Below are 144179 nucleotides of genomic sequence, written 5' to 3'. Positions count from 1 at the left end.
TAAATGAATAGTAACTGTTTGACCACTGTTTATCTACGTTTTGAAAAAAATAAAAATTAAATAAAAAGTAGAAATAAAAATTGGCTACATTCAAAGACGTCAGCACATATAGAAGATCTGAGGTTTGGGATTATTTTAAATTATCTTGGGGTTGCTTGGTGGTTCTGGTTCTAGCTGACTGGTTCTTGTTCTTGAACTTGCTCTTTAATTCAGCTGTGTTACTGTTAGTCACTGAGCAGTTGTTGGCTCTGGATCTGAGTTAATTCTGAATCTGAGTAAAAGATAAATAAATTTGTGAATTCATTTATTTTTATTATTTTTCCCTTTTTTGGCACCTCCTCCCCCTTCAGAACGGCGCCCGGGTTGACCGCAACCACCCGCCCTCTTGCAACGCCTCTGAACGTAATGTTATATAAAATCTTAAAAATGCCTCTTTAAAAGTTAAAAAATATTAGTTTTTTAACAATTAATTAAAAAACAACTTTTATTAAAAAACAAAACATTTTTTGAATTTTCTGTAAGATTTCGCTTCTTTTGAGATCCAACTTGATATACTTTATGAGAAAAAATTTTTTTAGTAATATATGGCACACACCATATCATTAGTAGTAATTACTATAATACATTTATACATTAGTATAAATTACAAGTAACTAGGGGTGTGGCATTTTTTAAATGTTGAACACTTGCAATTAGTTTTTTTTTTTGCAATTAGTTTAAAAAAAAAAATAGAAATTGTAGTTTTGTTACCAAAATTTCATTAAAATTACTATAAGCCTTAGAGTAAAAGGGATCAACGATATCAATTAAAAAACAACCAATGATTTTAATTAAAAAAAACAGAGCTTGCTTTGCTGCTTTTGTTTCTTGAGTAATTCATTGAGACACAAACCCCTTTAAGTCTTGCTGGTTGTGGTAGTAGTGGCATAGATTTTGGTAGTTGAGATGACTCAGGCTAAAATATTGTTATTTCAAAAGTATTAACAGTTTGCAATTTTGACCGATTAATTCAGTTGATGTGCAACGGAAAAAAATCAATATTTTGAAACTTTGACTAATTGTCTGTGAAAACTTTACCAGAGCTTAAACGTTTTGCTTGGAAATCACTAAACAATTCTTTTAACAAATTGCTAACCTTAATCTCTGTATAAAACTGTTGAAGTAATTTGCCACAAACACTTCTGAATGATTGTTTCGGCAATAACGTTGACATCAAGCTGCAGTATGTGGAAAAAGAAGAGGTGATAAGCAAATTATTAAGACGTAGGTTTCGATTTAAATAAGTACGACCCAATATGTAACATGTGACTAAAATATAAACACCCATAAATTCATTGATTGACTGATCAATTACAAGATTAATTAAAAAATTTTTTTTTTTTTTTTTTTGGGTTTACATTTGTTAATCGTTGTACAGCTTTAAATAACCAATGATAAAAATAGTACCATAAACTTACAATGATAGAAATATAACAAATATAAACAAAGTGAAAAAAATCTGAAAGAAGAATGCAAAGGTCTTGTCGTCAGAACCTTAAATAAGCATTAACAAAGATAAGATAAATTAAAAGAATAAACTTTTAAAAAATTGCGAGGTAAATAATCTGTGTCTAAAGAAAGATCAAGAATTTTATACGAGAGTAAACCAACATATAAATTAAAAAGAAAAAGGTATAAGAACAATAAATAAAATAAGGAATAAACATCTATATAAACAATAAAAAAAGTAGACCATAATATATATTTTGAACTTTTACTACTAATAATAACTCAATATATTATCTAATGAAAGAATGATGTTTTTCAGTTCTTTTTTTGAAAAAGAAAAAAGTAATAGGTACGTCAAAATTAAAATTCGGCAAAACAATTTTTTTCAAAAGGTGTGGCGCTCGATACAAAATTGATTAAGGTTTGTTTGACAAAAAGGTTCATTTAAAAACTTATTACTTCTCAAAATATATTTAATGATTGGTTTAAAAGAGAAAGATCTTTAAACAGCTAGGGATAAGTTATTTATTCACATATATACAAAACATAAAATATTAAATACATTTAACTCGTATATATTTAGAATTCTCATTTCAATAAAATAATGCTTCAATTGAGAGAAGCGATTTAAAAAATTGACTATACGGATTGCGCGTTTTTGACGGAAATAAAGTCTTTACATCTGTCAGAAACGCGCAATCCGTATAACTTACTTTTTTCTAAACTTCCCCAAGCAATATTGGTATAATTTAAATAACTATGTATAAATGAGTAATAAAGTTGGATTAAGACTTTCTTATTGAGATAGATTCGTGATTTATATAGGATCCCCATGTTTTTAGAAATTTTTGTGCTTACGTAATCAATATGATGATTTCAAGTAATGTTTTTATGTAGATAAACACCTAAAAATTTTGTAACAAAATCTCATTTCATTTTCTTATGATTGATAAAGGTTTGAGGTAATTTTGATGGGAGAAATCGCTTTTTTGTTATCGAGTGAAATAAAACCCATTTTGTTTTATTTGTATTCAGACATATCTAATTGAACCAATTAGATATGTCTGAGTTCTTCGTTCACTGATTTATCGGATTATTCATTTTTATATGCGCGTTTATTTATTCTTATATGCGCATTTATTCATTCTTATATGCGTGTTTATTCATTCTTATATGTGCATTTATTCATTCTTAGATGCGTGTTTATTCATTCTTATATGCGGGTTTATATGCAAGTCAACTACTCGTAAAATCTCTAATATAACTTTATATTGTTGTGAAATCTTAATATTAACATTAATATATTTGTAATAATGCGGTCTTTGTAAAAGTATTGGAAAATTACTCCAACGTAATTACATGTATTTAAAGTTAATAACTAAATATTTTGTGCTAAGTAAGTAAGATGTGGAAACGCCGGTGCATGTTATTGACAATTGTAAATTTCACTGGGAATTTACAATAATCTAATGTACATCAAGTAAAGTAGATTATTATCATGAAAATATTTGTATATTCTGTTGAATATAATTTTTTCTTGAATTTTCGAAAACGTGGAGACAACAGAGATGGGGCGATAATTATTGATTCCTTATTTGTCCTCTTCTTTAAAAATAGGAATAATTTTTTCAATTTTTAATTGTTCTGGCAATACTCTTTGATGGATAGAAGCCCTAAAGATTTTAAAAAGAACAACTTTAAGTTGTTCAAAGCAATCTATAACCACGTTTCTATTCATTTGATCTGCTCAAATTGCTTTATTTTTTTAAACAGATTTGAAGGCTCTATCAAACTCATCGAACATTAATTCGGAACAAATCATCTGAACAAATGCAATTATCCAGGGGTTCTAGATAAACAGTTTTACCTTTTAAGTCAACATTTAATGTACTTCATTCAACACCATTTCCGTTTTTAACTAATAACTTTTTATTAGAAATAGCAAATTAAGTATTGAAAAAAGATTCTTGATTGACGTAAAGAGTTATATTAGGATATGTTTTAAAAAAGTTTCTTGATCAACGTACTAGGTTAAGAGTTATATTAGGATAAGTTGTAAGTTCACTACACCTTTTCAAGATGTAATTGAGAAATTGAAAGTTGTTTTAAGACAAGTAAAATGTAATTGAGAAATACAACATGTTAGAAGTCGCAATATGTAATTAAGAAACACAACATATAACTAAGAAATTTTAAAATGTAATTGAGAAACCCAACATGTAAATAAGAAATCGCAATATTTAATTTGAAAAACAAAAGCTGTAATTAAGAAATCGTGATATGTAAATGAGAATACATTATTTGTAATTGCAAATTCAATGTAAGCGCTTAAAGGTCATTATAAACGATCTTCTTAGGCATGCATTTTAATAAGTTAATAATATCAAATTTAGCATTTGTATGCACCAGCAATACAGTAATACGGTAATGGAATTGAAATATCGTGTTATTTGTCAATACACTATGAATAGAAAGTCTGTTATTAAATTGAATCCGTGCAAGAACTTATTTCAACAAATTTGTTTACAACCACTTCTGGAACAAATAGAACCACCTTGTCCAATTTGTAGATATGAAATACATACAACTAAACAAGTTGAAAAAAAATATTATGTTTTATCTTCATCGAATGATAGAAAAAGAGTAATTGAATGTGCTGAGCGAAACGACGATTGGGTGACTCTGGCGCAAACTTTAGGAATCAAATATAAAACAGTATACAATTGGGTCCGCAGCGGAAATTTAAATTTTATTGAAAGAATTGATTTTAAACCAAAAAAATTAACCGATGATCAAATCGAAGAAACGCTAGCATAGATTGAAAGTGGCTGTCAGTTGACATTGGTGGCCATTAAAACAAGGATATTAAGACAATTTAATATTAGCGTCAGCACAACCACGATTGCCAATTACCTCGAAGGCAGACTATTTTCATTTAAAAAATTGCACAATGAGCCTACTACAATAAATAGTAATGAAAACAAACAAAAAAGAGCTGAATATGTTAGGAACATTAACGAACACATCACAAATGGTCATCAGATAGTTTGGTTGAAACAAATTTTAATCTTTTTTGTAGAAAAACGTAAGGACGTGCCAAACAGAGGAAAAGAGCAATAATGAAAATACCTTCTTCAAAAGGTGCAAACATATATTTGATTACAGCTATATCAACAACAAATGTCGTCATGATGGAAACTCGCAGAGGATCATTTAAGCAGATTCTTGTAACCAGTGGATGTTGGCTTTGTTTAACCAGTTATTTACATCCGGGAATCGTTTAGAGGATTTAGTCGTCGTAACAGACAATGCTCCATGTTACACTCGTTTGGAAAGGGTGTTTGAAAATCCACTAGCTCAGTTATTACGATTAAGACCCTACAGTCCAATGTTAAACCCAGTGGAAGATATCTGGTCCAAAAATAAATAAATAAACGTTAAATATGCTATTCGCATTTCACCTGTATTCGGTGCTGGGATTATGGAACAACGAATGCAGTATTTAGAAAGAAATGTTACTGCGGCAAAAAATACAATAATGGGAGGTGATTGTACACGCGCTGTACAACATACGACCACTCATTACGCAACGATTTTAAATATAGAAGACGTCCAAGTTGGCGCTCAACTGAATATTGCAATGATTTTTAATGACGTTGTTTAAATTTAAATTTTTATGTAAATAAATTATTTGGGTTTTATTCATTTTTCATCTGAAATCTCAATTAAATTTTTCACAAACAAAAATAAAAGAAAGTTTTAATTGACACCCAACAGGATTTTTTCAGTTACCGCCTAAACTTCAAATGCCTTTTTCATGACTGTTTATACTTTATTGATATTATATTATTATTTCTAGCCTTAAATTACAAAGCATATTAGGACTACAAAATTCAAAATACAAAGGACTTTGTATTCTTTATACTTTTCTCAATTAGAACTTTTATCTTTTCAATTACATCTAACGATTTTTTTTTTACAACTTTCATGTTCTAAATTACATCTTACGTTCCTTAATTACAACTTTAATTTCTATTTCATTTCAAATTTACAATTTTCAGTTCTCAATTACATCTTGAAAAGGTGTAGTAGCAATTTTTATTCCCGAGAGTTTAATATCCACTTTTTTAAAAAAGGAAAAAAAAGTTATTTGGCGGCAGAAAATTTAACGTTTATTTTCCATATTAATTTTAGCTTGAGCTCAATAAAAATTTCATCACTTATTTTTATTAATTTATATTAATTTTATTTTACATATATTAACATTTTTTTATATCAGCACGAAAAAATAATGTTTATAATTATATTAAAAAAATGATAAACTTTTTATAAATTCATATAGACAGTATGTTTCAAAAAAAGAATATCTTTAATAAATATAGAAAAATACACAAAATTGCTTGTAAATATATGCACCAGCCATTTTTTATTGGAAATGAAACGAATTAAAGAAATGTTTACGAAGTACACCTAAATTGCAGCGACCTACATAAGTTATTGATCTATCTTTAAGAAAATCACAGTCCAATATAAGATCCATAGTGGCAAAAGTGGTTTAATTAACGAATTCTGCATGTTAGTGTTTCACATTAATTATTCCTGGTGAGTCTATAGTGAGAAGATTTTTAAATTTTTAAATAATTTCAAAAACGTTATATAACATAATAATAGCTGTTTATTGTCATAAGAATTTGTCATTTTAGATTTTTAAATAGACTAAAATTGATTCATAACTACTTGAGATACTTTGCAGGATTTCTATAGAATTAATTTAGCCTAAAATATATAAATTCTATAGCATTTTTGTCAGTTTTGGTACTTTTAGAAAATTAATATTTAGTGTTTTTAATATAACTCCTGAAAAATCAAACTTTATTTAAAATTCTCAAAGTTCCATAGATTTCTATAAAACAAAAATAAGATAGTTCTAAAGAGCTTTAATCTTTTTTGTCTTCAAAACTGTTTTTGTTATTTTATTAAGAGGCACATATTATTTAAGGTTAACACTTGTTGTTTTAAAAATACTTGTTTAAAGCCTTAGCCATCAAATATCTTATAGGAAAGGATAATCTTTTAATGATTAAAAGTTATGACCATAAAAAAACACGTCAATTTGCGAAGGGTGGAAACATTACATGGCCATTATTTTTGAACACTAATAGATTTTTTATTTTTATTGACAGGTTTTAAATTTCATAAATTTCATTTTATTACAGATTTTAAATTTCTTCTTATGAAAATATTTTTGGGTATTTACAAAATATGATATAAAATATGATATGATATATAACATAATATAATAACCAGATAATATGTGTAATATTTCCTATATTTAACTTAAAATTAAGTGATAGCAGTATTTTTAATTTGATTTAATTGAATAAAATATGATTGACCATCTAAAATTAATCATTACAGTGCATTGTAAACATACTTTATTGTAATAAAAATGCATGTTGCTCACACTGAAAATTGTTTTACGAAAAAAATCACTTATGGGTGTTTTAGGGTTGTTGTAAAACGTCGAAAAATGAAAGACAAAAAACATATGATATGTTGTTTGCCTGAAAATCTATGCAGATTTGTATTTAACTAAAATGTCTTTTTAAGTCAAACAATTTGATAAACTTTGAGCTGTTTAAGGTTATCGCGCAAAACTGATAATAAATTATTTGTACATTTTCTAAAATAAAATTTCAAGAACTTGAAATAATAAGTCAAACCTATTTGTTATTGTTTAAAAAAGTAGGTTGACAGATGCCATTATTTTTCAAGTAGTTGAAAATAGCACAGATCAATCCAATTATTATCTACTTCAAATGTCTATATAACTTAGTTTTCCTTTTTTTTATCTACTCTAAAAGATTGTTAAATAAAAAACATATACTTTTACTCAATTTCTCTATAGGTTACTTTATAAATTCTATTAAAATCAAATATCATTTTCAAGACATTCCATTTCAAATTGGAAACTGGTTGGAGTAAAGTTTTCTGATAATTCTGCTCCTCTTACTTTCAAAATATAAATAGTATTTTCAATTTTTATTAAACTGTTTTTCATAACACAAACTTTTCTAAATAACTCAGGATCCAAACTAACAAATACAGAAAATTGTTTGTATACCAATCTAGCAAACTCACATATCTTGGTAATATTTAAATTGTCGTCCACTCCCAAACTGTTCACTGCAACTCGCATAAGTTCACCTGTTAAATCTGCAATTCCTCCTAGATAGTCTTGTGGAAATAAAAAAGACTTTGAACCGTGAAAAAGAAAATACTGGTTACAAACATTGTCAAATTCAATTAATGTTTCATTTTTAATATAGAAATAAAGTGAAACAGCCTCAATAAACTCTTGAACTCCAAAAGAAAATGATTTATGAAACATATATGCATCTTCTTCTTTTAGTTCTTCGAATATATGACTCAGAAGCTTTTTTAAAAACTGCAACTTTATCTCTGCTTCACTAAGTAACATTTCAGTAGGAATGCCTTTACGGAGTAAACTAAATATGACTTTTTTACTTTCATTTGTTATATCACGACTAACCTTGAGTATTTTTTCTCTTTTATCATTTCTTGAATCAAGACGATCACGGATCCATAAAAATAGATTTTGTAATTCGTCATTTTCATCCATTTTTTAGTATATCTTAATGGCTACCTTTTGTTTTTCTAAACTTAGTTGTTCGGAACTAAATAACCGGATTCTTAACCCGGATAATAACAAATGCGGGACCTTTAACCCGGTAAATAAATAAAAACAAAGCGAGATTGAAAGTCTTGTTACTACGTATTACGTACCTTTAGTAATTATATTAGCAATATAGTATGTGACGTACTATATTATTAATAAAGTACGTACAATATAATTAATACAGGTAGTGTGTATATTTTTTTTACTTCCAAGTAAAAAGTATCGTACTCCTCAGTAAAACTCTCATATTTTTTTTTTATTCTCAAGTTAAAATATCATGTTAAACTTTTGATGTCTTTATAAAGTTTTATTATCCAACAACATCAAAAATAGTGGCCAGTTTATTTGTGAATAAGCGTACATACATTGGCTGATTTATTTAAACGCGCTGCAATGTTTTTATAAATTAACTGATTTAATCAGGGATAGACGTAGCAAAGTGAACATACACCAGCTAATGTTTTAGTATTGTCAGGTATAACTTACAATGCTGTAGTAGAATACAAGAGTGTTATACATCACGATCAAACCAAACTCTATAGCAATCGGAAATATTTTTTTTACGTAATTATATGATTTAATGAATATGATTTAAAAGATGAATATGATTTAAAAATCCATAATGATTATAACCTTGGTCAAATATGCCTCTATTTTAGTGATGAGAAAAAACTTAATCTTTAAAATAGAAAAAATTAGTCATATGTTAAAGAGAGAAAGTAAATTAGGGTAGGGTGAAGCAAAATACCCCATTTAACAAATTTCATTGCATATTATAAATCCTTTTACAATTTCTTCCATTTTTTCATTTCTTGTAAAATCTTTTTCCATTTCTTGTAGAACCAACGTTTAATTATGAAAGAAGTAATTGGTAAAATAAAAAATATATTTTACAACTAGTAATAAACTTAAATATCCCAAAAACAAGTAATTAAACAAGGGGACCTTTTGCCCTAGTCGTGTAATAAAATGCTACCGGATTTGCATTTTGCCCTCAACAGTAACAATTTATTAAAAGTTTATAAAAAAAACTACTACTTTTTATAAACAACAACTATTACCTGGTTTTAAAAACTTTTTACCCTTTAATAACAGTACATAAATGTAAGTATTGCCATTAAATTTCCATTAAATTTTCTTAAAAAAGTAATTCATTGTTAATTATTAGCCTAATTCATTGTTAAATATTAGCCAGTAAATAAATATTATAATACAATATTCTGCATCCAGGATGTGAGTATTGTACTTTATTAAAATGCTCAGTTGTTTGCTGTTGTATTGTAGTTAACTTTAAATGGTTTAAAAAATATACTGTCAAAAGACTGAAGCTTATGTATGCAATGAGTTAAAAGAGTTATGAGATTGAGAAGAGTTCCATTTTCGCCTCAAAAGTTAGTAACACCAAGTGTTTTAAGAGTGATGACCATCAAAAACAAATAATAACTCATTAGTTTTAAATCCATAATCACAGCAACAAAGTTGTTGTTAATCACTCAATGAACTCTAATACTTGAGTTTAAAAGTGCAACAGACAGCTTTCTGTCATATGTTAACAGGGGTAAATAAAAAATGGCGGAACTTGAGCACCACTTGCATTCAAACATTTTCATGCTTTATAGACATTTGTAATTCTAGTTTCATTCATTTTCCAAAGCTATCCTTCAGACTGAAAGTTCCTCAAACAATTTATGTTTTTCATTACTATGTTTCCTACTGAAATCTTATGTTACTCAAATATAGTATACAAATTTTAGTTTTTTTATACATATGACAGAAAATATAACAACATTTATTATTTAAAGAAAAATTTTTGACAAACAACATTTTTGACAATAGTCTGCTCCCACCTCCTAAATATGTTCTACCTAATACAAAAGCACTGTTTAAAATTTTTCTGAATAAAAAATATTTTAAGGGGTTTCTCAAGATCCTCGAACATTTAATGGGTTCCTAATATTTTTTAAAAAAAAGTTTTTGAAAAACATGTCAACCTGGTACTCAAATGAAACGAAATTATATAAAAATTTCAAAAATAATATTCATTTCGAAAAAAAAATTGTTACTTTTGATTTTATTACATAAAAAAAATTACGTTTTTAAAAAAAAAATAAATACATTTTTTATGTTTTTTATGATAATTTTGCTAAATAAGTTAAAGGGCTAAGTTCTTGGTTTTGGGGACGACAAACATACTGTTTTCCGTCGGATCTTAAGCAATTAAACTTAGACTCGTTAGTCCAAAGCATATTTTTCAAAAACGTAACTCCTTGTGTAGGTACTATTTGCAAACTTTGAACGACTGACGAGATTGCGTTTTAAGACAAATAGTTTCGGACAACTCTTCCAAATAGCTTAGCGATACAGACAATGGCTGCGTCTTCTCTGGGGGTTGTCTTTCGTTCTTTAGACTTGAATTTTTTGTTGCTTTATTGAGCCAGTATTGTTAAATAAATTGATAGCATTGATAACGTTTTTACGAGAACAATTTTTGAGCTAATTCAGAGTTGTTTAGTTCTTGAACTGGAAATTTGTCCTCGAAAGACATCTGTTCCATGTTTACCCTGCCCCATAGTTGAAAGAATATGATTTTTACAAAATGAATTTCAAGTTTATCCTTAAAATACTGTGTATAATAATTTTCTTTCAATATAATGCAAGAACTTTGGGTTTTTCATTAAGAAAAAGTAAATGTGTGCTGTTTAAAAAGATCTCAAAAATTTAAACGCGACCGCTAAAATGTTCAAAATATGCAATTTTGATAGTTATAAATGTCTAATGAGTAGTTCTGTTAAAAAAAAAAAGCATTGTTGATGTTATAAAAAATAACAGCAATTGCAATAAAAAAAATTAAACTTGGTATCAAAAAGTTTAACCAACTGTTCATTAAAGTGTGCTATTTATATTGCCACTGTATGTACATATATGTATACATATATCTTATACTCCTAATTTAGGTGAGCAGTGTGACGTCATACTGAAATAGCCTGGTACAAAGGGCTTCAGTACATACATCGACTGACAAATAGCCTGACTTGCAGTGGAGTGCTACACCAACTGAGAGTTTGTAATGGCGCAGCAATCTTTTTATTCATTATTCTTCGTTTTCTTCTTCTTTTTCTAAAATAGCCGTATCGATTTAGATAATCAAAAAAGGTGAGCAAGTGCTCACATAAATATGCTATAGTAGATATATATATATATAAATATATATATTGTTTTTTATATTTTATATATGTATATATGTATGTGTATATATATATATATATATATATCTATATATATATATATATATATATATATATATATATATATACACTAGTGGCCATTGAATTAAAGCCACTTGATTTACTGTAAAATGAAATATGTATAAAAAAAGTAAGAACAACGTTATGCCGTTCGGTTTGTTTATATATAACGTCATTATTATTTATGTTATGCATAATATACACGTGTTTGGCTTAGTATTTAATTAAATTTCATGATTTCTTGCTGAAAAACCATAATATTGTTATTGCTTATTTTAGTGTGATAATGGGGAAAAAGCCAGATATTAATGATTTTGTCAAGGGGCAAATTGTAACATTGAATGCTTAGCTTATTCTCAGCGTAATATTGCAAGGAAACTGAAAATTTTTAGGGTTGTTGTTGAGAATGTTTTAAGATCTGGAGGTATTTCACTACGTTCCAACTGCAAGGGAGTACGAAAAACAAATCATCGTGATGATCATTATTTGAAGAGCATTGTTGTGTCTAGTCCGCATACTTCTTCTGCACGCGTTGCAAGCCTAGCTAGTGACAGGGGTATTCAAGTGAGTGCTAGGACTGTTAGGAAACCTCTGTCAAATGACTTTGGTCTTGTAGCTCGCAGACCAGCAAAGAAAACTCTAATCACGAAACAACAACTCCTCCAGCGATTGAAGTTTTGCCGTGCGATGAAAGACAAGTCAAGGGAGAGAGTCATGTTCACAGATGAAAGTACCTTTCAGCAGCTACGAGGCCCTGGTTAAAATTATGTCAGACGTCCTGTCTCTCAGCGATTCAATCCCAAATACACCATCAGAACTGTCAAACATCCACCAAGCGTCATGATCTGGGGTGGCATCACAGCAAGTGGTCGGTGTGGACTGCACATCTTCGATAAAGGGGAAAAGGTCAATGCCAAAAAATACTTGGAGGTTCTTGAAAGTAAGCTTCAAATCCACATGAACATCTCAGGAGCATCAATTATGCAGCAAGACTCAGCCTCTTGTCACACCGCAAAGATTGTCCAAAAGTGGTTTTCAGACAACAACATTGAACTTCTTTCCGATTGGCCATCAAATTCACCTGATCTAAATGTGATTGAAAATTGTTGGCAAATTATGAAAAGGAAAGTTGCTGCACATCGTCCTACATCAGAAAAAGATCTGAAAGAGGTTTTGAAGCGTGTGTGGACGACAGAAATAACACCGGAATACTGTAGAACACTTGTTCATAGCATGCCTGATCGCATTAATGCTGTGCTTAAAAATAAATGATATCCTGTGAATTACTGACTTTTATTCATAGTTTGAGCTAGAACTTTATTCAGTGTATTGTAAGGTTAAAATTGCATTTGATAATATGCCTGCTAGACCTTGTTGCTAGAGTAAACTGTGTATTTTCCAAAAATTTGCTGCTGGCTTTATTTCAATGGCCACTAGTGTATATATATATATATAAACAAAAAGCAAAAAAAAATTGTTTTTGGCAAAAAAATGATCGCTATAAAATATATTTAGTGACTTTAAAACTTTTGGGCCGTCCATAAACGACGTAATGCAATTTAATACAATTTTTGACCCCCTTCCTACCCCTCGTCACAAGATGTCCCTAAAGTTTAGACTCCCCTCGCTCTTGGATAAAAATCGTATTATAAATGCGATTTTTATCAAAGGAATGCGATTTTTATCCAAGGAACCCTGACAGGAATAAATATCTATAGTTAACTAAATAAGAAATATTTTTCAAAACTTTTTTCGTTTTTGTTTGTATGGTGGAAAAATTGTATAGGGCGGCGATAATAAAGAGAATTATTATTATCTTTATTATTATTAAATTATTCTGTGATTTATAAAATTGCATTTTATAATCATTAAGATGTAATATTTTTTGAATGTTCAATTATAGTTTATTATAGTTAAATATAATAATAATTGAAACTTTTTATATTACTTCTATAAAGTAACTATTATCTCGCAGCAATTCCACATTCTAAATGCAATAATTGAATAAAATGAACCTTAAAATGATTTTAAAAATTAACTACAAGTTTAAATATTTAAAACAAACTTAAATATTTATAGTAATCGAATCTTAATTGAACCACTTATAACAAATAAGACATGAAACATTGCTGGAAAAAAAAATTAGCAAAAATTATTTTCCCATGGTAAAATGGTGTTACACTATGACTGCGCAGCATGACTATTGATACAAAGTACTGGTGACATTTCTTGCAGAATCTATCACTAATTACGGATTGCATTGATGGACAGTACATAAGTCATATGGAATCAACCGATACGGATTAGAAGAGCGGGGAAGGATGTAGTCATTTTTTTAACTTTGTACTGCAAACAAAGATAGAGATGGATATTGATGGCATGCTGGGTCCGTTGTTCGTTCTGGAGTTTTAAGACCTTGGCTTTCAGTGACTGTAATACCATTTCTTATCCATTGACAAGAGGAGCTGTTCATGTAACTCATAATACCGAGGGGCCAGGGGGGCCTAGGCGCCCCTAAAAGATTTTAAATTATAAATATTAGGGAAAAACATATATGTAAAATATTTTTAACAAATATTTTATATCCCCTCCCTCCTTTAAAAGAACCATAGACCCCCCTAATATCAAAATTATGGTTACGGCTCTGGGGTCACCTGCAACTATAAAAACTAAAACTGGTTTAACAAATCTAACAATACCACTTCTGTTAATGATATCAAACTCCTTGAGTGTAAGCAATCTTTAAAAGTCCATGGCTGAATGCTGGATTATTTTGAGTGTTTTCCTGATCCGATAGCTATATAGCTTGGTCTGGAATATCTGCTTCTCGGTTTCCAAGACCATTAGACTGAAGTAAGATTCCAGCATACACCGATGGAATTAATTTATGTTCTGCAGCCATCACACAACTATGATCAGCTAAGCTGACTCTGTACTCAAAGCGCATTAGAAATAAACTTTGCTTTTTGGCAGCAGTCAGCCCAATTGGAACACGAGCTTTGTCATCTTGACTCAAAAAACACACTTCATTCATTCCTAACATGGACGCTAACTCTTCCAAGTGCCTTATTGTAGCAGTACAAAATAAACCGTCGATATGTTTAGTATGCTGATCATTCTGTGCACTAATTAATTTTATTGGTACCATTGATACGTGACGCTGGCCCTCAAGAAATGAACTGCGCTTTGGGAAGAGACGAAGGTAAAACTTACTTCTACTGATTGTGAAGCCTTCCATTTTCAACTGTTCAGTCAGTTGGTCTAACATTTTGATGCTTCTATATACATAACTATTTTCGTTTTTTATGAGATGCTGATCCATGCAAAGCAACTTTCAATATAGTTTCAAATAGTAAAGGCTGATTTTGTTTAATTCTAGACCTACCAGGCTTTTCTCTGACGTTCAGAGGTATGCGTTATTCTCGATTATCTTCAAACAAAGATTTGAATTTTCTTTTCTTTAGTTCTCTTTCTTTTTCGATTTTTTCACACACACACACACACACACACATATATATATATATATATATATATATAGACAAATATATAGTTTTAATATAAAAAAATATTTTATTATATTAAATTTCTTTTAAGTCAAACCCCTTCCACTTGTCACAGATCGTCACAAAAGTTTGGAACCCCTTCCTCCGCTCGATGTAGCCCCTTTACTAGTTTTTTATATAGTACGTACTTAAAATTTTTTGATAACAAAAAAATACTGAACCCATTATAAATTGCTTTGGAAAACATGTATCATTGCAATTTATAGTAACCTATTTCGTTATACTTCGACCAGCAAATTTTGGAATATTAGATTTCCTATATTTTTTGAGACTTGTTTTTCTCTTTTTTTTTTCATTCTAATTTTGTATTTCGTTTTTTATTCTCTCGTGTAGTGCTTTATACTTGTTGCTGTTTGCTATCAGCGAGCAAGAGCAAACCATAAATCAGCTGTTTGCTATCGCCGAACGAGAGCAAACCATATATCAGCTGTTTGCTATCGGCGAGCGAGAGCAAACAGTTGTGCTCAAACTATATGACTTAAAAATAAAAAAACTATTTGGGATAAACCCCTCCATCTTTCGTAATTTTTAAAATATTTATTCATTTTTAGATACAATGGCGCAATGGATACATTTCATAAGCAGTAATTAACGAATATCATCTAATTAAAACGCTATTAAATATTTTGCTTTGTTCCAATAATATCATCACGCATGAATAACTCTATGGCGCGAAATTTTTGTGCAAAATAAAAAATATAATTTTTTCATAAAGAAAAATATGTTAGCTAAAAGTCCAATCCATTTTTGTTTGAAAATCAATGCATAGAAACATTTAGCTTTGACTTTATTTAAAAATGCCATTTTTGTGTAATATGAGCATGCTCAAATTACCCAGTGTTTTTCATTGAAATTACCTAGTTTAGAGTCCTAAAATAGAAGTGGTTTTAATTGCTTTTTGAACAAAAACAAAACATACTAAAAAATTTAATATTTTAGCATTACTAAATAATTTTCTGTAATTTAAATTCAAAAAGTTTTTATTGTTAAAAGGTTTGTGTTAATAAAATTGAAAAATAACGAAATAACTTTTTTTTATTATATGCGGAAAACATAGTGTTATTGTTTCAACTAAAAGTGACTTAAAGTTTGATCTTTTAAAGACAAGATTTGTTAATAAAGAATCATTATATTCTAAAAATTAGTTCTAATTGTCAGGTTGGTATTTTTTTACTAAATTAATGTTATTTTTTTGAACTATTTTAAAGTGCTCATATTACCAAGTGGTCTGGGTAATATGAGCACTTTTGCTACTTTTTAAAATCAATTTTTAAATGCAATTTTTAAAAAAAATTTCTGGTGCACAAATATCTCAGTGGATCATGAGTAGGGATCCCTAAAAATTGTTTATTCGCAAAAATTTTGGATCCTGCATAATTATTTTTGAAAATATTCTAATTTTCGCAAAAGATGCTCATATTACCCTAATCTACCCTATATCGCAAGGATATTTTTTTTTTTTTTGTAAAAAATATTTGTAAACAACCTAGCGATATTTTAGTTTTCTACAGCTTTGGGGTCATCCATAAATGATGTCAGTAAATATAGGGAGGGGGGGGGGAGGAAGTGCTAGAAAGTTTGGCACTAATTGAAAATGGGGAGGGGGGTATTGAGGCCAAAATGATGTCAATTTAAATTATTTTTCTAGTTTTAATGAGCAGATTTTAACGGTATTTACATCTACTAAATGGTATAGAAATGATGTTTTGTTTGTGGGGAAATTAATATTAAATACGGGGAGTTTGATATTATATTTTATTAAATTATTTATATTATAATATTATAAATTAATATAATAGGTTTCCCAGAGATATTAAATAAATACCAACTACTAACGTAAAATAAAAATTACTATTGTTTTATTATTTATTACCATTTGACTGCGAATCAGATTATGTTAGAAATATTAACTCTTTGTATATAAAATTCACAATCGTTATTCGCTCCCTAGCGGATTATAAAATGTGGTAATTTATTAAAGTAAACTCATAAAAGTAAACTCATAATTTTGTCATTTTTTTAAACTAAATTATCGTTACTTCAAATACGAAACTCTAATTGCTCTTTAGTTGATTGTAAAACGTGATGCAATGCAAACACATAAATTCGAAACGCTAATTTCTCCCTAGCGAGTTGAAGAGACTCTTTTAAAAAGCTTGCGCTAGCTATAAGCAAAATCATTATTCTGATTGTGATGTAAACAATACTAATAAATCAATATTAAAGTATGGATAAAACCGCATTACTTAACTTATTGATGGTCTAGTATGGAAATGCTCATCCTGATAAAAAAAAGGTTAATATCCAGAAAGAAGTCCATAGTATGGAATTCATTAAAAAAAGAGAAACTGTTGCATAAGGATCTTGAATCAAGAGTAATGTATTTAATCAATTTATTTAGTGAAAAGGCAATGAAGTTCAATTATCATTTTAGGCCAATACTCCAAAAAGAGTCTGCCCCCACGTATACTCCACTTGAATTTGACAAGAATTCCTCACAGTTTGTTGAGCCCACCAATGAGCGATCTGTTATTGATGATCAACAAAGTGCATTAATTTTGAGTTTGTTGACTACGAAAAATCAAAAAAATGCAGGAACTCAAGATCGACTCAATTCTGAGATTGCAGCTTTAAATTGTGAAGTTGCTGGACTGAAGACTAGAAAGTGAAGTGGGTTCATTGCTGAAGCTGAAAAGGATGATTTGAAAAAGAAAAAGAAGAAACTAGCTCATCTATGTTAAGAACTGGCCAAAAAAAAGTATGATCAAGCTCAACAGAAGAAAACTAGAGAACTGAAAAAAGCTAGAATGGAGGAAATCTGCTTGGAGCATCTAGAAGTTAAGGAAAAACTAAAAATCAGAAAGAAACCTGGTCGACCGTCATTAGAAGTAGATTAACCTCTTTTTTTGAAGGCGATTATGAATATTGCTCTCATGGTTTGTCTGCTGATGAAAGACGTCGTTCAGAGGTTCTTCGGGTAACGATAACTTAGCTATGTTTGTTAATATTGTATTTGTTAGAATTTTACTCTTAATTAGTACTTGCACTATTGTAAATATCCTTGAAATGTTAACAACTAATCTCAAGATTTGATTTGAATATAATTTACGAAATAAATCCCGTTTTCTGTAAAAAAGTTAATTATATCCAAATATATTTCATTATTATTTACAGCATTAAAACTCTCGACGAATTGACATCCGAGATAAACAAAATTGGATTTGCAATCAGCAAGAGCGCTCTCTATACTCGTCTACTTCCGAGAAGTTACGGAACATTAGAAGGCAAAAGGCACGTCAAAACAGTCCTTGTTAGATTGATCAGTCCTCAGAATGAATCTCATTTAAAATATGTTAACGGACTCTTTTGCAGTTCAACTAAAAAATATGTGGAAGAAGTTTGTTCTATTTCAGGGCTAGATGAAGTGTGTTTCATTAGCCAAGACGACAAGGCTAGAGTGCCAATTGGAATCACAGCAGCCCAAAAAACAGGCGCCTTTGTTAATGCATTTGGAGTACCGGGTAACTCTCCCGGACCACGACTGGGTCGTGGCTGCTAAACACAAGCTTATACCATCTGTATACACTGGAATTACGATCAAAAAGATGGTCTCGGAAAAACAGATGCTGTTACTTATTCTGGACCTACCTACATTGCTGTTCGATCAGGAAAACACGCATCCTCAACCGCCTTCGCTCATGGATTAGACTTTCAGCGGGTCTTGGATATCAAAGAATTTGACTCTATTACCAAAGATCCTCAAACTAATATGGTTAAGCCTATCGTTGTGTTTAGCGTCGATGGAGGACCCGACGAAAATCCCAGATACAAGAAAGTAATTGAAATCGGGATTCACCTTTTCTTGAAGAGTAATCTTGACGCTCTTTTTATCATGACGAACGCTCCAGGCCGCAGTGCATTCAACAGAGCTAAGCGACGAATGGCACCTCTAAGTAAAGAATTATCTGGAATAATTCTTCCGCACGAACATTATGGAACTCACCTTGATTCTCAAGGTAATTACATTGTCAAAAGTTAATTTGTAAAAATATTAATATAATTTTTAACCTGTAATAACTAACATATCTTTTTAAATCAGGCAGGACAATAGATGAAAAATTAGAAAAACAGAACTTTGGTTTTGCTGCTCAGGCTTTAACTGATATTTGGTCTGATCTACTATTTGACGGTTATCCAACCATTGAAGAGTCTATTGATCCAGACAAATTAGAGATAGAGTCAAGGAGTCTTTTATTACAAGATCAACGCTGGATTGCCGATCATCTTCGTACAAGTCAATATTTTACTCAAATTGTTAAACGTGAAAATCGTTCTTGTTGTCGGACGAGCTCAAAGCAGTAGATGTCTCAGAAGGAGCAAAAGAATTGTTTCCATCATCCGTCTTTATGCTCATCACATTAAGCATTGAAAGTGTTCTTCCTCGTACTGCCAAAGGATTTCCAATTTTGCCGTATGATGCGTTTTGTCCATCAATCAGTCTAGTCTAGCTGATAGAATCTGTAAAAAGTGCAGTATCTACTTTGCCACGGAAGCTATGTTAAAAAAGCACGCTTCTATCCATTCTTCTGCTATAACACTTCCTTTAATCAAAAGGGTCCAACCTGTTCGTATCGCTGCCAAGCGTCAAACAGAATTTTTGGCAGTCATCGCCTTGCAGAAGATTTCGGAAACAGCTGAATGGTTAGATGAAAATGAAGTTGACGCAACGAATTTGATTGTACCTCAAGAATACGATATCCTTTTAGAGCGCGGAGAGCATTCACTACCTATTGTTTCAATTGATGATCACTTCAACAACCCATGGGAAGATTATATTAAAGATATATAATACTATTTGCTTAGTTGATTATTTAATGAGATATCGACTATTATATAATATAATTTGATGAGATCTACTATTATATAAATGTATAATTTAGTCAGAAAAAAAATCAATGATTTTTAAGCATTTCTATTGTTTTTTAGGGAGGGAGTACACAAAAACTGACATATATAACAAGGGATTGGCCAAAAATTGACAGTTTGACAAAGGGGGGAGGGGGAGTCGAAAAATTGAGAAAAAACACTGGCATCGTTTATGGATGACCCCTTATAACGGTTTTATTCTGAGTATAAATTATATTAGATATAAGACTGTATTTTAAAAAGTACCAGCATAATGAGTTATTCCCCAACGGGCATTTGTTTTTAAAAATTACTGAGTGTTTTATAAACATTTTCTAAACATTCTAAACTTTATAACGTTTAGAAAACGTTCAGGGATGGAGTTAAACTAAAGAGTGACGTGAACAAAAATATTTCAAGTTTAAATTCTTGTAAAAGTGTAATTAGCTCAACTGCAAACTCAAAAATTTTCTTCATTAAAAATTATTTATTTTTTTATTATTTATGATGTCATGACCATGTATATAAATACCACAATTCTGTCCTGAAGTTCTGTCAAACAATGTCCGCGGGAAAAAATAAAAGCGATTTTAAATTTTGTATAATACTATGCATTAAAAAACTGACATATTATAAATCTGCTGTAAAACTTTATTTGCTATCACTTTTATTTTCTACCAGCCAATTGCTTTTCTACCAATCAATTTTTTTTTGGTTTTGAAAAAAAATATATATATATCATTTATGTATTTTTGTTAAAAAATCGCAATTACTTGTTTTGTAAAGTCATTTTTTGTATAAATCTTTAGGCCGTGTAAATATATATACACACTGTAAGATATTAACAATATATACTGATAGTAGGGGCAAGAAGAAAACTTAGTACGTTGTACCTCTAAGATAAGTATCGTAAATATTAGAGTGGAAAATAAATGTATATACTTTTATAAAATTCGTTTCTTTTTTTCAAAAATATGCGTTTTTTATTGTAGTACACATCATTTATTCAAATTTTACTATCAAGTTTATCAATTGAAGAGCGTTTTTCTGAAAGGTGCTAAGTCCATTTTCTCAAAAAATGAGTTTATCAACGTTCGAATTTTTTATTAAAAAAGATACAAACCTAACTATGTAAGTATCAATTAGAAAATTGTTTATCATCTTTATTCACAAATAAAAAATTATTGATATTCGAAAATTCTTCACCGGATAGTTTTTGTTTTTGTTTTTCTCAAAACAATAAAATTGTGACTTAACACCTTTTAGAGAAATGTTCTTCAATTTAAGAAATCTATTGTAGATATTTTTGTAGAGTGTTTTTATGAAACAAAGATTTTTATGTGTAAAGATTGCATATAAAATTCAAAAAAAAAAAAAGGCTTTTTAAAACATTTATAAAATGTACATGTTATAAATGCGCTACCTGTGTTAGATTATAATAAATTATTTAAAGTTGACATTAGAAAACACATTTGATCTGAATATTAAGTAAAATATTAATAAATTAATTTGCTTGGTATGATACTTACAACAAATACACACACAAATCGTCCCCCTAGTAGTATTGGTTAAAAAAAACGGTATAAATTTAAACCATTTTAAAGTATAGCATATTTTTTTATTTAATGATTTATAATAAGTCAAGTGTCCTAGCATGGTTGTGGCGAATGAGACTTAAGCCTTAAAAGCACTTATTTTATCGGCGGAATTTATGACCTTGAAATTAGTTTTAGTTTGAAATTAGTTCTTTATTTTTATTGCTTACTATATTTTAAAATAGTTCAAATTTAGCAAGAATGTTTCTTTACTTTTTGCCTTCTATTAATCAACAACGTCGTTAAATAAAATAAAAAATTATGAGAAATCATAAATTTACTTATTAGGGTTGAGTGGGCCATATCAGGACGGTGGGGCATAACGGGAAATTTGCTACTGTTTATCTTTTTGCTGATGATACTAATCTAATGTTAATTAATAAATCCCTTAGATAAATTATAAAACACATTAACCATGATCTTGCCAATCTAGTTCTGTGGCTTCGCTACAACAAACTTTTTCTAAACTCTAATAAAACTGAACTCATTATCTTTTCAAATCAAATAAAACAAAAATCTATAAACATGAGAACTTTAGATAAAGTGGCAAAACCTGCTAACTCAATTAAATATCTTGGTATAAAAATTGATTCAAATCTTTCCTTATTATCCCACTGTTAAGACTTAGCAATGAAACTAAGTAGATCTAATAGCATGTTGGCCAAAATTCGTCATTATGTTAATCTTGAAACACTCTTGAATATATACCACCTCCAAAACAAGGCTTTAAAAATTATCTATTTCCAGAATATTAATTTTAACCCTAATGTGCTCTACCTAACTTCTAAAGTTTTAAAACTATGTGACTATATTCAAATTTTAAACTGTCAAATTGTCTGGAACCACCAACACAATAATCTAACTTTAACTTTCATCAATTTCTTTTTCAAAACGTCAACACTTGTTAACACCTTCTTTCCAATAGTAATTTAAACCTGCCTGTCTCTTAACACCGCTCTCATAACAACAGGCATAAATCTATAAAATATCAAAGCATTGAAACTTGGCACAATCTTCCTTATGAAATAAAAGCTCTTAATTCATTCTCGACCATTAAAACCAGTTTATTCCACTTTTTATTAAAATAAATACAACTAATATTTATAATTTCTATAATCAATTATTGTTGTCTTTAGTATTGTTTTTTTAATTTCTATAATATATTTCGTTGTCATTGGTATTGCTTATTGTTATATTTATAAGTATTTACATTACTATTATTAACTACTTTTAACTATTATTACTAGTATTAATATTGTTATAATTGTTAAAGTAATTATTATTGTTTTAGTAGTGTTTTGTTGTTATAACAATAATTATTTTTATTACTGTCATTATTGTTGTTGTTAAACTATTATAACTTTTTATAATTACTACTATTTTTTTTTCAATCTTTATATCAATAACAATATTTTTTTTTATTATTGAATTTGACAGGTGTTTACTTAATATTAGTACTTGTTACTATTTGTAAATATCTTTGATGAAAGAACTTTTACTCAGAAATATATTTGGTTTGATTTGATTTAGACAGTTATGCTTGAAACCTTACATCTCAGCTAAAAAAATTTTTTTAAGAGCTTTTTTAATGAAACATTTTAAATTATTGTGTTTCATTATTGTAAAAAATATTTTTTTTATAGAAGTACGTTAAAAGTACCAAAATGTATCAGTAAATTAACGAAAAACAAAATTTTTGTATTTTCTTGAGCGATACAACGACAAAAGATTTGTTTTGAATTATTTCTAATTCGCTTTATTCATAAAAAGTGCAAAACGGGGTACTGGAGCAAAATTGATTTTTTACAAATAGATCTTGTTCTGAGAGTGGAAACAACTAAATGGTGATTGATTTTGAATTATTATGTAACAAAATGCCATGATCAGTTGCATTAATATAACTGGGGTATTATTAAAACTTTTGAATTTTAAAATGTGTGAACTTTTTTTTAGATCTAGCACTGCTTTTAGCAATGCGACACCATTGGGCATAATAGGGTATTCCCCATTTTACACCAAAAGAAATTGTAGACTAATTATAAGAATTTTATGAAAATAAAATAATTTTTTATTTTTAATACATTTCTGTTTCACATAACATATATTTTCCATTTATATTTTGAGTTCATATATATATGAATGTATGTATACATATATATATATATATATATATATATATATATATATATATATATATATATATATATATATATATATATATATATATATATATATATATATATATATATATATATATATATATATATATATATATATAATATATATATATATATATTGGAAAGGAAGTACTCAATAATCTTAAAGAAGTTACCAGATACACCATAAGAAGAAAGTTTATGGAGAAGACCAGCATACCAAACTTTATCAAATGCTTTAGAAATGTCAAGAGTGATGGCCTTAACCTCTCCACCTTTATCTAATGCACGATAAAACCTATCGATTATTACTGTCAGGAAATCAGCTGTAGAGCGAGAAGATAGAAATCTATATTGATGATCAGAAAGTAAGTTATTAGATTCAAGATGAAATATTAAGTGTTTGTTAATTAAAGATTCAAAAACCTTGCTTATGATAGGAAGAAGACTAATGGGACGGTAGTTAGAGGAATCAGATCGCTCTCCAGAATTTTTGAAAATAGGGATGACAGATGCTGCTTTACAGCAGGCCGGAAAACAAGACTCTTATAAGCTTGTTGAATAGTTTTGAAAGTATAGACTCTGGATAACACTTATGCAAGACTATAACAGGTATGTTGTCCGGGCCACAAGCTGTAGAAGAGTCTAAGCAGGAAACCACTTTATATACAGAAGCTGGAGTGATACGAATGTCAAGCAATGAATCAACGTGTTTGACGACTATATCAGGTAGAATGCAACTAGTGGGATCAAGAGATGATATTCTTAGCAAACAATTCAGCTTTGTCTTATATATCAGGTAGAATGCAACTAGTGGAATCAAGAGATGAAAAGTTCTTAGCAAACAATTCAGCTTTGTCTTTAGGTGAGGTGACAAAGTCTGCACCATATAAGAGAGGTGGAATTACAGACTTGCCCTTATTATTGATACTAATAAAGATTCTCCAGAAGTCACGAGAGACTAATTTTTGTGATGAAATACGAGAATTCATGACCTGAGAATAGCGGGTTTTGGTGTTAGATAAAACCTTTTTAAAATGGTTTCTAGCAGTAATAAACAGACGTCTGTTTACTGGAGAATTATTTTGCTGATAGATATGGAAGTAACGGGTTCGATTGGCAATTGCAGCAGCACAATGTGAGGAAAACCATGGAGAAGAGTGATGCTTGACCTGGAATCGTCGAGAGGGAATAAAAGATTCCATGCCTGCCTGAATCCACGAAATTATGTAAGAAGCACATTTATCAACAGGAAGATCAAAGATTTCTAGAATATGTAAACAGCATTATCGTCCATCTCCAAACATTAAACGTGACTAAAAGATTAAAGACAGAATTCTTGGAGTCGAACGCGTTTTCTATACATAAAATATATATATTGTTTAAAGCAGTTAAGACCATCAATCTATGATAAATGTGAACGACTCCGAGAATTCAGCTTTTAATTTAAAACAATTTTAAAATCTACAAATTATAATTTTTATAATATTTAAGTAGAGAAACTAATCCTAATCATCACAATATTATTTTTCGAATTCAGACATGCCAAAACACAAACTAAGCGGGACTCAGCGACAAAAAAAATAGACAAATAATGAGAAAGAGGCATTAAAGTCCAAAAAATTAAGAGCAATTTTCTATATTCAAAGAAAGTGAAAACAGGTGATGCAGAAAGTGAATCAGAATCTGAAGATGACAGCAGAGATGAAAGCAGTTATCAATTGTTTGTCGAAAATGAAGAAGACTCAATGGACCAAGGAGGTGAAGATACCCGCGATCCGGATTCTAATAATGACTGTGACGGTAAAAATGAAGAAGTAGTTGAAGACCTTCCTATTCCTGCTGTATTGTCATTTCTTGATGTTGGCTTTTTAAAAATTGACCAAACAACACGGCAACCTATCATGTCACAAAGTCTTAGAACTGAGATCATAGCTCGCCGGTCTGATTTATTTCAAAACAAGAATGGACCTTTTGTTGCAAACTCAGGAGGACGTTCAATGAACTCGACGTGGTTAAAACGACGACTTGCTAATGGTGAAGAAGTGGGTCGTTCGTGGTTGTTATATTCACCTGTTAACGAAGCAGCTTATTGTTTCTGTTGTTTACTATTTCCATTTTCCAGCTCAAATTCACAATCTTCCTTTGAATCACTAAATGGTGGATTCACTGACTGGAGACATACAGAACTATTAAAAGATTACGAAAACAGTCCCTATCACCGCAAATCATTTACTATTTGAAGGAAGCTGAACGAAAAATAATTTCAGGAAAAGGAATAGATTCAGAACTTGAAACCCAAATTGATTATTAAAGTATTAAAGCTTCTCAGAACATGGCTTTACGTGGTCATAGAGAAAAAATTAGTACTGCTGATGAAAGTGCCAATATTGGAAACTTTCTTGCCCTTTTGAAACTCATTGCTGAGTATAATCTTCTTACTGCAAACCATCTACGGTATGCTAAAGAAAATCCAGGGTCCGTCTCTTATCTGTCTCCAGACATTCAAAATAAATTCATCAACCTACTTGCCTGTACTGATAAAGATAAGCTCCTCACCAGTATCAAATGAAGTAAGGATTTTTGTTTTTTTCTTGATTTGACTCCTGATCTGGGACATCGAGACGGTTATCCGAAGTAATAAGATTTGTGGACATTGATTTTGTTACGAAGAATGTTGTGATCAGAGAGTCATTTTTTGGATACATTGAAATCCATGCCAAAAATTCAGCAACTCTTTAAACTGTTATTACTGAGAAACTTGAATCGGACAACCTACCACTGACAGATTGTAGATCCCAATGTTACGACAATACTGCTGGGATGATCGAACATATCTCTGGGCTTCAACAACGAATATGTAACCGAAATCCTCGAGCATTGTTTGTGAATTGTGATAACCATAGTTTGAACTTGGTTGGAGTTCATGCTGCTAAAGTAGATCCTATAGTCATAAGATTTTTTGAAACAGTTGAAAGCATTTATCTGTTTCTGGAACAACATTCTTGGAAAAGTTTTCTAGTTTGACTCTGCAATCGGAACAATTGAAAAATGTTGTTAAGATCACTGTTAAACGGGAAGCAGATGGAGTACAAAAACAGATGGAGTGCAAAAGCAGAAGTTGTTAAAGCAATTTCTGAAGGAGTCACTGAATTGGTTGAACTTCTTGAAAGTCTTTCAGATGACATAAGCCAGACGATGGATACAAGAAATGAAGCTGGAACTTTATTCCAAAATATTCTGAAATTTAATTTCATTGCTTTACTTCATTTCTGGAACAACATTCTTAGAAAAGTAGACCGCGTTCAAAAGCAACTTCAAGATCCCACAATGAACTTTAAAGAAGCAGCATCTAATATGGAAATGTTGGAATATTATTTCAAAGAATTTCATGATTATTTGTGCCAAAATCCAATTGAGTATAGCAAGGGCAGATGTATGGAATGGGGAATTAAAGTTGAGAGGAGAGTCAGGCGACGGCGAATAATGCCAGGTGAAAGGACTGGAGATAGTGGCCTCTCTGCTGAATATGAAGTTAGCAGAGTTTTAAAAATGATATTGATTTGTTTCCAACAAGAACTAACAACTCGCTTTAGACGATTAAATGATCTCAACGAAAAATTTGGATTCTTGCTCGATGTGAGAATATTGCTAAAGAGGGATGGTGATGAAAATCAAGAAAGTTTTCAGCAACATTGTTTGGATTTGGGAAACTTTTACAGTACAGATATCAGTGGAGCAGAATTATTTACTGAAATCGCAGACTGTCAGAGATTCTGCTTGAATCACGTGGGGGCCCAATACCAACAACTCCGCTGGACTTACTTCATTTATTTTGTCAAACGGAGATGACAAAATAAATGAAGTAAGTCCAAAAACGGAGATTATTCCAAACTTTTCTATGGTATTTTCTGTTTAAAAATATATTTTTTATAATACATATAATACTTTTAATATTAAATTTAGCTCTTATTATAGCATTGGGAATGCAAATTAACAACAAAATGTTTTTAGTCATATTCTAACATAATATAACAGTGTTGCGTTTCAAAATAATATAACAGTGTTGCGTTTCAAAATAATATAACAGTGTTGCGTTTCAAAATAATATAACAGTGTTGCGTTTCAAAATCTATATATAAAAGTAATGGTTAATTAAATTAACGCAAAGTAAAGTAAATTACCAACTTCCTCTCAACTCCAATTAAGAAAAAAATTAAATCAAGTGCTAAAGAAACTGAAAATGAGATTAAAACTTTTATAAATAATGCTCCTTCAGTTCATCAACTGCCAGTAGATTGTAAAATAATCTTACATTGAAGCGGTAATATTCTTCTTTGAATAGTTTTTTTTTTTAATGTTTATGTTATGTTTATTTTCAGTAGGATTTGCGTTGTTTGGAAGAAAAGTAAAAATTGGTGGAAGTATGAACAATGGAAAACACATTACTGTTGTTTACACTAACCACTCATAACTTTCGCTGTGGTGAAATGGAATGTCAAGGAGCTCATCAAATTTTTCTCATCAGTTAAAAAATATTACTTTCGATATGTACGCTATATAGGGTATGGAGAAACCGTCTTATTTAATTCTGTTGTAAAATTTAAATTATTAGGGTAAACGACTTAATTCTTATCAAGTAGGAATGTATTAGCAGCATTCAAAAGCGTTTTGGCAATCATCGGTGTAGCTAAAGGAAAGAATTAATAAGTAATCTACTATTTGATTAGAAGAAGATTGATAGAAGATAGAAGGATATTATTAGATAGAAGAGGTTAATTATCAGGCTAGTCATATACATTTTAATAATTTCATACTACACAAACTATTAGTTTGCAACTAGTATTATGCAAAACTAATATGGAATAGCCACATTGTAGAATTATGGTCAAAGTGTTTTACAGTGAGTAAATTGATCTTCACTGCTGAAACAAGGCTCTTACCTACAAATATTTATATAGAGCAAACAGATTTTGTGCAACTGCATTTCAATTTTCTGAAGCAAACTGATTACTGGGTTTTTCTCAAACAAAATTGTTCGCTATTATATATGAAATGGTATTATGAAATGGTAACGCTTCGAAGTTAGAATTTAGGTTTAAACTTTCTTTATTATTTTACCAACATGCAGATAAAATTTGGTTAAAATTCTACTTAGAAATTAATGTTAAAGTTTTACAATGATTTATGGATTTTACTAACTCACCTTTCTCTTTTTTTTTTGATGTACTCATTAAGATTTTTTGTCTAATAATATTTTTTATTGAATATATCCCACATTAAGTCTAATTTACAGAAATTTTTTAATTCATAAAGTAGTAAGTCGTAATAAAGTCATGTCAGTTTAACGCAAGCAAACAAAACACATAACTCGTAATGAGATTGAGTCAGATTAACGCAAACAAGCAAAATGCATAACTCGTAAATACGATTAGGGTAAAACAATAATTTAATAACAAAGTATATCTGCTAACAAAGTGCAATCATTGGATAGAAATCGTTGCAGTTGGTTGCAGGATTGGAATTTGCCTACCTGTTTGAAAAAAAGGAAAAAACATAATGATTTACTATAAGGTTTATTGTAAAATTTAGAGAAACGTAGCGTCCGGCTGTGTTTTCACTTTAAAAGACCACAAATAAAACTTTGTTAACAAAGTTCTAGAACTTTGTTAGATTTGTTAACAAAGTTCTATTTGTGGTTTAATATTAAGTTTCATTTCAACTCACCTTTTAAATCTGTAAAGTAAATTTAGAAAAATGAGCCATTTTTCTAAATTTACTTTACAGATTTAAAAGTCATTTAAAAATGAATTACCTAAAATTAATCATAAACTAAAAAATAAACATTGGTATGAACCAATGGCAAAAACATCCAATGCTTAATGGATTGCAAACAATAAGCACCTTTACAAAATTTTTAGTTTTTAACATAAATGATTCTTACCCATCCATTAATAAAAACACTCTTAGCAATGTAATCGATTTTACCAATCAATGCGTTACCAAAAATAATAATTAAAAAATTTTAATTTTTAAAATCATCGATGCTTGGATAAAAAACTGTTTGGTGTTACAATGGGGTCATTTAATGGTGATGAATTTAAACTTTTTAAGTTAGTAGGTTTTTTTTTTGTTTCAGCTTTTTTTTGCATTACAACAAAGACAATTTTGACTTTTATTGTAATGGGCTTGAAATTTCTAAAATTCCGAAATGAAGAAAATTAAACAAGATTATCACGTACTTTTAGAAGTAACCTACTCGTCTGCGTTTATTGTAACGTTGTCAAAAATCTTCTAAATTAAATCTGAGCAACGTTTATTTTTAATAATTTTGTAAACCTGATAAGACAACTAAAACATGTTTGTTCTGATTTAAACCACCCGCCTAACATTATACAATGAATCCTCCGCGTTACTGAATTAAAATCATCTGTCATGTTTTTAATTTGGCTCCGCCTTTAAATATACTTTTTTAACAAAAATTAGGATGCAACTCAAAACTTACCAACCAACCTCAAAAAAACTAAATTCAAAATAAACATTGCAAACCCAGGAATATATGACACAACCTCAGAAATAATATTGAAAAAATGTTCAGAAAAATGTCTAAACAAAAGAAGAAAATCGTTTCTTAGCTATAGTTGACTTGTATTTTCTAGTAGAACACAGGCTACTTAAAATTTTTAATTGAAATATTGTTAAGGTTATCTATAGTTATATGTCAAATGTGAAATCTATAAAAAATGTACGCAATCGCTACGTTTTACGTCATGAAAAAATAAATGAATAAAGCAAAACCATGCAACTGCACAGTCAAAACAAGCTACTGTAAGTTCTGGAACATTCTGAAGATTCTGAACATTATAAAAAGTTTACTATAGTTATAGTGAAATTCTATTTAAGTCTTTAAACGCAAAACATTTAGTTATATTGAAAGTAATAAAGCGAGGCAAACAAAAAAACGTAAAAATGGCGAACGTTTTATTTAATATATATTCGGTTAACATTGTATACAACATTTTAAACAAGTTATATGGAGTTTCAGCATTTTAGGTATTTTGCAGAACCACACTTTAAAAAAATTTGTTTAATAATAAAGTTAAAGTTTTAACAAATTAAAGACCATTTATTACGTGTTTTGAACAAATTAAAGAACATTTATTACATGTTTTGAAATATAAAATAGTACCTTATGAAAAGATTGCATTTTTTTACAACAGACAACATACACAAAAAAAAATTCTTTTGAAAAAACAGTATCATAATTAATGCAATTATCATTTATTATGAATTACTATTAATTACTTAAAGCTTATAATTTATTTAATTTAAAAACTTAAATGTAAAAAAAAAAGAAAAAACTAGTTCTTTGATATTGTCTTCAAAACCCAGTCTTTCAATTTAAAAAGGTTAGCAAAAATTGAGTACTGGTCACGCAATTCACTGCAGTTTTCAGATCCCCAACTTACTACTCCTTGCAATTCCCACCGATCATTTTGGTAACAAACAAATGGGCCACCACTGTCTCCATGACAAGCACTTTGAGTTGCATTTCCGTATCCAGCACACAAACTTGTTGAAGTGATGTTGTACGTAGCATGACGCTATAAGAAAGTATTAATGATACATTTACATACAATAATGATACAATCATACTTATTAAATATCTTAAACAGATACCATCAAGTTTGACTTACCTTCATTGCAATGGAACACACATTTCGGTTAACTATAGGCATTTCAGCTTGTTGCAGAATCGGAAACATTGTCGAATTATAATCTCGACTCTTTCGACCCCAACCTTTAAAATATTGTTTTTTAATTTAAAACTTAAAGTACTTGAAAACTGCAAAAACAGTTTAAAAAATTTATTTTGATTAATTACTTTAAATTGGGAAAGCTTTCTTTTGCAAAAAACTTTTAACACACAACATATAATCTTTTTTTTAAAGTATTGCTGTTTTGATTTAAATATTTTTATCATAATACATATTTAAACATAGTTTTTTATTTTAATATATAATTCTTGCATCCTAAAAAATGCAAACAACTTTATTTGATGCAACTGAACTCTTGCAATACTACGTTCATTAAAAAAAAATTTAATAACCTTCAAATACGAAGTAAAGTATATTAAAATAAAATTATCTGATTTAAGATAAAAAGCGTTATTTTAAAATTAAAAAATATTAAAAATAGCTGAAACAGATTTTTGAAAAAAAATTATAGTTTTTCTAGTTTTACCTGTAACAAAGCATTTAGATTTAGTATGAGGTGGCAATGATGGTAAACACACAGGGCGAATATAGTTGCTAAACAGAAGTGGCTTCTGCAGTTTTAAGAGTGCGATATCGTTTTTTAAATGCGACATTGAAAACACTGGATGTCTAATTGCTTTCGCAATTCGATAAACATTACGAGATGGTTCTAACTGTAAAAAATTTGTTGCACCAACCCTAAAAAAATTAAACTTAAGCTTTATAACTATAAATATATATATATATATATATATATATATATATATATATATATATATATATATATATAATATATATATATATATATATATATATATATATATATATATATATAAATATATATATATATATATATATATATATATATATATATATATATATATATATATATATATATATATATATATATATATATATATATATATATGTTTATATATATATAGTTAAAAGCGGGTACAATGGATGAATTTCACCCAGGCGCCAAGACTTCGAAGGCGCCAAATTTTTAATAAATACTTATTATTTTTCTGAGAATATAAAAATATATAAGTTTTATAAGAATAATTATATAAAAATTTATATACGCTATTTTATGTAATTATAAGTATATATTAAAAAAATTATATTATATATATATATATATATGTATATACATATACATATATATATATATTTATATATATATATATATTATATATATATATATATATATATATATATATATATATATATATGTATATATATATATATATATATATATATATATATATATATATATATATATATATATATATATATATATATATATATATATATATATATATATATATATATATATATATATATATATATATATATATATATATATATATATATATATATATATATATATATATATATATAGATGTAAATTATGTTAGTGTATTTTACAAATAGAGTGCTCAATGCTCTTAAAGAACAGAGCAATAATAAATTAGTAAAAAACAGTTAAGTAACTTTTTTCTTCAACTTGAAGTTTCACCCTTGCTGGATCATTAGGAAGAGTTATATATACATATATACATACATATATATATATATATATATATATATATATATATATATATATATATATATATATATATATATATATATATATATATATATATATACATATATATATATATATATATATATATATATATACATATATATATATATATATATATATATATATATATATATATATATATATATATATATATATATATATATATATATATATATATATATATTAGTAGAAAATCACTTAACTAATTTTTTTTCCATTTGACACTGTGTTACATCAACAAAGATTCATCAGAAATCTTTGTTGATGAAACACAGTGTCAAATGGAAAAAAAATTAATTAAGTGATTTTCTACTAATATATAATTGCTCTGTTCTTTTAAGAACATTGAGCACTCTATTGTGTAGAATACTTTTTAAAGTTGTTTAAATATATATATATATATATATATATATATATATATATATATATATATATATATATATATATATATATATATATATATATATATATATATATATATGTATATATATATATATATATAATATATATATATATATATATATATATATATATATATACATATATATATATATATATATATATATATATATATTAAATTAATTTGTATAATGTTATAAAAATAAAATATAATATATACTTTTTAATTTGATAGTAGATAAGTTAAAGATAAACATAAGAACATGCAAATTTCTAAAGTGAGTTCTTTGACTATCAAAACTTAAAGATTCGTTCTGAGATTAATCAAAACAATAATTTCCATTGCGTGACGGATGGAAACATTTAATATTGGCTTTACTGCATAAATATCTAATAAGTAACCCCAAACTTTAGATCCTTATTAATCATAAGTCTAAGCTTTTTTTTTTCTTTTATCAAAAGCAAAAACTCTTATATTACTTATTTTTAGGGATTTTTTTGTGTTTTTATATCAACAAAAATAAATTGAAATTAATCTATTACTTGACTATCGAGTTAGACCTAAACCAGATAATATATTAGTTGCTTCATTTTGCAAACGAAAAATAACTTTCTCTATGATGTAATTACAAACATAAAGAATATTATTATCAGCAAAATCGCACAGTTGGGTAACTTGAATAAGTAAAACTTTATTATTGCAAATAGGGCCAAGGATGGAACTTTGAGACACTACCGATGAAATATCCACTGGATTAGAAAAAGATGATCCTATTCTTCCCCTTTGTTTAAGACGTCTAATATAAGATAAAAGAAGTTTAAGACTTTTGTTAAAGAAACCATAGGCATCCAAGACATTCATAATACTTATCGAGTAAAACAAAAAGTCCATCCTGAATGCTATAACCTCTACAAAAACCACACAAAAGAATGTCTAACCTAGGCTACATAAATTAAAAAAATCAGCTTATATAGAATCATTTTCAAAAGTTTGGAAAGAGCTGGTAAAATACTTAAACTAGAGGATTTAATGAAGATGGAAAAGATGGATATTTAAAGCAATATCAGATAACAGATTTATTTCTAAAAGTTGTAGTTTTTGTCGTTAATAATTTTTGTCACAAAAATTGTTTGTTTTAATGAAAGTCGGGCAATTTTATTTATTTTCAACCTCTTTTTTGATATCTTGAACTCTCAATATCTCGAACTTTTTTCCCGGTCTCCTTTGTGTTCGAGATATCGAGACTTGACTATAGGAAAAAAGTTTCACCTTCAAATATTAAATGGTTTTAAAGCTATTTATCAAATAAAAAGCAATATAGTTATTTCAGTTGCGGAGAAACTGAAAATATGAGTATAACCTGGGGGGGACCCAAAGGATCAATTTTAGTACCGTTTTTAATTTATGTTAATGATTTAAGCAAATCTTGTAACTTATTAAACGCCATTTAATTTGCTGATGATGCAATTTTGTTTTATACTCATTATGATATAAAAATATTGTTTAATTCAGTTAAATTGGAACTTCTAAAATTTACAGAAAAGTTTAGTGCAAATAAATTTCAACTAACTTACCTAAAAAAACACACTTTTTTTCATTGTTTGCAATGATGCAATAAAATTCCGTTAAAACTTCCAATACTTTGTATTGGCAGCCATGCTATAAACAAAGAACACTCGTTAAAATTTATAGGTGTATTCCTTGACGTAAATGTCGTTTGGACAGATCATAACTACAAGTTAAAAAATCATATTTTACAAAAGACAAAAACTGAAAGAGATTTAGGTGTTATAATATCTAATGACCTCAAACGGGAAAATCATTTTATCAGTGTTTAGCAAATAAAAAATAAACTAATATAATATATAAAAACCAAACTTATATACTTTGCACAGCAAAGTTTTTAAGTTTGGTTTTTTATATTATATTATATACATTATCTTGAAAAAAAAAATCTCAAGAAATATTGGTTTACTTTATAAAGGAAAGCTCGTATTAAATCAAGTTTGTTTTAAAATGTTATTTTTCTCCTTTCCCAGTAGGCATGCGTTGTCCGGGCGACATCCATCAGTCGTTTGTCACACTCCCAATAATTATTTGTAAAAATAAACATACTTAATACCGAAAATTAAACGATGATAATTATTTAGTTGGTGACCAACTGAACATTTTACATCTCCTAATTTTTACATTCAAAGTTAATAAAAGTGTTACACTTATTACATCACAGTATTACATTTTTAACTAGCTACTCAAAATAAACCAGCGTAGATTAAACAGATACTCAAACAGCACATATTTATTCAGCCAGCATAGATACTTAAACAGATGCTCAAACAGCACATATTTATTCAGCACAAACGTTTTTTGCGGCGACAGGATTTTCAAACTTTATTAGAGGATAAAAGTACGTAAAATAATTAACACTCAAAAACTTAAAACCCTTGAAATTCTGAGCGATTTCGAAACAAAACCGAACAAAATGTTCCAAATTAGCGAAGGGCTGCATGGCTTTTCCTGAGCTTATCTGGGTGGTACTGATAAAAATTATTTTTTCAAAGTAATTTAATTATTATTATCCTAGTCTAATATTGTTTCTCTATTAGTGTTTTGTATTTTGTCATAAATTTAACTGATTTTAATCAACTTTTTTTTTTACCCTTCTTAAAAAATGGAACAATAAAACGTAAGAGTTTAATGGTTTATTTTTTTAATCTTCTTACTTTTTATTTAGATATTTATTTTATTGTTATTCAACTGTTTATTTATTTCTTATTATTTTATTTTTTAAAAAGGAAAGCCTCATTATCATTTTATTAAGATTTCTATCAATATGTATATTTATACGGGTTTTTTACAAAGTCTTGGGGCTTGGCAATAAGAAAAGTTGTATCTTCTTCTTAAAATGATTCTAAAGATCATTCGGTATACAGTGAAATCTTCTTAAAGATAACACTGTAAAAAGGACATACCTCTTTGAGGCAGAGAGTAATTTTTTAAAAACTGATGAAACATTTTACCCAAATTTTTAGAAATATGCACCACTATTCGTTCTTTCAACACAATAACAAATGCAAATATTTCAATGTTTGCTTACAAACTTAGATGCTTAAATTGAGTATAAAAACATTTCAGTGTGCTACAAACTTTTTACTGTCTTGTTTTTCTGTTAATGACCAGGAGCATGTTTTAAAAAATAATAAATTTCTTGATGGTGAGGACAAACAAATTAATTGAAGGCTTCTCATCAAAAAATATTTAAAATATTGTCATATATACATTTTTTTTAAAGCCAGTCAAAGGGTTTGTTAAGTAAGGAAAACAAGTACAAGTTACAAAAATTAAAACAACAATTACTTATGCAGTTAGAAAAAAGGCTGACCAACCTCGGGGCAATTCTTGCAATAAAATGAGGGGGACAACCCTTAATAACTGCCGACTGAAATGTGTCAAATACCAACTAGCCGATTATATTCCTTAAAAAACCGAGTATGAGTAAAAAATAACGTTCTTTGGGGAGGGGGGGAGGTCTCACCTCCACACATATTTTTATAATTGCTCCTGAGCCAACCCATAGCCATCTAAAAAAGTGTCATTTGACGCTCTTTAAAAATTACAGGATTTATCACGCTCAGCTTATTTTCAAATCCTTAATCTTCTATGATGTCTAAAGTATTAGTTATTTGCATTTTTTATTAGAAAGCTTGTTTTTGTGGCGTGAAAGTATAAACAAAAGTATGGCAGATTATTGCAATGATGTTAAATATGAAGGAATCCCGACGTATTTCACATAAAAAGTAACCTTGTTAAATATTACATAATAATACATAAAAATAAAGACGTTAAAGGCAAAAGTCAATTTCTAATCATGAATGTTGCCGAATAGGAAACATTTACAATCAAAACTTAACATTTTGCTTTTTTGAAGCAGTTTATATATATATATATATATATATATATATATATATATATATATATATATATATATATATATATATATATATATATATATATATATATATATATATATATATATATATATATTAGCAGTTTTCATAAAAGAATGCAGATTAAAAAAGCATCAAGTTTAAATAACTTAAAAGAAATAATAATTAAATTCTAAATAAAAGTTTTTAACAACATGCTTTATATATGTTTTTCTAATTGTTACGAGCAGAAAGAGCAAAATACATAAGTACTTTTAATGTACCAATGCAAGTGTGAGATCCAAGAGTGATAGCATAAATTTACTAGGGTAGTTTGATAATTAAAAAAAACTTTTAAAACACAACTTTTATAAATATGTATAAAGATGAGGATGTATAAAACAAGCAAACACAGTTTGATGCACATACAAATTTAAAGAAAGACATGATAAGGATTGCATTAGAAATATTGTTTTGTATTAAGAAAAGTTATAAGTTAGATAAATCTAATTACTTCATTAATCAAAGTTATTTCATTAAGTCAAGATTTTTAATCAAAATTACTTCATTCCCAGTGGGCACGGTACGTTTTTTAAACGTTCTGCGGAATTTTTTTAATTAGATTTAAATCTAATAAAAACGTCCAAAGAACGTTATAAAAGGCTCCTTACCCACTGGGTTGTCAATATTTTTACAGAAGGAGCAATTACAGCTTAAAATTACAAGTTATCGAGTAGTTGCAAAACAATTGTTGCTATTTTGCTTTAAAAAATGTTTCAATTATGCTTGAAAAGTTAAAACTTTTCAGAAGTCAATATACCACATTTAATAAATGATATAAAAAGAATTTTTAGTAAAGAAAAAAAGAAAGAGAAAAAAGCGTCACAAACTTGAAACAAACTTCGTTGAGTCCAAATATCTAACTTCTATTAGAAAGCACAATGAGACAGTTATGCGAAGATTTTGACAATTTTTTTTTTTGAAATAGGTTTATTAAAATTATAGCATTAGTTTCATTGGGTGCATATCTTCTTAAAAATGGTAAAACTTTAAGAATATATCCATAGGCTATGTTTTAATAAAACTTTCTGGCACTTGAGCTAAGCCATTACTACCAAATTGTATATACATTTTTAATAAAAGTCCTTCTTTCATAATCTAACTTTTACAACGTCAGAGGTTTTAGCAACTTCTATAATCCAACTTTTACAAAATAAAACTTTTCAAACCTCAAAATTTGCTATACCTGTTATATGCATACAGTCCAACACAATCTGCTGCTACTTATAACAAAAAACTGACCCGGCCAATCGGTCATCTATATTAGTCCCACACAATCTGCTGCTACTTATAACAAAAAACTGACCCGGCCAATCGGTCATCTATATTAGTCCCACACAATCTGCTGCTACTTATAACAAAAAACTGACCCGGCCAATCGGTCATCTATATTAGTCCCACACAATCTGCTGCTACTTATAACAAAAAACTGACCCGGCCAATCGGTCATCTATATTAGTCCCACACAATCTGCTGCTACTTATAACAAAAAAACTGACCCGGCCAATCGGTCATCTATATTAGGCGGACAGTTTTAGAGAGACTCCAATGTATTACCTATTTTATTATTTTGCTTACATGGGCTGGGCTAATGCCTAAAATTTAAACTACAATTCAAAAATATTACACTTTAAAGTTTTAAATTTTTTTGTTACATGACCACATTTAAAAAACTTGATTCATGCTATCTATTTCATAAAAAATAAGTTTTTTTCTTTTTTTATTTTCTACAGTAGTTTAAGCACTTACACGACATCTAGGTTTTTAACTTCTAAGGGTTCTGATCTTATTAAGCAATGAGAAGCAGTAACAATCCATAATGGATTAATTATTGCTCCACCACAAAACGGACTTTCATTGTACGATAACAATACCTGCCACGGCCAAGCTCCATTTTTGGCATCTACACCGCTTATAACTCGACTTCCTTGATAGTTTGTATATCCACAAGAAAATTTATGTCCACACCCTAAAAAAAAATTTTCACATAAACACTTGCTTTATCTCCTCTGTTAATTTTGCCAGTTGACTTCGTTAATTATTATTCAAAAATACATTTAATTTAAAATTTTAAACTAACGGAATGTCTTCTTGTCAATGAGGACCGGCGTTTGTTGCAAAGAACATCTAGTTAGCCAAAAATTTTGAGAAATCAACAACAAATTTCAAAAAAAATGTAAACGAGAATAATTTAGTTTTTGTTATCAAAAAAGTAAAACTTTTTTCTCTTTTTCTCGAAATCTATTGGGTGTTTTCGAAACGGTGACATTTTTAGAGAAGTCTCATGGTTCTTTTAAAAAAGAATTATTTCTCGAAAAATTCCTTTTATTTTTATGGTAAAAAAGATTGTATGCGAAAATTTTATAGTAAAAAAGATTGTATGCGATAATTTTATAGTAAAAAAGATTGTATGCGATAATTTTATGGTAAAAAAGATTGTATGCGATAATTTTATGGTAAAAAAGATTGTATGCGATAATTTTATGGTAAAAAAGATTGTATGCGATAATTTTATGGTAAAAAAGATTGTATGCGATAATTTTATGGTAAAAAAGATTGTATGCGATAATTTTATGGTAAAAAAGATTGTATGCGATAATTTTATGGTAAAAAAGATTGTATGCGAAAATTTTATAGTAAAAAAGATTGTATGCGATAATTTTATAGTAAAAAAGATTGTAGGATAATAGATTGCGATAAATTTGTTGTTTTAATTGTTAGCTGCTCATTTATGGTTTTAATTTATTACAATGCATTAATGCGGGGCTCCAGATCAGAGTTAGAGAATGACTTAAATGGTCATTTATTCTTGTTTAAACTACATCTTCAACCTTGACAGTTGTTTTACAAAATGGGGGACAATGATCTTAAAGTTATGAAATTAGTGTGGTCAAGCAATTCTTCAAAGTGCTTCTGGCACAAATTAGTGATTCAATAAGGTTTTGTGATTTTGGCGGGAGTATCTTCCCCATTTTCTTGGGGAATTTATTCTATAAGCACATCGAGGTCTCTCAAAAAATTGGGAGTTTTTGATAATGTGATGCAAAAACTGATTTAGAAACACCCAAGCTAATTGACATAAAACTTACAATAAAACTTTAAGTCTAACCGAGGAAGAACTAGCAGATGACCCACTGGGTTTAGAAGCGTGCCAAACTGTTGGGGAGAATGTACAAATCAGAACAAGCTTAATAGTTGATTAGAAAAAAAATGCATTGTTTTTAAAATTTTTAAATAGAATACAAAAATATTTGTTAATTTAAAATCTTAAATTAATTTTAGCTTGCAAAAGTCAGCACTTGAAAGGAAGCTGCATTCCTACAATGCTATGCACAAAAGCCCTGAGAAGTACTCAACAAAATGTCCTTACAGTGGTTGTAGTTGGTGAAAAGAATACAAGGATCAGTTACAACTACTGGTTGAGCTGTCAAGAAAAAGTTTCATTCCAGCTACTTCAAGCAGCTGTGAAAGGTTGTTTTTTCTCAGAGTGGCACTACAATTAGTGCCAAAATAATTAACTTAGATTTGAAAAGTCTAAGAAGCTGACTCTCATCAAAGTGAACTATTCTCTAGTGTTGCGTAAAATAAATCTAAAGTTATTAACTGACGAGAAAAGAGAACAGATGGACTAAGAAATAAAGAAAAAGAGGAGAAAAAAAATAAAAAAGGGAAAAGATGCAAACTCGCCATTTAAGAAGAGAAGATTTTTACAACAGCTATACACAGGTAAGTTCTAAAGACAACAGCAGCACGGCCAGTTCCAAAAAGGTTTAAACTCTAAGTAAAATTAAAAGTGTCTATTGGATTTAAAAACTTGTTTATAACAAGCTCTAACGTTTAAGAGGTTTAACAGTTAAGATATAATTAGCGACAAAAAGTAAAAGTTATTGACTTTTAACTATTTAATATATTTCTCAAATTGAACCTTAGTTACCCGAAAAAAATTTAAAATTTTTGTTTATGATGGTGTGAAATTTTTTTTGAAAATTCCTCGCATTTTTCAACACGATTTTTACTCATATCCAAACGCCGATTCCAAGTTGCTAAAGTCTCTACTAAAAAGTTATATACTGTTTATTAAAGTTGTAACGTATTTGTAAAAGTTATACAGTTTTTATTAAAGTTGTAAATATTTTATTGAAATTATTTTTTTTTTGATTATTTTTTAGTCAACGCAAAGTCGTAAAAAACTTGATATGAATAAAGTTAGGTGTCTTAAAATTTTGAAGCTAAAATTATGAGATCACTTTCAATAGTATACACAAATTAAAATCTGCACCTGACATGCAAAGAATGAAATTTGATACAGACGTTAAAAAATTTATTTTTAAATAATTTTAACATTTGAATTTTATGAGACTCTTTTTCTCTCAAAATTTTATTTTAAAAAAACTTACATTAAATAACTTAAAAAAAAGTTACATAAATTTACGTAAACTTTTAAGAGTGAGATTTTAAAATTTTTTAATAATCAAAAGATTTCATATTTTCAAAAGATTGCATATTGTTGATCACATTGCAATTTCGTAACACTGAAAAGTGTGTTAAAACCTAAAAAATAATGAAAATACCAACTTTGTTAATACTAGGTTTGCGACTAAAAGTTCATTAATAGGTGTAACTTTGGCTTGTTAGCCTGTCTAACGGTTTATTTTTTTCACAATTTAAATTTCTGTGCTCCTCAAACACTTCCTCTTGGTTGTGACCATTGGTTATGAGCTCTATCGTTGAATTGGTTTCTTCTGATATTTGAATGTGTTCTTTATGAGACAGTTAGCCTGAGGAAAATAAATCATTATGCTATTAGATCTATGACTCTAGTTGTTATTGCAATAAGGAAGTAAAATGTTTTGAATACCTTAGTCATTCATATACTGTTAAAAACTATTTGTCAAATTTCGAGTTTTTTTAATAGATAAAGCATAACTTATCCAGATAAAATGGTCAATGAATTGTCTTTTATTATTTTTCACAACAAAATTATGCAAGAAACCTAATGAGATAATAAAGTAGTCGCTGTAACAAAATGTGAAGTTTTTTCTTGAAAATAAAGATTTTCATTGGTTTTCTTATCACAACAAAATGCAAATCTAAAGTAATGAATAATGAACTATCAAAAAAGTTATCAAACATCACACTTTGTGAAATATGATCAATGAAACACACAACGATTTTGACAAAGCAATCAAAAATGTTTTACATCTTTTTAAATAATCTAAAAGTTTTCCTGAAAAAAAACTTACGTCATCAAACTTTAAAAATGAAAATAAAAGAAAAGGATGGGGGTAGAGGGTGGGCTAGCCCCAGTTTCCCCTATATTAAAAAGAAACTAAACTTCTATGATTCTTTAGACAAAACAAACCTTGTTATTTCAAAGGATGTAAAAAATAAAATTTTAGCATCACAATCAAAATACTACGAGCTTTTGAAAAGATAATTATTGATACCTATGAAAAAAATAATAATAAAAAGACGAGACAAAAAAAAAACATTACAAAAAACGAAATATAGCAGGCGTAGTTTAATACTTGACGGATTGAGCAGTGGTGTTTCCAAAAAGTGGTGTTGAGCATTAGTGTTGGTATTTTTTATTATCTCAATTTTGTTTGGATTTTAATAATTTATTGCGTTTTTATTATGTTTTATTCAAAAAATTTTTTACAATTCATACTAACAGTGATCCAACGTAATCCAAACCTAATAAAACATGCGTAATACACTGAGCTGTAATGTTCTGTTGGCTCCATAAGAAATAAATACGATGGGGCAACGCCACGCTAACTAAACTTTGTTTCTTAGATAAGAACTCATCAAATTTAACAAATAAAAATTAAAAATTTAAACCAAAAGGATAAAACAAAGTATCAAAGAAAATGTGGCCAATAATATTAGATCAATAACTATAACTGATTATCACTTAGTAACAACTAATTCAAAAATAATTACTGCTTAATTTTCAGTAATCGTAAGATAAAATGGTAAGATAAAATAGTAAGATAAAATAGTAAGATAAAATGGTAAGATAAAATGGTAAGATAAAATGGTAAGATAAAATGGTAAATAAAATGGTAAGATAAAATGGTAAGATAAAATGGTAAGATAAAATGGTAAGATAAAATGGTAAGATAAAATGGTAAGATAAAATGGTAAGATAAAATGGTAAGATAAAATGGTAAGATAAAATGGTAAGATAAAATGGTAAGATAAAATGGTAAGATAAAATGGTAAGATAAAATGGTAAGATAAAATGGTAAGATAAAATGGTAAGGATGTTCATCAATTTAAATAATAGTTAGATATTATTGTAGTTTATGTTATCAAGTTTCAGTATGTGTTGATATATTACAGGAACAAAAAAGTTTTTTTTTTTTCATTCAAATTATAAAAATAACAATATAGTCATATATCTTGTTTTTAATTTTTTTATTATATTGGTTGGATGGTCACATTTCAAATCGTGATGGCATGTTGTCATTAATAATTATTTATGATTAGAATGAAAAACAATAAAAGTAAGAAAAAAAAAACAAAAAAACTTACAAACATTAACTAAGCCACTCAATATCACAATCAGTAGTATGAATTGTTTTGATACACTAACCATTTCTACAGAATATTTCAATGTAGATGTTTTTCAAAGATTCTCAAGTAACTTTTTTCAAAGATTCTTAAATGTTGGTTTCACAAACCGCACCCATATACATGAAACCGCAATATATATGAGAAATGTAGTTGATCAATTACTTTTCTTTTTATTTAGGCAGATAGCAGCTTGTTGTAAAAGTTGTGATATAATAAAATGTTTGTTCATTTAGTTCTAGGTTGTTTGTTAGCTTCCTAGGCAATTGTTTAGTTTTCACCTGTTTGCTCCACGTAACGTTAATAGTTTTTAAATGTTAGAAAAATAACATTATAAAATGGTAAGATAAAAAGCAAAACAAGGTTCCTTTTAGAGTTAAAAAAAATTGAGCATATCCTTTGTTGCTGTATTTAGTACTTTTTAAGTATGTAACTATCCTGTTAAAAATATGTCAAATTTGGTCTTATTTTGCATAATATTCAATAATTTATAGGCTCTTGAAAAATTTATTTGCTGTTTTAATTTTAAATCAGTATTACACCAAAACTCCTTTCCTTCACCTCCCCCTCCCCCCATTCCCACCATTTTATAAAGAGATTTAACTGTTTTCAACAACATCCATAGTAGGTGGGAAAAGCGAGTCAATAACTTTTTTCATTTCTTTAACAAAAATTATTATCTCTAAACGAGTAATTTGATTTTTACCTCCTTTTTACATATAGAATTTATTTAATTGTAGTTATTGATCGCAATATAGAATTAAAAGTTGTTTACAGAAAATTATTTACTGTCTGCCATGCTGCCGTACGAAAATGTTGTATCATAAAAATGAAAAATTAACCTCGTAACCGTAAACTAAAATGTTTACCAGGCTTACTAATTGATTATTGTTATAAAGTTATTGTATCACAATTATAAAAAATGTTAGCAAACGCTTTATAACGATTTAACTATTACAAGGTTAGGTTGCACTACTTTCTTTTTAACAGATTTTTTTTCTCGCATTTTTATTCAGCACGACATCATGGCCTACCTAATGTATACAACTTTATATTTTGCATTTTCAACAATAAATTAGAAGTACAGTTTAGTATGTTGTTTTGAATAAATAATTTATATAAAGTAAAAGTTGTAATAGTGAGAACAAAGAATCGTTAACAAATTAGTGTTGTTGACTTTATTTAAAATATTCAAGACATTATGTGGCGCTACTTTTTTTATTTTCAATAAATGAAGATTTCATTTATTGAAAATAAAAAAAAGAACCAAATAGATCAAATTTATAAATAGACAAAACTGGATAACAACTTAGCCCTCTGTCATTTTCAAAAAAATATTTAAAACGTTAAAAAAAAAGATTTCGTTTAATAAAAAAGTAAAGTCGAATACCAGTTATACATTCAAGTGCTGTAGCAAAATTGTCTATTACCAACAGTATATATGAAAGGTAATTTCCAACAAAATTTGTTTAACCCAATAATCAAAGCGACAATTGTTCAAAAAAAAGATTTTTTTGTGTTACGAGATGATATGTGTTATAATCATGCAAGTAATGTTCTTGCATTTAATAATTTGTTATCAGAAAATGAAAATGGATTTGATACCCTCTCAATTTAATTCAACTGCAAAAATGTTTTTTTTATCCAATGATGTTGTAAACCATTTTAAAACATCAGAAATAGCTTGGTGAATTAAAAGGGGTCTTTTTGGCTTCAAATTTAAAAATGACATAACAGTTAAAGGTAGAGAAGTATCTTAAATATTCTATGAAGTCCATAAAAAAGATTTTATTTTAGATGCAGATTTGCATAATGCTTCAAAATTAATTAATGATTGTACTGCACCAACAAAAAATTTAAAAAAAAATTTGATCTTGCTTTTCAATGAAACCATAACAGCTAATTAATTTATACTTTCCTTTAGCAGCATTTTGTATATTTAAATTACTTTCTAATTTGCCAATAAAAAAATGATTTACAATTATAGTTTATAAAAACAAATATTTACATGACTGGGGCTAGAAAAAGATAAAATTAAATTTATCACCAAGACCCAATTAGCAATGTTAGCTTTTTAGGCTATTTTGAAGAATAAAAAAACCTGAACTTTTACGAGAAATGACATTATTGATTGATAGTTAGAAAAAATATAAAACTTTCAATTGTGAGAAATTTGCTATGTCTGCCTAAACTAGTTCAGCATTTCAACAAACCTTTTATTAACTTTTCAAACGATTTTATGCCTATTTGATTAAAGAAATTTTAAATAATGGTTGTAAATTTGTGATGACTGCTAGATTTCAAAACGAATAAGAGAAGGTTTAGATATTCTAACAGAGGAGTAACGGTAGGTTTTTGGTGAACTTTAAGGATGTTTGTGAAACGAACTATCAAAGTTAAAAGTTTAGTTAGCGTTGATATCTGCAATAGCAATGTCAATAAAATATTTTATACTCATTTTCGGTCAAACTCCAGTGCTATTGTTTAAATAATGTATCTTTGCCTATTGAAAATCTATTTAAATGAAAACTTTCTTTGTTCTGAAAATCTAAAAATTGAGGTAACTCTTACAAACAAAGCAATAAGTAATATATTCTCCAATAATAAAAGAAATATACTTATAAAATCAATATGGATAACGTAAAATATTTTTAAAAAAGACAACACAGCAATCAAGCCTCAAAATAAATATAAAATTAGCAACAAAGATGTTTTTAATAGATTTAGAATTAACTCTTTTTTTTCACATTTGAAGACAGTCACAAGTATACACATTTTAACACTTTCGCAATTATGCACATTTGAAGACAGCCACAATTACACATATTTTAACTTTGCCACATTTATGTACAATTATATATATATATATATTTATATATATATATATATATATATATATATATATATATATTTTTTTTTTTTTTTTTTTTCTTTTTTTGTGGATATTTTTTCATAAAAAATAATTAAAATATGTATTTTACTATACCAAAAGTTTACGTTTACGGTGGCCCTAGCTAGTAGTGCTTAATGGCGTTGTTTACGTAAAGTACTTACTTCTCATCTCCGGTGATAACATGGTCAAGATAGTTACATGTGTGGTGTAAGTACAAGCGGTTTATTCAGGTAATTTGGAATTCAATTGCTGATCTAGCTGACTAGCTTTCACTTTGTATGATATTCTCACACTGAGCTTTTAAGATCATTTCCCATTTTGCGCAAGTGGTATCCTATGGTATTATGAACTAAATTCAATTGCTAAGCAACTAATGCTAAGCAAGTAAATAATGAAATATTTTCAACTAGCTGTTTTAAACGCTCCGAATCCAGCTTTAATGGCCTGTCGTAATTAGGTTAATCTTGCTAGGTTAAGTTTCTTTTATAAAAACATTTTAACCAACACTTTGGTGTTGCCATAAACATTATACTTTAACCTATCTAATGTCACGTATATCATGGGTTTCAGCTGCTGAGTGGCCGGACTAAAATGCAGCAGACATTTTTTACAGTATACAGAAGATGCAATAGAGAAAAAAGTTTTAGTTCAACTTTAAATTTTTGTAAGAACAATTTGTAGCAACCAAAGAACAATAACCAGCTCTTAGATAATTCTTCAATATTAGCATGTTTTGCAAACCTACAACATCTAATAGTTTTACTTGTAATATAAATTTTATGTCATCAATTAAAGTTTCAATACATTATACATCAAATCGTTTATAAATACAAAACAATAAAATCTTCAAATATTTACTTATTACCATCCATTTTGCTTTATCTCCAACAACGAACTGTTTTTTTCTAAATAGACTAGGAAAAAAAAAAGATGAGTCACTTTAGTAAAAGAGCTGTCGCAATCAGTTTTGAAGTAAAAATCAAATATTTAACTAAATTTAAATACTATTAAATTTAGAATTTAACTCGAGAGTCACCTATTAATTTATTCGATGAGTCACACATGTGTAGAGTTATATCCAATATTGTTTGCAGGCGACTTCAAGTTGATACTAGCCCAGAAAAGTTATTTAATTCTACTTTATTAAAAAGTTCTTTATTTAAATTTGATGAAATTTTTGTAAAAAACTGTTTTTGAAAAAACATTTAGAGTAAATACAAAAAAAACTTTAAATAGAATTATTTGACTTAGGTTGACTTTACTTAATAAAACAATTATTACAAGTGAATTAACCTTCTTAGGAATTATTTTAGATTTTAAATTTATCATATCAAGTTCCACACACAGTATACTGAATACAAAATCTCAAAATTGTTTCTTGCTATATAGAAACTATCTATTATATTATTCCATACTATATAGAACAAAACTATTTTTAGATACATCTGCACTAGTGTTTTTTTTTTCATTTATTTACAGCTTTCTTTTTTACTACAATAATAAAAAACAAAACATAATTTACAGTAAACTAACAAAACTTTACAGTAATCAAAACTATTCTTGAAAAATTGTATTTTTGATTGCAACAAAACTGTGCCTTACAAACTTTGCATAGGATACACACACACACACACACATTGTAAAGTGGGCAAAATTACATTAAAAAAGGGACCATTAACAAATGGAAACGTGGACCGACGTGTCGAAATTTTAAATCTTTGGTTTTAAGAGAAGGTTATTTGTCTGAAGAAAAGTCGATGAACGTATAATAAAGCAATGCATGTTTTCGACTGAGAAATATGGTAGATGCAGTGTTAAGGTGTGAGACTGTTTTAGTTGGGATGCCACAAGTGACATAGTAAAAATAGAGTAAATAATGACAAAAATATTATTTAGATATTTTCATAAAATCATGCTATTCTATAGGAAATTTGAGTTAATGAGAAGGCATCTTTTTTTTCAGAATAAAACGACCCAAGGTTTAAATTCAAAACATTTCTGCAAAATATTGTATAAGTTATTTGACTGAGTTAGAGAATGATCACATATTGAATGATTTTCTTCAATTACTAGATCTCTCTCTTTTCAGACTTTTATAGGATGAGTTAGAAGTAATAATAAAAAATAATACCTAATGATGCAAAAGATGCAAAGCTTTATTTGTGAAAGACATAAAGTTAACTTCAACAAATTGAATAAGTTGTTAAGTAGAATGCCAAGAATATACTAAGCTTGATTAAATAGGCAAGTTTGATATTAATTTTTATGTACCTTTAATAATTAGAAATTTTATAAATTAGTATGATATATATATATATATATATATATATATATATATATATATATATATATATATATATATATACAGTATTGGACAAAACATTTGCAACCAACATCGAACAATGCTAAAAAGTGTTCCTAATTTTACATGTCTTAAAAACGAGTCTGGAGTCATAGCATGCCATAACATGAGCAATCAGCTGACAGGTGACAGCACACAGGCAGAATTTCGTTGACAAGTGCCATTTTGCAGCGGACAAAACAAGTGCAACTTTTTTGGTTTATTTTATTTTCTTAAGTCTGGTCCGTGTCAACGTCACGGAAGTTTTTTAATAATTAAAGGAAGTATCCAGAAGTTTCCAGAAGCATGCAGAAGCTTCCAGAAGTTTCCAGAAGAAGCATCTGGAAGCATCTAGTAGCATCCAGAAACATCCAGAAACATTCAGAAGCATCCAGGCGCATCCAGAAGCTTCCAGAAGCATCGAAAAGAAGCATCTAGAATCTTCCAGAACAGGTTCACACAGGTTCATTTTACTATATAAGAGACATGTAAATCGACATGTAATTAAGTCAGTATATGGAAGTCAATCAGTCAGTATTATAATGACAGTTTATCGAAGTGAGTTTTATCAAAGTGTTTTATCGAAGAACATCAATGCAAGAAGTGAAATACAATAAGTTTTTTTTTTGTTTTTTTGTTTTTTTGTTATTCACCTCCTCAAGGCCGAGAAGGCCACTACAGATGAGGAGGCTACTTAATAGTGGTTTATAACCCTCTCCCAACTCTATAACTCCGAAACACAAACCTTGACGAAAAAGGCCGCTGCGCGGAGAAACAAGTTGAGCGCGGTATTACCAGGGACGTGATGGGGATCGAACTCGGAACCTCTCGCTTATGAAGCGAGCGCTTTACCACTACACCATTACCGCATTAGTGTTTCATTACATCAATACAGTCCACATCCAACCAAGACGTTGTGTTCCACAGACCATTATTGTATCATCACAAGGTAAATGTAACACGGTAAGCCTTGAGAAGCGTGATTATTTATTTTTATTATTTTTATGACTTCAAGCGCAAAAATGGCTCCCGACAGTCTTGGATTGGAACTAAGAAAGAAAATTATAGGCGATTACGTAAGTGAAATGTCACAAAAAAGTATTTGTGATAAATATCGCGTGAAAAGATGGACCATATCAAGACTATGTTCCAAATATCGTTCTACTGGGAAGTTGGCAGCAGATAACAAAGGTGGAAGACCGCGTTCCACCACTTCTAGAGAGGACTCTATGATCGTCAGATCCATCAAGAAGGATCCCTGGATATCATCAGTCGAGATACAAAAGCAATTAGAGCTGCCTGTATCGGACCGAATAATCAGACGACGTGCTGTTGAAGCCGGATTGTTTTCTCGACGCCCTGCAAAGAAACCGCTGATTTCACTAAAAAACCAGAAGAAAAGACTCCTGTTTGCTACATCTCATATTGACTGGAATGTGCAGAAATGGCGAACTGTCCTGTTCAGTGATGAATCGAAGTTCAACATCATTGGAAGCGATGGCATTTGCCGTGTATGTCGACCGGCCGGAAAACGCCTCGATTTACGTTACTGCCATAAGACCGTGAAGCATGGTGGAGGAAATGTAATGGTCTGGGGGTGTTTTTCTGCTAACGGTCTAGGTCTAATACATCGAAACGATGGAATAATTGACCGTTTCATGTATAAAAATATCCTGAAAGATGTTATGTTACCTCATGCTGAATGGAATATGCCAATAAAATGGATTTTTCAGCAAGACAACGATTTGAAACACACTGCAAAAGTAGTCAAGCAGTGGTTTCAAGACAACCACCTATCGGTGATGAATTGGCCGCCTCAATCTCCGGATCTCGACCCTATTGAGAACCTGTGGGAGATCGTCAACCGCAGAATTAATCGTGAAGGTGTCCGTAATAAGGATCAACTGTTTGAACAAATCCAAAAGGCCTGGGTAGCGATTCCACAAAGTTTCATTGACCACTTGATCGAATCTATGCCTCGAAGATGCAAGGCTGTGATCGACAACAAAAGATTCGCCACGAAATATTGATAGCGAAATACAGCTTGGTCAACATTTTGTTGAGTTGCACTTGTTTTGTCCAGAAGGAAATCAACTTTTTTTAATACTTTTGATTAATTTATTAATTTTCGTGTACAAATAATGAACTTTGTGATGAATAAAACTTGAAGAACTTTGTCTCTAAACGGTTACATAGTTATTTCTCTAAATTGAAAAAATGCAGCACTTTTATATAAAGAAACTAAATTAGCATTATTTGGTTGCACTCGTTTTGTCCGATACTGTATATATATATATATATATATATTATATATATATATATATATATATATATATATATATATATATATATATATATATATAAAATTAGATATATTAATATATGTAATACGTATTTACTGTAAATATAAGAAATAAAATGACAACAACAAAAACAAATAACAATAAGAATTTGAAAAAAAGTGAGACGTGGGATTTTTAACAAAAAATTATACATCTTTTGTATAATTTTGTGAATAAAAACTCAATAATAGTTTTAAATTTTACGCAATATTCAATTTCTACCTACATTACACCTCCAACTACTACTCTCCATTCGTTAAAAAATATTTTATTTTGACTTTCCTGATTATTAAACTGTTTGGTTGAGCAGCAATTTCGTATAAAAGAATTTCAAAAAAGTATTTAAAATACAAAAACAAAAAGTTGAAAAATTATTTCAAATTCAAATACAAAATATTTTCAAACAAAAGCATTTAAACTACTTAATACAAAATACTCTAAATCAAAATATTTAAAATAATTAAAAGATTTCAATTCTTGAAACCAGTTTATTAATTAAGACTCATTTTGAAAGTGAACTTTTAACTAAAGCATATGATGGGACAGTTGTATTAACAACTCTGGACAGTTTTTTGATAATTATATTTTGTGAGAATGAAATATGCAAATTAATGAATAATTAAAAGAATACTTAAATAAAAAATGCAACTCGCCCCAGTTCTTAGACCAACAAAAGCAATTAAAAAAACAACCAATAACAACAATTAAAAAAACAACCAACTGATAGAAATTATGTATTTATTTGATGATGTTGAGTTTTGAAGATGTTCTAGACGTTGAGTTGAGTTGTCAATCATGCTGCACTTTTTGGTGCTATTTTTGTATTATTGATATAATATTTGAAATGCATGTTTGACAAAATCAAATATTGCAGTTTGAATTTTTGCACTGATACCATTCACTATTTTGACTTACTAAAGTTTCGCTCAAAACATTACGGCACTTTTACACTTGACTTGTTTTGCTACTGCTGTTGTTATTAGAGTCGCTGTTGTTGATTGATTTATCTACTACTCATCCAAGTCTAGCTTACGTTGCTTCCTAGCTTACTTTGCAGCTTTTTTGCTGTCAGTATCTTTCAATTTTTCAAATATTTTGTATTTATTGAGACACTATCCTTCGCATCTTGGCATGTCTATACTTTTTCGTTTTTTTGTGTCGACGTGTTGGATGCGAAACATTTGCAACAAAGCGGCAGAAAGAGATTGAGCTAATTGAAATTGTCAACTTATTTTAGAATTTCCTTTTGAATAGCCGAAGTTATGTAGACTGCAGGAAAGTTGACTGCAGCGTTAACTTTGAAGCTGTTGCTATACAACGTATGCTGGTGCTAGATGTTGTTGGTGTAGATTCAGAACGCATCGAATGAGACGGTGTAGTTAGTGGTGCTGGTTGATGAAAAGCTTGTACCAATCTTTCCCTGATGTACCGTTGGAAAAAAGATGAGAACCTTCGTGTTGCAAGTAGTTGTTAGCTTAAGTTATGACATCATTGTAATTTCTAAACACCAATCGGTAATATATAGTTAGTAGTAATAATTTTATGAGTGTATCTACCAGAGTTAATTGAAGATTTTTCACCTATGCCATTGACACGCCTATAAAGAGTTTCGACTGGTATGCTGAATGATTGAGCAGCTTTGTTGAGTGAAAGTTCGTCATTCTTTATTTTCACCACTGCAAGCGCGACTTGGTCTTTGGTGAATGTTTTTTTTTGTTTAATTTTTTGCGTGCAAGTTTTTTCGAGGCATACAATTGCGTGTTACCGTGTTACATTTTCGAAATTTTCGAGGCATATATTTGCGTGCAATTTTTTTTTAAAGGATATTAGAATTAATTTGATAATAATCAATTTAAAAGTTGAATGAAGAATCTATAAAGATTTATTGGTCAGTTTAGACATAGAAATTAATAAAAGCTTCTCCATGGTTTTCCTTACATTGCGCTGCTGCAATTTCCAAACGTAGCCATTACTTTCATATCTATCAGCAAAACAGTTCTCTAGAAAACAGACACCTGTGTACTATTGCTAGAAACTATTGTAAAAAAGTTTTGTCTTTTTTACAATAGTTTCTACGCCAAAACCTCAAAACCTACTCAGATTGTGAAATCTTGTGTTTCATCTTAAGAATTAGACTCTCTTAACTTCTGGAGAATCTTTAACAGTATCTATAATAAGGGCAAATCTGTTGTTCTACCCCTCTTGCATTGTTCAGATTTTTTCACCTTACCTAAAGACAAAACTGAATTATTTGCTAAGAACTTTTTGTCAATATCATCTCTTGATTTCACTAGTTGTGTTCTATCTGATAGAGCCGACAAACACGTTGATCGGTTGCTTGGCATTCGTATCACTCCGGCTTCTGTATCTAATATGATTTCCTGCTTAAACTCTTCTACTCATTGTGGCCCGGACAACATTTCTATTATAGTCTTGCAGAAGTGTTCTCCGGAGCTGTCATTTATACTTTCAAAACTATTTAACAAGCCTTCTGGAAAACGGCATCTGCTATGCCTATTTTCAAAAATTCTGGAGAGCGATTTGACTCGTTTAACTACCGTTCCATTAGTCTTCTTCCTATCATAAGCTTCATTAGTCTTCTTCCTATCATTAGCTGTTAATATAAGCGTAGAGACGTTTAGAGTTCCATTTGTTGTTGACTATTTAGTGTTCGAATTCTTTAATTAAAATGCTGGAAACTTTTTTGACAAGGTTTCTAGTAAGATTGTACACTCTGATACTTGGAACGATTTGGCACTTGCAGTTTGGGTACAAATGTTTTTTTTTTAATTTGGTTAACGAAAGAAGTTTGCTGCTCAGTCAAAGCTGTCTGCGTTTGGTCGGTGTGGATTGGTTACATCAGCATATTGGTCTTTAGGTAAATTTACCGAATCAATCAGGAAGAGTTTCCTGCTTAGTTTGGCGTAGTTACCTTTCTTATAAATGAACTTCGAGCTGTTAAAGTGGAAGTAGTTGTAAGCATTTTTGGTTAATTGGTGTTGCCATATCAGAGTGCAGTGGTATTGTGGGGCAATAACAAGAGGAGGACCAATATTAATGTGGCTCGTTCAATTGGCCGCTTCACTAATTATGAGGTCTAATATTTTTGAATAGATTGTTGGCATGGATGAAGGTGGAATCAATAATGTGCTGATGTAGATTTAGGTCAAATAAGATTTCAGCAAATTTTGTGCCTAAACTAGTTTCGACACTAGTGTTACTGATCCAATTGTCATGCCATTTGACGTTATTTTTGTTGACCACGGCTGTTTTCACACGGAAAATGTTTTCACTATTTCATTGAAGACCAATGCTGGTAGTTGGGCGATAGATGCAGCCAATTATGAGAGATTTTTGTGGAAGTTTAAGCTCGAGCCAGAGCTGTTCCGAGATTTTGTATTAAAAAGCGTTGAGTAATTGAGAACTTTGCTGGCAGTAATACTGCTCTTAATGTAAATGGCTGCGCCTCATCCAAGACCAAAGCAATCTTTTCTATAGATGTTGTTGTTTGGAAGAGCAGGTGCTGAGGGATCATCAAACCAAGTTTCAATGGTAAAAATGATGTCGTAGTCGTAGTCGGACGTTGCCAAGGTAAGCTTGGTTACCTAATTGGGGGTGTTGAAATGTGGCGTTAGTGTAGGAGCAGTTTAGTGACGGTTTGAAAACACTGTTTTGTGTGTTGATTGAAAACAATCATGTGTTAGAGGTTGCAACTTTTACCTGATTGGTTTGGCCTGCTGCGAGTGCTTCTTTCCATATGACAAAAAGGTGCCTTTCCGAGCCATTAATGTTGACTTTTTTGCTGAAGTTGACGCATCGTTATCAACATCATTGTTGTGGATGACGAAACAAAAAGACAAGCCAAGTTTACCGCTTGCTTTAGGGCCGTTGTTGAGTTTTTTCTTTGCTTTGTTTAACTTGTTGAAAAACTCATGCTCTGAGGCAGTTCGATCTGACCGTATGAATAAACTTTTGTATGCCTCATTGGTAACCAGATTTTTGGCGATTACTAGAAGTCCGTTGCGAGTTTCATTGGTTGCAAATTCAATAACGAGAGACGGTGGAGCTGGTCGAGTGACTACCACAGCACTGAAAGTTGTAGATGTGTTAGTGTTTGGCGGAGATTTGTTGATTTTTTTAGAATTGGCGGCTGGAAAGCGTCCTACAATTTTGAAAGAATTAGAGCAGTAGTGTACATAATCTAAAATAGCCTTTACCGATTGATCGAAAACTCTAAACTATTTCATTTGACCCACTTTCACTCGAGTTGTTTAATAAAATTTTTTTTAGTTGTGTTATTGCTAGGGGTGTAAAGTCGTAAAAAAAAAGTAACGACTCCGACTCCAATCGTTGAAATTTTTAGAGTAGGAGAGATGGGGGCGCATTGATCGCCGGGGCAGTATGATCTTTTGGCTTTTACTCGTTCATTTTTGCCTTACTAGAAGCGAGGTTGCAATTTAATTAACCATTATGCTTCCCTAATTGATTATTCGTAATATTTTTTCATAAGGTTATCAGCGTCAAAAAAAATAAAGAAAATATTGTTTTTCGTCATAAAAAGTGATTTTTTTAAATCGTACTATAATTCAAATATATTTTTATTTAGATGTCTGTATGGGTTAACAACAATTTTATTTTAAATTTGTAAGTGTTAGGTGTATAATATAATATATAATTTTTATTTGGCTGCAATTTATACAGTAGATATTGCTATCAATATGTTACCTATACCTATTGGGGTACATTGATCTTTGACTATGCGGGGCCCATTGATCGGAGGATCAAAGTCCCCTATAGAAGACGAAGTGCCCCATGTTTTTGTTTATAAGCAATACAGTTAAACGAATGGAATTGTATTTATAATTAAAAAAAAAACTATATATAAACAAACAATAGCTTTTAGCATTTCATTTTTTAAATCTACTTATGTTATAAGCTAGTAATAATAATACTATTATTTTATAATATCAAAAGAATAATATTTAACATAATAATTAAAAAATATTTAACATAATATTATTATGTTAAATATTAGCATTTATTAAAAACATATGTTTTTATTGATATATTTTTTTACAGATCTTAAAATGGTTAGAAATAGAATTAAAAAAACAAATAAAGTTGCTATACCAAGTGAAACAATGAAAGTAGCTGTTAATAAAGTTTTAGAAGGAACACAACTGAATGTTGCAGCACGTCAGTTTAACATAGATAGAATGACTTTAAAAAGATATTGTCATAAAAAGAGGCTTAATCCAAATGAAGCTTTCAAGCCTAACTACAACAATAGACAAGTTTTTACAGCAGAAGATGAAAAAAGTTTATCAAGTTATTTACTAATTGCATCAAAAATGAACTATGGCCTTTCAACTAGGTCAACGCGATTATTGGCATATGAATTTGCTTTAAAAAACAATAATATATGCCCATCATCATGGATCAAAAATAAAATTGCAGGCATTGATTGGTTGCAAGGTTTTATGAAAAGACAACCAGAGTTGTCTCTACGAACACCTGAAGCAACGAGCTTCGCTCGATCAACAGCTTTTAACAAACACACTGTAAGAGAGTTTTTTCAAAATCTTAAAACGGTAAGAAATCGATATAAATATAATCCTAACTGTATATATAATGTTGATGAAACTGGTTTAACAACCGTTCAAAAGCCGGTAAAGGTTTTAGCTGGTAGAGGAAGCAAACAAGTTGGAAGAATCACATCTGCAGAACGAGGAACATTGGTAACTGCATGTTGTGCCTCTAATGCTATTGGAAATTCCATTCCTCCATTATTTATTTTTCCTAGGGTAAAGTTTCATGATTACATGATTAAGGAAGGACCTCCTGGATGTGTGGGATTTGCAAATCCTTCTGGTTGGATGAACTCAGAAATTTTCATAGAATGGATTAAACATTTTGTTAAATATTCAAACTGTTCTCAGGAATCTCCAGTTTTGTTACTTCTCGACAGTCATGAAAGTCATATTTCTGTTAAAGGCTTGGAGCTTGCAATTCAACACAGAATTACAATGATAAGTTTTCCTCCCCATTGCAGCCATAAATTGCAGCCATTAGATAGAACTGTTTTTGGACCATTGAAAAGGTTTTACAGTTCTGCATGTGATAATTGGATGGTTTCAAACTCAAGACCAATGACCATTTATGATATTGTTTCAATAGTTCGAGAACCGTATACAAAAGCTTTCTCACCATCTAATATACAGACAGGATTTAGAGTAGCTGGCATTGAGCCATTCAATTCTGAAATTTTCAAAGATGACGAATATTTACCATCATCAGTTACAGATAGAGCTGCTCCAGATACAGTTACTATCACTCCTGTCAACAACATGGAATCTGAAATGATACCAGCACATGTTAATCACATAGAGTCTGAAATAACTATAGTAAATATTGAAACAAGTATTTTAAATAAAGTGTCAACAAGTGTTGCTTCTATAATCTCACCTGAGGTTTTAAAACCTTACCCAAAAGCATCTGCCAGAAAAAAAAAAGTTAAAAGTAGGCAGTTAAAAACAAGGATCTTGACTGATACTCCTGTCAGAAATGAAATTCATTTGTCAAAAGAAAAGAAAATTTTGAAGCAAACCAAAAATCAACAAAAAGTCTCCACAAAAGATAAGAAAGAAACTAAGAATTACTTGCTTAGGAATAAAAAACAATGTAAACCAAAAGCTGCTTGACAACTTGACTTTCACAAATGATGAAATATTCTTAATCAAAATATTGTACTTTTAACGAGTTTTGTAAACTTAAAAGTTGTATTCTTATTTCAGTCTTTATATTTCAGTTCTTATAAATTTCAAGTTGTTGTAAAGTTTTAAACGTATATAAAGCGGGTAGCTTATAGCTGCTGTGATTTATACATTTTTTAATTAAAAATTAGACTAGTGGGTTAAACTGCTATATTTAAAAAATAATTAAAAAATTTAGATGTATTATATGTTATACAATATTACCCTTTGACTAAATTATTTACAAGATTTAGTTATAGAAGTGTTAAACGTTTAGATAATATTACGCATATAAGATCAATGTGCCCCAAGTCGGAGATCATAGTACCCCATAGTTTGGGGTACATTGATCTTTTGAGAGGGTTGTTTAAAAGTTAAAATTATTCATGTTTATCATTTTTTTAAATCAAAATATTTATATATTCCAAAAGCCAGATAGTTCTACATGTGTTTCGTAGTTAATAAGTTTTTACATCTCTTTCAGGTTCTGCGCAATTTTTAAAACACTGCTACGGCGATCAATGCGCCCCCATCTCCCCTACGACTCCGAAAAAATTGTTTGAATTCTTTATAAAATATATTACGCGATAATTAAAAAAAAATTTTTTTTGCTAAATATATGAAAAGTTTTTTGAGGATTAAATATTTTGCACGTGTAATACCAAGAAGTTTTACGATTGCAGTCGGAGTCGCAATTTTGTTTACCGGCTCCGACTCCCCTAAAAATGTTGCGACTCCACGACTCTGACTCCACAGCCCTGGTTATTGCAGTCACGGATGTCGATCAATAATCACTTTATTGTTATTATTATTATTTTTGTTGTTTTGTTAACATAAAGTAATTATTTTAAAGAGCAATAGGAGCATTTGAAATAAGAAACATTTATATAATAATAAAAAAAATATTTTAGATTTATATATCTTATTTCACAAAATTACGTTGAATTTAAGTAAAAAAGTGGGATTAAGATTATACATGTACCTTTTGCATCCTTAGATAGATAAAATACTTTAACTTAGTAACTGTCGCATGCTTTTTTGCTACTCTGACACTCATTGTGTTCGTTATGTTTCCAATAATAGTACTTTGCACATCAGTGAATTGTAGCTGGTAGAAGTCACTATATAACTTGGCAAGATTATCAACAGATGTTTTAATGTGACTCTGATAGTCGTAAGCTGTACCTCCAGGAAGTTTATCAATAGCTACAACCATGCATACTGATTCTGTTGTTAAGTGCACAACATTTACATGAGCACTCTCCTGTGTTGCTGCATCAAAACCATGTGTCAGATTTTTTGTTGAGAAAGCTATTTTAGCGGTCAGTAAATCTGATAATACACCAAGCTCATGCATCATTTGTTCCACAGTTGTGCGATGCAGAATGTGACTAAATCGATAGCCAGTGTGTTCTCCAATTTTTCTGAGGAGAGTTGGAGCACTATGTGTAGGAACTTGGCACACAAGCATGTCATATATAAGTGTTCTAATATCTGCTGAGTAACATTTTTATTTTTGGTGTTTTGTATTATTTGTTGCATTTGTTCCCCTTTTTCCTGTAAAATCAGTGTGTCATTTTGCAGTACAAGAGTTTCAGAATTTTTGTCAGCAAGTTGTTGGCTTAACATAGCCTTTTGATAAGATACAGGATTAGAACAAATTTTGGACTTCCCTTTTTACATACACAGGAAAATCAGTTAGTAACAACAAGTGTACATCAATATATATCAGTGGACATCGCCAGTTTTATTACACTAAAAAATTAATCTTTGTACCTTGGTTTTCTTGGATAATTAAGCATTTGTGGCAAATAATAGAATGCTTATATCTAACAAATGTTTTTTGTTTCAAAGAATGTCTTTAAATATCAAGAAAACATTTAATCGTGCAACCTCTTCTACTAAAGTTAATAACAAATTTTGATTTTATTGATACACTGTGTATAACAAGACATGTTTTTAATATAACTTTTTTAATTACACGATTGTGAAAGCAAATAGTAATGATGTTTTTTTATATTTTAAATCTTATTCAAGCATCAAAGGATATTTTCTCTATTCTTAGAAATATTATTAATCAACACCTTCAGATATGCTTTGAACAAGCCTAAAAATTGCATTTCAAATTATTTTAAATTACCTATCATTGTTCCTTTGCTAGACCAACTGAGTACTGAATTTAACACGATATCTGATGATACAACTTTAAAGTGTCAATACTTTCATAGTGTAGACCCTCCAGTCTAAAAAACTCACGTTGAAGAGCTTTAAGTAAATTATAAATAATTCCTAATTCTTGAATGATAGGGTCTATATGTATTCTCTTCATAATGAATGTAAGCAATGAACTATTGCTACTAATAGCGAATATAAATATATTATATAAATATTTTTAGTTTAATTGCTATCTTGGGTTCAAGATGTTATTTCTGGAGCTTCAGTTTTAGTTCATTGACGGAAAAGTTTTGGACGTACATTGTGCGTACAATAAACGTACTTGTGTCTGCTGGTATTATTATATCGGAACGAAGAACTAATCTTAGCATTGATAATATTGAAATGATGGCTTTTATAAAAGAAAACATGAAGAAGTTGAAGAACCTCACCTGGCTTAGATATGAAGAAAATAAAAAAAATATGTACGAAAAATATACTTTCTTATAAATAATAAACTTGTTGTTTTTAATAAAAATCTGGTCCAAATAGTATAAAAATAGATATTACCATCAGGTGGTCGGTAAACAAGTAGATAGATAACACGATAACAATTTAAAAAAGTATTAAAAAATATGAAAGATATACCGGGGCACATAGGCTTGCTTTTTTTCTTTAATGTGTAACTTAAGTTTTATTTTATTTTCCTAAGGAAAAACATCGACAAGACTCTAGACTATCCATAATTAAAATTATTACAAGTTCATAATTGGTTTTTAAAACATTTTAAATTTATTTTGTAAAATTGTGTCTGATGGGCTAACGTACTTGGCTTTTAGGGTAAGTAGGGCCATAGGTATCAAATAGGGGCAAGTTTAGTTTTCACTGGTCTTTTTTTCATTATTTTATATAATGATAAAAAAAAAGATTGTTACGCAAGATTTGAAATGAATCGAACCTTAGCAATAAAAATGCAATTTTATCTCTCGCCATCAAATATGTGCAATTTAAATTTTTACAAAATATCGTTTTTAACTTACATTACGGCAGAGTAAATCGATTAAAATGTTTACTTAGTAAACGCTAATTAACTTGATTTTCATGTAATTCGTTAGTACATAAAAAAACTAAAAACTTGTGCTATGATTATGGTAAAAAAAATACGCAACAATGCTACAGGACAATTAGAAATAATATATTATTTCTTCGTATATATACGAAGATTATTCAAAAAAACAAACAAATTTTTGTAAACTACTTTAAATAGTTAACGAGTCATATTTTGTCAAAAGTATACAACATCAACAACAACAAGATATTTTTTTCCTTTTTAAATCATACAATAATATTATAATAATAATAATAAATATAATAATATAAATTAAAAAAAAAAAAATCATAATTCTATTGATTGTAGTAAGTAAAAATAATTAATAATATATATATATATATATATATATATATATATATATATATATATATATATATATATATAATAATAATAATAATAATAATATAATATAATATTGAGTAAATTAATTATAAGCATTGAATAATATTAACTAAATGATTGATAAGGATGGTGTCACTCAAACAGAATTCTGATCCAAGGGGTTACACCAGTTTTTAAATATAATATGATTATTAATAAGCATACACACATAAAACATACATAAACTAAGTAAACATTTAAAGATCATACTTTGATGATAATAATAAAAAATAAACAAACAAGAGTTAATGATAATAGTTGTAGGAATCATAATTAATAAAATTCAGAGTATATTTTAAATATTCGGTGAAAATCATGTCAATAAGTTAGAACAAAATTGTTTTCAAAATGTTTTAAAATTGATTTTGTTTAAGATTAAGAAAAGACGATAAAAGTGTTTGATGTTGTAGTTTTTTGAACTCATTCACTATACATACCAGACTCTTGTTCCATTCACAAATGCATTGATAGACAACAGAATGTTTACCATACTTCTGAGTTTTAAAAGATGGTACACTAAGTTTTCCATTATATATGTACAAGGCTAGTAAAGTTTTTCTTTTGTCACAATTATACAAGGCTAGTAAAGTGTAAAGGCTAGTAAATAATATCTATAGTATATAATACAGTATAATATTCATAAATATTATTACACATAAAAAAATTTAAATTAATTGCTGCTATAGTAATGAAACTCCATATCTGCCACCCACAAACCTTCAAGTTCAGTATCATGGTTAGGATAACGTGTGTTGAATGATTCAATTAATCCGGCTGAAGTTGCCGGATACTCATGTAACTTTGTATCGCCATCTAAAATAAAATCAAACTTCTATGCATATATAAGAAAATAACAAGCAAAAAACCAGCAAACATTTTTTTTTTTTTTAAATTTAAAATTTAAAAAAAATTTCTTTACAGAAAAAAATAACATCATATGATAAATAAAAATTATTGAAAAAAAAACTGTTTTAAAAATGATAAGGTAAGGATGATAAAGATGCAATATAAGACATTAAATTTATAATTTAAGAATAGTTGTTTAGATAAGGCGTCGTCCACAAATTACGGCACAGACACTAACTTATTACTAAAGAAGTTATTTAAATAATATAATTAACAAAAATTAAATTTATCTTCGGAGATTATTTCTGTGCGCAAAAGGAAAAGGGAGATGAGTCAAAAAATGTCGAAAATGAGTTATACACGGCATTCGAATAATATTAATAGTATCAAGGAAAAAAGTTTAAACTTTATATACTTTGATTTCTGGATTAAGGAGCTCCGAAATAGTTTTAAGGACCTTAATTTTTTTGTAAATCATTTTATAAGTCAATTTTTTCAAAATTATTTATTTGAAAAATTATTGGGGAGGGGGGCAAATGCCCCTGCTGCCCTCAGGTTGCTATGGGCTTGGTTTATATCGTTGTTTATAGGAGTGCAAAAAAGAATATAAGTACATTCTACTCCTGGTTTATAGGAGTGCAAAAAAGAATATATGTACATTCTACTTCCTCCATACCTATTTAAGTCAGTCGATGGTTGTAACTACACTGCAAATACTGCCATATTAGTCAATTTATGTGCGCATTGATTATTATTGTTATGTGAAAATTTAGAAAATAAATCCAGCTAGCTATTCACGAAAGTTTAAACGATTAAAAAACGATTACAGAATTTTAAGATCTAATCTTCGTTTTTTCTTGAATAAAAATCTAACGGAAATAGATATCAAAATAATTTTTTCCAATTTGGTAAATAGGTTTTTTGTTAATAAAATAAAAAAAAGTAGATTTCGACTCATCACTGTTTACTCAGAAATTTCATTAAAAGGTAGGTGATACAAATTAAGAGGTGTCAACAAAAGTTTAAACAATTTTATTTTGGATGGGAGACCATCTAAACTCAGCAACCGTGACAAAAGTGGTATATTCAGAATGAGCAGAGAAAACCAGGCGGAATTAATGTTAGCTTTTGTTGAGCAGTTTGAAGAACTTTGAATAAAAAAAAGAATTTGGGTGATTTTGTAACTGCTGATGATGTTATTAAGGTGTTACTAAAAGTTTGACAAACTTATTATTTTAATTTGACTCAGATTTATGCTAGCTACAAAAAGCTAGCACAAATCTTCAACGAGTCAAAAAATAATCCAAAAGTTAGCAGAGAGCTCGTTAGACGAACATTGTTGGACAAAGTATTGGAACGTACATAGCTGCTACAAAACCTATTCTTTCAATCACGGATAAACGTAAACGACGAGTGTGGTGCAAAGAAAGGCTGGACTGGTCTGTAGAACAGTGGGCAAAAGTTATTAGGAATGATGAAGCTAATTTTCAAGTCGTAAACCGCAAGGGAAGTATCTATGTCAAAAGATTTGCAACTGAGAAATATTGAGACAAGTTTTTGCAACATCTTCGACAAAGCGGTGGAGGTTCGGTTAGCGTCTGGAGATGTTTTTCTCACAAAGGTATAGGCTTCTGTGAGCTGTACGAAGGCCGAATTAATCAATACACCTACAAAAACACATTGGAAACGTGTTTAGTTCCATCAATCAGACACTTGTATGGCAGAAGCAAGCAATTCATCTTTCAACAAGACGGGGCTTCAGCTCACACAGCTCATTCAATCAAAGAATATTTTTTGAAAAAAAGTTCAATGTGATGCCCTGGTGCCCTAGATCACCAGATCTCAACCTAATTGATAATATTTGGTCTTGGATCGACAATCAACTGACATACCATGAAATTCAATCAACTCAGCATTTGAAGCAACTTTTGAATGAGTACTGGCTGAAGGTACCTCGCGTGATGTGCATGAAATTAGTTGAATCAATGCATAAACGAGTTTATCTTTGCTTTTTTCTTTTTCATTTTTTGTTCGAATGTTGCAATTCGTTTAAACTTTTGTGCTTCCTATTTTTCCTATATGATTTTTCGTAATTGTTTTTTTCCAACTAAATATTAAAATTTTTATAATATGTTCATATTCATTTTAAAGCTAATTACTTTTTCTTTAATAAATAAAAAAAATTAATTCGATATCATATTACAGTTTTTTTTTATTAAACAAAAACCAAACATACTTGATAAAAATTCTACAACCGTTTAAACTTTTGTGAATAGCTGTATAGTTACAATTAAACGACAATAATAGTTAAAGCATATAAAAAAGTTTTCAAATACATCAAAACACAAAATACTAAAACAAGTTCTTTTAAAATACAAAAAACATCAAAATCCTAAAATTTGCACCCTTAAAGAGTCGTACCGTCAGTAACCCAGCGCTTTAAAGTACATGGAATCAATCATCCACAGCTCTACACTAACATAATGCGACAGCAAAAATTAAATATTTAAACGTTTTTTCATATTAGTATTTTTGTGGAATTTTTATTTGTGCGCGCGTACAAATAATGACTTTTAAAGTAATATTAAATAATAATAATTAAAATTTATATGCATCAAAATGCATTCATTAATGCATTAGATAACAACGAGCAGCTAAGACAATTAAAAATGTTATCGTATTTAAAAACACTTTAAAAATTTTACAGGGAAGAGAAGTGGGTGGTACAAATTTGTTGTGTGACGTAATTTATGGATTACCACTAAGGGACTATTGAAGTTATTGAGTCAAAGATAAAGGAACCATATATGATTATTATATCGATGTTAAATACTTTATCGCCATTTTCAGTTTTAATGACTTATTATATTTGATGCTTAAGTCAACACTATTAAGGAAAAAAAAAATCAACAAACCTGAACTGGATATTTCAGTATTTACTTGGACGTACATTAACCTAGGTTTCTTTTTAGACATCACAATCTCTCTTACTTCAAGCATCTTTTCAGATACATCTGAGTACTTAGAATACATGTGTTGAGCGCTTTCAACGTCAGCAGTAGACTTATATAGCTGGAAAAAAAAAAAAGTTAGGTCAGAATATGGCAAAGTAAAACTTTTCTTTACTACAAACTGACCATTTCCTGGCTTAACTACCAACTAATAAATAATTATGCTAGTAGAGTACTTTTTATTTTTTATTAAATAGTTTTTTATAATTTAATTTTAAATGAAAATCATTATAATGTTCATATTTAAAGCAAAACAGATTTTATCTAACTCCGTAATTGCCAAACGATTAATAACCTCAATATAAATAGGACAAATAAAATTAAAAGACAATAATAAATTTAACAGTTTAAAATATCACTTTATAAATATAGTACAGGGAAATATATAATAATAAGTGTTTAACACTGCCAAAAAAAAAAAGAAATATAAAATCAAAGAATTTAAATTGGAACCTTAAGTTAAATTGGACACAGGAAAAAATAAAAAATAAACTTGGGTTATCAATTTTCATCGCTGAAAAAGCAAAGATAATGAGGGAAACAAACTTAACTTAACAAATATTGACAAACATTGACATTCCTAGCAAGCATAACTAATATTTTTGAAACTAATAACTACATACTTGTAATCTCATAAGAAAAACAGCAATAGCTTTTTTCCCAACACTTTTAATCAAATCACGATTCAACTTAATCAGTAAATCTGGTTTTCCAACTTCATCTGTTGTATGATGTAATTCAACAAAATTTTCACCAGCCTCTATGAGAACTTGCAGTATTACATATCTTGCATTCATATGAGCCTAAAATACACTAACATAAATATCTATATCTATATTTACATCTATCCATTAATAAATATATATATATATACTTATACATATATATATATATGTGTGTGTGTGTGTGTGTATATATATATATATATATATATATATATATATATATATATATATATATATATATATATATATATATATATATATATATTAGTAGAAAAATAATTTTTTCTACTAATATATATATATATGTATATTTTAACATTTAAATGCATTTTAATAATACGAAATCTAGAAAATGACCCCCGGATTTTACAGATATACAGTTTCCCTGTAATTCTGATGAGTATATGCATTACTTAATTATCTTAATATAAACTAAAGCTAATAAAACAAACAGATTCTATGATAATTTTTACGATTGGAGGGGAAAATAAAAACAACCAAAAATTGGATGTTGAAAAAAAAACCAATTAAGATGCTGCATACATATGCAATATAAATGTATATATGTCATTAGTGTTAAATTTCATATTATTTGTATTAATTGTGTATACACTGTATTTATTTCACTAATCTATTTCAAACAGTGTTTGGTATAGCATATATATAGTAATAAAAATATCTTGTGTGCACTTGAATTGGTACAGCTTAGAAATCTTTGAAAAAAGTTTTGAAAATCTACAAAGAAGTAATTTGAATCGCATTAAAGTAAACAAACAATTGTTATTAGTTTGCTATCATTGTTATATACAAATTCACCATAAGCTCCAGAGGATGTGTAAACAACCCAGACTTGTTCTGCTGCATTTGCGGACTTTTTGCTTCTGTAAGACATCGCAAAACAATGACACCTTTGATAAAGACCACATGTTTTCATTATTTTGGATGCCTAATTAGTAATCAGGACAAAAAATGGGCCCCACATACTTGATGTAGTAACTGTTCTTCGGTGCTGGCAGTGTGGTTTAATGGTACGAAAAAGCATCTGACATTTGGTGTATCTATTTCAGATGCTTTTTCCTACAATTGGACTGAGACTGAGCATGAGCAAAATTACTGGACTAATCTGTTTTGTTTCTTGTTTTAAACAAGAAACAAAACAGATTACCCTGAAGTAGCATCTGCTATAAAATCAGTTCCACATAATTCTGAGTTGCCAGTTCCCATGCCACCCGTAGACAAGCAAATTATAGCACCTTCAAAAGAAGAAGAATCAGTACAAGAAAATCCTTCATCTGATACTGAATACCAGGCTGATGAATGTACGTCTGTGCCTCATTAAACAAGAAACAAAACAGATTACCCTGAAGTAGCATCTGCTATAAAATCAGTTCCACATAATTCTGAGTTCAGAATCAATACAAGAAAATCCTTCATCTGATACTGAATACCAGGCTGATGAATGTACGTCTGTGCCTCATTAAACAAGAAACAAAACAGATTACCCTGAAGTAGCATCTGCTATAAAATCAGTTCCACATAATTCTGAGTTCAGAATCAGTACAAGAAAATCCTTCATCTGATACTGAATACCAGGCTGATGAATGTACGTCTGTGCCTCATTAAACAAGAAACAAAACAGATTACCCTGAAGTAGCATCTGCTATAAAATCAGTTCCACATAATTCTGAGTTGCCAGTTCCCATGCCACCCGTAGACAAGCAAATTATAGCACCTTCAAAAGAAGAAGAATCAGTACAATAAAATCCTTCATCTGATACTGAATACCAGGCTGATGAATGTACGTCTGTGCCTCATCTCCTCAATCAGCAAGATTTAAATAATTTGGTAAGGGACTTATATCTGTCCAAAGACAAGGCAGAACTGTTAGCATCAAGACTTAAATAATGGAACTTGGTGATGAGCAAATTACATTCTTTCTTAGCTGAAGTTCTGAACTGTCTTTCTGTTTTCAAGGTGTTTTCAGGCTATTTTTAGACAGCTAATCAGCTGTGCTTTTGTTCAGATCTCGAAAAACTGTTTTGACTTTTTGATGTTGAACATAACCGTGATGATTAGCGTCTGTTTATTGATTACAGTAAATGTAGTCTAAAGGCCGTGCTATTGCATAATGGAAATACATATCAAAGCATTCCAGTTGCACACTCAGTACACTTGAAGGAATCCTATGAAAACATGGTTATACTGCTGAATGCAATTAAGTATGGTCAGTACAAATGGAAAATATGTGGCAATCTTTAAGTAATTGGTTTACTGTTAGGCATGCAGAGTGGCTTCACAAAATACATTTGCTTTCTATGTTTGTGGGACAGTCGGGCAACACAGGAGCACTACGTGAAAAATTTACTCCAGGACAGCACAGTGTTAAATCTAATCCGCTGGTTGATCAAGGAAGCATTCTCCTGCCACCACTTCATATAAAACTAGGACTCATAAAAAACTTTGTCAAAGCCATGGATCCAGAGAGCAACAGGTTCAAATATGTGCATCAAAGTTTTTGAGCTCTAAGTGAACCTAAAGTAAAGGAGGGGGATATTTGTTGGCCCACAAGTTTGAGTTCTCCTGAATAACACAGAGTTTCCTAATAAACTAAATGTTAAAGAACACAGAGCATGAAATTTTAACTCTTTTAAAGATATCTGCAAATATTTTCTAGGATCACACAAAGCTCCCAACTTTGAAGATAAAGTTGGAGAACTGCTGAGTGCATATAAAGATCTAGGTGCTAGGATGTCTTTAAAAGTACATTTCTTGCATAGCCATCTGGATTTTTTTCCAGAGAACCTTGGTGCAGTCTTGGATGAGCATGGAGAACATTTTCACTAAGACATTGGCACTATGGAAAAGCACTACAAGGGACAATGAGACCCCAGAATGATGGGCAGCTACTGTTGGATGCTTAAGAGGGAATGTGAAACCCCGCACAGAAGAAAATCGAAGAAAACTCTTTCAATGAGATATTTAGTTCCATAGCAGCAAACATAAAATATGAACCAATCAATGGATGATCGGATGAACTGCTTATATTTTCCACAAAGGTAAACAAAACTACAATAATAGGATTGGATGTTTTGTAATAAGTCTATTCACTGTATTAAAATTATAAAATGGATAGTCTGTTAGAATAAAAATGTATAAAAACATAATTTATTTTTGTTTCTATTATATATGTTAACCATTACACATAGGGCAGTCAGCATTAAATGGTATCATATGAGGTGTCAGGTATCTAGAAATCCAGACCTGATACAGAAAAACTACTTTGATTTTCAGAATCAGCGCCCAAGACTTAGCCATTATCACCTATAGTAATCAAAAATACCGGGCAAATATTTGTTTTTGTAAACCAGTTTTATTGTTGAAATTTTTATACAACTTTGCTACTTTTGAGACCCAACATGATATACTTTTGAAAAACTTTTTATTAATATTGTTTTTTTTAAATAATATTAAGGACCTATCTGATGTTTAAGGGCCTATGCACTGCATTAATATAGGCATTTTAAGTTGAATGTCATGGTAACTTTTGAAAAATAAAAACATTCTGAATGTTTTAATTTTTATTTTTTTATTAGATATAAGACATAAATAATTAGATATAACTAATATATAATAGACATAAATTTAGACTTTTTTAAATAGATTTAAATTTTCTAACACTGTTTTGTTTATGTTTTTGTGTACAGACTCCAAGGTTTGTTCACTAAAAACACCCAAAGATCTCTGTTTTCTTTCAATAAAAAAAGAAAGATGTGCTTGTATTATCTGGTATTTCCAGCCCAGGCTGATAGCTTGTAAGATTGTTAAGAGAATTTTTTAAGTTGCACATTTCTGTCACAACTTCTTTGATTTTTTCTTCCAAAATCCTGTGAGTTCCAATCCGAAAAAGCCTTTAGTGACTAAAAAGAAAAGATTTAAAAAATCATAAATATGTTTTTAAACATTATTATATGTTTTTCTACATTTTATTCTTTATTGCTACTAAACTTACTCAATGTTTCAATGCTGAGTAATGTGCAGAGGACACATGTTATACACATATCTTTAAGTTCATCCAAACAAGACAGGACTTTGAGACAGTTAGGTCCATCATACCCTCTTCCATTGTATCCATATCTGGTTACCATTTTACTCAACAAATAATTTTTAGTTAACTCCATTAGGACATCTGTAACCTGAGTTATTATATGATCAAATAAATACATTTCAGAATACTATTGATAACATTTAAGATCTGCTGCCGCATAAAATTTCAATTCATTTAATTTTATTATCTCAATTAATCTTCCTAAGTTGTAGCTGCTCCTTTAAACCTCCTCCAAATTTGTACTTTATTGACACCAGAAAGATTAAATTTTTTATAGTCTGTTGAAGACTCAGGATCAAAAATATTCACAATTTTGAAAAACCCTTGACCATCATCGATTCTCACCTTAATGATGCAACTGAATGGATTCACATCTCTTTGATTGCACACTTCCACTTGTTTCCATGGTTCAGGAATATGCTACATCTTTTGCAATTAGTTCAAAAATTGTTTTTGCAACCTAAAGAATTTATTGCTTAAAATTTATGTTTAATCATCTTTAAAAAATGTTATGAAATGTTTAGAATAACTAATGCAATGTTTAGAATTCAATAGCTTGTGATAATACTTCTCAAGAAAGAAGGACTTGTCTTTGATCTTTGATGCATTAGATTTAACAACTCTGTTCCTTGTTCCTAATCTCTGTCATCACACAAACTATAGTTGTCATCGGAAGATATGTTTTCAAACTGTTGAATAATGTGTTGATAGAAATTTTTTTTAGTGGTTATTTAAAATACAAAAATAAAAATTTTTCAGAAAATAAATTATTTTTCAACTAAACTTTTAAACATACTTAATTGAGTTTCAATTAAGTTTAAAGATGCATGTTACACTAAAACTATATCTGCTTTAAATACAAACTTTTAAAACAAGTGCCACAAATGGATGAGAGTTGATTTCTATATCACCAACTTTACCAATTCTGTTTTTCCTCAAGTTAAGTAAATTTTTTGTCCTAATTTAGGCAGCGGAGGCATATCACTTGTCTGTGTTCTTAGTGTAATTACTCAGAACACAGACAAGTGATAACTCAAAAACACCGAACTAAACTTTTTGGTTTTCTATTAATTTTCATATATTATAAAAAAAAAATTTTTAATAAAAATAATTCCCTGATTTCCCAACTTTTTAAAATTATTTAAAATATATATTTTAATGGCACTAATTAAAAAATATATTTTAATTGATGCCATTAAAATATAATATTTTTACAAATTATATTTTAAAAATATTTGATTTTAAATCAAATTCACTTGATTTTAAACAACATATTTTTTATTAAAGAACTAATATTAAAATAAACATTTTAATAGTTATACACACACACACACACACACACACACACACACACACACACACACACACAGCTCATTTGAAAATAAAAGAGGAAAAATATCAATGTTACATAAACTTTTGTATACACTCCATGTTTACAATAACTATTTGTATTAACTATATGTGTACACACCATTATAAACACCCTTTACACACCATTATAAACACCCTTTTACAGCAGGGATGGCCATGACTTTTTTGATAAAGGCCAAAGTTAGCAAAGTTAAACTGTTATATGGGAGCCAGAGTTTTTTTAAAATATTTTATTAAAAAATATTGATTTTTTTAATTTATAAAATGTATAACAAGCACACATATACTAGCTACCCATTAGGTATAGTACAAATAATAGTTTATTGGTACTCGCGAACCTGATTTTTTTCTTGTTTCTAATTTCAATAAGCAACTGATTATTTGTCATTCCTAAAGTATTCTGCAAGTTAGTATCTGTCAGTACAAATCTAGTTTTAGATTTTGCAAATTTCATACGAGAAAAAACACTTTCACTCAAGTGTGTGCTACTAAACAAGACATCCATCATTTTTGAATTGTCAACTAAGTTGCTGTACTTATTTTGGTCAAGAATTTTGTAAAATACCATCAAACATTGTTGATTACAGCATCTTCTGTTTCTATATTGCCCCTTTTTAACAAATCTTTTTGTCCAACTAACTTATGTTTTAATTTTTTTGCTTTTTCTTTCCTACCTTGTAACATATAGTAGGGGTGTTCAGAACGCACATTAAAATTAAAATCAACTAGTAAAAACTTTTTATTGGTTGATTTTAAAATTAACGCTCGTTTTTACAGACCATTAGTAACATTTTTCATATTGCTAAACTTTTTATAAAGTACGTTTTTATAAAGTTGTTTTAATGTAAAAGTTTTTGTAAAAGTTCCTTTTGTAGTAAATTTATTGTTTTGTTTTTTATAGCTATTTTGCTAACAACGATTTCAATTGCTGAATAGCATTCCTCCTTCACTCAGAGACAAAAAGGTCGACCAGGTTCAATTGATGCCTCTGATAAAGTAGAAACACATAGAAAAAAAAACGTGCATAGGAAAGAAAGGAGGAGTTGAAGCGTCACAAATTATCACAAGAAGAACTGGAAGCATGTTCAAACATGGTTGATTCATCAACTTCATCAAGTGCATCAGAAGATATCGATAATAATGAAAAATTAGACAATAGTAGAGGTGGTAAATTAATAACGCCTACAAGAGCTAGAATCAACATAATGTCTCCTGGACTTACATCTGCATTAGATAGAATTAAGATCTTATCCTAAAATGCAGCATATGTTCTCTGTGAATTGGCATCAGGTCTTGGGCACAATGTGAACACATTCAATATTAATTAGAACACAATACAAAGGTCTAGAGCAAGTCATCGAACAACAAAGTCCAAAAATCTCAAATCAGAATTTACAACAAGTGTGCCTTTAACGGTTCACTGGGACAGCAAACTCATGGAAGATTTTACATTTCATAAACACAATCGACTTCCAGTTGTGATTTCGAGTGTTGGTGTTGAGCAATTATTGGGCATTCCAAAACTATCAATTGGAACAGGTGAATCACAAGCATCCACAGTTATTGTTTGGAAGCTTGGGGTATTGGAGATCAGGTCGCAGCATTGTGTTTTGACACAACAGCATCAACACTGGTCATCGTGCCGATGCATGCTCATTAATTAAGCAGAGACTCAATAAAAAGATCTTGTGTTTCTAGCCTATCATCACCACCTGAAGGAACTAATAGTAAGGGCTGCATTTGAAAAAACTACAACTGGTACTTCTACTAGATCAGAAAGATTTATTTTTCAGAGGTTCAAAAAATAATGGGAATGTATGGGTCTTGAAAATTTCCAGATTGTCTCTGCAGATCCAACAGTGGAATCCATGATCACTCCATTTTGTTCCAACATCCTGGAATTTGAAACACGAAAACATTTGGAATATCAACAGCCACAAGATGACTACAAGGAGTTCGTTGAGCTTTCAATTATATTTCTTGGTGATCTTCCTTTTTGAAGAGTGCAATTTCTAATGTCTGGGGTCATGCATCAGGCGAGAAGGATATCAAGAGTTATTTACGTGATCAAAATGTGGCTGTTCCACTACCAGTTTAGCATGACAGCATCTGAAGAACACAGTATTTAAGATCTGGCTACCCTTTCCGTGATTATTCACCTCAAAGCCTGGATGACTGCACCATTAGCAGTTGAGGCACTGCTGAAAGACTTCAAACTCATGAAGCAACTTCTGCTATTGAAATTCAAATTCATGAAACAACATTCAGTTATTTCTGCTGCTACAAGTAAGAAGGTTGGCCTTCACCTATGGTACTTATCAGAGGAGTTAGTTGGATTATCTCTGTTTGACACTAGAATACAAAATGATTCCAATGATGCTGGCTGTCATGGAAGAAGTAGCTTTAGGTCATCCATCAAAAAGACCAACCATAAAATCTGATGTGTTTCTTGGTAAGCAAGGCCTAGAACAGTTTTGCACAATCAATTTTAAGGAACTGTTCCAGTATCTGAAACTTCTCTAAAGATCCTACTCAGTGGGAAGAAGACAAAGTCTGTAGAATACACTTTGTAGAATACACTAACATAATTTATATATATATATATATATATATATATATATATATATATATATATATATATATATATATATATATATAAATTATGTTAGTGTATTCTACAAATAGAGTGCTCAATGTTCTTAAAGAACAGAGCAATAATAAATTTTATATCAAAAGAAAGCATATTTTAATAAGAAAAAAAAACTGGAGATACCAAAGCTTCCATTACAGCTTTGAAAGTTTTTAAAATTTTTTTTTTTCTAATCAATTAAAGTTGATAGGACAGTCTGAGAACTCCTTTAACATTTTCTTTGCCAATTTTAAATTCATTTAATATATTGTTTGTTCACTTCCAGGTGTATGGCTCAGCACACCACCTGAGAACATCAAAGTCATATGTTTATTACTAGTTATTGTAAGTGTGTGAAGTATAAAACAAATTTTTAATGTTGAATAAACAGCAAATAGCAAGATTTGATAAAAAATATTTATGTTATTAAATTTACTATTTTTATATTAACATATAAAAAGAAAAAACCTGTTTCCAACTTTTACTTTCAGGTGAGTAGAACTCCAAACCAAGCAAACCAGCTCTAACCATATTTAGCCAGTTAACATATAGTATATCTTCAGCGATTTGCTCCTCAAACCCAAAAATCCTAAAAGAAATGTAAATAACAACATTTTTAAAAAAAGAAAATACTATAAGATTTTAATTGCATCACTACTTTCTCTATGTCCTCTAACAAAATAAATAATATATGTAACATATACACATTTACATTTTTGTACAAAAGTTTCAAGTCAGTCTAGTTTATTTTTTGAAAAAACTTATGATTTTTAAACATAGAGATGTTAATCATAATATTACTAACATATTACTATATTAAATATTGGAAATCATTAAATATATAAAATAATATTACTATATTAAATATAGGAAACAAAATCATATAGTAAAAAAAATATTATTTATGTTCGTAAATTTACTATTATAATTGTTATAATTTTATGTGCAAAAGTTACATTGTGGCAAAAGAAATATTAATCTACATGTTCTAGTAACATACATGTAGATTAATATTTCTTTTGCCACAATAATCAATTTAAATTATACTTTTATGCTAATATTTTATACATTCCATTTACAGCATTAACAGCTGTACATCTACCTGCTGGTATTATTTACTCAATAATTTACCAGCAGAACACTTATGGAAACCACTAGATCATTTAATGATCTAGCGTCTCGCATAAGTTTTCTGTTGGTTTTAAATCTGGTGATTCAGATGGTTAGCTTAAAACTCTTAATTTTGAAGCAGAAAACCACTGTTTTTTTGAAAACCATTGTTTTGTTGAAAACTGCTGTTTTAACAACATGTATCTGAGTTTGGGGCCATTATTCTGCTAAAATATCCAACTCAACAACATTGTTTCTTCCGCATATGATAAAATATCCAAATCTACAACATTGTTTCTTCAGCATATAAGCAACTCTGCAGCATTGTTTCTTCAGCATATGAGCAACTCTGCAACATTGTTTCTTCAGCATATGATAACAACTTGTTTTCTTTGTCCTTGTAAATAGAAGTGGTAATAGTTTTATTAATCTCAATCAATCAATCATTTCAGAAAAAATTCTCTAAACCATCACACTTCCCTACAGTTAAAACTTGGCATCAAGTGTTATTTCCTGCACTAATTAAAAGTTGTATGTGTTGTTTACCATTGTTTCCAAAAAGATCTAGTTTCATATAAGAAAGCTGCTACTTTGCAATCTTTGATTTAGGTTTTTTTATTATTTTTACTAAAAAATGGTTTCTTTATACTTTTAGCCGAAAAGCCCCACATTGTATATTATTTGTACTACAACTAACATTAAATTGCACCCCATGCAATATTAGCAACAGTTTTCTTGACATTTGCATTTGATTTGTGTTAATTGTAGGACATATTTTTCAGATGTTTTCCTTGGTCTTCCATTACACAAACAATCTTTTAAATTATATCCACAACTGTATCTTACAATAATAACACAGTTGATTTACCTACCAATAATTGTGAAGCAATTTCACAAAAAAACTTTTCTTATAAAATTTTTATAACTCTCTTAGAAATTTGTATTTGTAATTGGCATTACCAAGCCATGTTTATGACTCCACAATCTTCAATGAATTAAGTGTAAACACTCAACGCATTATTATTCATAAATGCATCTTCAAATGTCCTACTGTATCAATATATAATGGCCAGAAATGTTAGCATATGTAAATATAATAATTATAATAATAAATACAAACATAAATATCTCATGTTTCCTGTACCTCATACTTTATCTCATACTTTTTAAAAAAAATCTAAAATATAGTATGACTTGACTGTGATTTGGTCTGCAGTACAAAGATGAATATAAAACCATATACATATCAGGGTTTGTGATGAAGCAAGCGCGATCGCGCTCCGCTCATAAAATGCGTCCGTAAACGGTATTTTCAAACGCTCTAGACGCGATAAACAACTCTCGTTCAGCTTATAATGAGCGTATAAAATAACGCTCGTCCAATAGTTCGGGATTATTTTTTTATTTTCATAAAATATTTAAAAAAGATTTTTTATTAAAGATATTCTATTATCAAAGCACTGATATAAAATATAAAAAGCACTAAGTCGTTCTCTTTTGCACTAACGTAATGGATGAGCAGTTTGAAGTCGTTAATAGTCACTAATTTCAATAATGGAATGTGCATGTGGAAACACAATGTGAATACAAAAATGCGCAAATAAATTAAGAATAGAAAATTAGAAAACGATTATAAGAAGATTGCAACTGCAGAGTATTTTTAATATTGTGAAAATATCAAGTAAGATTTATTTGAATTATTGTTTGTAATATTCCACACATCGTTAATAATAAAAATAAATAATAATATCAGAGTAATTTTTAAAATTAGTTTTTGTTCATAGTATAGGTTTTTTATTAACTATTATTTATTTTAACTCAAATTTAAAACGATTCTGTTGTTTAGAATGTTCACAATCAAGGACATTTGAAAAAGAAACAAAGTAACGATGTCAACATTTATTAAATAGTTTGGCTTGGAAGAAATAAATTTTTTATCCGCGCAATTTAAAACACCATTGGAACATTCCAATTTTAATGAAAAGTTAGTTTTCCAAGATAGGAAGCTTTTTTTGATTCATTCAAGAACCAATTTTGAATCAATGGTACGCAATCGCCAGACAGGAGAAATTTGGAGGTCGACATTCTTGTACAAAAAGTCAAAGTTTCCTAATTTATTAAAAGTTATATCGATTATCTTCGCAATTTCTGGATCAAACTCAAGCGTGGAGTGAATGTTTAGCACAGTAACTAGCATATTATCAGATCAACATTTATCTATGAATCACGACACTCTAAATGATAGCATTATGATATTAGGAAACCATGGAAGCTGGTCAAAAGAAGAAATAATCCTGATTAAAAAGCAAGCAAAAGAAATTTATTTGATTAAGAGACGAGTGGTTCAAGTTGATGATGATCCAGTTGACTATATGACAACAGCAACAACATTGATTACAAATCAATTTTTTGATGAAGATGATGAAATAGACAGTGCTGATAAAGACATGACTGATGAATTAGCTGCATTCAGTTTCGACAATGTAGAAGAGGAAACACCGTTGACAAAAGTTGAGGGGAAAATCTGTTATTTAACTTATAATGAAAAGTTTGTAAAAAAAAAGATTTTCAAATTATTCTTGTGTTATTTTTTTAAGATAAAAAAACGCAATTTAAAAAAGAAATTTTAGAAAAAAGTTAAGTAATTAATTTGAATAAAAAATTTCAAGAAATATAAAAACTATTAACCGTTAATTAAGTTTACAGCGTAACATTTTAAAATACATATATCAAAACAACGAAGCAAAACTAAGTCACTAAATTATACTTCAATACTAAATCAATAAGAAGTTGCGTTTTTGTTTGATATTATGTTTTTATAACATAAACAGTTAAAAATAAAATCGCAATCTGACAATATACAAGAAGTTCGGAAGTATAAAAATCTACTTCGTTGAAGTAGTTTCATGAGTGTGATACTAATTCAAACATTTTTTGATGTAACAAATAAAAAAAGATATAAAAAATAAAAAGCATTTTATGAACATCACCTTAAGCAATTTTCATGATCGCGCTCGCCGACATTATCTCGAGCGCACATAATCATGCTCAATGAAAACATATTCTAATTTTATGAGTACGATATAACACGCTTGACGAAATTCTCCATCACAAGCCCTGCATATGCATGTGTGATCTTATTAAAAATAAAATGTTTGGACTTTTGAAAGGAAATTCTTTTTCTATTTGATTTATTTTGAAAAATATTTTGAAAAAGGTTTTTAAAAAAGAGCCTTTTTTTACTAAAAAGCATAATAAACCATTCATTCATAAATAAACCATAAAACTTATTTTTATTTAAAAAGCTTCCTTAAAAACACAATTAAAAACTTACCATCTTACAGTTCTTGGTCATATTTACTTTATATTCTTTATTATACAACTATTATACAAAATATAAAATAAATATAACCATGAATTACAATATTTACTTACTTAAGAATAGATTTTTCAAGAGAAAGATATAAACCAACACATTCAGCTCGACATTCCTCATAAGATGATGCCATAGAGCTAAATTTTGTGTCCCATGTTTCACATGGTAAGTACCATTTGGTGATCTGTAATATCAAATATACAACTATTGTTAAAAATTATATTTATAGTTTAAGAAAACAAAACAGTAAAAACATAAAATTTACTAACTGGTTGATTTAGCTCTAAATGTTTCACTTTCTCTTTATCAAAGTTAAATGAGCCATCTACATTCTTTAAAAAACAAAAAAAAATGTAAATGTTATTGACATATTATAACATATATTTATTATACTATATTGATTTACGATTATCATGCTGAAAAACACTTGCATGTATATGTATAAAACAAAGATGCTTTCAATCTTATATGTTATTAAATAACTTACCTGATGAAAAAGTTTACCACTACCATGGCCTAACAGCTCATGCAAACCTACTTGAACTTCAAAAGATTGTGACTTGTATTTGGAGTAAAGTTCCTTAAATATATAAAAAAATACAATTTGATAATTACAACTATTAAAAACAATGTGGCAAAAAAAGCTTAAACTAACAATTTTATTATATTGAATTAATATTATTATGTTTTAGTAAATATAAAATACATAATACTTTAGACCAAGATTTTTTTGGTTTATTGTCTTTGTATAAATTTTTTATATATATTTTTATTATCTGGTTGCTAAGTTGATCTAAGAAGTCTGCACAATCTTGTCACAGAGCACAGCGAAAGAGAATTGCCTCCTTCTTTACTGATGTCAAAAGTATGGTCAGAGCTGGCAGCATTGAATCACGCTTCTGAAGCAAACACTCAGACACTGTCACGACTGCTCTTTAACAAAAATACATTATACCAAAAAAACTTTGGTTTAAAAACAAACCTATTATCAACTTCCAACAAAACAAGTGTGTAAAAAAATCAGATAGAGTTGTTTCTTATTTGTGTTGTTCCACGATAAAATCAGATTTAATATGACATTCAATAAAGTCTAATAGATTATTTATTATCTTATAAATATTGAGAATAAATGAGAAAACAAAAACATTTAAAAATTTTTTATTTTTAAATTCATTTTTTTAATTATACTGCACAACAAAACCTTGGAAAAAAAAAAAAAAAATTAGCCAGATAAATTTGACAATTTTAACAAATTTTTTGTTTTGACTTTGAATTTAAAATTCTTTTTTCATCATCGTATCTGGATTTGGATATATGAGAAATCCTAACTTAGCACTTTATGAAACATTTACAGAAAGTTTTTTTGTATTAAGTTTTATTTGCAAAAAATTTACTGGAATTCTTTAGTTATTTCTATTCTATTTATGCACTCAAATAGAGTCACATTTATGTTATGTATAGCACGAACCATATTTACACTTTTTCATGTTCAACCGATAAAACTTTAGCAAAACATTGTGACTTAGATTTCTTTTATTAGTGATTTTTTTTAGTTGCACATCTTAATGATGCTAACTATTTTTCTTACACTAATAATGAACATACAGTAAGCAAAAAAATAAATGGCACAAACTTTTTTTTTGAAAAAATCTGTGTAAAATGATTAAAAAACGGCAGTTGATTTTTATTTTTAAGGGAAAAAACTATGAATTATTTGAAAATAGCATTATATTCAAGCATCCTATTCAAAAATTGTCAAATATAAGTTAATATGATGTATAAAAATCAACTGTATTTATATTGATCAAATATTTTCTCGCAAAAAAAATAAAGGCACAAATAAGAAAAATTCCAAAATTAGACATAAAAAATTAGTATTTAGACAAAAAAATTAGTATATCAATATTTAGTAGGGCCACCCTTTGCCAGAATAACTGCTTGCAGACATCGAGGCAACGATTCCACAAGAGATATGGTTTCTTCTGAAGTGATTTTCTCCCATGCTTCGACTATTGCTGCTTTTAGATAATTTTGTCTTCTGTAAGCTTGATCTCCAATTTTCCGTTCTAGAATGTACCACAAATGCTCAATCTGATTAAGGTCAGGGGACTGGGCAGGCCATTCCATCACATTAATATTATTTTTTTGAAAAAATTCCTTTGTTGCTATGGCAGTATGTTTTGGGTCATTGTCCTGTTGAAAGATGAAATTGTTTCCAAATCTAAATTTATGAGCAGAAGGTTTCAAATTTTGCTTTAAAATGTCTATATACGAACTAGCAATCATAGTTGATTCAATGAAAGTCAACTTGCCAGCTCCTCGCCAAGCCATTGATCCCCACACCATGACATTTTCACCACTGTGTTTTACTGTTCCTCTCATGCAACTTAATTTGTATGTCTCACCTTGTTTTCGCCAGACTTTTTGCTGTCCATCCGAAGAGATCAGGTTAAATTTGGATTCATCACTCCAAATTACTTTCTTCCAGTACTTTATAGTCTTGTCCGCATACTTTTTTGCAAATAATAATCTTTGTTTCATATGTCTTAGAGTCAAATAGAATTTTTTGCAACATACTCAACCATGAAATCCTTACTCTCTAATTCTATTTAGGATAGTTTAAGCTGAAATCACGATTTGAGCAGCTTCAAATCTGTTTTTCTTCACTTGAAAAACAATGTTTCTATCAATAGCAGCAGATGTTTTTTTTTTATGGCCTCTTCCTGATATATCAATTGTAGTCCCATTCAAATTATGCTTTTTTATAATGTTGCCGACAGTTCAAAAAAGGCTTCCAGTCTGTTTATTAACTTCTCTGTAAGTCTTGCCACTATTTACCAAATCCACAACTAAGTTTCTTTGGGAAATCGTCCAATGTCGTTTTACAATGCGCGTGTTGCTATAAATTAATCAATTTTATTCAATTAATCAAAACTTGTATGTTACAAATATATTTTATATGTTACATATGAAATGCATCTTATGTGTTACATATGTAAATATAATTTTAGACTTAAACTTACCAAAATTTTATTTTTTTTCCCACAAAAATTCAAAAAAATACTAAATAAAGTTGTTGTGCCATTTATTTTTTTGCTTTCAATATAACACCTTTATGCTTTTAATGTTTTTAAAAACAATAATCCTTTGGTAAAATCATGCACAAATACATATAAATTCTTCATAATAGTAGTTTGATGTACATTTACATTTTTTACAGTTTTAAAAAAACATAAGGAAACGGATAAGTTAAAAAACTTAAAAAAAATGCTTGTGCAACTTATTTTTTTGCCTACTGTTCATTTAAAGACAGCAAATGTATTAAGACTCTCATAAAATCATTACAAAAATGATTTTTATATGACACTTATGGAACCTACATTAAATGGAAAAATAGCTTGCTCCATATACATTGTAAAACTTGCATTGACAGGTAATACTTCTAGGGACAGATAAAACATCTAGTGACAGGTAAACTTGTAGTGACAGGTAATACTTGTAGTGACAAGATTTCTATGTGAGTAAATAAAAAACTACCAAAATTATCAGTTTTTATAAACTACATTTTTAGCCTGAAAATATTTTAAAGAAATTTGCTTATTAAAGAAAGAACAAAGAGTATGACACTAAAAATTTATTTGTTGCTAATCAGATATAATAATTTTCATTGGAAGGTGGACCTAAAGGTTATAGAATTTTTAACTAGTATGCAAATAAGTTAAGCAAAGTATTGCTGTTTTAAGCAAAGTATTGCTGTTAACAGCGATGATCATCAATAGTAATTGTATTACAATGGCAATAATTAAAATTTTTAAAATTTATGTGAAGTCGCTCATATCGAGTCAAAGATTTTTTAAATGAGGTGGAGCAACAAACTTATGATGCAATAAAAGACATTTAAAACCTTTTAAAAAAACCAGAATAATGATTATTAAGCAATAGCAGGTAATCTTTTGAGACAAGAAATAAAAAAATGTTGATGACTGTTGCTCATAACTTTTACAAAAATGACCTAAATTTCTTTCATGCAGACTATATAAAAACTTGATAAAAAAAAATTATGAAAGTATTACTAAACAGTTATAAGCATATTAACATCAAGGACCAACCAATCCGCATTTGATGGACAATTTTTGCTGGCTTCACTTCTTGTGACTTGCAAAGTCATGGAACATTTTTATTGTCATTTACAATAAACTATTTTTACTATTGTTTTATTGTCTCGTAATTGAGTGAAAGTATAACTATGTGTGCAAAAAACATTTTTAGTAACATGGAGTAGTATGTGGGTAAAAGTTTAGACATGACGAAGCAAAATTAATTTTGAATTCAGAATCAGCAACCAAATTAGTCATAATCGCCAAACCAATTCTAGCTGCAAATGTAATGGATGTCATGCAATATTATTTTTATACATTTAACTTCATGTCATGTAATGTTATTCTTATAGATTTAAATTTATGTATGAAATCATATTAAAAATAGTTTAAATTAATTTAAATTAATTTAAATAAAAAATAATTTAAATTCATTTTGTAAAATAAGCATTAAGCCTCATTTTGTCATGGAAAAATATCTTTTTACGTTTATTATGATACCTGATTTTGTCATGGCAACATTATGCCTTTTTACTTTGCTTTAAACATTTGCCTTTTTAATTTGCTTTAAACATTTTGTTTACAATAAACTTTTTTAAGTAGTTAAGGATTCATAGTGTTTATAATTTAAAAAAATATGTATTATAACATAAAAACTTGCCATATACAGATCAATTGTTAGTTTACAATTTTTTGATTTTATGCACACACACAAAAAAAAAATTAGTATTAAAATCAAAATAAAGTAAGTAAACAAGTATCAAAATGTATTTTATATACATTTTGATACTTGATAATTTAAAACCTAAAAAAATAAAAAACGATAAAATTTAGAAGTTTTAAAATATGTAAAAAATTTGTAGTTCCTTACACAATCTTGAATACTGAGAAATGTAATTTCTTGTTCATTAGAACGAGCTTGCAATACATTACCCAGCGATACATTTTTAAAACCTTCATTTTGACGGATATCATCATCTAAAATAAAAATGTCTTTTTAAATTAGTTGATAAAATATTCTTCACATACCATATAGTTATAACATACAATAAAATTATAACATATTCAAGGGAAAAACATAATTAATTTTTTATTCAGTTTAGCAGCAATTGTTTTACAAAATTTAAAAAAAATAATTTTCTTTAAATATACAGATTGGCTGCCCAAATCAAAACCCTTAATCAGCATACACTCTGCTGTGCCTATAGCTACAATAGTAAATGTATGTACACTCCACTGCACCTATGACTAAATCAAGCAATATTTGTCCACTCACTGCACCTATTGCTAAATAAATTAGTTGATAAAAAAAACAACAAAAGAACAATAAATTAAAATAATAAATACTATAAAAAAACAAAAGCAAAAACATTCTAAATGTACAAAAGCATAGAATTATATATACATGTATGAGAAAGGGGGAGAGGGCAACAGAGAGGCGGGTAAGTCTCCTTAACCCTAGTGAAGACAACTTACCGAGAGGTAAAAAAAATTATGTGTTTTACCAACCACAGGCAATAATTTAAAAATCTGCATGTGATTCTTTAAAGATTATTAACCCAATTCTTTTATATTTTTTGTTTGAGTAGTTGTTTTTTTCAGCAACGATATTTGATACAAGTCAAGGAAGGAAACAGATGTGATGTAAAATATATTTGTATAGTTTAAATGTAACAAGTTTTTAAAGTAATAAAAAGTCAATAAATACAAATGAGATTTTTTTCGAAGCAATTTTTTCATATTTTCACAGCAAATGGTGTTTATGAGTTATTTTATAATTTGCTAATGCAAAGTTGGAGTAATTCAATACAACTGCAATTATCTGAAACTCTAAAAATTGATTACACCAATGCACTGTATATTGTATTATTTTGTCACCTATAAGAGGCACAAGATTTCAATTTTGATATCAACACCATTCAAAAGTGGTTTGTTTTGTGCAAGTTTATAAAAACCAATCATTCCATTATTTCTTCCGTATTGTGTTGAAAATTAGACAACATTAAAGGAATCCCAAAGTGCCGAGACAAGTTGTGTTTATTTTAAATTGAATGATAAAAAAAAAAATGTTTGGGCAGAATTTTTTTAAGTAAAACAAAATAATAAATGCATACCAACAAAAACAAACTTTGTTGTTTTACTCGAAGCTTGCTGTCTCCACTGCAGCAATACTCTCGGAGTCTTTAAAATATACGTCGCAATCTACAGACTTTATAATTTATTCAAGCGCATTTAATTCCAAAGAGTAAATGACGTCATTGTAGAATTTTTTTTTTTTGAATCAATATTATTTGTTATTGTTTTATTTGTTTTTTAAAATAGCGTTTATTATCAATTGTATGAATTTCCTATAAATTTTATAATAAGCTTAACATAAGAATATTTTTTTACAGAGCGCGAGAACCGAATAAAATTAAGATTTTTATATTTTATAACTGACGTAATTGTAGAATTTTTTTTTGAATTAATATTATTTGTCATTGTTTTATTTTTTTTTTTAAATGGCATTTATTATCAATCGTATGACTTTCCTATAAATTTTATAGTTAGCTAAACATAAGAATATTTTTTTAAAGAGCGCGAGAACCAAATAAAATTAAGATTTTTATATTACACTCTAAAATAAAATAAATATATAAAAAAAGTCATTGATCACCTTATTATATATTCTGAATCTTTTTTTTTTTTTATGTAAATAATGGGAACTTTTTTTTAGTTTATCTGAGCTGTTTATTGCTATGACGTTTTTGTTCTCCTATCGAAATGACATTTTAAAAATTTTTAAATTATTAATTAATAAATAATTTTGGTAAACAACATCATTTATTAGAGATAATAGCTGAATTCTTTAATTTATAGTTAGAAAATATTATTAAGTATGTTAATTTAGTGGAAATTGATAAATTTTGATGATTTGCATATAAATATTGAAGTAATTTTGTATTTTGCATTTGGAATTTGATAACTAAACGATTAAAATGTCAGCAACTCCAAAGAAAGACAAAAAAAAACCTGTATGGATAAAAGAAACGAAATAGTTGAAAATCGTATCAGCTATGAAAATTTGAATTTTGATATTGCTAAAACGTCAAAAATAAGCCGTTTAAGTGTTGGCGTTGAACAATTGTGTAAATATGGATATTGTAAAATTATGCCCCTTGAAAAAGAATGTCTTTGTTGCGTTGAAATAAAGGAGATAAACATCGTCATCGCAGTATTAATAATAGTAGTAATAACAAACATTAACTTTTCTGTTCATATTGGCTATGTAAAGTTAAAAAAATATTTTATTTTAAAGATCATTAATGCATTACAGAGAATAAACAGACAGCTTTTTATTAATTAAAGCAATAAATAATGTTTTATAGCAATAATTCAAGACAGATGGCGATTAAAATTTTTGTTGTGTTGAAGCGCGCGTTGAAAAACATTATATTTAATATTTTATATTATAATTTATGTCGTATTTGGCAAGTATTTTACATTTCTCTTATCAAAAAACTAGCAAAATTGACAATAAAAGGTTTTTTGTTAAACGATTTTAATTTCAAAATTGACTCGATAATACTACACTTTTTTTGCAATCTTAAACAGCAATTACTTAACTTTAAAAATAAAATAAAATGAGCAATACATGTTTTAAAGAATAAATTTTATTAAATATATCTCGCTTGATTAAATAAGTATTTCGAGAATATATGTAACTCAATAAAAAGTTTAGCAAATTATGGGGTCGTACATTATGTACGTACGCCTGAATTTCGACCCTTCTTCCCCCCCTCCCCCATTCCACATTTTGCTTTAGCTTTTTTGAGTACCCTCCACCTCCCTAAAACTATCTATGCTCTTAACCTACCTACCCAACATTTTATAATATTTTTTTCACATTAGTGTCTCCATACTTTTATAATTGACCCCATGCCCTCCATCTCATATACGCTCTTTGCAGACCCCTCTCCCCAACCAAGCGTACGTACTTTATCAACAATCCCTAAATGCTGTTAATTAAACTTTTATAAGGTTAAAAAGTACAAAATAATTTTTTTTACTGAACCTTTATAAAGATAATAATAATTTAATAACAATAAATATAACACAAAATTGATTTACAGCAATAAACAAGTTTAAAATGTCTGAAATATTTTATTATTTTTAATGCGAACTTCGTAAAAATAACATAAAAATAATAATTTAAATTAACTAAAAAAATTCTATAGTAATTTATGATTAAAAATAAAAACTTTTATATAATGAAGTATAATTTATATAATTTATATAATTATATAAATTATATAATTAAGTAACTAAAAAAATTCTTTAATAACCTATAATGAAAAAAAAATCTATAATTTGCCAACAAAAAATTTTATTAAGACTTCTTTTCGAAATTCTACAATGACGTCATTTACTAAAACTCTTTGGAATTAAATGCGCTTGAATAAATTATAAAGTCTGTAGATTGCGACGTATATTTTAAAGACTCCGAGAGAATTGCTACTTTGGAGACGGCGAGCTTCGAATAAAGCAACAAAGTTTGTTTTTGTTGGTATACATTTATTATTTCGTTTTACTTAAAAAAAATTCTACCTAAACATTTTTTTAATCATTCTCTTTAAAATAAACACAACTTGTCTCAGCACTTTGGGATCCCTTTAAGGAAATAACTTAATCTTGTTATTAGCTGTTTTGTGCTTTTTTTCTCATTATCTATTAGAGCATTTAAAAAAAAATTATTAAAAAAAAAAATTTATTCAATTATTTTAATGCTTTTTTTTTTTTTGGGGTGGAAGGGGGGGGGGGTTAGTTATTTCTGCTATAAAAAATGTCAAGGAAAAAGAACGATAAAAAGATTAAAATTCAAATAAATTTAACGAAAAAAAAAAAGATTTTTTATCTTTAAATTTAAACAGTTTTAATAGCTTCATTTCAACTGGAAAAAAAAAATACCTTTACATTTGGGAAGAATGAAATATGCAAGTTGATGGGTATGAGTGAAATACGCAAGCTGATGGGTAATTAAAATAAGACTTAACTAAAAAAACAACTAATTAATAAAAAATTTGATTAAAAAAACTTCTCTGAAATGCATGTTTCAAAATTTAAAATGCAAAACCAAACTTTCTACATAGAATTTTGGCACTGATACCATTCACTATTTTAATTTGCTTCACCCCAAAACTTTACACACCAAAATTTTACAGTTTTTTTTACACTTGACTTGGTTTATTGCTTTTGTTGTTGTTTTTTCTGAATGTTTGGAGGAAAAAAAAAAAATTTTAAATAGTCCAAAAATCTATCACTGTCATACAATTTGTGAAAGTAAAACTCAAAAAAGTATATCTTTGAAATTTACATTCTTTATTTTCTTTAAATTCTCAACAGATGATAAAACAACAACAAAATACATAATAAAAGCATTATTTATCAATTCTGGATTTCTTTTTAAACCTTCTTACTATTATCAATTAAACACCTCAAAAGTTGCTGCGAGTGACGCTTTGTTTAGATAAGTGATAAAATTAGCTGGGTGTGACCATTCATTTGAATCACAAAACAATTTAAATTTACAAAAAGTACACCGCAGCAAAATAATAGTACCTAAATTTTAAAATAAGTAAACAAATTTAAAACAAAAAAATATTTTTTAAGTTTATTATCATAAATTATTATTTTATAAAAAAATAACAATTTTTATGCATTTTAATTTGGTCAATAAAAATTAAGCCTGCTAATTTATATATAAGTATTTGCTGCTAGATTTTAACTGGCTATTTATAAAAGTTCATTCTAATGCATAAATTTTACTGATGTATTTTACAACTGGTTGATATTATTTCCCTCTAAAAAAAGTGTGAAAACGCCTACACACTTTTTACAGAAAATCTTAGCAATATACTAGTTTTAATAAATTTTTAAGTTTTCAAAATTATCATACAGTTAGGTATATTGATGCCAGCAGGAATACCACTTCCTGCAAACACAAGTACATCCAGTGATGTAAAATCAGGTTTAAGGAAAACATCTTTTTCATATTCAGCTGGCCAAGGTAGCAACTTTAATAGTGATGGTGCACTTTCAACCAACTGTCCGAACTTTTTGCTCATTTCTTTATTCACCATTGACACAAATCCTGAAATTATAAAAATTAAAATTTGATTCAACACACTCAAGAAAATGAGATTTGAATGGACAGCTTGAAAAAGCTGTCCATTCAAATCTCATTTTCTTGAGTGTGTTGAATCTCTTTAACTATTCTGTATTTGGCTGAATATTGCAAATTATTTGGCTAAATACCAAATACCTTGATAAAAAAAATTCCATAATAAACAGATTATATCACTATATATATATAATAAACAGATTATACCACTATATATATATAATAAACAGATTATACCACTATATATATATAATAAACAGATTATACCACTATATATATATAATAAACAGATTATACCACTATATATATATATAATAAACAGATTATACCACTATATATATATAATAAACAGATTATACCACTATATATATATAATAAACAGATTATACCACTATATATATATAATAAACAGATTATACCACTATATATATATAATAAACAGATTATACCACTATATATATATAATAAACAGATTATACCACTATATATATATAATAAACAGATTATACCACTATATATATATAATAAACAGATTATATCACTATATATATATAATAAACAGATTATATCACTATATATATATAATAAACAGATTATACCACTATATATATATAATAAACAGATTATACCACTATATATATATAATAAACAGATTATATCACTATATATATATAATAAACAGATTATACCACTATATATATATAATAAACAGATTATACCACTATATATATATAATAAACAGATTATACCACTATATATATATAATAAACAGATTATACCACTATATATATATAATAAACAGATTATACCACTATATATATATAATAAACAGATTATACCACTATATATATATAATAAACAGATTATACCACTATATATATATAATAAACAGATTATACCACTATATATATATATAATAAACAGATTATACCACTATATATATATAATAAACAGATTATACCACTATATATATATAATAAACAGATTATACCACTATATATATATAATAAACAGATTATACCACTATATATATATAATGGAAATGGAAAAGTTAAAATACTAAAACATATTTGTCAAATGATTTCTGTCATAAACATTTCATTTTCATGAAACATTTCATAAAATAATCAATAAAAATCTGTAAAAAAGATTTTTCAGATTTTTATCAGTTATTTTGTTAGTTATATTTATTTATTTTGTTAGTTATAGACTTATTATTCTCTAACATCATCGAGATAAATTTAAAAATCAAGATTAAAACTTTAAAATCAAGATAAAAACTTTTATTTTTGTACTATATATTTTGAATTTTTTTAATGTTGTGTGTTTTTGCTTACCTTCAAATTCTCCTCTGACACCATATGGGTCTCTATATGACTCAATGAATCCAATATAACTAAAAATATTTGTCAAAAATTATTTATTTAATCTATCTCATGAACATAGAAACAAAAATATCAAACTCAAAAAGAACTTTATAAAATATATATATATATATATATATACAACATATAAACATATCAATAAAATTCGATTACAGTCGACTCTCGATATCTCAAACACTAAGGGGACCGGAAAAAAGTTCGAGATATCGAGAGTTTGAGATATCAAGAAAAGGGTTGAAAATAAATAAAATTGCCCAACTTTCATTAAAACAAGTTATTTTTCTGACAAAAATCATTAACAACAAAAACTACAACTTTTGGAAAAAATCTGTCATGTGATATTGCTTTAAATTATCCATCTTTTCCATCTTCATTAAATCCTCAAGTTTTAGTGCTAGGGATTGTATTTCATTTCCATATTTTGAGCTGTATAGTGAAGCATTTTGAATTGTTTCAAAAGCAATTTCTAATTGAATATCAGATGGGCGTGGCGGGGCTTCGACGTCAATAGCTTCGTCAACGCTATCTTCAACTTCATTATCGTCGTTTTCAAAATTAGGGTCTAAAATCTGAGCAATGATTTCAGCATCAGTAGCAAGTGAACCGGTGGTTACTACAGCGCAATCTAAACCAATGTAAGATTCCGCTGAGAGATCTTCTTGGACAGCACGAGGATCTAACTCTCGCAAACGGTTAACTTCTTTTGTCAAAAATTTAAAAGAATGATCATCATCAGCTTCTTCAATACTCTTGTTTGTTTTGCTGATACCAGCTTTTTTAAAGCAGTTGATGACAGTCTCCTTCGACACAGCATTCCACGAAGAAACAAGATCTTTCATTGCTAGAAGTATAGAAATTTTTGGCATGGGTTCGTTATTATCGACAGCATTGATACACAAACGCACAATTTTGTGACGATAATGAGCTTTAAGACTTCGTATTACGCCTTGATCCATGGGCTGAAGGACAGATGTGGTGTTAGGGGGGAAAAATATTAGGTTGATGTTGCTTAGCCCTTCAATGTGTGGGTGGGCAGAACAGTTATCCACCAGGAGTGCTACTTTCCTGTCTTGAGCACGAAAAAATGAGTCAAGTTTCATTACCCATTCTGTAAAAAGGTCTCCAGTCATCCAACTTTTTAGCTGATTTTTATATGTGCAAGGAAGTTGTTTTATGTGCTTAAAACACCGTGGGTTTTTAGATTTTCCAATAACAAACATAGGTAATTTTTCTCCCGTTGCACTCCCTGCTGCTATGCCTGTTAGTCTGACTTTACTATTTTTTCCCCCAAAACATTTTTCTCGTGATAAATGGTATGTTTTGTTTGGTAGGCACTGGTAAAATAGTCCAAACTCGTCATCATTGAAAATGTTTTCAAGCTTGTAATTCAAAAGCAATGTTGGAAGTGTAGTTTCATTCCACGAAGCAGTCATATTATTCGACACGGCGGCACTTTCGCCTGAGATTATTTTAAAGCTGACGCTGTTCCTAAAAATAGGAACAGAATAATTGAATTTTAATTACACATCTAAAAAACTAAATAAATTAAATATAAACAGATACATGTTATTTGTTTATATTAAAATTGAACAAGATTTGACAAAATTTAACTGACCTTTCTTTCCAATTATGAAACCAACAATCAGATGCTTTAAAATCCAACTCTCCTAATGCTTCTGCGAATTTTAGTGCCTTTTCTTTTAGTATGGTACCATCAATTGGTACTTGTTGACTTCTTTTTGCAACGAACCACGTGTATATGGCCTTTCTACATTTTTGAAATTACCACTACGAAGTTTCTTCCGTTTAGATTTTGTGCCATTTTTTTCCAGTGAGGTTAATAACTTGGTTTTATTTTTAATCCAGGTTGATAATGTGTTCTTTGGGACTCCATACTTTTTGGCAACCTCTTTGTTAGACATCCCAGTCTCTAGGTCTTTTAATGCCTTGCATTTTTCTATTATAGATTTGTTCGTGAGTTTTCGTTTAACAAGCGGCATGTTGCTGCGTTTGACAAAAAGAATAAATTATATATTAAAGGAAAACTTTTCAGAAATTCGATTCTTAAAAAAAATCGAATTTAAAAATCGAATTAAAAATTTTTTTTTTCGAAAATTGGAATTTAAAAAAATTAAATTTTATTAAAACATTTTTGAAAAAAAAAATGTTGAAAAGTTCGAGATAACGAGAGAAATTTGCCCTGTGGACCGAAAATATTGTTCGAGATACCAAAAAGTTCGAGATAATAAGGTTCGAGATATCGAGAGGATTTTAGCCTAAACTAGTATGTTATGTCCATGGGACCGCTAAAAAAGTTCGAGATACTCAAAAGTTCGAGATATCAAGTATTCGAGGTATCGAGAGTCGACTGTATATTCTATTATTTATATATTATTATTTTATATTATTAATATATTAGCTTGATTCTATGAATAAGATTGTTTCTAAAAAAACAACTTATAAGGATCCTGTGTTTAGTTTGCAATTAAAAAACATAATTTTTCAAAATTTTTTTGTTTGAAGTATTATTAATAGATGTAGCAGAATTCAAAAAAAATAAAAATAAAAATTATTATCTTGATAAAAATCATTATTTAAACTTGATGTGCCTCCACCGGTTAAACATCTTCATAAAAAATTTCTATTTTGTTTCCAACCTTTAGTCAAAATAGAATAGAGATTTTATACCAGACTTTAATTTGATGTTATTCATAATTAGAGTGAATTTGAAGTTATTCATAATGAGGTAGCACAGAGCTAATCAAAAATATTGTTTTAAGCTTATCAATTTTTTTCTCTTTAGCTTTTGCAAAAAGTTTTTTTTTTTACATTGTATGTGTAAATAGTAAAGTTTTAAGTAAATGTTTCAAACATTTTTAAACAAAAACATATTGCATTTGCAGAGCCTGATACATAAAAATGCCTTGTTCGGAATAACCCCATGTGGGACTAATCCATACAAAAGTGTGCAATAAAAAATGCTTGATAATATTGTTTTTATTTAAATCACATTTTTTTAGGTAACATGTATTTCAGAGCTATTCCTAATATTGATGGACAAATAATGAAAGCATTTGAAGAAATACACAAGGATAAAATTATACTTAAAAACTCATACTTTTTTTTTAATAAAATATACTTTAATTTATTTTTACTAGTTAAGGCAACTTAACTTAGTTAAACTAGTTAAGGCAACTTAACTTTTTAACTAGGTAAGGTAACTTAAGCAGAACGTGGCAAGGTTCTCATTTTTTCAGTGAGAACCTTGCCACATTCTGCTTGCACTGATTTTCTTTTTTTTCTTTAATTGCTTATAGCTGTTAGAGTATCAGCTCAAAGTTCACAATAAGCTGCTACTTTGATTATGAGCCATTGTCTTTGTTGCTATTATAATTATGATCCATTATCTTTTGTATTCTCTACATCAGCACTTTTTTACCAGTTTTTGATGGATCTAATGGATATAGACATGAGGCTCTAAAACCAGATTCTAAATTTTTTTTGTTTACTTTCAGCCAAGTTAGTCCCAAAGAAATTGCGCAAAATGTCTCTCCAAATTTGCTTTGTTGGTTTAAAGAAACTGACGTCTAAAGGTTGTAAACCTTAATGCTATTTGCTATTTTTTTACGTTTTTCAAAGAAAAATATTTGGCTCTTGAAATTGTTAAAACTTCTGGAGTTCTTTAAGATATTTGAGAAACCCATCTTTTCTCAAAGCCTATTAAAAAGTTGTTATCTAGCTCATTACTATATCAGGGAAATACTCTACCTTCACTACTGTTCAAAAATCGGGTGACAATTGCTTTTATCTCTTTTCGATTTAGTGGTCAACCGAAATCGGATGCATATTCTAATGAGGATACAATGTATTTCTCTTCACTAACAGATAAAGCTGTTAGATGCCCTTTGCTAAGTTTCTGTTACTTTCTAAGTTACTGACTTTCCAGATACCTGGTCATAGAGGGTAGTGACAGGAATGTTATACATTAATGCAGCCGCATGTATTAAAGCACCTGCTTGAATTTCTGCAATGGCTAGCTCAATATCTTCTGAAGTATATGAGGCAGATCATCTTCTGAAGTATTTTAGGCAGAAAAAATGTAAAATGCATATTTTACATGATTTTTTTTTTATGTTATTTTTCATAACACAATCAATCACTGCCAATCACAGTAAAAAAGTTAAAAAGTAAAATAAAGAAACCATGTACAACAATCTGTAAAAAAAATTTGATTTTTTGGAAAATTATTTAGTTGACTTGTCTTCTTCTCAACAAAAGAAACAAAACTAAAAAGTTATTCAAGTATAAACCACAACCATTATGTTACTAGCATGATGAGGTTTAATTAACTTAATTAAATTAATTACTTCTAACTTTACTTATAACTTATTAAATAAATGCTAAAGTATACCAACCAACCCCATCAATGTTTGGTTTAGCCCTGTAAATGTTTGAATTAGCCCCAATTTTTCAATGTCAAAATTCTGGTGAAATAGTTTCAAGTAACAAAACTTCTACAAATTCTACGTAAATTTTCTGATATTAAAAGCTATCTTTTTAAAAAATACATAATAAATATATGGTTTATTTCTTTTAAAAAAAAAATGCTTAAAAAAATTTAAAAATTTAGCAATTATGGGAAAGCGGAAACATTTCCTGAAACTGCAGTGTCTTCGAAAGAACTATCATATATTGTGATAGAACAAGTTGGATCAGAATTTGTACTTAATTTTTGAATATTACATAAAATAGGTCAGAAAAAAAAAGCATAATCTTTTTTTGTCAAAACTAAATGAATAAAAAAGTGCTAAAATTTGATTTTGTTTTCTTTCTAAAACTTGAAATTATGGTTTTGCAAATAACTTTTTCTAATTTGAAAAGTGGTCAACTTTCGAGGTTTGGTAATAAGACTAAGTTTGTCTTCTTTTAGTCCCAGTCACGAACTTTTTTTTTTATAGTTCACGATTTAAAATTTTTTTTTGAAAAACATTAAAAGTAATAAACTAATAATTATAAATTAATTGTTCTAAAAGAAAGAATAAAAAAAAAAGAAGTTATTTTAATCAGTGATTTAGTTGCAAAAAGTAAAAAATTATATAGGTTTACTTTTAATTTATTCAAAAATCTTTTTACAAAATTCTTGATGCCAATTTTCACTTAAAATTTATTAAAAGAAGTTTTATGCGAAGTTTTATATTTTTTTAAGAATATTTTATAATTTTTTGTTTAATTGCTTTACTCTCCTCTTTCTTCAAGGTTGTAGATAAATTGGCTTATCTATTATCCACTTACATTCAAGGTTATAGATAACTTGGCTCATTTGTTATCCGCTTACATTTAAGGTTATTGATAGCTTGGCTTATAAAACTAATTTAAATACATTTTTTAACCAATTTAATCTGGGTGAATTTTGAAAATACTACTTAAAAAAAAAATTTACATAAAAATTTTAATAAAATAATTTATTTATTCCAAAAAAATTACTTAGTTTGATTCCTACCTCTCTTGGAAAGTAAAACACATACCTTTAACAAATTAAAAAATAGATTATTAATTTAAGTAATTCTTTTATTAAAACATTTATAAATTGATCTTAAAGAAAATTTTTACTTATATAAGAGGTGTGGAGGGAGATAAAAATACTGCAATAAAAAACATTAAAAGAGGTTCATGTTAATAATGATTTATTTTATTAAGAATACAAAATATTTAATAAGTAAAAACCAAATAATAAGGTACAAACTTAGTAAAATTAAGTTATAAGATATTTATCTTTTAAGCTCTTTTATCTGTATATAAATTAAAGCTACCTTGAAACTATTCAGAGTACATTTTTATTTGGAGAGGGTAGATATTGGAAAAGGTAGGTATTGGATAGGGTAGATATAATTTCAGAACTACAAAATTAAAATCCAATAGCTCAGTGTACTATTGAATAAAGCTATATTTTTATTATGTATACTTTATGCAAGTGAACATATTTATGATAAACGCTGCATTTGTTAAGTGATAAAAATAAAATTATTAAAAGTGTTGAAAAGTGAAAAATAAAGCTAATCTATTATAATCTAAATGGAAATTTTTTTTTTTTATTCTAATTTACTGCTTATTAACTTCATATTAAAATAATCATCAAGTTTTTCTTCTGCTGCTGATTATTTGGATTAGAAAATTAATTTAACATACTCATAAATTATTTTTTTTTTAATAATTTAATCTAATTTTATTTTAATTGTAAATAAAGAGTATATCTTACATAATCATCGTTTAAACTTTTCTAACAATGGTGTGCAGTTTTTAAAACTTTAATTACTACAACTTTTTTTAAAATTAAATATTTAAACTTCTTTAGACTTTTTTAAACATTTTAAAAAAAGTTTTCAGTGTTCCCTTAAATGCGCAACCAAAATCATAATTTTTAAACTCAAAAGACTTAAAACAAGAGCTAGAGCCTAGCCTAGAGATATTACACAGTTTATTAGAAACCAGTTACTATGGTTAGAACTTGATCTTAAAAAAATAAAAATAAACTTTACACACAAAAAAGTAGAAATGAATCATTATTGAACTTATTTTTTCATGTTTTACATTTATAATCATTATTTTTTCATGTTTTCTATGTTCTTTGCAATTTGCAGGCACTAACATACACACTAGGAAGCAGTTAAATAAGAAGCGATTGAATAAGAGCTTGTGAGCTCAAAATTTTTATGTCCTTCACAGTCAACCTATTATGTTGTCGGTTTTTGGAGAGTTAATTCCATTTTTTGTATTTGTAAATATCTATAATAATTATGAGTGGTTGAATCTTTTTGACTAGAACTGTATAACTTTCTATGGTGCATAGTAACAAATTGACTTTCTATGGTGCATAGTAACAAATTGACTTTAATTTGCTATTCAAACAGCTAGTTTATTAAGCAAACAAATTATATACTTTATGAGTACCTAAAAATAAAAATATATCTAACAAAACTTACTTCTCAATAATTGGACCTTGATTTCTTATCCAAAACCGTGAGCCCTCTTTATGTGCATCTATACTTCCAGAGTTAAAACTTTTAATGTAGTTATCAATCATACATTCTTCATTGGTATTTGCAGCAAACTCCTAAAATAAATTAATCAAAATAAAACATTAAATTGTGTTGAGAGTCAACACTAAATAAAACTCCTATTGCTTAATTATTTACAAAGTAAATTATGCAGGAAAATATGTTTAATAAAATGTATGAAAAAACAGAAAATTATTATTTTTCATCTTAATAGTAGACTATTTTCATTAAGTTAATCTAGTTAAAAATAATTCTGACAAATAAATATTTGATGAAATTTCCTCATTTAAGCATTTATTTGCAGCTTTTAAAAACAAATTCATTTTATTTATAAAACTAATATTTTATGAGATCAAATTTGTTTATTTTATTTAATCATTTAATTGAATTTTTAATTGAATTATTTAATATTGATGTCCTATTTATTTATGTCAGTATTAATATAATTACTGTAACATATATGTATATATATATATATATATATATATATATATATATATATATATATATATATATAATATATATATATATATATATATATATATATATATATATTATATATATATATATATATATATATATATATATATATATATATATATATATATATATATATATATATATATATATATATATATATATATATATATGGGGCCATTGGTCAATTTATGATAAGTGTAAAATTGGTCACTTTGAGATAAGTATGCAGCTGTGTTATATTTCGATTGTTTATTTGTTCAAACTATAATTGGTATAGTTTTAAAAAAAAACATTTGATTTTTATGAAAAATTTCATATTTTTCATTATTACTAGATTTATGGCAACAAATCAAATTTTCAAACTCTTCTAGTGCAGAATGTGATATGTATGTATACAGACGCCATTCTATAAAAAAAAAAGAGTTTTCATTTTATCTTCTTTATCTGAAAAAAACTGACAGAATAAAGTTGGCATTTTAGCATGGAAAATGAATATTTATATATGCTATAGTGGATTGTTCAAGTCAGAACATGCAAAGTTGTAAATGCAACAATGTTTAAAAGGCCTGTGTATAATTTTTAAGGAATGTTTTTTTTAAGGAAATAATTTTTTTTTTAAGATTATCAAAAAACTAAATGACCCCCTGTATATATTTCTGAAAAATCATAAAAAAATGTAATCATAAAACAATTATATTACCTTGGCTTTCTGAAGATTTTCTATAACTCTTTTTAATAAAGGAGCATAATCACCTCGTGTTATGTTGATTTCTGATCCATTATACATATTTTTACCAAGAATTGGGAACACAGAATCATCGGCATCAATACAAACATCTAAAAGAACCATTCTATAAAAATTTACCTAAAATATTTAATAATATCCTAAGTTTTAGCACAAGTAACTGTTTGATTTTATAACAAAACTATTTTTTTTGACAAAGAGGAACTTAAAGCTCTCTAAACCACAATAACAGAAAATAAGTTGCAGAACCATAAGGTAACAATAACAAGGTTTTGTATCTCTTTTTTTTTTCTTGTACTACTAATGGTATTTAGATATAATACAGCTTTATATTTTTTTTTTTTATATTAAAGATTGATGGTAAAATCTTGGAAAGATTTTATATTCTATCAAAAAAGATTACTTAATCGGAGTGGTGGGGCAATCAAGTTTAGCAACAGTTTTTAAAATTTTAAAAAACAATTAGTCAAGTCAAGGATTGATACAATTTTATAAGAGTGTATGTAGCAAATATGTAATACATTGTGATCTATTTCAAAAAGTCTGAGCTATTGCTTCTTGCACTGGTTGACGTTGGGAAAACAAAAAATCATGGCAAGAAAATTTTTAATAAAACAGGCAATACAAGAAAAATATAGTAAAACAATCAAGACAAGAAAAATACAACATAACAATCAATACAAGAAAAAATATTGTAAAAAAATCAAGACAAGAAAAATACAACATAACAATCAATACAAGAAAAAATATAGTAAAAAAATCAAGACAAGAAAAACACAACATAACAATCAATACAAGAAAAAATATAGTAAAAAAATCAAGACAAGAAAAACACAACATAACAATCAATACACGAAAAAATATAGTAAAAAAATCAAGACAAGAAAAATACAACATAACAATCAATACAAGAAAAAATATAGTAAAAAAATCAAGACAAGAAAAATACAACATAACAATCAATACAAGAAAAAATATAGTAAAACAATCAAGACAAGAAAAACACAACATAACAATCAATACAAGAAAAAATATAGTAAAAAAATCAAGACAAGAAAAATACAACATAACAATCAATACAAGAAAAAATATTGTAAAAAAATCAAGACAAGAAAAATACAACATAACAATCAATACAAGAAAAAATATAGTAAAAAAATCAAGACAAGAAAAATACAACATAACAATCAATACAAGAAAAAATATAGTAAAAAAATCAAGACAAGAAAAATACAACATAACAATCCATACAAGAAAAAATATAGTAAAAAAATCAAGACAAGAAAAATACAACATAACAATTAATACAAGAAAAAATATAGTAAAAAAATCAAGACAAGAAAAATACAACATAACAATCAATACAAGAAAAAATATAGTAAAAAAATCAAGACAAGAAAAATACAACATAACAATCAATACAAGAAAAAATATAGTAAAAAAATCAAGACAAGAAAAACACAACATAACAATCAATACAAGAAAAAATATAGTAAAAAAATCAAGACAAGAAAAATACAACATAACAATCAATACAAGAAAAAATATAGTAAAAAAATCAAGACAAGAAAAATACAACATAACAATCCATACAAGAAAAAATATAGTAAAAAAATCAAGACAAGAAAAATACAACATAACAATTAATACAAGAAAAAATATAGTAAAAAAATCAAGACAAGAAAAATACAACATAACAATCAATACAAGAAAAAATATAGTAAAAAAATCAAGACAAGAAAAATACAACATAACAATCAATACAAGAAAAAATATAGTAAAAAAATCAAGACAAGAAAAACACAACATAACAATCAATACAAGAAAAAATATAGTAAAAAAATCAAGACAAGAAAAATACAACATAACAATCAATACAAGAAAAAATATAGTAAAAAAATCAAGACAAGAAAAACACAACATAACAATCAATACAAGAAAAAATATTGTAAAAAAATCAAGACAAGAAAAATACAACATAACAATCAGTAGAAGAAAAAGTACAGAAAAAAGAGTAATAAAGTTTTTAAAAAAAATTTAAAAATTTCTTTTTGCAAGATGGTAAACCATTTTGCAAAAAAGAAATAGGCAAGAGAATTTTACCTATAAAATTAGTAAAGTTATAAGATTTACCAAACACAAACAACTTGTGTCTCCACGCAGCGGTCTTGTTAAGGTTTGTGTTCTGGAGTTATAGAGTTGAGAAAGGGTTGTAACCACAACTAAAGTAGCCTCCTTGACTGTAGTGGCTTTCATGGCCTTGGGGAGGTAAATTCAAATAATAATAATAAAAAAAGATATTTGAAAACATTTAAATATTTCAAACATGCAAAGTAGTTGTCACAAAATCAAAGTCTCTTTGTAGAAAGTTTTCAGAGAAAATGCCCAAATTCCACCCAATATTAAACAGAAAGATAATCATAAGCTAGAATTAAGTTCAGACCGGCCAAAATGGAAACAAGCAATTTATATATCATTAGTAAATAGTAAAACAACACTCTGGTACCATAATATATATCTTGAATACTTTCATTTTTTTATTTATGTTATTATTTCTGTGGTTGCAAAATGACTAAAGTAAAAGAAAAAAGAAAAGAAAACAAGAAGTCAAGAGTCGACAGTTAGCCAAAAATGTCAATAAGAGATGCTGCAAAGCATTTTGGAGTACCTAGAGCAACCTTAAATACTAGATTGAATGACAAGATTCAAATGGATGACAAGCCAAAAAACTTTTGATGACTTTAGATCTTAAAGCAAAACTGTTAGATTTTACTGATAATAGATGCTAAATGACAACCTATTTTGGCAAAATTCAAAATTTTCAAAGTACGCTGGTAACCTGAAAAATAAGGGTTCAAACTCAAAAATTAGAAGCTATCTAGCAAATTGAAGTGACTCCTCAATAACCCTCACAAGAAAAATTTTACTTTTAACAATCAGAATCAACTACTGCAGTTTGATCTTGTAAGGGCACAGTTTTCAAATATTTTAGGGAGTTACAACAGTACTATTCAAAAGATCTTTGAATAGTCATTAATAAAGAAAGTTTTGCAGGTCTTCTTAACTTAAGACTTAAATATGGCAAAAACCAACATATTGATTTAAATTATAGGTCCTTTATCCATTTAATCCAGCAATAACTCCTTCAGAGGTATATTTTATTCTGTCAACAATTTAGAAAAAAAATCCAGAGCTATTCAATTAGACAGTGGTAATAGTTGATAGCAAGATCAGAAAAGAGAAAAATCTAAAAGTTCAGACAGATAATAACCAACAGCCAGATTAGAGAATATGGTAAAATTAGAAATTCAAATCAGAAACAACTTCACCATGAGAAAACCATTAATGAAAATGACAACATCATTGATTTTTTTATTTAAAATTTTTATCTGATTTGAAGTCAGATAAAAATTTTAGAAAAAATTTAGATTTAAATAAAATTAGAAACAAATTTGATTTAGCTAATAACTATGCAGTTCTTTGTAACTTGATGGTATAGCAGGTCATAATATTCTATTAACACTTCAAGATCCTATATAGACTCAACATTAGACATATCCTTGACAGACAATGAAAATTTTGAAATGTTTTTCAAGACAAATACCAACACCTAAAATTCCACAAGGAAAACTGGAATTGATGAAAACATCTTTGAAGAAAAGAGCGATTGGATTGTTTCTGATATTGTCTTAATTATGGATGTTGTGAATCTTCAATTTTGAAGATTTCATAATAAAAATGGTACTCAAAGATAAATTCCAATTCAGTCTGATGAGTGAGCAAAAGAATTAGATCATCTTAGATTGCGAATCGCACACCAGTATTTTTTTTGTGAATACTTCTTTTTCAAAAAATGGAGATAATGACATTCAGAGGGATGACATTCCTTCAACAAAATTCAAAAAAGTTCAACAAATGAAAAGAAAAATTAAAACTGAAAATGCTGAGACAAAGTTAAACAAATATCCAGAACAAAAAGAAATAAACAAAAGAAAAAGAGCATTTTTAATTAAAGAGAGAAAAGAGCTTCAAAAACAAGCTAAAACCGTGTAAATTTTTATTAAGGGAGGGGGGGGGGAGGTAGCCTATTTAAGACTAAGTGGCTGGAATTTGTTCAAATTGAAGCCCTTAGTATTTCCAGGAAAGTGGCTTTAAGTTTATCTATAAAATAGAATTTTTCCATCTATACTTGTAAATAGCTTTAAAGGAACAACACAAGTCAAAAATAAAGAACTTTCATTTATAAATTTCATTTATAAATGCTTTGACTAGTTAAGCCACTAAATCCAGCTTTGTAATATAATGTTGCCTTATCAAACTCCTGAGATATATTAACTTCTCTGTATGGCATACTATTAATTCTTATATATTTCTTTCTTAAAAAGCAGTCATTAAAGTCTACAATTTGTCTACCAGTTGAATGGCTTGATGAAGTGACAATACTTTACAAAGTGGAAAGAATATCTTCACTTACTATTCAAAAATCAATTTCAAAATATTTCATATCATCCTCATTTCATCAAAATTAGAAATTTCAAATTTCATTAATAAATTATTCATTATTTTAAAGTTACGTCAATAACAAATATTTAAAACCCTTTAAAATAAAGGGGTTATGGGGGTTTAGAACTTGATTCAAAGTTGCAGCCAAAACTATTTTTACTTCGTAGTAAACATGTTAATCATTCACTTTATGTACCCATAAATATGCTTGCTTGTGCTTGATAAAGTATTAACTTATAAATGTAGCTCTCTGATAATTGTCATACATGTATCATTTTAAACAATAGAAAAAAAAGGTCATTTACATTTATATTTTGTTATTATTGAAAGAAAATAATAAGCTAAAAACATATTTAAAAGTTTACTAGTAAAAATGTCACAAAAATAATTTTAAACCTGTGAAGAAATAAAGTTGATCATGTTTTTTATTGAAATTTTTATTATTTTTGAAGAGCTGAAAAAGACATCTTTAATTTGTTTTTGAAGATACAGTTTTGAGTTATAAAAAAATAATTTTCATTATAGAAAAGCCATGATATATACTATATATCAAAAAAAATTTTTTAAGAAAGTGACATTTTTTACTTTTGACACTGTGACATAGCAGTAAAATTGCTTTATAAAATTTTTATGACAATAATAATTAACTTAACACTTTTTAAGGGAGTCTTCTAAGCAAGCGCAACTATATTGCATTGCAGGTATAATTTATAAAAACATATTTGAAAAAAACATAATTTTACAAAAAAAAATAATAAAAAAATAAAAATACAAGTAAGAAAATCACATTTTTAAAATATTTTTAGGACAGGAGTTCAACAGTTAGGTATGTACCTGCAACAGGTACATACCCAACTGGCTTGGACACATGCTGTAACTGACCAAGCTTATAATTTTTTTTACAATTTGACCATGGCTGTTTTGATGTTTTAACAACTTAAATGCAACAAAAAAATTGTTACATAATAAATAAATTTTAATCATTGATCTTTTCTAAAGTTTTTATTTTACATAAAGGCTTTAAATAAAATAAAAAATTAATTATAATGATTGTTTAAAATAAACGCATTTTATGTAAATTAACAAGAAATGTTACAATTAAATTTTTTTTATGTAGGCATGTATTTTTTATAATAAATTTTAATGTTTAAAACTCTATTTCCATGTCTTTTTAAAAATATTTTAAAAGATATTTTTTTTAAATTTACTTTCAAGTTACTTTAAATTATGAATAAGTTAAATTAAATCTTGCCATTGCAATGGAATGATTTAATTGCTTTATTTTTTTTGTTTCTATTTTACAAAGAATTATTTAAAACATTTTTTTTTTTAACTTGACTCACTATTAAGAGCACGAAATGATTAAAAATTACTTTTTTAAAAAGTAATCTTTTTAAACAATTTTTTTTTGCAACTTTTAAAAAAAATGTTTATACAATTTTAAAATGTTAAATATAACTTTTTTTAATAATTTAATTTGTGCATTTTCGGAAGACCGTTTATGCAAACAGGACGAGAACCTGAAGGATTAACTTTATTATAATTCGAACCATCAAAGAAAACCTTGACTTTTGAATTTCCTTAAGAAGTTTTGAAGTTGCATTTCTATATTAATGATGACTTCTTTTTTTTAAATTTTTTTGTTTAAATTTAGTTTAAATTACAACTAAATTTAAACATAAGATTTAGTTAAAATCTTATGTTTAAATTTAGTTGGATCATTAATAATATTGTAAATCCAATTGTCATAAACCATTCTATCCAATTTAACAACATTATTTCTTTATCTGGTTTAAAAAAATTTTTTTTCAAAGTTTTTTGAAAATGCCTTACTTTTTTTAAAGTTTCCTTAGATAGTCGATAGTTTTCTTAGATGTGGGCCATAATCCAATTTTAAAGTTTCCTTAGATAGTCGATAGTTTCCTTAGATGTGGGCCATAATCTAATTTTAGAAAAAGCTGATATAGCTGAAGTCTCTACTGTTCATTATTTTTAAAAACCAATACAAAATATCATTTATTTTGATACCACTTACAAAAAGCTATTTTTTTATTTATTGTTACAATATTATAGTTCAAATTGTTGTAATACTTCTTTTAACAATTTTTACCTAATTATAATTTATAATTTACCTTGTAATTTATATAATATTTATAATTTACCTTATAATTTGTATAACATTTATGATTTACCTCATAGTTTATATAATATTAAGTCTGCATTGAACTGTTTAAAAGCCAAATAAGAGACTTACCTAAACCCATTATTATCAGTCCTCACAAATAAAACTTCACACATATGAACTTACTATATTTATTCTATAGATATACTGCTGGCTTTCTTTGTTAATACAGAAAACTACAAGAAGTTTAACTTAAACAGTTAACATACTTGACATACTTAGCTCCCATAACCTGTAATACAGGTCTTTTACTGCTAGTATCATAATACTCAATAATATAAGAATACATTAAAATATAAGATTTAGAAAGTGCATACTTGTTTTGTAGAGACTAAAAGCATTTTAGAGATTTACTAAGAAAATAGAACTTGATTGTTGTAATAACGAGTGAGAAAAAATAAATAATTTTGATTTGAGCCCTAGACAACCACAGAGAAAAGATCAAATTTATGATCAACTACCTGTTTTAAATGATTAAAGAATTAAAATTGGAATATGTAGTTAGATCATAAGAGAATAAAGCAGTTAGATAATACAGGTCAACAAAGAATTTTCACAAGAGATCATTTTGGATTACCTGGATGCAATATTTGAATCTTCAAAACTGCAATCAGATTTGTTAGCAGCATGCTTTTTCAAAGTAAATTACTTTATTATACAGCTTTTTGTTTATTTGTTAATGTTATAATTTGGTAATAATACTTTCATTATCATTCATATTTGTATATATGCAATTTTAACTGGATTTTTTTGGATAGTTTTTAGTTTAAACTTTATGTGAAGTTTTATTCTAATATAATATAAGAAACATAAGCTAAAACACATATTTCATTATTGTTCTATAATAATAATTGTAGTATTATTTACAGTTTTTATGATAAAAGCATATGCAAACACACAGGTTTATTTTGGTTGCCACCTAGGTGACCACGATAAACAATAGACGCTAAATCAATGGATGCAGCACATAGGCCATTCGAATTCCTCCATATAGATTCCATTGAAGATGAAGTGGATGTGATGAAGGTGCAACTAGTGGCGTTCCCAAATCTTCTGAAAATCCTGATTACATTAAAAAATAGAAATTTTGAGCCCAAACTGTTAACTCAAGGACAATTTAATGACCTTGTTAGAGACCTACCACTGTCTAAAGAGAAACCAGAGCTTCTTGCCTCAAGACTACAGGAAAAAAATTACTTGACAAAAATGTTGGTATCAGTAACTACCAAAAGTGGAATATTAACTTAGAAACATACTTTACATACTTTGTTGACCTGTGTAATCAGTAAATAAACCTAATAAGTGGTAAGATCATCAGAAAGATCAAAAATATAGATAAAAAGTTATTTTGGACCTAGGATGGAATCTTGAGGTACCTCTAAGGTTCCTAAAAAGGAAGAAAAATCCTGTACATCAAAGATCTCTCCTTGTTCTTATTTGGAGAAGAAAGCAAATAAGAAGACCAGTGGTCTCTAGAATTTTTAAAAAATAGAAAAAAATCCAGCTAGCTTTTAGATAACTGTATGAAGTGTGGTGATAAGTGGAATTGATAAATAAAATTACAGTTTTCAAAGAGATCTTGAATTACTCTGAAAAATTTTAAAACTTTCTTTGTCTGTGTAAATAAAATGTTGTCAAAACGTTGACAATTCAAGAAACATTTTTTGTCTAGCATGGATGCATGGATGGTGTCCCTGATCGTACTTTTGGTGTGCATTGCCGAGGCCACATTTGGAGCCCTTTGATACGGTTAAGGGTTTAATAATAGTAATGAGGCAATTGCTTAGGCTATTAAATAATGTACTGAGAAATATCTATGCTTTGAGTCAAATTCTTTAACAAATTTAAAAATGACTTAAGTACAAAAAACTATAAAACACATAAAACCATCGTCATTACCTTTTCTTCTGGTGAATCTTATCTTGTGCAAAGTTTACCAGACCTACTTGCTCTTTGTGAGACTAATTTAAGTTTCATCTTGTGATCTTAGTGTTGATTGTTATCTTCTTTTAATTCGTAAAAACTTGAATAGTCACATGCTTGGCCTGGGAATTTACATTTGTAGAATTCGCCCATTTGTCAGGAAACTTTGTCGGGACATTTGAATCCTTCCTTTCCAATCATAGTATAAAAGTTGTCCTCCATGGACAGCACTCTTCTTCATATCCTGTAACTTCAGGGGTTCCTCAAGGTTCTATCCTTGACTATATTCTTTTTAATTTGCATTAACAATCTTCTAGAAATTCTGATACCTAAGGTGGCATAGCTCACTAATAATACTACCATTAATTCTTGTCTTGATAAGAAGCCAACTCTCTATGATTGTTTGGAGGGGGCATTTGAGCTTGAAAAGCATCTTACTTTTGCTACAGCATGGGGCTCACAGTGGCTGGTGAACTTTAATTCAGATAAAACTCAATTTTTTTCAGTCAATCGTTATTGCAATAATTTCTTCCTATATTTATGAATGGTAATGTACTAAATGAGTTATATACCCTTCATCTTCTTGGATTAACTCTTACTTCTGATTTTTCTTAGAAACCATATATTAAATCCATTGCAAAATTAGCATCTGCTAAGGTTGCATCTCTCTATCGTGCTCGACATTTTCTTACTCTGGATTCTATTCTTTATCTCTATAAACCTCAAATTCGTTCTTTTATGGAATACTGTTGCCATATCTGGGGAGATCTTCCAATGATGCCCTTCGTCTTTTAGACAAATTGCAAAAACGAATTGTAAACATAGATGGACCTGCTCTTGTAGCCAACTTCACACCATTCTCATATGGTCATAATGTTGCCTCTCTTTCTCTTTCCTACAAATACAAATGGGCACTGCTCCAAAGAGCTAGCATCTCTTGTGCCATCTACTAAAATTGATTCTTGTGTTTCTTATCATTCAATTAAGTCTCATCCTTTTTCTGTGACTATTACTAAGTACTCCGAAAACTCTTATTCGTCTAGTTTTTTTCCTCGAACAGCAGTTCTTTGGAATTCACTTCATTCATCTTGCTTTCCTGATTTATTTAATTTGCAATCTTTTAAGTTGCCTGTCAATAATTATCTTGCTCTGAAAAATTTTTCTTTTCTCTTCCAGTAACTTCCAACTCTAATAGTGGTTGCTTGCAGCCTTGTTGAAAGCAAAGATGTTATTAAAAAAAAAAATTGTTGCTGGTATGAAGGCCTCCAGAACAGTTGGTTACATATAATACAAAATTTATACTTGTTATCAATGCTTTCATAATAGTTATGTATAAAACCAAATTTATATATAATATCAGCACGCTTTTATAACAGTAAGTAAAAAAATTTACAGCAAACTTTCAAATTCAAACAAAAAAAAAAAAATTTATTATATTATTCACAGATCTCTTTAGAAAATTTTTTATTTGAAAATAGGTTTTTAAATGATTCCCTTACCACTACTTGCAGCTGAAGCTAGTCGCAACTCATACTTAATTCCTTGATTACTTTCATGTTTAAACAAACGAGTGTTATATGGACTAATACCCTACAAAACAAAGAATCATATACAAAATAATAGATAAATACAAGCTTAAAAGAGCAACTGTATTCTTATTGTGGCTGATAAATAACTTAAACATATTGTGACAATAACATCTAAAAAATACTACATTGGTCAGTTTAATAACAGCATTTATTTAATGTTTTTTTAATTCTATTTGCAATCAATACTTAAAATAAATGTTTTGCAAATGCAAAACTCATTTTTTTTAACATTTTAATGTTGTTACTATTCCGAGAACAGAGCTCAACTTAAACGTATAACCATTGTAATTTACAACTGCATTTTGCACTTTGTCAATACATATTTCCTTTAACAATCATAAATTCTATTTTCGCATACTATCATTTTTTGATAAAATACACAGTTCTGAGTTTTAAAGCATAGTTTTAAACCTCGAGCAAAAATAGACAGACTTTTGCTCGAGATTTAAAACTGTGCTGATTAATAATTTGTAATATAAGTCAAGTAATAATACACCACAAGTCAAGTAAAAATTTAAAACATCATTTTAAACAAAATCAGATATAAAACCGCTGTAAAAAAACATAAAACCTTTTTTTAATTTTTCTTTTTAAACCATTTTTTAAAAAACTCTACTGTATTTATACAGTATCAAACACTAAATAATGTAATGATTTATCAAGAATAAGACATGAAGAATTAAATAATTTATAAATAATAAAAACTATAATTTATAAATTATATTGTTTTAAACAATTTGAAAAAAACTTTGTAAAGTTTTTACATTAGTTTACTACTATGGCTGAACTAAAACAGATTATTATTTATATTTGCGATCTGTTTTTATTGCGATCTGTTTTTGCACAGATCATCTTTAGACATTGATAATCTATCCAAATTCCATATCATGACATCTGATGACTATCTGTGCAAAAACAGGTCAAAATATTACAATTAAAATTAAAGCAAATACAGAGCCAGATTGTTAAAAAAAAATAGTTGACAGTTTTTTTCTCTGAACACTCTTTAAAACTGTAGAATACTATGAAACGTAATTCTATATAAATAAAAGATTTGACATTTTTAACAAGTGGAAGGGAAAAAAACCAAACTTAAAGAAGAAAACGTTAACTTAAATGGCAAGAAAATTTGCTGCACACCACATATAGCTTTTAATGAAAAATGTGGCTGCAATAAAATATCATTAAAGTGGTGTAAACACCACACATCAACACCATCCCACTAAGTTTGACTGGTTATAATTTAATGCCACATATGGCATGCATTTAGTTGCTTATCGGTTGGTATTAATAAAAACAAAACAAGGTTGCAATAATGTGTTTATGATAAGGTTCATGACTTTTTCAAAACTTTTTGAAAATTGAAATGTTTCAGAGATTCTGTGTACAGAAACTGCTGAGAAGTAGAGAACTACATATTAAAAAAAAAAAGAATCATAAGCAATTAGTTAAAAAGCCATACTTTTTACTACATCATTATTGTAAACTCACTACTTGTAAACTTTTGAGGGATTCCTAACTGCCAAGACAAGTTGTGTTTATATAAATAAAATGTCTTATAAAGTATTTTAGCTGAATTTTTTTTTATTAAAACTAAATAGTAAATGTATATTGATAAAAACTAAAATTATTGTTTTATTGATATACATTTAGCACCACAGACTTGAATTGAAAAAAAATCATTTGCTATAACTACTTTTTTTTAATACCATGCACATAAGTATATGCATTTCTTTAAATTTTGTAGTTATTTTATATTACCTGTGCTAATATTTACTGCCTTTATTTCAACACAACTAAGAAATTCTTTTTTAAGTAGTATAGTTTTATAATATCCACATTTACACCATTGTTCGATGCTAATACTCAAACAATTTAATTTCGATGCTTTAACCATATAAAAATCCAAACTTTCATAGCTGATATCATCTTTAACTATTTCATTTTGTATGTCCTTACAGGCTTTTTTTTTTTGTCTTTTTTTAAGAGGTTTTAATTGGTAAAAAGTTACAAACATTTTTATTTATCAAAATGCAAATGGAAAATATAACATGATTAACCTTTTATCCATTTTCGATTTAACAAAATTAAGCAGCTTAATCTAAATCAATATTAATGAACTAAAAAACAAAAAAATACATAAAAGAAACATTAACTCAAAAATTATCTGCCTATTGTTAAAAACAACCTGTGCCACTAAAATCTAAAAATCAAATATATATATATATATTTTGTAATTGTATTACGAATATTTTTTTGGGAATTACTGAAAAATTATACAATTAAATAAAACCATGACATCATATACTAAAACTTTTACAAATAAATTTTTTGAATAAAAAATTTTTTATATTGTCAAATAAGCTAACTATTTATAAACAAAATGTTTATTTTGGTAAAAATAAATTAGGTTTAACAGATCTATTCATTTGTTTTGAAAAATCAATTTTTGTGTTTTTGAAAACACCAAAATTCTTATTTAGAAATGAATTCGTTTTAGTTTTTATTAAAATATAATCATTTCTAAATACAAACTTTAAAATGTTGTAAGACAAAGCTATCTGCCACATAGGCATGTTTTGAAAACTCTGTTTTTTATAGTTTAAAGTAATTTCTACGCAACAGTATGTAAAATTTGACGAACTCCTATTTGTTATTTGCAAAATAAAATAAACGGAATGTTGAGTAGGGTTACATTCATTTATTTATTTAACCAAATTTTAAAAAATTACAAATTTAATTATAATTTTATAAATCAGCTTAGGTGTCACTCATATAGTAAAAAACTAGTCAAAGGAGTGACACCTAAATAAAATCAACAAAAAAAAATTAACAACAATATTATTAAATAATAAAAAACATAAACTAACATAATTAAATAAAAAAATAAAAAAGATGAAATTATAAAATACATCTAATAATCTTAATAATACAGTTAAAATAATATGTGATAATAATATGTAATAACACAATATATAATAACAATGATAGAGTTTACATTACAATAACAGTAATATAATAGAAAATAATATTTTTAATAATAATAATAATTACAAAAACAATTATAATAATAACAATTAAAATCAAGCAACAACACTATGACTGTTATAAAACCTCAACATCAGATACAAAAAAATACGTAACAAACGAAAATACAACACAAAAAAGCATAAAGTGTTTATGCTGAATGAACAATATTGAAATTAAAGAAAGTGTGAGAAAGAGAAAAAAAAAGAATATTGAAAACTTATCACATGATAAAATATCATTAAAATAAGTATCATTTCATATATATACAATATATACACACAAACTAAAAAAAAAAAAAAAAAATTACGACACAAAAGTTCAAAAAAAAAAAAAAAAAAAAAGAAACAAGAAAGGAATAATAACAACAAACAATAACACAATACAACAAAGAATCTTCCTTATTTTACAAATATAATTTAATTATTTTTATATAATATATTAGTTTTTTGATCTTCAACTTTTATTTACACTTAATATTTTTCTTTTTTATTCAATTTTTAGTTTTTTTTTCGTATTCGGTTTTTTCTTTATTTCCTATAAATTATAAATTTTATATTTATTTATAATATATATTGTTATTTTAGTTATAAATTTTTGAACTTTTTTATGAAAAAGATTTGCTGTATTATAAATGAATAAACTTTTGCTTAAATGAGAAATTAATTTATTTCAAAATTGCCATCCTGAAATTAATATATGAAATAACTAATATATATATATATATATATATATATATATATATATATATATATATATATATATATATATATATATATATATATATTTAAAGTACAAAGCATAAACAACGGCTGTGACCTAAATTTTTCTTTGTAATATTTCCACCTGTTTTTGCACAGATAGACAGATCTAACAAACAATTCAAAACTATACATAATAAAAAACATTCTTTGAATTTAAAGTGAACATAAAGATTAACATTATATTTTATGAAAAGTTTAAATCTTAAAGCACAAAATATTTTTTTTCTTAAACTTTTTTTCTTGATTTTTTTTTTGCTCAAAAATTTTGATAGCTCAATTATGGAATTGATTTTGAAGGAAAATTTTTAATAATATTTTCTTTAAAAATTATGGAACTTTTTCAAAATAAAAAATCTTTTTCTTGAACTCAATTACAGATATTTTAGAGTAAAAAAAATACATAAAATTTCTCCACATGAAAATATGTTTTCTGCTCATTTAGAAACATTACCAAAATTTGGCAGAAGAGTCCTGACATTAGAATATTGACAAATTTTTAACAGCACACTAAGCACAATCATGAACATGCTCATGATACATAAGTCAAAAGGATCGTAATGTTTGACTTATCAACTAAAAGTTCAATAATAATGATTTGCATTTATTCATTTCTGTGAATAAAAAAATTAGAAAAATTTTAAAGCTCAGATTACACAATTAGAAAATTTAGTTACAAAAACTTTATTATTAACCCATTTAATTATATAAATTATTATAATATTATGTAAAAAAACATGACACCCTTACTTTTTCTGTCATAAAGTCTTGAACAAATGAAACATCTTTATCAGTAATATTGCTTGAATAGTATGTTGATACACCCTAAAATAGTATGTTGATACACCCTAAAATAGTATGTTGATACACCCTAAAATAGTATGTTAATACACCCTAAAATAGATTATTACTTTTACAATTCTACAAATCTGTTTAAAACTTGGAAAACATATTTTATCTGATTTTAGCTAACTAGCCTGATTTTAACTAATAGAAATTTGCAATAAAAAATTACTTCAGTAAGAACAACTTTTTTATAGATTTTCATTTAGTATATAGGGAAATATCAAAATAATTTAAAAAAAAACTGAACCATTAGCCTAATATAGAAAGTATGAGTATATAAAACATATAATTCTACTAAATTGAATGCAGTGGAATATAACATAAGACTATAATATAATATTCTACTTAATAGAATTAAAGAGAGGAAGAGGGTAATAATCAGGAGAGTATAGATACTTTCAAATCAACATTGATTTGAAAGGTTGATTAATAAGGTGCAAAAATTGTGATTTTCCTTTTTATAATTTAAAAAAAGATTCAATTTTTACAACTTACTCATTATTCACAAGTACACAAGATTAAAAGTATCAAATGCAGGTGCAGTAATTCCTTGTTACCTTGTAAAAAATGGATGAACAATTAAAAACAAGAGAGCTGTAAGAAGATGCCAATATTGATAGCATTTTAAAAACAAACAATGATGTAGAAGGAGAGCGATGGAAGAGAGAAAATTCAGAACCATAGGATGGTTATTTACTATATTGTCAAATTAACTAATAAAAAAAAAAGTATTTCTTGTTAATAATATAAAAATTCAAACCTTTTCACCAAGTCCCAGTTCTTGATGTCTTTTTTCCAAACAATACATTTGATTAGAAACTTTACACCACAAAGACTCCATTAAAGAAGGAAACTTCTTAAAAGCTTCACTTGCATAAATAATTTCCTGAAACTTATCCTAAATTCAAAACAAATAATTGGCAAATGTGACAAAAAAGAAAATAAAAGTGAAAAATTTTACTTTATCATGTAACACTTTTAGTTTAAATAAAACTTTTAATTAGAGTTGATGATATGCAACTTCTAGAGAAAAAAAAATCATTTGTGACGTTCAAGTTTGAAGGGAAGAAAATTAAATTAGTTAAACTGTGATAGTGACCTGAGGAGGCCACTATTATAAACTCTTTAGCCTAACTAGTTTCGATCAATTAATGTACTTTTATGAAATTAATGATTAAAAAAATAATAATATACTACTAAGTCTTTTTTTTTTTAATTTTTTTAATAAATAATTTTGGATGTAAAAACAAGTTGTCATTTTTTATTTGCTTAAAAATTATTTTTTAAATAGGTCAGGGTATCCACTCCAAATTTAAAAAAATTCCAGCACTTATTACTTCATTTAGATATGTTTTCCATTTTGTTCCTGAAACCCATATCTTTTTCCAGCATCAGTGTTAAAAAAGCACTTGCATTCCAGCACTAATGATATTTCCAAAGTGATACAAAAGCTGTCTTAAAGACAATTACTGTAATTATAAACATAAAAGTATGTAATCTAAAACTAAATACTAAATACTAGATAAATTTGTGTTCAACAACTTAATCAAAAAAAACTGTAACAAATCAAAAAGGTATTAATACAATAAATACTGTACTCAACACCATTGAGAATTATTTATTCAGTAAAAAAGACAACAAAAGCAAGGATTTAAATAACATATTTTTTTAATCTAACAAATTTCAGAATTACTAAAACAAATTAAACTTAATGAAACTCTAAAGAGTCATAACAACTATTGAAGCACAAATTTAGGCAATTAACTTAAAAAAAAATAAAAACAAAAAAAATATGACAGCTAACAAATATTTAAAATAAAGAACTATTTGTAGGCTTACCAAGTTTATAGCTATTATAAAAAAAAAAACTATTATGGAAGGCACAATCAATTTAAACCATTTTTTATCTTAGTTAAGATTAATAAATTGTTAAATTTCTCAATAAATTACAAAATCAGAAAACTTTCAAGGAGAAACAACTTAAGATTATATTACAATAAGATATACTGAAATAAAATAAGACAGTCATTTGTTAATAAAAACTAACTCAACAATTTTTTTTTCTTATTTTAAAGTTTTTCAATTTGTTTTTCTATAAACTCAACCTTATTTTTAGTTTCAATACTTTTTCTTTTTAATCCATTACCTTTCTTAACGTGACTCGGGTTACTTTTTTTCTCTGCAAGTTCAATGTAAAAGATAATTCAATGTAATTGATGAACCAAGCACGTTGAAAATAAAAATCATCAAGTCAATCCTTTGGATGAATAAACTTAAAAGATTCTTGTTTTATGGCTTTGACTTCATTATCCATAAAATCTTTAAACTGAGATAACACCAAGTCACATTGATGTGGTGATAAAATCCTTAAACTCATGAAGTACCCAAGTAAAGTTTTCAATCGATCAATCAATTTTGGTTTTGTCAACATCATCAAGACATTAGGGTCAAAGATAATGGATGCTCTTATCATTGAATAATTCAATGGAGATTTGTCACAAAAGCTTTTCACCATCGAAATAAGAAATTTTTCGGCCATCTTAAAGAATTCTTTGCTCTGAGACAATGTTATAAAATTATTCTTTTTCAGATAATGTAGTTCTTCAAAAACAGAAAATCCTGTGTTAAGCTTTTTATCAGATAACAGATTATTAGTCAAAGAAAGATCCAAATCTTTAAACATTTTCCAGCTTTTGCATTTTTCAAGGACATCTGGTTTTGCAATAACTTCAAGCAACTTTATTATTATTTCCTTTACATCAAAACATAAAAATGGAACCATTGGACAGTCTGTTTGGTATTTGTTCAGAAAAGGCTTAACTATACTTGCAATATAAGCAAAGAAATGTAGCTAAGGTAAAGCATTCCATTTTAAATCATATCTAGTCATATTGGTTCTCTTGTCAATACTTTTGTTTCAGCAAGTCAGATGTTTCACAACAATTGTTGTTTGTCTTATATAATTGCCAGTAACTAAATGTCCTGTAAAAACTTGATTGTCTAAAGCATGTGAATTTATGTTTTGAATAGAGCTTGTACAGTTGAAGTAGTTACCTTGTTAAGCAGAAGTTAAGAGGATAGACAAAAGAACCAGTAACAGAGTTATAGTCTTCTCTCCTTGCAGGACTCTTATGTAAAATATAATAGACAGCATTCAAAACTTTTTTAAAATTCTATTCTGTGACAGCCTCTCCAGTTTTTAAACTCCATGGCAGTTTAAAATATGCAAACTGCAAGTTCCGATGTTAATAAGAGAATGTAAAATAGTTTCAGTCAAACTTGTACTGAATTCATCAAAAAAATTTAGATTGACATTGGGACCATCCATTGATATTTGGTATAACTTTTTTATTTCCAAACTTTTAACAATATCTTTGAAATGAGTCAATAAGTCTTGGTGTGTTGTATGACCTAAGAAACTTGGTCCAAAATAATGGACATTTACATGATTTCTATGAACCTCCCAGAATCTAATATAAATATCCATTTCAGAAGTTTGAGTGACCTCATATAAACTCTCATTAAAAGAATAGATATGGATGTCTGACCGTTTTAAAATTTCTAACAAAACTGATTTAAAATAAGGAGCTAAACCGTGATTTAACTCATGAAGAGAGTTCTATTGATCTGTGGCAAACCACACATCTTGCTTTAGTATCATCTTTAAAATCTTTCTTTAGCCAATCTTTAAAGTTATCATCGCTCAACCAGTTATCTTTAAATCGCCTTTGATGCTTTACTTTTTTAACTAACTCCATATTTATTCTAACTAAAATAATAATACTAATCTAAATTAAAAATATTAAAACTTTAAAAGGAATAAATATTGTTAGCAAGATTTAAAATAACCTTTAAAAATCAATAACTAAACACAAAATATGCGACTAAACAGCAATTAAAGGGGAAAAAATTCCAGTTTTTCCAGCTTCAATGTTGCTTAAAGCATTAATCTTCCAGTTTTTCCAGCATGTTTTTTAAAAACAGCCTTTTTTCCAGTTTTTCCAGCAGAGTGGACACCCTTTAGATAAAAGTTTATTATATTGAAATTGAGTTTTAATTTTCACAACATTCAAATCTAATTTCAGTTCTTTTGTATTTAAAATTTAAGATATTAAAATGATATTAAAAATGTTCGTTTAAAGATCAAATTTAAGTCATTAAATTCACCAGATAATTAAAAAAAAACTCTCCAAACAAGTATGTTAGTTTTGCAGATCAAATTAAAGTCATTAAACCAGATGTTAGCTTTGCAAAGCAAAGATGAAACCAAGAATATTGAAGAAAGCAAATGTCAAAAAACTTTGAAAAGAAACATTAAAGTAAATAATGACGATGCAAGAAATTTAAATGAAATTGTCATACTTGGTTTACTTATATGTTATTGATATTGGAATTTTTTTTTACAAATAAAATTTATGTTATTGATATTATATAATTTTTAACCTTCAAATACTTGATTACTGTATAAATATAAACACTTCATTTTTATATCTATACAGTAATCAATAAATTTTTTGTTAAAAAACAACTACAAATCAAATTTCTTGTATGAAGCTAAAAATATTTAACTAAATAATTTACACATATTTAAGTATATAAATTTAAACTGATTTTAAAATTAAATATTTTTTTCATTACAAGAGTATAGCTTTATATTGAGTAGACAACCCATGTAAGTTATTACTCCAATCCAATCCAATCCAACCACTTTTAGACAGGTTATACTATTACTATTTTACTAATGTGAATCCAAATGCAGGTATTGCATTTATAACTTAACATGTTAGCAACAATGTAAAACCAATATGGGCTACAGTAAATCCAAGCTTATAACAGACAAATCTATTAACAAAAAAGTTAAATATCTTTTGATCTTAAGGATATTAATCACAAGCGCAACAAAGCTAGCACCAAAAAAAATCTTGATGCTTACTCGGACAAGCTTTTCTATATTTCTGTGTGTTATATTAGACCTCTTTACATGTGGTCATAGAAAAGCAAATATTGTAATAAAAAAATTGCATTGCAAGAACTGTTTGTCTCTGCCTTTGAATACTGAAGTACCTCTCGAGGACAGAGCTTATCTTTGTGATCAGAAGAACAAAATTGATACAAAGGATATTTTTCCATTGATTGATTAGAAGCCAAAAGGAAAAAAAGGTGATAATGAATGCTAACAAATATCTCATAGGGTCATTTGCAAAGAAGAATCCTTCATACCACATTCTGATAGCATTACACAACTTTTAGTTATTTACAAGAGTTTTTGTTTAGTACTGGAATCTCCTGACTGTCAACTTTCCCTTTTAGTAGTAGTAAAATCAATTTACCCTAATATATATTGCTTTTTAATGCAACTAAAACTAAAACAAACTAAAAGATCTGAAAACAGAAATAAAATTGGTAAAAGGCATATTAAACATAATTTTAGACTTTTTAATATATATTTAGGATTGAAATAAAAAGCTAGTTCTTACCTTGGTTATTGCTGGAACAATTTTTGTGTCTCCAAATGATTTGTAGTTGCCCATATTACTGTAAAATCCTGCACCATATGTAAGCAAAGACTGAAAAAAAAATTGACTGCTTTAGCAATGAAGATTAAAAATATAGTAAAATTATCAACTTTTTATTAATGATTTTTTCTATTATTGTATGTAAATCATAACTAAAAAGTCAAAAATTGTTTTGAGAAAAAGTTATTTAAAAAAACTTTTCTTTTTATAAATTGTTTAAAATCAACCAAAAATGTGTGACATGTGTGATAAATTTCAGTAGTAAACTTGTTAGTAACATAGTAGTAAACTTAGAAGTAAACTTGTTAAAAAAAAAAATTCTTTCTCATGAAAAAATTGTTTCAACTTTTTTTTTGATAAATTGAATATCGAAGTAGATAAATTGAATATCGAAGTATTTTAAGACAAATATACTTATTAGAGCCTATTAAAACATTTTTATTATTAAAACATTTTTTTACAATTAAATATTGACACTATAGCGTGTTGGTTAGTGCGATGCGTCATAATCTGCAGATTTAGAGTTCGAACCTTGAAGAACACATATATTTTGTTATTTCTTTTTGAATTACCCAAACCATTATTTATTACCATTTTTTTATTTACTTATTTTATTTTATCATTTTATATTGTATGACATTTTTAGTCATGATAGCCACTAATACACCAAGGGATTTATACATACTTGTTTACTCATAGACCATTGCTTTATCATTTGCTTAGGATGACTAGAGCGTGAGTTATTGTTCACCTTCTCCCTGTAGTCCTAAAGTTTTATTCCTCCTTACCCCATGATATCATCTACAATCTACTTCTGTATTCACATCTCCCAGGTCTACATAACTGGACGGCTCCGTTGGTCACTTTTTGCGTTCATTGTGTCGCATAAACAATAAATATACTTAAGAGAGCTTATTGGTTTTGTTGATTTAGACAATAAAGAAATATTTTCACTTTGTTATGTTAGAGAATACGCTACTCTAATTCTTCTGTTTCTTGTAAAGAGCATTGTTACTACTTATTAATACTTATTGTTAACTATTTATCATTTAGTTGCAACTTTTGCAACTACTGGAATTGCATCATTTCAGCTGAGGTCTAATTTTTAGAAAGCTGTGTAGTACCTTAAAATGTTGAATTAATTTCTTATCAGGGTTATTTTTAGAGGAAAAAAAATTTGCTAATAATATTTTTAATAAGCATTTTTCATTCATAGGGCAATCAATTTTTTGTTTGTAATTGTTTGATCTTACTCATTTGGTCTATAGATTATAGTCTCTTATGGTCTATTGGCATGTTTTTGCGCAAACATAAAATTTAAAGTTTTATGATGATAAGGTTCTAATTTATTAATTAGAACAATTCTATTTACTTCATTTTATTTTTAAACGGGTTTTATGTTATTGTTATAAAGCTGTATAAAACAGCAATAAAACAGTGTCACGAAGTTGTTTTACATTAACACAAGCTCTTAACACATGTCAAAACATGTTTTATTGTTGTTTTATAGCTTTTTACTAAAACAGTTCGATACTCTTTAAAGATAACATATGTTTTATCGTCATGAATGTATGGGTGACAGGAATAGTGTCAAAAAATGAACTATGGAATAGTGTCGAATATTTTAAAAAGGCCTAATGCTGCAAATTAATTTAATTAATAGTGTCAGAAAAAAAAAAAGGAATAGCGCCGCTAATGAATTTAGTGAACAGTGTCAAAAATAAAAAAAAGGAATGGTGTCGCAAATAGTAAATGAAATAGTGTTGCAAATAGTAAAAACGGAATAGTGTCGCATATGGTAAAACTGGAAGTGTATTACAAATAGTAAAATCGGAATAGTGTTGCAAATAGTTAATATATGAATATATGTGAGTATATATTTTTTTGTTTTTGACATTATTCATTAAACTTCTTTACAACATTATTTCTTTTTTTATTATTGACACTATTCATTAAATTCATTTGTGACATTATTCCTTACTCTGTTATTCAACAATCAATAATGCGACAATTTATGACACTATTCCTTTTTCACATTTTCGACAATCAAATTTGTGGCAATCAAAATTTTGCAATACTATTCCACCACACCGAACGTACTATATAGTTTTCTATAACTAATTTAAGTGGTTTAAATATAGTAGTATAAATATAGCATTTTTAAATATAGCATTTTTACTTTTATTTTTTTACCTTTACTTTTTTACTTTTACTTTTTTAAGCATCATGTTAAGTAAAAACAATTACTAAAAGTTGTAATAGTATTAAATACGTTACCAGCTCATTACATTATAACTGAAAAATAAACTCTAAATTATAACTTAAGCTTTACATTATGACAGTAACTTACAGTTACATTTTAAATTCCACTAAACGAGGAAATTATAAGATAATATTTAAATATGAGAGATATTATGATAAAAAATAACAATTATGAACTAATGTAGAAAAGATACAATTTTATACTAAAACAACCCCCTCCACTGTACCACAAAGCGGCGCCAAGAATGAGGGGGATTCGAGCCCTGCATAATATGTAAAAATACAACAAAACTAATAATCTGTTTATTATTCAACATTATATAACAAGCAATATTTTTATTTAAAAAGATCTCAGTTGGTTTACCCATAATAATTTCAATAAATTTGTGACTACAAAAACAACTTTTTTTATAAAACAGATCAACTATACTGCTTAACATTGCTTTTTCTTAACTCTGTTCCTATAGAAGATTTGTGTGTTTGTCGCTTGTTGATTTGATGCTTCTCAGAAATATCTCTAGCATAGATAAAGCCTCTTACCCTTGAGAACAAAACAAGCATACTCTGAAGAAGAAAGATATTTCGGTATCAATTAGTACTGTAACATATATTGTTTAAGCTACTTCTAACAACTTAGTCCTTATATGTTTCATTAATCAAAGTTTTGCTGTTAACAGATGTTACAAAAGATTTGCTTTGTTTACAAAAAATTGTTTCTCATTGAATTAGATTTTTTGAGTAAATATGTGAGCTTTAATTAAGCCGCCTCTGTTCTTTATGTCAATATATATTTGAGTATCATCTGAATTAATTTTGCATGCTGATAATATTTTTATTTTGAGTATTACTGAATTAATTTTGTGTGCTGATAATATTTTCATGCATTGTTTTTAATACAGCTCAGATTTAAAAAATTTGAACTAAAGAGTTTTTGCACAACATGCCAATATTGAATTATAATTAAAAATATTGGATGATGAAATTTCATTATTAGATTAAGTATGTTTACTTCTTGAAAAATCTTCAAGTATGTGATTGGCAACTTCAGTAAACAAAGTATTGGTCAATAAAACATCTTCAAATTTTGGTGGCAATTAATAAACAAGACAAGACGAGATTAAACTTCTTCTGCACCACCATTGTACTTTGAAACAAACACCGGAAATTTTTCAAAAAGGGAAATAGAATCTTTAAAACTCTGCTTCAAAAAATTAACTCTAACTTCTTTAGCAATATAAAAATCATTTGACAACTTATTATAAAATTCTTCAACAATTTTCTTAAGATGACAAAATTATTTGGTGTTTTTTTCTTTGCTAATTGAGTTGATTTGTTAGTTTTTCAAAGTTTTATGTCTTTTAAGGACATATCATTTTGTAAACTTTACAACACAAGTTGCACAAAAAATTGGAAACTAATCAACTTTCAAATAATAATGCATTTAGATCTTGTTTAAGTTCCTTGGTATTGTCAAAAATTTCATCAGTAATAGCCATACACTGATATCAAGCTATGTTTCTATATAAAGTTTACTACTCATTTTTACAACTTGTGCAGAGTAAACAGGCCAAATATCAAAATTAAAACGGCAAAAATATCAAAGTTAAAACGGCAAAGCAATAGTTACAGCCCGTACTTTCAGACTATGTATTTCTTATGACTATGGTTAAACTATAGTTAGGTTTTTGTTTAAAATTAGGACAAGTAATTTTTTTTTGAAGGTGGGGGGGGGGGGGGTTATTTTGTTTTAAACCTTTCTTTTTTCTTTTTTTTTTTTTTCTTTTTTTTAGCTAATAATTTATTAAGTATTTAGTGTATTAACAGTGCTTTTTATACATGAATGTTACCCTTGTTTAGGGTTGCCAGACGTTCCGTTTTTATGGAGGAGAATATAGCGCCAAACTTGTAAAAATACATTTTTTTGCTATTTTCTCCTTCGTAAAAGCCTAACGTCTAGCAACCCTACCCTTGTTAAAGATTTTGCAGTGCACTGTCAAAGCCACATATGGAGTTTTTATGCTATAGGTACCTAGGGTTGATTAACAAGACTGAGGTTCTACATAAAGAGTTTATACACTCTAGGTACCTTGGGTTGATTAACAAGGCTGAGGTTCGTTGCTGAGTTCATTGCTTAACTTAGCTCATTGCTTATTGCTAAGGGTGTCATGCACTATCTATTAAGTTCATTATTAATTTAAAACATGAATAAAGTACTTTTAAATATTAAACAAAAAATTATTACCATAAAATTATTTCAATCTACCCTTTACAAATATTTGTGGACTTCAAAGTAACTTTTCATCCATAGAATCTTCATCACAAATTATCTTTTTGTTTTTTATTATTCTTTTTCTTTCCAAGCATTATTTTCAATGTTAGTTCTTATCATATTAAAAAAGCCCTTTTTCTTTTTTTTTTTTTGTCAATTTAGTGTTCATCACAATTAATGACTTGGCTCTAGTAGTCTAGCCAAAATAAGTCTAAAAATGGGCAAAATTTGGATATAAATGAATTTGGTATCATTCAAAGCGTAATTTTATCTACTTTAATATATCCAAAATCCACCAAAATTCATTTTGGGCAAAAAAAGTTATAAATATTATTGCTGACTTCACTTTGTAGATTTTTTCTTTAAAATAAACTAAACCCATACGACTTGCTGTTAATAAGTTGCGATAATTCAGCGAAAAATGACGCGATTCATATAATATTTTATAAAAGTATAGTTTAAATTTACAAATTATAAAAATGTAAAAATACCAGCATAGCATGCTCAAAAATAATATGTTTTGTGTACTTGGTAAACTTTAGAGCCATATGCTGATGTTGTTAAATATTATTTTTAAATTTCGTGTTTTAATTTTAGATAAACTATTAAATATATCTTAAAATAAAATATACAATGTTGAACACATTAAAAGAAACTTGTTTGCTTTGCAAAGATAGTGACCTGGTTAATCAAACGATTAATGTTAGAAGGAAAGGTATTAATACTTTAAGTTGCAGGCGTGATTTTACAAATCCGAAAAGAAAACTTTTAAAATGTCAAATAGAAAGCCCTAACATTAAAAATTGCGTTTAGTAAGATATTTTCGTATTTACTCAATCTTGCGTTTGTGTCACTGATCCATACAATTAAATATATTTGGATATAAAGGAGTTACTTAGTTCAATTATGTTCTTTTAGCTGTTTTTTATAAATTCATTGTGCGGTCCTTAACATCCCACATTCTTAAAAAAAGCAAAACACTAGCTTAACATTTGTATTTTTTTGTAATCAAATTTATTTATAACTTAGACCAACATATTTAACTAGAAGTAATGCTGCTTTATTTGTGGCAACCTAGCATTACCCGATTCTAAATATCGTGATCGTAAAACCGTAATACAGGTGTGTACAATAAAATTCAAACAAAGTATGCTTAAGGTTTGTGAAGACAGAAAAGATATATGGACAGTTGAAGTAAAATCTCGTTTGAATTGCTGCTGTGATCTGGTTAGAAGTGATGCTATATACCACTTTGAATGTTATAAGCTATTTTCAATCAGCAAGGTTTCCACCAACAGGTTTTAATTCCAATATATTTGAATTGATTTATCTTCTCATGTTATAGCAATATATCAAAAATGTTGTTTAATGCAATTAATAAGTACAAATTGCAAATGATAAAGTGATTTGTAGTTTTTCCATAATAAAGTAACATATTGACCAATTCTGTCCGAGTTTTGAATTTTTATATTCGTTATGTGTATTTTTATGTTTCATATGCTAATCTAGAAAGTCCTAATATATTTACAGGTCAAATTTGATTGAAGCAGAAAAGCCTGGTTGCAAAGAAAATTCAACAATGACGGAACGCTTTGAAAGGCTTCGTGGTTGGTTTGAGAATCAAATGGCTCCTGTGACAACTTAAAGAGAAAATTAGAAAAAAAATACAAAGACGACATAATTATTAGCCAAACTGAAGGAAAATCTAATTTCGTATGCTTTAAAGATGCGGCTACATTTATAATTAAGAACAAAGATGCAAACCAAGGTGAAGGTATTATTAGAATCGCGGCTAAGTTGATAAAGACAGAAATTTTAAATCTAAAGTTCAGCACAGAGAATTACCCATCTAATTACGATATTGAGCATCATGAAAAAAGTTTAAGCCCATTACTTCGCCTCTTCATGAAAAAAATCACATCTGACGAACTAAAACAATCTTCCATTGGTCAAACTGTAACAAAAGCTATTCAATCACGTTTTACGCGCCTTTGCTTTTTGATTTAGGAATAGAACTAGATCACACGTTTGCATTAATATGGTTGACAAATGAGCTATTTAAACTAGGCTTTTGCATAAGTCCATCAGAAATAACATGCTTTAAACACTCTGTTATGGCTAACAACGATAACATTGTTGAAGGAGTGGTGAATGGATTATTTACTCAGTGGGTGGCAGACAATGTTGATCATAATATCTGCACATTAGATGGTAAAGACACTTTTCATGGATGGGAATCATCGCTGCTGGAATGATGAACTCTAAAATTTTGGATAACCTTCTTCGAATTAAAAGAATAAGATATGGTTTAAAGGCAGCAGAAATAAATTCTAAAATAAATATTCCGATTTTGTGGTATAACGTTTCTGACACAGCAGCATTGACAAAGATATTGTTCAAGCCCATTGTTGAGCTTCAGTCACAACAGACTTTTTCACTGTCTCTTGGTATTGGTTTTTCTTGCAAAGTTCGTTCACTTCAACGGCTGGTGAGTCCCAGACACAATGGAGTGGATTTATGCAACTTCATCATAATGGTAAATGTCATCCCGGAAAAAGTAAGATATTCATAGCGCCTATCATTAACTTAAACCAATCTGATGAAAACTGTATTTAAAAGTCTAAGCAATTGGATATATTTATTCCATTGGGAGGATTCCACATCTTAATGAGCTTCCTAGGAAGTATTGGTATGGTCATGGAGGGATCAGAGCTGAATAGATTTCTCGAACTTATTTATGCAAGCAACTCTGTCACGCATGTAATGACTGGTAAAGCAGTAGCTAGAGCACTAAGAGCTCACTTCTTAGTTGAGTCTGCCTTAATAAGTCTACTTTTTAAACAAAGCCCCAAAGATGAAGCTGATAGTTCTCTCGAAAATATGTATCAGGATCTGGTCCAAGAAAACATGGATTTGGAAAAGATAAACAATAGCAGAGTAGTTATAAGATTCTTAAATCTTATTGAAAATTTAAAAATACAACTTACCCGTTCATCCAGAAAAGCAATACTACGGTTGCAATATCTTGAACACATTAGCATTATCAAAATGTTCATCAGAGCAGAGAGAACTGGGAATTGGCACGAACATCTGGAAGCCATCAGGCTTATGCTTAATTCATTTGCCGCAACAGGACATATAAACTATGCCAAAAGTGCTCGGTTATATCTACAATCCATGCACTCACTTAATTCAGAACATCCTTGGCTCTATGAGCAGTACTGTAAATCAGGTTATCATTGTATTTGACGCACAGATCGATACTGGGCTGGTCTTTGGCCTGATTTAGTAATTGAACAGTGCATGATGAGATCAATAAAAGACAATGGAGGCTTAACCAGAAGAAGGGGTATGTCAGAGACTACAAGAAATCTTTGGGTCAGTACTTTGCACGAATGCGAAGCAATCCATGATTCCATTTCAACATATAAGCATCGTCAATGAAAATAAGCTTCTTTTGAGACCCAGGTTGACATACTTTTGAATAACTTTTTTTTCGACAATATTAGGGACTTTACCTTAAATACTAAAGATTTGAACCCAAATATCTTTACAACTTGACGTGATGGTGAAAAATGGTTTGCATATTTGAAATCAGCATATTTAATTTGTTTTAAAAAACCACCTAGTTAACAAGATATGCACAATAAAATTTTATTTGTTGATCAGTGTTATTCAAAAGTTGTTAAAAATATACTTATTATGAAAGAAAATATTTCAAAAATGCTTGTTTTTTTAAATAGTTAAACTAATAAACAAATTTTTTTTTTATTTCAGTCTCAGTTTCAACTATTTATCTAATAAATTTTTAAGTAAAGGTGTTTTAATATACAATAAGTATTAGCCTAAATAAGAAATATTAAATAAAAAAACTGCTGGCATCAGCATTTAAGAACATGATCTCTGAAGCATTTTTGAATTACATTTTTTAAAAATTTTTACACATTTGGCTATATCTGCGCGAAATTTCATAAAGACTAAGCAACTTTATAATAAGTTATTACAACTTATTGACAGTTGACACGACGGGGTTTTTTTGTATTTTTAATAAACTTGAATAAAAGTGAGGTGAGCTAAATTAATCGTAACTTTTTTTGCCCAAAATGGATTTTGGTGGATTTTGGATATGTTAAAGTTGATAAAATTACGCTTCAAAAGATACCAAATTCATCTTTATCCAAATTTTGTCCAGGTCGGATCCTAATTTGACAAGACTATAGTCCCACTTAGCCTCCTAGCATCAAAGCTTGAAATTTTTGTTATTCTAAATTTCCTATTCAGATTATTTTTGTAACTTATTTTCCAGACAATCCTAATCAAATACATTCACTTCTTGATTTGTGTCTTGCTTCTGACCTTAATTTGCACTCACTATCTCCTTTGTTTTCTTTTGGGTGGTTCAAACAGTTCAATTATCTCGCTAAACTTTAATCTCATAATTCTTTTTCATAATTGAAATTCTTTATGTGATTTTCTTTTTAATGGTCCAGGGGCTAAAGTCTTTTTACTCTCTGCTGAATATTGCACATGTTGTGTAATCTAAATTCAGTCAAGCATGGAAACTCTTATTCCTTTTTAACAATTTCAAGGAAAATCTCAATCTACCCCATGGTTTTCTCCTACTTTTGAAGCTATGTTCAAATATTCATAATATTCATTCTTTTGCTGCTATGTTCAAATATTCATAATCATTTCTTTTATACTTTTAACAAGAACTAAGGAGAACAAATGTCTTTTTATTATTGCAAGAAATTGATGCAAAATAAAAATACTCAAGTCCATTATTCTCAGATTTCTAAATCTCGTATTATATGTTAATTTTTTTTTAAACATCTTCACTTCCAACTAGGCTGCAAGCAACCAATATCAGAGTTGAAAGTTACTGGAAGAGAAAAGATGAAGTTTATAAAGAAAGATAAATACTAACAGCTGACTTGAAATATTGCAAATTATATGAATCAGGAAAACAAGATGAAGGAAGAGAATATCAAAGAACTTATGTTTAAGGAAAAAAACTAAATGAATTAAAATTTTTAGAGCACTTATAAACAGTCATAGTCAAAAAATGAGACTTAATTGAATGACGAGTAACACAAGAATGAATTTTAGTTGATGGCACAAGAGACACTATTTTAAACTAACAAATGCTGTTTATCTTTGGTTAGAAAAGTAACAAAGATTTTAGCATAGTAATTATTCAAAAAATGAATTTTGTCGAGGTAAATGTCATTTTGAAATTACTTTTAAAAAAAGATTAAAAAGTTTTTTAAAAAGGTAATTAAAAATACTGTTAGTAAACTAAATTTGCTTGTGACACATTTTAGTGTAAGCGTTTTAATATTAATTAAGTTAATAAATCATTTGTGCTTATAAATGTTAAAAATTATTTGCAATTTTTACAATTTTCTTTTTAAATTTACAAATCAAAAATTTTAATAACAAAAAAAAAAAGTTTAATTTAGTAAAACAAAATTTACAAATACAAAAATCAATTTTTTTTTAAGTTACACATACTAAAGTTACAACTAAAAGAAATATGTCGCTAATATTTATTTGCACGGTCAACCAATCTCATCCGGCTGTAGTTGCTTATTGCTTATTGCTAACTTTTTATTCGACCGAACTTATATTTGATTAAAAAAAATTCACTCAAATAGCATTGACGCACTATTTGTCTAAAACAACAAAATCTTTTTTAACAACGAAAATTTTTAAATTTCTAACATTCTATTTGAAAAAAGTTCTATTCCATTGAAAAAGGTTTCGATTTGAAGACCTTATTATTTTTGAATGAAATTGACGTTCTATTAATAATTTAGATTCAAATCAATAAAATAAAAGCGACAACAAAATGCCTTCAAATAATGGAAAATACTATTTTAAAAAGAAATATAAAAAAATTCAGTCAAAAACTATTGTAACGTTATTTGAGAAACACAAAGAAACAAGTGTGCAAAACTATAGACAACAATGTACATCAATAGTAAGTGAAAGTCTTCATCAGTCTACATCCGTAGTAAGCAAAAGTCCTCATCAGTCTATATCAGCAGTAAATGAAAGTCCTTATCAGTCTACATCAGTAGTGAGCCACAGTCCTCCTCAGTCTACATCAGCAGTAAGTGAAAGTCCTAATCATACTACACCAGTAGTATACCAAAGTCCTCATCAGTCTACATCAGCAGTAAGCGAAAACAATGTATACGCAGTTCCTTGAACTTCAGTTCTTGGAAAAAGAAAAAAAAAAGAAAGTCAAGCCAGCACAAATACCAATCAAAAATATAGAAGACCTACGATTTAAAACAACACAAAAATTATGAGGTGTTATTTCCCAACTTTTTTTATTCGTCATCAAAACAAGGTTGGTTTTGTAAAATTTGCATATCGTTTGCCTCTGGAAAAAAAAGTAATCCTGCTAACAATCACTTAAATACGCATTGGCATACTATAGCTTTAAAAAATAAACAAGCTTTTGATGAAATGACTAAGCAAGATTCGAATATCTGTAAAATGCTGCGTGAAAATACCCTTGCAAAAGAAACATTAAAAACAAGTAACTCTCGGTTCGTTATTAAAACCTTCTTTCGAGTCACGCATTTGTTAATCATGAAAAACTGGACACACACTCATATTTTTCAGACATTATTGAACTTATTGCTGCGTGTGGTTGTAAGGAAGTTAAGGCGCACATTTTGTCTAGCCCAGCAAATGCAACATACATGTCTCCGGAATATATTACTAAGTATATAAATATTATCTTTGATTTTGTCAAAAATCCTTTACTCCAGTCACTTAGAAATGGTGGGTGTTTTTCTTTTTTTCAGATGAAACTTCTGATATTACTTCGATTGAACAGTTAACTATACATGCCACTTTCGAACACAACGGCATCGTAAAAGAACATTTTATAGGAATAGTTCCATTAAGTAAACTCACCGGTTCTAGTCTATCAGCTTCAAGTATTTTTGATGTTGTTCAAAAATTTTTTAGAGCTAATAATATCTCATTTAAAAATGCTCGCTTTGCTTGTATGGACACAACAAGCATCAATTCGGGTATAAAAGGAGGTTTAAAAGCCTACATCGAGGATGCTGTGCCACTGTGTGTTTGGGTTGGGTGTACAAGTCATAAACTTGCGTTATGTTTTAAACATATTTTAAAAGATTTTCCTACTATTATGGAGGTAGATATTTTTTTACTTAACCTATAGAAGTTTTTTAAGTACGTACACTAGCCATGCATTTGCTGCAGGAATGCTTCGAAATCTATGGAGAGCTAGAAACGATAGTTCCAGTGTGTCCAAGTGTAACTCGTTGGACTGCACACGATCTAGCTTGTTTAGTTGTGTTCAAAGGTTATAAACCGATTTTACAAGCTTTGTCAACATGCTATACCGAACAAAAAGAAGCCGAAGCACTCGGGCTAATTATACAAGCGAGTTCACAATCTAACATTGCAACAATATTAATGCTCTTAAATGAGTTTGAAGCGATTCGCCCACTTGTGCTAGTACTGCAAAGTTCGCAAGTAGAAATTAGTCTCAGCGACATTCCAACTTATGTCAATCAAGTTAATCATTGTTTAGATGATTTAATTTCGGGTACTCAACGAAAGTATTTCACTGAAATAAATTTTATTGAAATAAATTCAGTGACTGATGAAATAACTTTTTCGTTACCAGCCACAAGCCGATTAAAAAAAAATAAAAACTTTGACCTAAGTGAGTTTGAGTTGAACATTTTTAGATCTTTTGTCAACAGTTTTAAAAGTGAACTAAAAAACACTTTCGCGCAAATGGAATTTTGGCAATCGCTTTCAATTATTGACCCAAGACAATTGCCTAAAACACTCAGCCAACTGTCTAGTTATGGTAAAGAAAGCTTAGAGCAACTCATAACTCACTATGGCAGATCAAAAAGCAGTAACAAATTTGGAGCATTACACATTCAAGTTCTAGATATCTCAGAAACCGAGACAAAAAACGAATTTGAAAGTTTCAAAATTATGTTATTTACTAAACGCCGAGAATGGGAAAACAGTTTCGATATACGTATATCGAAAGAAAAAGACCAAGAAGTACTCAATAATTTAATTAAGTCAAGAAACAATTTTACGCCTCAAGAGTTATGGAAAGTGATTAATAATGACCCTGTTTTGATAAGTGCTAATGCTAATTGTATGTTTTTAACTAAGTTACTCATTATATTTCCTTTGAGTGTAGCTTGCGGAAAGATTTTTTTCAAAATTAAAAATAGTTAAAAACCGTCTTCGAAATCAGCTAAGCCAAAGCACATTAGAAAGTTTGATGATGATTGCAACAGAAGGTCCGAAGGAGTGTTTTGACGACGATTTGTTAGAGTACTTTGTCAACGAGTTAAAATGTAAAAATCAAGATATGAGAATTACGTTGTAAATTGAAAATTTACAACGTAAATCTCATTTGATTTTTTTTTGTTGAGCTTACAGACAATTGGTGAATATTTAATGTTTGTAGTTTTTTCACAGAATATTCACGGTAGTTCCTTGTATTCCGGCCGTGTTTTAACAATTTTTCTTTGTAGCAGTTTACTGAATTTTTATTTGTATGCAAAATACAAGCTTTTTGTTCACACAGCAAGTGCTAAGCTTTAGAGCTAATGGTTTTAATAATCATTATCTTGTGCATTAGATATTATTGTGCGACAAAACTTTCTGCATGATCACCTAGTTTTCTTATCGCTTTAAACCCAATCATTACCTAAATAAACAGGCTCGTATGTCGAGAAACTCTCGTTTAAAACGCGCATTGCGAGCCAAGTTTATCTGAAAGCTATCAACCTTATGATATAAATAATTATTTTTTCTTATCGCCGATGATGTTTTAGGCAAAGTTTAAAAGCATGAAGACGTTTAAAATTTACACTAACAAATTATTTATTGATAAAAGTTATATTATAAAATTAGTTTGCAAAAATATGAATATCTGTGTAAATATAAAAAAGGTCAAAAAAGGTTTTAAGTATTTTAAATAAATTGTTAAAACTTTCCTTAAAATGTATGTTGTTTTCAAAGACAACCGTTATTTTAAAAATAGTTTTCGCTATTAAAAAGCAACTTAAATGTTAAAACTAGAGAAACGTTAAAATTGTTAAAAATTGTTCTGTTGTAAAAAATTTTTATTCTATACTTAAATAATCGTTTAAACTTTTTTGAAAAGTGTAATATATTTTTTTATCATATTAAATGTTACTTAAATAATATTTCTTTTAATTATTATTATTTAAAAGCGAGTTACCCAATTAAAGCAGTTAAAGTAAAGGAGATCAAAATATCGCATCATTATTTATTTATTTGCAAATAAAAGATCATTGTTGTTTTCTTTCTAGCAAAGAAAAGACATGATTGCTAAGAAAGAAACAAGTTGATAACTAATCTGTTTTAAAATTTTGCATTTATAAAATATAAATTTTTTGTATTTTCATTATATTTTATATATATTTTATCAGTACTGGGCAGGGATGCGAAGTCTGGAGTCGGAGTCCCTATTTTAGTCCATGGAGTCCCTATTTTAGCCCGGAGTCTGGAATCTTAGGAGTCCATAAAAATTTTAGGACTCCGGGACTCTTTTTCTTTTTTTTTAGTTAATAATATGCCTTAAAAAGACCTTGTCAAAAAGCACTGAAAAAGAGCATTTGACCGGGAGGCTAACCATCTGTTTTGCCGATTTTATTTATTTGGCCAGATTGAGTATCGGTTTGAATGTTGCGCCTTTTTAAGAAGCGTTACGCAGCTCACATTTTACGTGCGAAATGGCCATTTGCCTACCCGTTCAGTAGTTTTACGTTAAACCAAAACTTTTATCGTTTAGAATATTTAAATTATCTTTTGATATTGTTTATGTGACGTTTATTCAGAAAATATAAAATAAACGCATTTTGCTGCAACTGTGATCTAATAGGTTTTTTGTTAAAGAAACAGTTTGTTTAATAACTTTTTTTTGTTAAAACTAGTTAAAGAAAATAAAGTGTTTCAAGTTTAAATTTTTCATCATATTTCATTATAAGTTTTATATTTCTTAAATATAAAACTACTAATGAAACCCTTAATGTTTGTTTTATATTTTTTTTTATCCCATTAAGAAAGTACTTATGATGAACTGTTTATTAAAGTATTTCCTCGTCATCAATTGTCTAGACCCAGGGGCGATTTCACGGGTTGTATGGAAAGGGGGTTGTTGCCCCCTCCTCTAAAAAGAGAGGGAGTTAACATTTGACTTACAGTTCAATATTTTTTATAAGACATTCGTCGCTTTTGAAGGACTCACCTTCCTCGTTTTACACAAAAAATCCCTCCCTGGCTAGACCTGTAGGTAATATGTTTGAGAATTTATTTGCTCAAATTTTTTCAATATGTACCAAATTTAAAAATAAATGATATTTTAGTTAAGAAGTTTATTTTTTTGCTTAAGTGATTCCGTTATTATTAAATTTTTAGATTTATCATAGAAAGAACGTCGATTAGAAATGATGAACTAGTTTATGAGCAGTAAAGGAATATTTTACCAAAGTAAAGTTCTTTAAAAATAATTGTCGATTGAATTTGTGCTTTGTTTAAGTACTATTTAAAACTGTTAAGTAGTGTGAAACTATAATTATAAATAGATAAAACTTGTAACTACTTTTATTAAGAAAAAAATTGTTTCTTTTAATTTAAACCCGAAATGTTGTGAGATAATATAACTATGTACATTGGTTTTCGGTCTACTCTCCTAAAAAAATGAATTTTTTTATTTTAATAACGCTTACTGAAAAATTGCAATGAAAGCGGTATGGTTTAGATACCAAAAGCTATCAAATTTAACTCACAAATTAATTATACGCAAAAAAAAAAAAATTCAAATGTCTGTAAGTTTGCGCTATTGAGCCAAACTAACGATCTAGATTAATGGTAAAAAACCTACCATCTAAATCAGAAAGAAGCCAAAAAAAAGGCTTATAAAAATACCTCAACAAATAAATAAAAATTATTTTGCGCAACAATTCCTTTGACGGAAAAACTACTAACGTCATCAATTTGTAACTAGTCATGTTAACAACTTTCCTAACGATGTTTTCGAGAGTTGTTATACAGATAATTAATTTGGTGAAGCATATATAAAAGAGAGCAAATACTTTGCATGTTCACAATAACTTGCAATAACAACATTTTTATTTATAATAATATTTGATGTTTACTCGTGAGCAACAATCTTGACTAGTAATGGCCGCTAACTATGCATCAGATACAATCTACAGACATTTTCATCGTACAAATAAAATGTTGAATGGATGTAAAGTAGTATGGTTCAAATGTCTTGTACCCGAAAAAAGTAAAAGTATTATTACATGTGCCAATTACATGTGCCGCAAAAGCTCGCATTAGCAACCTTATACGACATTTATCTAGAAAACATGCGGAGCTCGTCATTACATTAGAAAAAGAAAAATTTGAAAAACAATTAGAAGAAAAGAATAAGAAGCAAAAACATACAGCCATCAAAGGCAGCACTTCACAGCAATCCTTATTAAAGTGTTTTGTACCGCAGCAAATTAATTTGCATATGGCAAAAGATGAGTTTTTAAAAGCCTTAAACCAGCTGGTTTTAACTGAAGGTCTTTTATTCCAGGTTCAAATTATTTTTTCGTTAATATTTATTAAGTAATTTCAAAAAAAATCTAAAAAATTATATGTTTTTTTGACATATTTTAATAAAAATGTATTATTCTAAAAACAACTTCTATAGGCATTTGATCGGGAACCTATTCAAAAGCTTTGTGGAAAAGTTGCATCTCAGTTTGGATTTAAAATGAATAGAGATAATATGAGAATTCAAATTAGTGATCTTGCCAAAAAGCATCGCAAACAAATCAAAAACAAATGATCCGAAATGCTGATTTATTTAAAAGTCGATTCTACATCTAGGCATATGCGCCACTACCTCGGTATAAATGTGCAATACTCAAACAATGATGAAATTGTTGTCATCAATCTTGGCACTATCGATACGAAAGGAAAACAAACGGCGGAATACACTAAAAAAATTATTGAGAAGTGTTTAGATAAGTTTGGAATCAATAAAATTAATATTTTAGGCCTCAGTGTTGACAACGCAGCAGTAAGTAACACATATTTTAAAATTCACCTATATTTTTTTAAAATGAAGAACATTGTATATTAAATTGATATAAAAATTAATATTTTAAATAAAAACATTTAAAAAATAAACTTTTTTGATAAAACCGTATATTCACTAAATTTTCAGTTAACTATTGAAATAATAATTAATATATTTAGGTGAATATAAAGTTGGTGCGCGACTTCAGGATCAGCGCCATTGAGGAAATCGAAGATGACAAAAGCGATCTTTCAGTTGAAACTGATGAGTTTGACGAAGATGGTCAAAATAAAGCAGACAATGCGGCAGCAGTCTTGGCAAGTGGAGTTGCCAGTAGAATGAATGTTATACATCTTCAAAGATGTGCTGTCCACACTTTACAGCTAGCCGTGAATGATGCATTGAAGATGCCCACAATAAAAAAATTCCTCAGCCATGCAAGAGAAGTTGTCAAAACTGAGAGAAATTCTAAGTGGATTGACTTCTTCAGAGACCAAGCTCCACATCTTGTTCCAATACTAGATCAGGCTACCCGTTGGTCTAGCCAGTTCAATATGATCGAGAGGCTAATTCAGGTAAGTTATAGTTAATAACTTCTAAGTTTTCTAGTTGAAAACGTAATACATATATTTAATGAATTCTTCTGTTCTTCTAGATTCGACCAGTAATTCAAAACCTGAATATGCAAAAAGAAGCTCCTAAAGAATTTAATGTGCAACCATATTTTTGGGGGATGTGGGAAGAACTGAGAGATGTATTGCATATGGCACGCAATCTAACTATCCGTCTTCAGCGTGAAAATATTACCGCAGGCGAATTCCTTTTTGATTGGAATTCAATAAAGTGTGAACTAGACGGGAAAGACAGTGACTTAGCTAGAGATTTCCAAATAGGAATGAATAATAGAGAAAGCGCACTACGCGAAAATTTGTTGTTTCTTGCAGCAGTTTACGTGGATATTAGGCATGGCTGTATGCTAACAACGACTGAAGATAAGGTTGTTTTTTTTTATCAAAAAGCATTTATATATATAGTTTTGAATATTTAACTTTAAAAAATACATATTCAAAAACTTAATAATATTTCTATAGATAGCTGCAGCTGATGGACTTTGGAAAATTAATTACAAACTGATTCAACTGGCTAATAAAAATAAGAATGATGAACTCGACAAAATTAAAAAAAGGCAGTAGCGCGCAACTCTTTTTCAGTTCATGTTGCCGAATCTAGTTCAGAAAACGAAGAGGATGCTTCACCAGTCGCAAAGCGACGACCAAATTTATTTATGCTATGTGAACAGGAGATTGAAAAGAATTGTTCAAAAGAACAAATGCAGGTTCAACTAGACGTAATTGAAACGGAGTTTCGACAAGCTCTAAAAACAATTCCGGAAATTCGATCAATGTTTAAAGATACCTCCTCCAACTTAGACGACTTTATAAAACTTAACCCATTTAAAGCAATTAAACAGTTCCCTGAGGTTTTACGGAATGCTTGCCGAGTCGCTTTGTCGCTACCCATATCCCAAGTCAGTGTTGAGCGACTGTTTTCAGTTTTAAAGCACATGACACCAGATCATCGTAGTTGATTTACATCTGAGTTAATTGACGATATGCTTTTTTTACGAACAAACGAGTTTTTTATTTGAATAATTTTTGACAATGTAGATATTGTAATATTTTGTTCTTGTAACTTTATAATTTAGAGTGTAATTAATGTAAATAAACATTTAAATCTTTTTATAATTCTATGATCATATGTTTTCAAATAAACTGAGAAATTGAGAATTCTGTGCATGCAGCAATACAAAATAAATAAAAGTTATCTTTGGAATTGTATTATTCTTATTAGGCAGTGGTTGCGCTCGGCTGCATAAACCCACGGTCCCTTATTTTTCCTAAAAAGTAAGGGAACCGTGGTTGAAACCCAGCTTTGGGCAAGTTTTGCGACATCGGTTAGGAAGGAGGAGTGAATTCCTGTTAATTGCTTTTCTGCGGTGCTCTGCAATAAGACCGAATAGACTACTTAGGGAACCAAAAATACATATATTTATGTGTATATATATATATATATATATATATATATATATATATATATATATATATATATATTATACATATATATATATATATATATATATATATATATATATATATATATATATATATATATATATATATATATATATATATATATATATATATAGTATATATATATATATATATATATATACTATATATATATATATATATATATATATATATATATATATATATATATATATATATATATATATATATATATATATATATATATATATATATATATATATATATATATATATATATATATATATATATATATATATATATATATATATATATATATATATATATATATATATATATATATATATATATATATATATATATATATATATATATATATATATATATATATATATATATATATATATATATATATATATATATATATATATATATATATATATATATATATATATATATATATATATATATATATATATATATATATATATATATATATATATATATATATATATATATATATATATATATATATATATATATATATATATATATATATATATATATATATATATATATATATATATATATATATATATATATATATATATATATATATATATATATATATATATATATATATATATATATATATATATATATATATATATTATTCATAATAAAAATATTACTGGTACCCTATCACTTTTCTGGCATTTATACATAAAAACTCCAGGTAGTAAAAATCCTTATTTAATTTAAGAAAGGAAAAAAAAAATTCGGAGTCCGGAGTCAGAGTCCAAGGAGTCCATGATTTTTGAGCCTGGAGTCCAGAGTCCCAAAAAATTGATGGAACTTTGCATCCCTGGTACTGGGTATTGGCGCAACAAGATTTGCCTGGAAAATTTTGTTATGCGCGACATTTTTTTTTTTTTTTTTTTTACTAACCAGCCGACAGCAACCTAAATTCCCAATATTATGAAAACGCTGTATAAATTTTATTCCTGGCTAACACCTTGTTACAGGAAATGAAAAAGATTGCTGTCCATCGAGGACAACTTTTATACTATGATTGATGAGGAAAGATTCAATAATCTTAAAGATGTTACCTGATACACTGTAAGAATAGAGCTGATACACTTTATGAAGAGAGCATTTTTCTGGAGAATTATTTTGGCAATAGATATGGAAGTAATGATTACGATAAGAAATTGCAGCAGCAGAATGAGAGAAAAACCATGGAGAAGAGTGAGGCTTGACTTTGAATTATTGAGAGGGAATAAAAGATTTTATACCAGTCTGAATCCAAGAAGTTATATTTGCCTGCAGGAAGAGGAAAGATTACTACCTATAGGTGAGTTTAAAAATATATATTCCTGGCTAAAACCCTGTGTATATATCTATACTCATTAACAAAAAGTCAAAAAGTGTTGAACCATATTGTTTGAGCCTGTTATAAAAAAATTTTAAATTCTCTCAGCAATAAGAAGAGTTGCATTTTGTCAGTGAAGAGCTTCAGTTTCATGACTGAGTTTAGAGAAGCAACAATGTCAAACAAAATGTCCCATTAATTATCACTGCATTTCAATTGTGGAGAAATGTTCTTGGAGGAAAGTATTCTAGAGAGACCGTTAAACCATCAATACAATAGACTGATCTATCTTGTTCTGCAGTTGAACATAAGTGAAACCTTGGAATCTTGCAAGTGAACTTTCACTTTTGGAATGTGGTTGCTTTTATCAATGGTGACACCTAGAAAAGTGACTTTAGTGTCAGATTCATGTTCTTTGCTACTAATAGTATCCTTATTACCTGTTTCTTTGACTGTATTGTGTTGGATTTGTTGGAAAGACATCTTATATAGATATTATTAAACTGCAAAGTTGATTCTATAAGGACAACAAATTTGATGCTCAGTCGGAACCAGTTTTTCAAATTTAACTATCATGGAAGCTCCACTTATAACTGAGCAGACAATGATGTTGTTGATATTTAATCCTAACTCTGTCACTTTTTTCGGTGACACTGTTTTGACAAATCAAATTGATCAATAATAACGACAATAAAAAAAATTTTGGATTATCAGTTGTAAGTCACATATATTATAACTAAAAAACTTGTAAAGCTTTTTTAATTTACTTAATTGTAAATTTATTTTAAAAGTGATTGCTAATATCAATTTTTATTATGTTATTAACTACACAATTTATAAAGTTAAAAAAGCTTTACAAGTTTTTTAGTTATAATATATGTGACTTACAACTGATAATCCAAAAAAAATTTTATTGTCTCTCTTTTATTGTAACTCTTTAATTTCTAAAGATAATAATTCTTTTGCAACATACATTATACAAATAAACATACAAACAAACTAGAGTAAAAATTTTGTGAATTATCAACAGAATTCTAAAATTGGGAACTTTTAAATGAGTGCAAAAATGCAAATAATGCATAAAACTTTATTATTTACTTTTTTCTTAACAGTATGAAAGATTATTTCCAAGGCTTGAAAAACAATCAATTTTAAAAACTTTAGTAAGCTGTAATTAACATAATATAAATATTATTGAAAAATCAATATTAGCTGAAATTTACTGACATCATTTACAGTAAAAGCCTAACCTTAGTCATAATGTTACTCAAGCAATTTGTTGTAAGTAGGGATTGCAATCCCGGGCTTGATTTACGATCCCAGGATTTTGGGATTGAAGAAGTTAAAATCCCGGGATTATATATAATGTGAGGTATTTGCTAAAAAACAGAAGTTAATACTGCATATATGAATATACTTTTCGATGTTATCAATTTTTTATTTAATTTCATTATACCTTAATAACTTAAATTAATTTTCTATGGCGCCTTAAATTGTTTCAATTGTGTAATAGGCAGCAGGTGTATATAAAGATCTTAAAATGATGCAGAAATATATATATACGGTACCTTCCATATTATGTTTTAAGATTACAGACTTAACAGAATAATCTTCATCAAATAATTGGATATGTAAATAACATTTGAACATTTAAAGTGTATTTGACTAAAGTCACTAAACAATCAAAATTTCAAAATAAATTTGTAAACATAAATTTTCCTAAATTTGGCTACCAATGTAGCAGCTGTAGCAGCAAGCTACTTTGTAAAAAATAACAAAATAAGTTGTTTATTAATATTGAGTAACAAAAATAAAAATAAATCTTTATTTTATATTTATAAATAAATGGTAACTAAATAATAAATGTAAAACAAAAAAACAATTCATATTAAATGCATATTTCATTTACAAACATCTTTTTTTGTCTGAAAATATGCCCGGAGAAATAGTAGAGCATCTAAGGTTTGGTCATTTAGCTTACTCCTTATTTTACTTCCCAAATACCCAGCTGCAGAAAATGCCCGCTCAGGTTTAATGCTCATTGGTGGAATAGATAACAAATATTGGTATTAATTACAAATTATGCCCCCGGTTTCCACCATTTTCAAACAGATGCATTTCTTTCTTTATTATTGACATTAAATTTGAAGTTTGTGTTTCTGGTTCGATGGCTTTCATGCTTTGTGCAATGTTCTTGTAACTTTTCTCTTAAAGACAGGGAGGCTCGAACTTGTGATTCTTCATTTCTAATGACAGCCATTATATTTTCATTAACATCAATACTTGATTTTTCTAAATTATCATTTTTAAAAGCAGCTAGTCTCTCAATAAGTTTTTTTTATCTAATTCCTAATAAGAGTTTGAAGAGGAATTCCAAAAATTTTGTAGACATTTCTTTCATCATTCACAGCATCATATTTTGGATTTTGAAGGTATTTAAAACACCAAAAATTTCTTCACATCGTCTTTTTTCCATTCTTTTTTTTATAGCTTGGAACATTTTATTAGCAAAGGGAAATGGTTTTTGAACAATCTGCTGGAATAAAAATATGAGTACTGCATCTGCAGTGCATAGATTAGCATATCGTCTGCATAACGCATCTACTGCTAATTTGACAGGTGCAAGTACTTCTATTATTTCCAAAAGAACCACAAAATCACTTCCGTTTAAGGAAACTGGGTGGTTTAAGTCAATTAAAGCTTTCTGTATACATGTTTTTAAAGCAAGGAAATGCTCTAGCATCAATAGAAGAGAGTTCCATCTTGTTTTGAAATCCAAAATTAGCAAAAGCTTGCTGCCTTTCTCTTCTTTGACATATTTTTGCAAGACTGCATCATTTTTTGTCGGGGATTGTTTAAAAAGAACAATTACCTTACAGACTTTTTTCACTAGCTCATTGATTTTTTGTTCATTAGTGAGTAAATCCACACTTGCTATCCCATCATTTGTTGGGGGAAGAAAGCTTAATCCCATTTCCTTATCGATATTTTCTTAATAATTTAATTAGTTCAATCCTGCTATAATCCCGAAAATCCCGGGATTTTGTGTTTAGAATCCCGGGATTTTCGGGACCCAAAAACGTCCGGGATCCCAGGATTGCAATCCCTAGTTGTAAGCCTTTTTTTTTTTAATTTAATAAATTATTTGAAAAAAATTTCAAATTTTAACAATACAAAACAAAATATAAATCAAATTATACAATTTAAAATCTTGCATGAAAAACATTTTTTTGTGTTTACGTGATTGCACCTAAGTGCAATCTTTTTATTTACTTTTCGCAATTTAGTGATATTTGATTTTCATTTATGTTTAGTAAGATCCTTAAGAACTTTGGATATATTTTTTTTTAAACTTTAAATTTAGATAAATTTTTGATTCTATTCAACTCCCACTAAAAAAAATTATTTGAAAAATTAATAATAAGTATGCATAAGATGTGCAAAAATATTTCTACCTGAAAATCATCTTCTGTAATTGACCTACATGCTTGAAATGCACTATTTTTTAATGACTCTATACTCTGCTCTGAAAATAACCTTTGTAACATCAAAAAAATTCCAGGTGACTCTGGAGAAGTTTGTAAAAGAACGATTAGACCACCTTCATTGCATGCCTTTGCCATATAATGAGCATACCTTTTTTCTTTGTCTGTTAAACTTCGAAATGCATCACTACAATCCAAAAGAGCAACAGGGGCTGAATTTGGAATTACAAAATTTTTGTTTTCAATTAGAGCAGCCATTTTATATATGTATAAATTTCCTTTAAAAAAATGTAAGAATAAATAAGAAATAATAATATATATATATATTTTAATAGTATATTATATATATATATATATATATATATATATATATATATATATATATATATATATATATACACTTATACATATTCATATACATACGTAAGTGTATATATGTGAATAAAGGAAATATTTTTATATTATCATGTGTTATATTGTATACCTTATGTATATATATATATATATATATATATATATATATATATATATAAATATATATATATATATGTGTGTGTGTGTGTGTGTATCTATATATATATATATTTGTGTGTGTGTGTGCGTGTGTGTGTGTGTGTATATATATATATATATATATATATATATATATATATATATATATATATATATATATATATATATATATATATATATATATAATATATATATATATATATATATATATACACACACACTCACAAACTTTAAAAGAGCAATGTTTTACTTTAGTCAAATAACAACTTTTAATAAGCACACTTGACAAATTTTTATGAACATGACCTGAAAATTAGGCTTTTAAGAATTATGGCATTTGCTTGAACCCAATGTGCCATATTAGAGCTTTGAATATAAATAATAGTCTAAAGAAACCTTTGTTTTATAAGTCTTTACCTTGTATGCATGCTAAATACAGACTAGGGTAAAAGGACTTTAAATTCATTATGCCAACTTTTTAACTTGCATAACGCCATAAAATAAAATGTACTGTGTGTGTATTAATTTATCGTTTTAACAATTTATGAGTCATGTTTTATTAATACTTGGCTTTGAAAATTTTGATATTCTGACAAAGCTGAGACAATGATAACTTAACTTTAGTTTTTACTTATCAAATTATTAAACTCTTATATAAAAGTAAAATTTGATTTATTTTATCTTTCAAAAAATAAATA

At 28.0% G+C, this 144179-nt stretch overlaps 5 protein-coding genes across 5 annotated transcripts; 2 read left to right on the top strand and 3 right to left on the bottom strand.

Moving 5' to 3' along the window:
- Positions 1 to 7375: 7375 nt before the first annotated feature.
- On the bottom strand, positions 7376 to 8191 carry LOC100198406 (translin-associated protein X). Its single transcript, XM_065805662.1, has one exon. The coding sequence runs from the start codon at positions 8129 to 8131 to the stop codon at positions 7421 to 7423; it is 711 nt and encodes a 236-aa protein (XP_065661734.1). The 5' UTR covers positions 8132 to 8191; the 3' UTR covers positions 7376 to 7420.
- Positions 8192 to 30917: 22726 nt separating this feature from the next.
- On the bottom strand, positions 30918 to 44116 carry LOC100213885 (chymotrypsinogen B). Its single transcript, XM_065805661.1, has 5 exons — positions 43927 to 44116; positions 39136 to 39355; positions 31897 to 32108; positions 31350 to 31453; positions 30918 to 31256 (listed from the first exon to the last, which is right to left on the bottom strand). The coding sequence occupies exons 1-5, from the start codon at positions 43988 to 43990 to the stop codon at positions 31014 to 31016; spliced, it is 843 nt and encodes a 280-aa protein (XP_065661733.1). The 5' UTR covers positions 43991 to 44116; the 3' UTR covers positions 30918 to 31013.
- Positions 44117 to 56628: 12512 nt separating this feature from the next.
- Positions 56629 to 58242, top strand: LOC136085458 (tigger transposable element-derived protein 4-like). Its single transcript, XM_065806767.1, has one exon. The coding sequence runs from the start codon at positions 56629 to 56631 to the stop codon at positions 58240 to 58242; it is 1614 nt and encodes a 537-aa protein (XP_065662839.1).
- Positions 58243 to 62555: 4313 nt separating this feature from the next.
- On the bottom strand, positions 62556 to 143255 carry LOC100207511 (dipeptidyl peptidase 3). Its single transcript, XM_065805659.1, has 17 exons — positions 142939 to 143255; positions 119343 to 119432; positions 114626 to 114763; positions 113770 to 113844; positions 109142 to 109232; positions 98990 to 99126; positions 97735 to 97865; positions 90707 to 90765; positions 89145 to 89339; positions 84081 to 84187; positions 79600 to 79692; positions 79382 to 79444; positions 79172 to 79296; positions 75095 to 75215; positions 66420 to 66599; positions 65701 to 65857; positions 62556 to 62752 (listed from the first exon to the last, which is right to left on the bottom strand). The coding sequence occupies exons 1-17, from the start codon at positions 143224 to 143226 to the stop codon at positions 62610 to 62612; spliced, it is 2193 nt and encodes a 730-aa protein (XP_065661731.1). The 5' UTR covers positions 143227 to 143255; the 3' UTR covers positions 62556 to 62609.
- LOC124811526 (uncharacterized) lies at positions 134339 to 137784 on the top strand. Its single transcript, XM_065805660.1, has 5 exons — positions 134339 to 135553; positions 135671 to 136042; positions 136222 to 136617; positions 136698 to 137039; positions 137134 to 137784. The coding sequence occupies exons 2-5, from the start codon at positions 135815 to 135817 to the stop codon at positions 137233 to 137235; spliced, it is 1068 nt and encodes a 355-aa protein (XP_065661732.1). The 5' UTR covers positions 134339 to 135553; positions 135671 to 135814; the 3' UTR covers positions 137236 to 137784.
- Positions 143256 to 144179: the final 924 nt, after the last annotated feature.

The sequence above is a fragment of the Hydra vulgaris genome, chromosome 09 (genome assembly GCF_038396675.1).
Source record: "Hydra vulgaris chromosome 09, alternate assembly HydraT2T_AEP".
In the NCBI taxonomy this organism is placed as follows: Eukaryota; Metazoa; Cnidaria; class Hydrozoa; order Anthoathecata; family Hydridae; genus Hydra; species Hydra vulgaris.
This window is presented reverse-complemented; position numbering and strand designations above follow the sequence as displayed.

Bases quoted from the DNA above. Each gene is read 5' to 3' on its own strand.
- LOC100198406 (XM_065805662.1), bottom strand. From the start codon at position 8,131: ATGGATGAAAATGACGAATTACAAAATCTATTTTTATGGATCCGTGAT.
- LOC100213885 (XM_065805661.1), bottom strand. From the start codon at position 43,990: ATGGTTAGTGTATCAAAACAATTCATACTACTGATTGTGATATTGAGT. The intron at 32,109-39,135 runs GTAAGTGCTTAA...TAATTTTTTTAG, and splicing joins GTTAAAAACCTAGATGTCGT to GGTTGGTGCAACAAATTTTT. The intron at 31,257-31,349 runs GTAAGTCAAACT...ACTTTCTTATAG, and splicing joins TGTGTTCCATTGCAATGAAG to CGTCATGCTACGTACAACAT.
- LOC136085458 (XM_065806767.1), top strand. From the start codon at position 56,629: ATGGTTAGAAATAGAATTAAAAAAACAAATAAAGTTGCTATACCAAGT.
- LOC124811526 (XM_065805660.1), top strand. From the start codon at position 135,815: ATGCTGATTTATTTAAAAGTCGATTCTACATCTAGGCATATGCGCCAC. The intron at 136,043-136,221 runs GTAAGTAACACA...TAATATATTTAG, and splicing joins TCAGTGTTGACAACGCAGCA to GTGAATATAAAGTTGGTGCG. The intron at 136,618-136,697 runs GTAAGTTATAGT...CTGTTCTTCTAG, and splicing joins TGATCGAGAGGCTAATTCAG to ATTCGACCAGTAATTCAAAA.
- LOC100207511 (XM_065805659.1), bottom strand. From the start codon at position 143,226: ATGGCTGCTCTAATTGAAAACAAAAATTTTGTAATTCCAAATTCAGCC. The intron at 84,188-89,144 runs GTATGATAATTT...TTTTTATTTTAG, and splicing joins TGGCATCAATATACCTAACT to ATGATGATATCCGTCAAAAT. The intron at 79,693-84,080 runs GTAAGGAACTAC...TATATATTTAAG, and splicing joins TTCTCAGTATTCAAGATTGT to GAACTTTACTCCAAATACAA.